This window comes from Taudactylus pleione, unplaced genomic scaffold (assembly GCF_031769625.1).
Source record: "Taudactylus pleione unplaced genomic scaffold, aTauple2 ptg000128l, whole genome shotgun sequence".
In the NCBI taxonomy this organism is placed as follows: Eukaryota; Metazoa; Chordata; class Amphibia; order Anura; family Myobatrachidae; genus Taudactylus; species Taudactylus pleione.
In genome coordinates this window covers 13,235,300-13,379,478 of record NW_028284530.1, presented here as the reverse complement: position 1 = coordinate 13,379,478, position 144,179 = coordinate 13,235,300, and the positions used below count along the sequence as shown (strand labels likewise).

Genomic DNA, 144,179 nt, shown 5'->3' with positions numbered 1-144,179 from the left:
GAGTAGAGCACAATATAAAACATACAGATGGGGAGGAGAGCATAATATAAAACATACTGATGGGGAGGAGAGCATAATATAAAACATACAGATGGGGAGGAGAGCACAATATAAAACATACAGATGGGGAGGAGAGCACAATTTAAAACATACAGATGGGGTAGGAGAGCACATGGCCGCCATCAGGGGGGGACTGCCGGGCCTCGAGTACCAGGCCCAAAGAGAGCAGAGACAGAGGGGGGCCTGGCTGGCTGAGGTGCTGCAGAGTCAGGGGTGGAACTAGCGCCGCTGCCTGCCAACCTGGTCTCGACTCCCCATTAATTAAATGGTTAGAGCCAGAGCAGGCTCGCTTTGGCCACTCCGGCTCCTACAATACAGACACCTGGCCCGGCCCCTTGTTATGACACAGCGCGCATAACGTCATGACGTTTGCTGTGTCATAACAAGAAGCTGGGCTGCTGGAAGGGATCGAGAGGAGCCAAAGAGGAAGATGCATATAAGGTAAGTAAGTAGTGGTGGTGGTTTGTGGAGGGGGAGAGAGAGAAAGAGGCTGACACACATGCTGGGGGTGATAGGGGCTGACACACCCTGGGGGGGGAAGAGGTTGGCACGCTGGGGCTGGGAAACGCTGGGTGCAAGAACAAGGCAGAGACATGCTGTGGATGGATGGAAAATGAGGCAGAGACACGCTGGGGCTGGGAGACACACTGGGGCTGGGGGGGAAAGAGGTAGAACATGCTGAGGATGGAGTGAGAATGAGGCTGATGGGCTACCCTGTCCTCCCCTCTCTGCCCTGAGCCTCCCAGCTAGTTCAGTCAGCCTGCCCTCTCCCTCTCTTAGTCTAGACAGCATTCCCTGCCATGCCCCACTCCCCAGTCCAGACAGCCCCCCTGGCCCTGTGCGTCTCCCCCTTAGTCCTGCCAGCCATCATTGTCCTGCCCCCCCTCTCAGCCCTGAGCCTATCACCCCCACCCCCACCCCCCTAAGTCCAGTCAGACTTTCCTGGCTTTTTTTATGTGGGTCTAGCTTTTTCAACATATTTTATGTGGTTACAGTTATTTATATATATAAATCCATCCCCATCTCCCCGGGGGGGCCCTGTCTACTTTGTCAGTACCGAGCCCAACAATTTCTGATGGCAGCCCTGGGAGAGCACAATATAAAACATACAGATGGGGAGGAGAGCATAATATAAAACATACAGATGGAGGAGAGCATATTATAATACATACAGATGGGGAGGAGAGCCCAATATAAAATATACAGATGGGGAGGAGAGCCCAATATAAAATATACAGATGGGGAGGAGAGCACAATATAAAATATACAGATGTGGGGAGAGCATAATATAAAACATACAGATGGAGGAGAGCATAATATAAAACATACAGATGGGGTAGCTGAGCACAAAATAAAACATACAGATGGGGAGGAGAGCACAATATAAAACAAACTGAGGGGGAGGAAAGCACAAAATAAAACATACAGATGGGGAGGAGAGCACAAAATAAAACATACAGATAGGGTAGCAGAGCACAAAATAAAACATACAGATGGGGAGGAAAGCACAAAATAAAACATACAGATGGGGTAGCAGAGCACAAAATAAAACATACAGATAGGGAGGAGAGCACAATATAAAACAAACTGAGGGGGAGGAAAGCACAAAATAAAACATACAGATGGGGAGGAAAGCACAAAATAAAACATACAGATGGGGAGGAGAGCACAAAATAAAACATACAGATGGGGTAGGAGAGCATAATATAAAACATGCAGATGGGGCAGCACAATATTTAACATACAGATGGGGTAAGAGAGCACAATACAAAACTTACAAATGGTGGGAGAGCAGAATACAAAACTTACAAATGGTGGGAGAGCATAGGGCTGTTGTAACTATTTTATGTTGTGGGAGCAAGAATTTTAAGAAGATTAACTAAGGGACAGGATTTTCATATTTTAACTAGGGATGTGCACCGACCCCCGTATTTTGATTTTGGATCTATATCTCCTTGTGTGTTGGATCTGGATTTGGTTTTGCCAAAAGCTCCCCTTGCATGCTCTGGTTTTGGTTTTGGATCTTTAATTTTTCCCAAAAATTGTCAAAATCTGCTAAAATCACATAATTTGTTTTTTTTTGTTCCTATTGTATTATTAATCTCAATGACATAAATTTCCATTCAATTCCAGTCAATTTTGACCAATTACAGCTCACAATATTATTTTCATCTGTGAATACAACAACAAGGTGGAAGAAAGTCTTGGGCGCTTCAAAACTATGCTGCAGCCTTTTCAATAAAGATCTTTCCCCAAAGATCCAAAGAAATATCCGTTATGCAAAATTTATTGAAAAAATTGGCGCTGCTAGTTATAGTGTGTTTAGAACAAATAGAAAAAATACTTATCCGTGTAGATGCTGTAATAAACGTCAGTTCTAATATTCTTTCTTTGTCTTTACCCAAAGTTCCGAGATCATGGGGAAAAAAAGAATTATGTATATGATGTCAGTGTGAGATGTAGTAAGAGTTGGTAATAGACAATGATTCTTCAAAATAAGGTGGAAAAATAAGGCGTCCCCCAACTCACTAAATGCAGAGATGGGGACACTCCTATCATGATGTTTTAATACAACACAAAGTGTATGCACCCACCTAGAACTTACAGTCCTATCAGGTGGTGCTCAGCATATAAAGGTATCTTTGATGTAATATGGAAATGGAGGAGCGTACCCGTACTCACAAGGCTACAAAAGATTGTCTGCTCATAAAGGTATCTTTTCAATCCTCCATACTCAATAAAAGATCTTTTTCTTTGTATCAAAAAAGTGGTTTATTTTACAAAAACTTAAGACGACAATCATATAAAAATATATAGAGCATTCTCCAAGATGGAAAAGCTGCACTGTGAACAACTGTGGTATAAATGGTGTGGAGGTGAGAGGGGTCCGGATCCCAAAAAAAGTGTGGGTGAACAAATAAATGCAACACCTCTCCGCACCTACCTCTAGTATATTCACAGTGACAGCAGTCCAGGTGAGAATGTCCCCTTCTTAGCCAACGCATTTCGGGATGGAGTCTCTTTCTCAAGGCATGAAGGTAAGTGTTAAGATTCCTGCTTTTATACCCCTCTTCCTGGATTTTTCAAGATGGCCGCATCAGCACTTCCGGTCCGCACGGAATTAGGTTCCCCTCTTTTCCGCTGGTCTTTAAAGGACCCCCCCGCTCAACTTATTCTCCACTTTATCCTAAAATGGATCAGTCCCCTATTTTGAATCGGCATATCAGCGGATCGCCGGAGTGTGATCTCCGCGACTTAACTGGAAGTGCTCATCCGGAAGCTGTAATCCGGTTACAGGGCTTCTGGGGGATGTAGTTTTTTCCGTGTATGATCTCAGTGACTCTGACAGAGGCAGAGAGACGGAAGCTGCGATTAGAGCCTTCTAGAATTCTGGGAAATGTAGTATTTTTTCAAGCTTAGAGTTCTCCTACGAATAGCTTTTAGGTGGATTCTGGGAGATGTAGTTTTTTAGACAGACGTTAGGATGAATCTGTCAAACAAAATTAAATATTAATGGAGGATGTTAAAAAAAAAAAAAAAAAATTTTTGAAAAAATAACATCGAATAAACTAAAAATAATGTTATTAAAATTAGTTATTAAAATCAACCACTTTTTTGATACAAAGAAAAAGATCTTTTATTGAGTATGGAGGATTGAAAAGATACCTTTATGAGCAGACAATCTTTTGTAGCCTTGTGAGTACGGGTACGCTCCTCCATTTCCATATTACATCAAAGATACCTTTATATGCTGAGCACCACCTGATAGGACTGTAAGTTCTAGGTGTGTGCATACACTTTGTGTTGTATTAAAACATCATGATAGGAGTGTCCCCATCTCTGCATTTAGTGAGTTGGGGGACGCCTTATTTTTCCACCTTATTTTGAAGAATCATTGTCTATTACCAACTCTTACTACATCTCACACTGACGTCATATACATAATTCTTTTTTTCCCCATGATCTCGGAACTTTGGGTAAAGACAAAGAAAGAATATTAGAACTGATGTTTATTACAGCATCTACACGGATAAGTATTTTTTCTATTTGTTCTAAATACACTATAACTAGCAGCGCCAATTTTTTCAATAAATTTTGCATAACGATTATTTTCATCTGGTTTAGCCCCAAAATTTGCACAAAGGGCCTGATTCAGAGCCGGACGCTCTGACAGAGTGCTCGCTCTGAATCAGGGCCGGCCTTCTGTTTTTTTAGAGCAGCCTCCAGGCCGCTTGCATAGCTGTGGGTGACCACCCACAGCTATAGCGAGCGGCCAAGAAGATGGTCACGATGGTCAAGACAATCGCGACCATCGGGCTTGCGACGAGACTCTTGTGGTAGGGTCACATTGCCGCAAGCCCCAGAGTGCTTTTGGCTCTAACAGAGCCGAAAGCACTCCCAATGACATCACTTGTGATGTCAGTGGGGCCGGCTTCAGATGGTAGGCATTCCCATGGGAATGCCTCCGTCTGGGCAGCCATGCCCCCGGCCCGCCCTCCAAAGGGGCGTGCTGTCACTCAACATCAACAGCACGCCCCCTTTGGTATGAGACCCGGAGCGATGGCTTGCCCATTGCTATCCGGGTCTATCGCATGCGCACGATGGAGCCGGCTCCATCGTGCGCATGTGCACTGGGCCACCATCAACCCACTTGCGAGCGCATAGTGCTCGCGAGCGGGTCTGAATCAGGCTCAAAGCTAGCTGACTGAATAAGCTAAGCAGCAGCAGTGAGCAGCAAAAACACGTGGTAGTTCAACTTCCAACATGGCACATCAGGAAACTATTTTTTTATTATTCAAGAGGCTTGAGGGAGTTGGAGTATCTATGTAGTTGAAGGCAGGAACAGGAAGGGTTGCTTGGTAATAAATTTAATTAAATTTTTTGATTCTGAAGCAAATTTATGAGGGAGGAGGGTAAGGTAGGAGGGGAGGCATTTACAAAAAACATTTTACTCATTCACATTAGTCTTTGCCCCAGAAGAATCCTGGAGTGCTCTGTCTGCTGCTGGGTATGGATTTTCATCCAAGAAGGAGACCTGGAAGACTACTAGTAGTGCTTTCAAAAACAATTGACAGTTAAACAATCCTTTGTAAATATTCCACTTCACTAGAAAAGCATTTTCTAACCTGTACAGGGACATTAAACAAAACTTAATTAGTGGCCTCCAAAATGCCATTGTACCCACTGTCCACTTAACCACAGATATGTGGACAAGCCGAACAGAGCAAATGCAAGATTTAATGTTTACGTCTTACGTCTTTCTTGAGAATCCTTGAGTGCTATACCTGCTGCGGCTGCTGCTGGGAGTGGATTTTCATTCCAGAAGGGATGAAGAAGTTGTGTCTTTCTTCCCAATGGACACAGATCTGAAGAGATACAAAGAGCTGTTGGTAAGCAAATTGTCAGCTCAAGTGGCATGTGATGCAGCAGTGGCTTCTCCTTCAGTTTTTCCAGCAAGTGCATCTGCCAAGAAAAAAATTTTACTTTCCCAAAAAAAAACACTGGTGATGCAGATGAGTCAACAAAACCAAGTTTTTTTGTCAAGTGCCCAGGCATGACAATGGGTTTTTCCTTATCATGAGCAATAACTGTTTCATCCACTGGTGCCAAATTTACAAAAACAACATCCTCATCAACAACATCACCATCATCATCAACATTCTCATCAACATCCTCATCATCAACATCCTTATTATCATCAGCTACACAAATATCCTGCTCATCCTGGTGCACTTCCACAGAAGCATCTTCAAGAACTATGTCAGCATGTTCACTTGTGCTTACATCATTATAAGAGGCAAAACCACTAATCATAAATAAAGGCCAAGGCCTTAGCCTTTCCTTGCCACTTCATGTGGTGATACTGGTATATTGCCAATTTTATGTCTTTCTGCAGCTAATTTTCCCTTTGATGTTTTCTTCTTTACCACTGTAATAGATTGGTTCTTGATTTTCGATGCCCTGACTTAAGCCCTGTATGCCCTCGGGCATCGGCTTTAGTAGATGATGTAGTTGGACTAGTATCGCCATGACTGGTGGTATGTGGTTCCTGCTCTTCTCTCAAGTCTCAACTGATTGTTCTCCATATCAACAAACACAAATGAAGTGGGGTAAAGCACACATGTTAATTTGTACCAATTTTAAATATTACACTGCGGTATCAATGACTTACTGTGTTATAAGATATTTTACGAATAAGAAAAAAATAACACACTGTGCTGCCACTTACAGTGTCACAAGATTATTTATGAATAAGAATAACACACTGCGCTACCACTTACAGTGTCACGAGATTAATTATTTATGAATAAGAATAACACACTGCGCTACCACTTACAGTGTCACAAGATGAATCATTTATGAATAAGAATAACACACTGTGCTAAGGGCCTGATTCGGACCCGGTCACAAGGCTGTGTTCGCACGCAGCCTGCCGATGTTTGCAATCTGCACATGCATACAAGATGCAGTGCGCGAACTAGTCCATGCAATCGGGAAGCATTCGCACCCTGTACACAGATGCTCCGCAAGCATGAGTGACAGGATATGTCATTTGTGGGTGGTGACAGGGGGTGGTCGATGGTAACGGGGGTGTGGTGGTGTGAACGCATGCATGTCTGTGCAGGGGCGGATTGGGATGGTAAACCAGCCCGGGAAATCTTTTAAAGCAGCCCTAATGATGGAATGGGATACTCCCTTATTATAAGGCCTGATTCTAATTGGATGCAGTCGTGGCTACTTCTAACCCCTTGCATGGTGCACAGCTGTGTCAGAATGTGCAAGGACTGAGACGCCTACGTTTAGCGTCTATAGATGCCGCATTACCACTTGGTGCGCTTTTAGATGCCACCATCGATTGCACCAGCAATATACAAGTTGCATTTCATCCATCCATATGGCCTGAATGTGTATGCAACTACTTTCAGCAAACACTCAACTTTCTAATAACATGCCCATACTATGCTACATCTACATCTTTTTAATAACCACCTGTAACCACCCAGGATCGCCCAACACATTTAAAATATTGATATTGTATTGCAGAAATAAAGAATTGAACAGCCCCTTATTCTATCATAGGGCCTGATTCTGAGTGGGATACTGCAGCGTCCATCTGTGCATCCTTTGTCGCAGTCACATCTGCAACCTTATACTAATATTGCTGCAAACTCCTTGCATGGTGCCCAGCCATGCATCTGAATGTGCAAGGACTAAGACCAGAGCCGTAACTAGATATTTTGGTGCCCTGTGCCAGAAACAGCATTGGTGCTCCCCCCCCATAGTCTAAACAGGGACAGTCTGCGCCTCAGGTGTGCGGCTCAAAAAAGGTTGTGGTCTTGTAGGGAAAGGTCATGGCCACACTATAGTACCCCCAATTCACATTATGAGAGATACTAATAATGCCTCTTACACATTATGGCCACACAGTAGTAGTGCCCCTTACACATTACGCCACACAGTAGTAGTGTCCCTTACACATTATGCCCAAAGTAGTACTGCCCCTTACATATTATGGCCACAGTTGTAATGCTCCATATACATTATGCCCACAGTTGTAATGCTCCATACACATTATGCCCACAGTTGTAATGCTCCATACACATTATGCCCACAGTTGTAATGCTCCATACACATTATGCCCACAGTTGCAATGCTCCATACACATTATGCCCACAGTTGTAATGCTGTATACATATTATGCTCACAGTTGTAATGCTCCATACATATTATGCCCACAGTTGTAATGCTCCATACACATTATGCCCACAGTTGTAATGCTCCATACACATTATGCCCACAGTTGCAATGCTCCATACACATTATGCCCACAGTTGTAATGCTCTATACATATTATGCTCCATACATATTATGCCCACAGTTGTAATGCTCCATACACATTATGCCCACAGTTGTAATGCTCCATACACATTATGCCCACAGTTGCAATGCTCCATACACATTATGCCCACAGTTGTAATGCTCTATACATATTATGCTCACAGTTGTAATGCTCCATAAACATTATGCCCACAGTTGTAATGCTCCATACACATTATGCCCACAGTTGCAATGCTCCATACACTATGCCCACAGTTGTAATGCTCCATACATATTATGCCCACATTAGTAATCCCCTCCCATTTACACATTATGCCCACAGTACAAATGCTGTGTGTGCACGCTCATGGAAAAGTGGGAGTGACTTCGCAACAAGGCGGCAGGGCCTCAAAGGTAGCGTCGTATCCATGAGCAATGCCCTCATTGGAGAGGCAGTGGGTTACATCTGGGAATGGATGATAAAGGGAGGCAGTGGGTGACGCTATGGGGAGGTAGTGGGTAATGTAGAGGAACATAGGGAGAGGCAGTGGATGTCGGGGAGAGAGGGTAACAGGAGACATAGGTGACGGGGAGAAATAGTGGGATACAGAGAGGCAGTGGGTGATTTATAGGGAGGCATTGGGCTGGATGGGAATGGGGCAGTAAGATGGTGCTGGGAGGGAGAGAACACTAGGCTAGAGAAGGGGGTTCACTTGGTTAAATGATGGGGGGACACTGACTGGACTGGCTGGAGGGTCTTGTTGAGGGGCAGTGGGCTGGTTGGGTTAGGGAAGGAGGTTGACACTAGGCTGGCAGGGTGGGAGACACTGGTATGGGGGCATGAGATGGTGAGCTGGATGGGGGACACTTTGTGAATGGGGGCACTGGGCAGGATGGGAAGGGGGCAATGAGAAGGTGTAGGATCACTGTGACTGGGCTGTTTGCATAGTACCTGTGCCAAATAGAATTGCACAGAGTAGATGTGCTGAGGTTTTGGAATTGTAGAGAGAGCAGAGCAATGAGCTGCAACATAAAAAATGTCATCTGTGGGGGGCGTGGCTTGGAAGCCGAAGAAGGTAGCATGGAGTCAGGGCTCTGCCTGGCTTGACTCTGTTACCCCGGATCACCCTCTGCTACACTGCACTTCCCAACTGTGACGACACTGTGAACCACCCTAGCACCCAGAGCGGGTGTTCCCGGAGCCCAGCGAGTTTCTCACACCCGGAGACAGACTGCTGGACCTCGCAGCCTACCGCAGCCACGGCCTGGAGTGCTGGGACTAGATCCCCAGCCCCCCCCCTGTCAAACATGCGCTGCCGGTGGGACTCACAAAGCCCACTTGTCGGGCACCAGCTCACAGACCGCGAGCGGCAGCCGGGACACGTGGGGACGCCGCTGGCCGGGTCCCTGCGGCCGCACATCACTATATAGGGCAAACACAAGTACCCTGCAGATCCTTTTGGATGTGCATGGCCATTAGACGCAGGAGCCATCTTACAGCAACAAGAAGGCAAGGTACTGTGTCACCCCAGACAGGCCACTGGGGTACAGAGAAAAAGGGGAGATTTCATATAAAAACACAATAACTTTATGACCAGCTATTACTGTGTATTGGAGGATCTCCATTTGTCTCCCTTGCTTCTCTTCTTTCTGAGGAACTGTTACAATATCAACATCCACCACCAGATGATGCTGTTGCTCTTTTTTTTCCAGTCTCCTCAGAATTAATGGAAATGTAAAATCTCTTACACCTAAGATCATAGCCATTTCTAAGCAACAGCTTTTATTATATTAATATCTTCTCCTGGTGAAATTCACAACTACTTTCTGCATGGATAAATTCATGGCTCCACCACCTAATTCTAAGATGCAACAAGCCAAGGGTAACAATAAGCATGCATATCAACCCACAGATATTGTGGAAGACATGCGTCACACTCATAACCCTGAACCTGCTATTACTCATACTTCGACAGGATCGGTACCTGTTCCCCTCTCATATATGGAGGTCGTCAGAGTAATTAAAGAAACAGTGGAACCACTACTGCAAAATCAAGCGGATAAATTCATGGGAGCTCTGGCTGATATCAAAACACAAATGTCCTCTATCTCCCAGCAAGTACGCGAGAATGAGAATAGAATCGGAGCCAACTTTCATGAACTCTCAGACCTAAAGCAGCAAGTGTCTGCCATGTTGACTATTCAACAGCAATTATTGTCCAAAGTAGATGATCTGGAAAATAGATCCAGACGCAACAACCTGCGACTACTGGGTCTTAAGGAAACAATTAAAGGCACTGATCTCACTAAGTTCCTTCAAGATGACCTCCCAGAGCTACTTGGCATCTCAACTGAGCTAAATAACTTTGAAATTGAATGAGCGCATAGGCTGGGTCCTTTCCGAGACTTGAATACCTCACGCCCTAGAGCAGTCATCTTCAAGTGCTTAAACTTCTGACACGAAGACCTCATATACTTGACTGCCCGACAAAAGGGCCCTATTCAGTGGGGTGGTCAACGCATTCTCCTATTTCAAGACTACTCTGCAGAGGTTGCCAGGGTTCACAGAAACATGTCTCCAATTTGCTCACAACTCATCAAGTCTGGAACTCGCTTTGCTCTCCTATTCCCAGCTAGACTTCACATTTTTTCATCTCAAGGTCCTAAAGATTTAACAGAAGTCGCTGATGCCCAGGCTTTCCTTAATGAAGAAAATGAGGCTTCTGGCTCCTCCTTGATGGACAACAATGATTGATCCTATGAAGATTTCATATCTGCTTTGACACTTATAACAGGTTTTATTCAAATCCTTAAGATATATCCATACTCTGATCTAGAGCTATAATGCTCTATATGTGATGTTGCTTCACAGCTATTATTATTAATGTTTTTTCTAAAAAAAATGGCTGTGGTCACTGGTTACAGTTTTAACAATATGTATACTCTTGATTCACGATTTCATCATATAAATATTTATTTTTATTTCTCTTTCATTTCCGTGCTTATGTTCTTATGTTACACGGGCTGCAGATGTTTTAGTATATGCGACCTATCTACCATTCACACTGACTTAAATGTTTATGTCGTCAGGATCACATTTATCTCCTATTGGTACTATGGGGAAATTATTTCTACCTACGCTATAACCTTTTACTATCTACATTATCTAATCTTCGTAACATGTGATGTCTTCCCACCTTAGATTCTGTACCTGGAATGTTAGGGGGATTCATACACCAGTGAAAAGAAGGCGCATATTGACTTACCTTAATAAACTCAAATCCGATGTCACCTATTTACAGGAAACACACTTGACTCCCATAGAACATGGCAAACTAAATACACTACATCACCAGGTGTTGGCGTCCTCATCATATGGCTCTAAAGCTGGCCACACACTAGAACAACTTACATCCAACCAGCCAACTTGTTGATTGGTTGGAATGAAAATCTGGTAACGTATGGGAATAACTGATGATCAGCAATTTGCTTCTAAATGCCAGAAAACAGATGAAAATGGTCATTCAGACAAGTTTGTTAAATGTTTGATCTAAACTATTTGTTCAAACAACAGTTTTGGTCCATTTTCCGGCATTTGGGATCAAATTGCTGATTGTCATTTACATTCATTCCTTACCAGGTTTTCATTCCAACCAATCAACTAGTTGGCTGGTTGGACAGATAATCTTTAGATGTGTGGCCAGCTTAAGTCGCGGGGTGTGGCAATTTTACTGCGTAAGGGTATCCAGTATGAAATTCATTCCACTGATGTGGACCAAAATGGCCGATATATCCTCATGGATGCTACCTTAGACGGCACTAGATACTGTTTATGTAATGTATATGGCCCCAATATATACGACAAATCTTTTTCTTAGGATTAATTAATAATTTATACTCGTTTTTGGATTCTAAGATCATACTAGGAGGCAATTTCAACTTGGTAGCTTCCTCAGTCTTAGATAGATAAATCTCAACCCATACCCCTCCCAAACAACCCAAAATAGGCTTAAATTATATGGCTACAGAATGAAATCTATTAGATATGTGGAGAACAAGACATCCCACTGACTTAGAATATACATATAATTCAGCCACTCAGAACACACTTTCTAGACTTGACTACTTCTTTCTATCTAACTCACTGTCCCCAATGGTTACCGATACATGTATTGAACCTATAGCCATCTCAGACCAAGCCCCAGTTTGGGAAAATATTCAAGGGAAGTTTCTTCTAGGATCACATTCCCAGTGGAGGTTTCCAGCAAAATTAGCTTCTTCACTTAAATTTAAATCAATGCTGGAATCAGCTTGGGCCACATACGAAATGAATAATCAAGCTCATAAGAATAATCCAGGTCTATATTGGCAAACCGCTAAAGCGGTAATAAGGGGAGAAATTATTTCCTTCATGAAAAAATATAGGGCTGAACAAGATAATACCTATAGATCCGCACAAACATCTTTAACGTCTGCTTTTCAAGCTTTAAAGACTTCACCCTCACCATTAACCAGAGCAACATACGAGTGTAGACTACATTTTGATCAGACCCTCACCCAAATGGACGATAAATACATTTACTCGGGTAAACTGCACTTTTTCAAGCATGGCAATAAGCCTGGCCAGCTCCTTTCAAGCATGTTGAGGGGAAATAAATCACATAATAATATCGCAGCACTCAAGGATGAACATTCCACTACACATTTCAGAGGAGAGGATATAGCAAATATTTTCTTTCGCTACTATCGAAACCTCTACTCCCAAGACCCGATAGAAACTTCACAAAAAGAGGCCTTTTGGGATTCACATGCTATGCCACAGATTTCCTCCATGCAGGCTGAGAGCCTGACTGGCAAAATTACTCTTGAAGAGGTTGATCAGGCTGTCAGATCTCTTAAATCATTCAAAGCTCCTGGCCCAGATGGTCTTAGTGGAGAATTTTTCAAAATGTTACGCCCCCAAATTATAGAGACCCTAACCAATTTATTTAATTCCATAATGGAAAACAAATCGATTCCCCAATATTTTAATTCGGCCACTGTAAAGGTCCTTCCAAAATCAGATAGAGATCCCCTTCTTCCTTCCTCATATAGACCCATTTGTCTACTTAACGTAGACTATAAACTGCTTACAAAAATTTTATCAGAACGACTTAAGGTGATCCTCCTGTCCATCATTCACCCTGATCAAACGGGGTTTGTCTGGGGCAGAAACTCAGTTACAAATATTAGAAAGGTTCTCTTGGTCCTACAGTATTTACGGGACGATGGAACGGGTGATCCCAGGTTCCTATTGTCTCTAGATGCGGAACAAGCATTTGATCTGGTAACCTGGGATCACCTGTTTGAATCTTTGCGTCATTTTGGTATGCCCGCCCTATTCCTTGAAATTATAGTGTCCCTATATACTTCTCCCACTACACAGATCCTTACCAACAGATATTTATCACCTTCTTTCTATATACAGAGGGGGACAAGACAGGGTTGCCCGCTCTCCACTCCTGTTCGCAATTGCGCTTGAACCACTAGCGATAGCAATAAGACAAAAAACGGAGATAAAGGGCATTAATGTCAGAGACCAAGAATGTAAGTTGTCTCAAATATTTAGGTATATTCATACCTGCACAACGTTGAATGTGGTAGTTATTGTAATGCATACCCTGTTACCAAAAACATTATATATCTGTCTGAAACAGCTCTCATCAGTAAAGAGAACTAAGTCATGATTATCTAATGAAACTTTCCATTACTGAAAAATATTTTTGTATTTCATTATTGCAAACATATTCATTGTCTTCCTTTTTCCTCACCATTAGCCATAATCAACCATATTCCCCCCTGTTGAGGATAAAGAAGATCAATGTAGCACAATTGAAAATATGACATATGTAAGATTGATATGAGTCTAAAATATTATCCCCCATCGAAAAAATCTGGCTGTAGGAACATGTTTAAGTTTAGCATTATTTAATATCTGAACAACAGTATGTAAAACAAATAGATGCAATTCAACATAACAATTAATGCCACCCTTAAGGATATAAATGTCTTCAACCTGCTGGAAAACAACGTCCTGTATATTTAAAATTATCAGTATATAATTGGATTTTGTCCCATTAAACTTTTAACTTGCTTCTGCAAAAGAAACATAATAGAAAACGAAGGTTGCCTAAACATGAGTGAAATAAGAATCTTGGGGTCTTTGCTGATCGGCTGTCTTGACAGCCTTGTTACTAGGCAGATTAAGTTGGTTTGGTGGTCAGGTGGTTTAGCTGACCAATGCTGTGATTTCTGGGTGTGCCTGTGATTATCAGTATTAAAGAGGTGATTGGCATTTGATCTGCCTCTTTGGTGATTTCAGGAGGACAGATGAGTATCCAGCTGTTTGCAGCTTTATTATTTCTTTTTCTTTTCCTCCCTGTCTTCCCCCCCCTTCTTTTCCCCCCTTGCTCCTTTCTTTCTTTCTTTTCATAAGCTTTGTCCTCTTATTTAGCACCCCTCCCCCCCCCCGAGTCAGGCTTATCCTTGCCTGCTCGGCCAGTGGCGCAGGAGCGCTCTCCCCTGCCGACTCACAGTTCCCCCTCTGTGGCAGGACTCTGACTGATGCCGAGTCCTGCTCACTGTGCATTTTCCCTTCACCAGCGGGAGTTGTCGCGTCCGCAACTCCCGCTGGGCACTCCCCCCCCTGGCCTCCTTTTGTTCCTCCCTTGCAGGACTCGGCGCTGATGCAGAGTCCTGCTTATTTGGGTCTTCCCCTTCTCCAGCGGGAGCAGTCGCGGCCGCGACTCCCGCTGGGCACTCTCCCCTCTGGCCTCCTTGTGTGCCTCCCGTGCAGGACTCGTCGCTGATACCGAGTCCTGCTTATCAGGGTCTTCCGCATGGGGGTCGCTGGCTTCAGCAACTCGGATGGCTTATCCTGCGGCGTTTAGGGCAGGCAGGTGTTCTGTTCGCAAAGCCCCCAGCCGGGTGAGTCTTCCTCAGGGTTTATGGCCAGGTTCGTTTGGGGGTGCTAATAGCATGCTCGCTCCAAGGGTTCTGTGGCCTTCAGCCCTGGCGGAGATTTCCTTTTTCAGTAAATTAAAGGGTTTACCAGATCCCAATATATCATTCCTCCCTTCTGAAACCCTTAAAAGTGGGCCGAGGAGTTACCCGCCAGGACTGACTCCCGCAGGCCTATCGAGCTCAATCTCCGTGTTCGCTTCCTGGGTGTGATGTACAGTGGCTTCAGATTCTTTCGAGGCCCCGCTTTTTCATTTGGCTTTTGCAGGGCTTTTAGGGTCAGTGAGATTGTAGCTTCCAGTAAGCCCCCGGTGACCACAGGGTTCATGAGGGGAGTCATTATGTTTCAGGAGTCATCCGTTTTGTGCAAACTTCAGTTTTCCAAGACTGATCAGTTAGGCCGGGCCAGGTGTGTTACCTTGATTAAATGGGCTGACTCCTCTGTTTGCCCGGTGCGACTTGCCGCATTGTATATGGCTGGTGGTACGACAGGCAGTGACCAATGGTTGGGGCGTAAAAATTTGTCCCTCTTTCCAAATGTCAATTTGCTTGGTAAGTTTAGATGGCGCTAGTTGCGGGGCCCATTCCTTTCGGATTGCTGCCGCTGCTAGTGCAGCATTAGCGGAGCATCCAGCGGTGATATTCAATAGGGTTGGGAGGTGGAGGTACTATGCTTTTATATCTTATGTTCGCTGCGACAAGCTTTAGGTGCGCTCCTGCGCCATCCCGAAAATGCTGTTTACCCGCCAGTTATCGAATGGTTAGCATTCGATAAGTGGGGGTGTGAAGGGATTTTTTAATTTTTCCTCCCGGGGACCATTATCTGGCCCAACTTGGTTCACGGGGAAGGTTTTTTGGGTTTTCTTCTTCACTCGGGTTACCTGTTTCCCCCACTGCATCCCTGCTAGTTTAGTTGCTGTGTGTTAATTTTGTTGTGTACAGCTTGGTTTTGGTGCGGTGGCTCACAGTTAGGGTGTTCTTTCCTTACAGTGGAAAGACTTTGGAGAAGAGCAGGTTTGGCTGGTCGGCCATTCCTATATTTTCTGGGCTGAACGTCATGTTTGGTTAGACGTGCCAGTTTGTTGTTGGGTGGTAGGCATGTTCGCTGGATAGGTGTGCATGGCCTGCTGTGCGCATCCATTCAAGGTTTGTTGGTAGAGTCTGCAGCAAAATGGGGGATGCCTGATTGGTTGGTCCTGCATGTTGGTGGGTATGATCTTTGTAAGATGAGAGGTTAGAGTTGTCTTTTCGGCTGAGAGAGTTGGTGAATGCGGTGCGTTTGTTGTGGCCGGATGTGCGCATTGTATGGTCTGAAATAGTGCCACGACTGGTGCTTTGAATACACATGTTCTGTCCTTTGGTGGCTTGGTAGTCAGGCATAGCTTTTAGGGTTCGGATTTAGACGGAATTTTGCATCCATACGGTGTTCATTTTAATAATTTGGGTTTAGGTTTGTTATTAAGGATTTGCTTGCCTTTTGGATTAGTGGGTTTTTTCTCTAGGTGGCAGGCCAGTCTCAATTTGAGTCTGGTTTTGGGAGAACGCTGCATCTCAGTGGCTTTATTGTGGCGCAAGAGAGCGTTGTGAGGGCACTGGACCTCGATGTAACATGATGAGTCTGTCCTTCTTGTACAAGGGGACCTGAACGCTTTTGTACGGAAGCGCTCGGAGTAGACTGGCCCAGGAGGGAGGCGGGACCTTCGCAACGTAAGTGCGTCTTTAGGGGGAGCGTTTCAGTCGTTCCCCATGTGTGTCTCCAACTTGAAAGCTAGAACTGAGTATGTAGCGTCTCCTGGCCACCTTGGTTAGGTGAATTAATTAATTCAGAAATAAAAGCTGTGACCTTTTATCCAAGCTGTTATGGTGTCCGTCTCTTTATTTAATAGATAAGTTAAGTAAGGATGTTTAAGGTATTTGATTAGCAATAAGCCAATGGAGATCTTATAGAAAACGAAGGTTGCCTAAACATGAGTGAAATAAGAATCTTGGGGTTTTTGCTGATCGGCTGCCTTGACAGCCTTGTTACTAGGCAGATTAAGTTGGTTTGGTGGTCAGGTGGTTTAGCTGATCAATGCTGTGATTTCTGGGTGTGCCTGTGATTATCAGTATAAAAGAGGTGATTGGCATTTGTTCTGCCTCTTTGGTGATTTCTGGAGCCCACCCTCCCGCCCAAAGCTTTGCTGTTTGTATTTTGTTGTGTTAATTTTCCTTATTCAGGGAAGGCGCAGCATGGCGGGAGAACGCTGCATCTCAGTGGCTTTATTGTGGCACAAGAGAGCGTTGTGAGGGCGCTGGACCTCGATGTAACATGACGAGTCTGTCCTTCTCGTACGAGGGGACCTGAACGCTTTTGTACGGAAGCGCTCGGAGTAGACTGGCCCAGGAGGGAGGCGGGACCTTCGCAACGTAAGTGCGTCTTTAGGGGGATCGTTTCAGTCGTTCCCCGTTTGTGTCTCCAATTTGAAAGCTAGAACTGAGTATGCAGCATCTCCTGGCCACCTTGGTTAGGTGAATTAATTAATTCAGAAATAAAAGCTGTGACCTTTTATCCAAGCTGTTATGGTGTCCGTCTCTTTATTTAATAGATAATAGATGTTTAAGGTATTTGATTAGCAATAAGCCAATGGAGATCTTATTGTTTGTTAGTATCTCTTATTGAAGTTTAAAATAACTTTGAATATAACCACAGATCACTGTTAGATAAGGACTGAGTAATCTGTAAGAACAAAAAAAATGCAGATTATTCATCAAATATTGTAAACTGTTTGTGACTTTTTTTTTTTAGAATATTACCCGTCTTTTTAAAACACTAAGTAGACACAGCGTATCTACTAAAAAGTATGTCTCATAACCTTCTTTTATCAGTACCCTGGCTGAGGTACAAAAGAAACCTATGATGCAAGAATACAGACACAGTCTTATGCTCTGAGATAGTTAAAGCATTTCCTTGAAAAGTACACAGGCAAACAGTTTCTTACTCTGAAAATATTGAAAGATTAAGTTAAACAGTTATCATTACAAGACAAACTAATTAGCTCTTTTAGTTTTCAGTATCATTTATATGCGGACGATACTCAAAATTTACCTATCCTTCCCAGTTTTGTCACCATTTATGCTGGTTTGTGCCACTGACTGTATCCAAAACAGAATTCATGATATATCCACCAGCCAATAGTAGTTACCAATCTGATATCTCTATAACTATTGATAACTTGACAATCAACCCCACTTCACAAGCTTGCTGCCTAGCTGTCATCCTTGACTATAAACTGTCTCATGTTCCTCACATTCAATCTGTCTCTAAATCCTGTCACATACATCTAAAAATCATAGCCAAAATTCGACCATATCTTACGCAAGACAATGCAACACATCTAACACATGCAGTCATTATTTCCTCATTGACAATAGTAATAGTCTCATTATTGGACTTCCCAAAAACAGTTTCTCCCTACTACAATACATTATGAATGCAGCTGCGAGGTTGATCTTTCTCACCAAACATTCAGTGTCTGCTAATCCACTCTGTCAGTCCCTCCATTGGTTGCCGGTCTTCTACCGTATTCAATTTAAAATACTTACACTCACGCATAAAGCTATTAACCACATCACGCCAACATACATCTCTTCACTTATTTCAAAATATCATCCAACCCGACATCTCCGCTCTGCACAACATCTGCATCTGTCATATCCCTTTTAAAGTTAACAATTATGTTAAAGGATAGTTCTTCCCACTCTAGATATTAAAATGTTACCCTATTACGTTATGCATCATTCAACCTATCCTTAAAAAGTCCCTTAAACATGTAATCATGTTGAATCCTTTATGATTATCAGCAACTGTCTCAAACATTTCTTATTTAGTCTGGTATAACATAGCATTAAACATTTGACTTATGGTCAGTAATAATATCAGCACTATTTATCTCAAAAATCACATTTCTAAAAATTAGCTGTTTCTCTATAGCTTCAAGTAACAATGACAATATAATAAATCTATAAACAGTTATAGTTCTTTTGCTTTTGTTGACTCTGTCTTTTGTCTGGGACATTCTGAACTTGTAAGCACTTTTTTTCTTGGCAACAATAACGTAAAACATAACAGACACAATCATAGGAATAGCAACAACAGCCTGCAGTCTGCAAGTCCTTTCCTTCCTCTTTTCTAAGGAGGTTATGATCGGTATCAGAAATCTGATTTATCATCTATTGAAAAGTGCATTTGCATTTACTGTACTAAACCAGAAGAAAGGTGTATACTGTGGTGTATGGATATTATTCAAAAGAGTATCCAATTCTACAAAAATATTAATTGATAGGTAAAGTATTAAATTCTACTGATTGTTGAATTTGTGCCAGAACCATTCTTGAGTTGAAATATACTGAAAATACTAAGATAATTAACATAAAAACATGTGAGAATGATGTAATTAAAAAGTTGAAAAAAAAGGGAAAAAGGGTTACTGATAACTATAACTTGACAAAACCACTAGTAATTGTGTTATTCTCATATGTAAGTGAACGCATTCCATTTTGTTTTAATAAGAAAGTATATGAAATAAAGCAGACTACACCTCAGATTTGAATGACTGCAGGAATGTTTACTAGTCCAAAACAAGTAGAAAATGTTGAATCAGAATATTGTAATAAAATCTTTACTGTGTACAAACCTTAAGTTCCTTGCTATACTGAACAATGTAAGGAAGATTTTTAAAGAACTAGATGCTTATTATTATGTACAATGTATTTTTACAATGAGGCATTTCATTATACACTGCTAGGGATTAGTTCCAATAGTGAGTGTTCCAAATAGTGATACAGATCATATAGTTCAGACATATTAGGAATGTTAGTTACTACCATGATATTTGGGTTTGATGTTATGTTCTTGTTACCAGATGATCTTTATTACCTATGAGGAAAGTATGCTTACAAATTATTGCCAGTTAATTAAGAAAATATTTCCTTTTTAGGCAAACTGATACTACAATTTTATGATATAACTCATAATCATTTGTGATAAGTTCTTTTGCAGGATGCCAGATGTTTTACAAGAGATATTGATCCAGTGAATAAAAATAAATTTCCCTGATTGATACTTCAGTGAGACATCATGTTGGAAACACCTTTGCTAACATCCTTACATATGATAATTGGGGATATTTGGATAATCAACATGAAATTATTGAACTGGACAAATTTATTGACAATGATATTGGACTTTATATAATAAGACATTCATATATGTTGGACATTTAATAAAATATTCCGGAATGAACTGTTACTACAACACTGCCCATAATTGATTGCTTAATTGTACAGACTGGAGGATATTGTCGAACTTTTTATGCAAATATTGAAATTCACTGTTGAAGTTATTTGACCAATGATCCTACAGATGAAGAAGCCATTATTATCAATTACATAAATGAGGCTTATACTATAAAAGAAGAATTTCTATGAATACATTATGATAAAGACTCTAAAGTGATTTATGATGATCATGATTAGATACTAATTTTTGATTTTCAGGTTTAGAAATGTTTTTTAACATATCTTATGTATAGACAAAGTTATTCTTGAAATTTTAATCCTGATTTTTATTTTGTAGTTGGCCTATGCTGTATTCAGATGGCTACTTTAAAAAAATGATTGAAAACATACAAGAAATGGAGATGAGAAATAGCACATGTAATTAATGTGCTTATCTAAGGGTGGAGCTGTCAAAGACTAATTTACATAATTCCATATTTACATATGCTTTATGCTGTATAATGAAGCAGCTCATGAGATTCAATAGGGCATTTGCACGTCCATTTTGTTTCTCTGTCCAAACTTACATTTAAATGGAAATTAGTGTGTGTCTTTAAGGCCGCTCCCAAGGAAAACTGTTTAGCTAACAGAGTGTACAAGAGCTTGTCCATTTATGTATAATTGTGTTCAAGAAAATACTCAGACCAAATATAGAGATACCCCAAGCAATGAGTATCTCATAAAGGAATGTACTTTCTATTCTGATTGCCAAGGAGGAGCTAGCAAAAACAAGCTTTGTCTATCTGATAATGTCAGTGGGTGTACAGGGGAGGGGTTTACCTGAATATTGTAATAGGGTATAAATACTGTGGGACAATGTCCATCGTTGTGGATTGCTGCATTAACCCTGGGGAATACATAATTTCTCCCAGTTAAGGGCTTGATCTATTTATTTAATTAATTAATAAAATAACAAATATTTACGTATACTGGATTGGAGTCTATATTACTTATTATGGAACAACACCTGGTAAAAGGTAACTTAAACATGCCAAAGCTAGCATACCTTCTACAAACCAAACCTTCTACATTACACTAACAAAAACAGATTTATTTAGGTACACGCAAATTTTCATTAAATTTATTTGGCAGTACAAGAAGCCTAGGATGCCTCGATCTCGAGCCTATTTACAAAAAAAAAAAAGGAGGTCTGAGCGTCCCAAACATTTCGGCATTTGCAAAAGCTGCTTTATTTCAATACATAGCAGAGTGGCTACTACACACCGACCACTATACTAACTCCACCCTGGAGGAAGTGTTATTCTATCCCTATGCTCCAGCAGCTTTGCTGTACTCCCCAAAAGCAAACATTCCTATCGCATTTCATTCTAATGTTTTATTTTGGGACACTTACACTACATGGCTGAAAGTTAATACACATTTGAAGAAAAATCCCTCCTCATCTCCCTACATCCCCTTATGGGGCAACCCAAGTTTCCCCCCTCTCTTGACAATCCCCTTTTTAAATTGTGGAGTCAAAAAGGTATCATGTCTATTAGGGATGTATTTGACCCAGGTGGCTTTATATTTTCTTTTATGCAATTACAAGACAAATTTGATATCCCACGTTCACAATTTTTTATGTTTTTACAAGTATGTCATTTTATCCAATCGCTAGATAACCCCTTATGGATTTCAGATAACATAGATACCATTGCCCTGGATTTTATCTTTATGTCGCTCAACTAAGTTCAGAATAAATTACCTTTATAAACATCTGATAGAAGCATCTATACATGCTTGGTCGACAATTGCTGAATCATGGCACACAGAAATACCTGAGCTGAGTGATTTTGAGTCAATTATATGGACTTGGAGTATGTCTTACCTTGCCTTAAATCGGCGCGATTACAAGAAATTCACCTCAGAGTTCTAAACTGCACATACATCTCCCCCGCCCAAAGGAAACATTTTGTCCCATTGGAGGAAGGTTAACTGTGTAAAATGTAATTGTTCTAATGCCTCTCTTTTACATAACCTCTGGTACTGCAGAAAAATCCATAGATTTTGGAATACAATTTTATATTATCTAAACAACACACTACAACTTAAACTGTCCAAAAACGCAGTTGCTCTTATTTTTGCTAATTTATCAATATGGGAGACTGACTCCTCTTTAGAATTATGGAAACCTTCTTTGAGGGTCATGGTTACAGTGGTCAAACAACTCATTCTTAAATATTGGATCCTAAAATCTGCACAGACTTTAAATGAATGGAAAATTGCACTGCTGGAGGTTATTTATGGTGAGAGATGTATGGCTATTCTCAATGTCGAAAAAGGAGTGCAAATTTTCTCAAAAAATGGGAACCTTATATACAATGTTTACCAACCCAAATCCAGAGCAATATATGGAAGGTCTTTGAACATACAGAATAGTTTATGCTAAGACACATTACCTAAAATAACTTCTGTCATCGTTATATTTGTGCTTCTCCTCATGAAATCCCTTCTGACAACATATTCCTCCCTATCTGATTTCATTTCCCCTTCTTTGTAATTTCACTCCCTCTATTTTATTTTATTTAATTCTCATCCCCTTTTCTTTTTCTATATATTTATTTGACGACACGAACTATATTGATATATCAATATGTTGATGACAAATTGTTAAAGTATCAGCCAGTGTTTGTACTGATTATACAAGTTAGGCAGTCTGAATGACACTACTTATATGTTACTCTAGATTTCTTTACAGTGTATTATACTGATCATTCTACAGTACATATAATTTCTGTTTATTTGATATGTTAGGTTATTTTCGGGTACTTTTTTCTGTGCTCTGAAACAATTTCAAGTCAGGTTTGCTTTAGTTTTAAAAAATTTAAAAAATATTAACAGTAACTTTATGTATTGTTTGTTTCAAGAAACAGACCAGTTGTATATCTGATAATTTTATTACATTCAATTCTTGGATTGTACAGTGTATAATTACTTCTACTGTTCAATAAAAAGATTTAAAAAAATATATATGTCATCTGTGGAATTGCTTTTCCACATTTTTGTTTTGTAGCTCAATGTACTCTCTTTCTGCAATTCAATTCCAAAACCCCAGCACATATACTATATATTTGGCACAGACACAGTGTGTATGTGTGTACTAAATAAAAATACACCTTACCTATATGGTGGTTTCTCTGCGATGGGGAACCTCTGAAGAAATTGATCCTCCTTTGGCAGACAGTCGGTATTCACTATTCATGTAGGAAATCCCATTTACCGGAAGATGTCTGTTTGTGTAGGAATATAACCAATGTCATTATCATATAACAGAGGTTCAACCAAACTCATGCCTCATGTCCCCTCCAGCCTCCTGCTCTGTGTCCAATCAACCATGTGTCTTTCAAGCTGTATACCCCGTGTCTCTCAAGTATTGTGCCCCATGTCACCTCCAACCTCCTGCTCCCTGTGTTACCTCCTGCTCCAAGTCCCCACCAACGTTCTGTGTCTCCCCAACCTCCTGCCCAATATCGCCGCCAGCTCCCTGTGTCATTTCCAACCACCTGCCCCATGTCCCTTCCAGCTTCCTGAGTCATCTCCAGCCTCCTGCTCTCTGTATCATGTTCTGCCCCATGACCTCTCCAGCCTCCTACTTCATTTTGCCTCCAGCTCACTGTGACATTCCGGCCTCCTGCTCCCTGTATCACATCCTGCCCCATGTCACTTGAGCTTCCTGTCCCACTGTCTTTCCCTCCTCTGCTACCTGTCTTTCAAGCCTCCTGCTCCACTCTGTAATTTCAAGACTAGTTCCTACTGTCTTTCCTGCCCCTGCCACCTGTCTTGCAAGCCTCCTGCCCCATTTTTCAAGCATCCTGTCTCCCCTCTGCATTTCCAGCCTTCTGCCCCTCTGTATTTCCTGCCTCCTTTCTCACCTCTGTATTTCCAGCCTCCCCTGTGCATTTCCAGCCTTCTGATTCCACTTTGTATTTCCAGCCTCCTGTCTCCCCTCTGTATATCCAACCTCCTCTCTCCTCTGTATATCCAGCCTCCGGTCTCCCCTCTGTATATCCAGCCTTCTGTCTCCCCTCTGTATATCCAGCCTCCGGTCTCACCTCTGTATATGCAGCCTCCTGTCTCCCCTCTGTATATGCAGTCTCCTGTCTCCCCTCTGTATATGCAGCCTCCTGTCTCTCCTCTGTATATGCAGCCTCCTGTCTCCCCTATGTATATGCAGCCTCCTGTCTTCTCTCTCTGTATATGCAGCCTCCTGTCTCCCCTCTCTGTATATGCAGCCTCCTGTCTCCCCTCTCTGTATATGCAGCCTCCTGTCTCCCCTCTCTGTATATGCAGCCTCCTGTCTCCCCTCTGTATATGCAGTCTCCTGTCTCCCCTCTCTGTATATGCAGCCTCCTGTCTTCCCTTTCTGTATATGCAGCCTCCTGTCTCCCCTCTGTCTATGCAGCCTCCTGTCTCCCCTCTGTATATGCAGCCTCTTGCACGCTCTGTATCTTTCCCCCCCGGGTGCTATCTTACCGGCTTGCTCCATCTGCAGCCTGCATGGTCCTCCCCTCTGTGTGGTGATGTCGCGCTCCGGCTCCCGGCAGTCCTGGAGATAGGAGGAGCTGACACGCCGTCAAGCACCATGATATTGCTCGGCAGCGCAGGGCACAGTGGGCCAGGATGGGAGAGACTTCCATCATGATGTCTCTCCCAGTCCCTGAAGAACAAAGAAGATGGTCCAGGGAGGGGGCGGAGCACACGAGAGAGACAACTGCAGCGCTGCCCAGTGCAGGCCATTTACTTCAGGTGAGTAAGCTTCTGCACATGCGCAGAAGTTGTAAGATTGCCGATCGCGGCAGATGGGGCTGGCCCAGCTGATCATAGAGGTGGTGGGTGATGGAACCGCGCCAGGTGGCCACTGGCCCCTAAAGGTATATAAAGGGACCGGCCCAGCGGGAAACAGCCCGGCGTCCCAATCCGCACCTGCGTCTGTGTGCATTGGAATGCCATTTTCAGGGGTGTGCATAATTAAGATGCATCATCAGCATACACAGCACATGGCTGAATTAAACACAGCAGCGATCGCGGTAGGGTATGGTCCACTACAAGTGCTACGTATGGGTCCGATGTCAGCCGATGTTACTGACTGTTTAATACACTTCCTGTAGATGATGTATGTTACTAAGGGAAAGTGGGCATCTTGTGTCAGGCTGGTGGGCGTCTAAATACATACCGCGATTGCATGGCAAAACATACTGGGCATGCTTATGTCTGGCTAGCGATCGTAGGATTTGTATACTTTAGAAGCGGACAGCTGCGTGCGAACGCAGCCTTGCGACCGGGTCTTATTCAGGCCCTTAGTGTCACAAGATTAATTATTTATGAATAAGAATAACACACTGCACTACCACTTACAGTGTCACAAGATTAATTATTTATGAATAAGAATAACACACTGCGCTGCCACTTACAGTGATGTCATTATGTTTAATATAATATAACGCATGTTATTTAGCACTTTGTTGTCTTGTAGTCGGTGCGTAGACTAATAATTTATTCACAATTGAGGAAAGGAGTGAAAAGTTGAATATTAGACTGCGCTACTACTTACAGTGCCACAAGATTATTTATGAATAAGAATAACACACTGCGCTACCACTTACAGTGTCACAAGAGTAATTATTTATGAATAAGAATAACACACTGCGCTAACACTTATGCTGCATACACACGTGAAGATTTTCTGTCCAACTATCCAACTAGTTAATTGGCTGGAATGAAAATCTGGTAACGTATGAGAGTAACTGATGATCAGCTATTTGCTCCTAAATGCCTGAAAACAGATGAAAAAGGGTCGTTCAGACAAGTTTGTTAAATGTTTGATCTAAACAATTTGTTCAAACAACAGTTTTTGTTCATTTTCCAGCATTTGGGAGCAAATTGCTGATTGTCATTTGCTTTCATACCTTATCAGATTTTCATTCCTACCAATCAACTAGTTGGATGGTTGGACAGAAAATCTTTATTATTTATTTATTATTATTTATGAATAAGAATAACACAATGCGCTACCACTTACAGTGTCACAAGATTAATTATTTATGAATAAGAATAACACACTGCGCTGCCACTTACAGTGATGTAATTATGTTTTATATAATAATAGCTGGAGTACCCAGCGTTGCCCAGGATTTTAAGAATGTTTGTTTAAACATCATCCTCCAACAAACCTCTCCTTAGGCAGGCCTCAGGAAAAGTGTGACAAACTTCCCCATCAACAGTCCTAAGGTCTTCGAAGGAAGTAGGACCCTGTAATGGTGTAAAGCAAACTTCGGAGATAGAAGCATTCAAAATTTGTCGGATGTACAGTGTAAATACAGCCAAGAGCTTCTGTTGCTCTGATACCAGGATGACCATCTACTGCGACTCCCTATTTTCTGTGCATAAAAACTTTTCGAGAAGCATTCCATGTGTAATATTATATTTTTTTTTTTTTTTTGTGGATTGATATTGATATTATTATTTTAATTTCACTTGTATTCTTTTTACCCTGGGAAGAGCACCCCTGAATGAGGCAGCAGTCACTTGATGAACAACACAGACAGCACCCCTTTTTGATGGACAACAATGCACCTCTGCCAAGTGTGGACAGACCACCTGCAGAGTCACAAATACGTGGACGATAAACTGCGGCAGTGTCACCGAACAATAATAGCGCAGCTAAGTTGCTAACGCACACACACACAGACACACAAAAAAGCACTTTTAAACTGGGGAAGAGCACCCCTGACCTTTATGAAACTTTTACTAAGCCGCAGACCTTAAAACTCAGCAAAAAATTTAAATTCAAAAAGTGCCCCAATTTCTGCTTATAACTTTAGATATCTCAACCAAAGAAATCCCAGAGGTGACAGAATTTGATTCTGGTGCTTAGTTTTGACACAAGGCATCACATACATTTTAAAACCTATCTAAGCCGCAGACCTTTAAACTTGTCCAAAAATGAAAATTCCAAAAGTATCCCAATTTCTTCTTATAACTGTAGGTAGCTCTTCCAAAAAAATCCCAGCGGTGACAGAAGTTAATTCTGGTGCTTAGATTTAACACAAGAGTCACATACATTTTAACCCCTATGAAAAATTCCCTAAGCTCATGACCTTAAAACTCAGTCAAAAAATTAAAATTCCAAAATTGTCCCAATTTCTAGCTAAAACTTTAGGTAGCTCTACGAAATGAATCCCAGAGGTGACAGAAGTTGATTCTGGTGCTTAGTTTCAACATAGGAGTCACATACATTTTAACCCAATGAAAATTTCCCTAAGCCCGGGACCCTAAAACTTGGCCAAAAATGAAAATTCCAAAAGTGCCCCAATTTCTGCTAAAACTTTAGGTACCTCTCCCAAATAAATCCCAGTGGTGACAGAAGTTGATTCTGGTGCTCAGTTTCGACACAAGCATCACATATAGTTTAAGCCATATCAAAAATTTTCTAAACTCCGGACCTTAAATCTTGGCCAAAAATGAAAATTCCAAAAGTGCCCCAATTTATTTATTTTTTCTTCAAAATATTTTATTGGTAAACTGCACATATTAATAGAACATAGGTAATGAATCACAATTATATGTATAAACGGATACATTATGTATTATCAATAAAATATATATATTTAACAAATTATCAAAAATAAATAGTTTGAGAGAGCCGCACATTTCACTAACAAACACCTTCATTCAATCGAATCAATATGTTAAAAAGGTGGATTTCCTGTTGAAATAACTTCTAAGTTGTACCAAGTAGTTAACCTCACTGCTCGGCGTAGATTATCTCTTGTCTCAGAAAGTAACGTACAAATATATAGTAACCATATCTCAAAAAAATTTTGCCCTTTTTTTCTTTGTTAATTGACATTTCAATCCATGTGGAACAAGTAAGAAATGCGGGGTATTAATAGAGGTTATGTCAAGGTGTCTGTGGATATCCACTGAGACAGGATTGTCTTCTTTCCAGCTGCTGCAATTTTAGCTAATAAAATTCATTGACCCAGTGGAGGTTTAGGTAGGTTCTGAGCTAGAGATATGTCCCATAGGGCCCATTCAGGAGAGATATTAATAGATATACCTAAAACATCTTTAATATAAATTTGAATTATAGACCAAAATTTTTGAATTTCAGGACAGTTCCACATGCAGTGATAAAAATCCGCTTCCAAAGCGTGACATTTGAAACATTTAGAGTCACTGGAGGCCCCCATCAGAAAGCGTTACTTGGGTGTGTAAGAAGCATGGTGTAACAGTTTATAATGCATTTCTGTGTAAGAAGCATTTTATTTAGACGAATAAAAGCCTGAAGAATGTCATTAAGTGAAATGTCAGGAAAATCAGTCTTCCACTTAGCGAAACCAGATTGCAATTTTTCCAAATCTATAGATCGTTTAATTTGAGAGTACAAATATGAGGTAGAACAACCTCTTCCTGGGCAACTACGTAACACTCCATCCAACATATGCATTTTGTCAGATTCTGTTAGTTTGAAAAATAGTGTTATGTGTTGATATACCCATTTTACGTCTGGATAGATGCCAGGCTGTACATGTGGTGGTTAGCAACAGATTATTAGCAGTCGAGATAGGAAAATCTGTGGGTCTCATATGTAATAGGCTAGAGAGTGCAATGTCAGGACAAAAGACTTCTTCTAGACTAGTATTAGCAAATTCTTCAGAATTCTGTACCCAATCAACTGCATAACGATAGTTTGCAGCTAGAGTATAACTTTTTATACAAGGAAGGTTAATACCTCCCAATTGTGGGGATTGACTTAATTTGAATAAGGATATTCTTGTTGTTTTATCCTCCCAAATAAACTTGCTCATGGCTTTATTCAATAACTTTAAATCTGAGTCTTTAAAAGTAGGGGTAGCATTTGTATTGGGTATAGCAACCTGGGGAAAGAAATCATTTTTATCAGATGGCATCTACCTATGTAAGACAATGGCAGGCGTTTCCAAGCTTGAAAGTCAGCAATAATACGGGAGATTACAATAGGGAAATTAGCCATATAAAGATCAGAGGGGTTGATAGGTATATGTAAACCTAAATAAGTCAATGAGGTATTCGCCCATCTAAAGGGAAAGGAACCACTCAAGTTAGCCTGGGCTCCATCATGCAAGGCTAAAGCTTCTGTCTTAGATTTATTAACCACAAACCCAGATACAATTGCGAAGTCATGTAAAAGTTGCATAAAACCTGGGAAAGCAACTTGCGGGTTGGCAAAATATAATAGCAAGTCATCAGCATATGCTGACACTTTTAATACTTGGCCTCCAATTTGAATCCCTCTCCATTCGCTTTGCAAATAAAAATGTCGGATAAGGGGATCGAATGCTAAATTAAAAAGGAGGGGAGATAAAGGACACCCTTGCCCTGTACCGCGATATAGTTGAAAGCTCTCCGTATTTAAACCATTAATGACGAGGAATGCTGTAGGGATATTATATAATGAGTTGAAAAATCGTATGAAACTTGGGCCAAAATTTTGGAAATGAAAAACGCGTAATAAGTGTGTCCAAGACACACGGTCAAATGCTTTGTCAGCATCACAACTGACCACGAGAGACGTAGCTCCCTGAATTTTTTGATGATTGTGTTATAGCTGCTATTACCTGACGAATGTTGTGTACAGACGATCTATTCTTCACAAAGCCAGTTTGTGATATATGGAGTAAATTGGGTAAAAGAATCAGCAATCTTTGTGCCATAATAGAGGATAATAACTTTAAATCCTGATTTAATAGGGATATAGGGCGATAAGACTGTACCAATGTTGGATCCTTGCCCGGTTTAGGTAACATTATACGGTCTTCATTAAAGGCAGATGGAGCGGCTGCGCCGGAAAGAATAGAATTAAACAATTTTAATAAATGAGGAGTAAGCGATGGGGATAATAATTTATAGTATTCTGCACTAAGCCCATCTGGCCCCGGAGCTTTGCCAATTGCTGAACATCCAATAGCTACTAAGATCTCTTGCTCAGAAATTAAATCAGTCAGTATATCTCGTTCCTCCTCAGTTAATATAGGTGAGCCTGCCGACTGTAGGAAGTCCATACCTAAAATCATATTATCTGGCGGTGTGGTGTATAAGTTTTTAAAATATTCCAAAAAGGAATTTATTATATCAGAGGTAGAGGTCAGGACATGAGTTTCTGAGATAATTTTTGAAATGTTAACCTGAGGACGCTGATTTCTAACCACGTTAGCTAACAGTTTCCCCGCCTTATTTTTTGTAATCTAAGGAACATTGAGCCTTTTCTGTGCATAAGGTATCATATACATTTTTGGTGTCAATATAAATCTGACGAGTTTCTGGGGTATTAAACCTTAATAAATTTGTATAAGATGTAGAAAGTGCTATACTAATATCTTGAAATTTTTGAGAGAGTTTCTTACGTTTTCCAGCAACATAAGCTATGATAGAACCACATAAAACTGGCTTAGATGCTGTCCAACATAAATTGATATCTTCAATATGTTGATTATTGTCGTTGACATAATTCCCATAGTGTTGTTCCAAGTATTGTTTAAAATAAGTACAATTATATAAATAGGAGTTCAATCTCCAATTAAAGGAGGAGGGTTTTGGAGTAGGAAGGGATAAGGAGAACCATGTTGGGGTGTGATCAGCAATAGCTATGTTTTCCTCTTTAGAATCATAAACTTTAGGAAGAAGGTTTGTAGGAAGAAGCCAATAGTCAATCCTGGAGGATGTGTGATGTGGGTGTGAATAAAATGTATAATCACGATCCACCGGATGTTGATACCTCCAGGGGTCAGAGTTGAAGAGAAGATATAAGAAAATTTAAAGCCATAGGTACAGGGCTCCTTCCCCCATCACCTGACCTGTCTAATAGTGGGTTGAGAGTAGTATTGAAATCCCCCCCTAAAATAATAGTCCCCTCGACCCATTCCTGCAATTGAACATATAAATACGTAAAAAAACACTGTTAGGGCCAGTTAGTGCATATATAGTAACAATAGTATACAAAACCCCTTCCAACTGTATTTTAACAAATAGAAATCTACCCTCAGGGCCACACAATTTATCAAGTATAGTGTAATTAAGGGATTTGTGCAGAAGAAGAACCACCCCTCTTCGTTTGGAAGTATATGAAGCTGCTATGTATTCATTCAACCAATTGCTCCTTAGCGTATTTGGATCCCCCTCCCTCCAGTGCATTTCCTGGAGCACAGCTACATCTGGTTTAAGCCTCTGTAGGTTTTGTAATACCTTTCGCCGTTTAAGCGGCTTATTAAGACCCTCTGCATTCCAAGTGAGGAATTTTATACGTTCTTTATAGTTTACAGGTGTATCCAAGGAATTTAAATTATCAACCAATACCTTGTTTCATGAAGATACTAATTCGTTGAAATACATTTAACATAGCATCCCATGTCCCAGCGAGTAGGGACGCCATTACTATTATAAACGTGCGGTCTCTCAATCCTATTAACATTAAATTTAACCAAATATGTATACACCAAAATGATGCAGTTCTACCATTTTGTCTTTTTCTAAGAACACAAACATAAGGCCTCTGTGGCCAATAACAACCAATATCTATAGTCCAAATATGAAAAAATAAAGAAAACATTTCAAAATCAAATCAAATAATAAAAGAGAGCAATTTACGGAAAACAGAATCTATCAGAAAAATAATAACATTTTAATTGGATCACTAATAATAAATATACAAAATATGCAAAAACATATGAGACTCAATTTCTCATTAACGAATAACAATGGCACAATGAAGTACATGCGAATTATATAATACTTGCGATTCAAACATTAACTCAATGTTCATCAGCAGATGAGAGTACACTGGATTCCGAAAGAGAGGCAACGAATGTCTTTGCCGGGGACACCGAATCAAAAAAATATTGTTTGCCATCATGTTGTACTCTAAGATTCTGGTGCTAAGTTTCAACATAGGAGTCACATACATTTTTTCCCCTATAAAAATTTTTCCTCAGCCCCTGACCTTTAAACTCAGGTGAAAATGAAAATTCAAAAAGTGCTCTAATTTCTGCTTGAATCTTTAGGTACCTCTTCTAAATGAATCCCAGAGGTGACAGAAGTTGATTCTGGTGCTTAGTTTCTACACAGAAGTCACATACATTTTTTACTCTTATAAAAAATTTCCTAAGCCCAGGTCCACAAAACTTGGGCAAAAATTAAAATTCCAAAAGAGCCCCAATTTCTACTTGAAACTTTAGGTACCTCTTCCAAGTGAATCCCAGAGGTGACAGAAGTTGATTCTGGAGAATAGTTTCTACACAGGACTCATACAATTTTATTCCTATGAAAATTTCCCCGGACCTTAAAATTCGGAAGTAAAATGAAAATTCCAAAAGTACCCCAAATTCTGCGTAAATCCCAATTGAATCCTAGCTGTGACAGAAGTTCATTCTGGTGCTTAGATTCGACAAAAGATTCACATACATTTTAACCCCTATGAAAAATTCCCTAGGCCCCGGACATTAAAACTCAGCCAAAAATGAAAATTCCTAAAGTGCCCCAATTTCTGGTTAAAACTTTAGGTACTTCTCCCAAATAAATCCCAGAGGTGACAGAAGTTGATTCTGGTGCTTAGTTTCGACACAGGCATTACATATATTTTAACCCCTGTCAAAATTTTCTAAACCCCGAACCTTAAATCTCAGCCAAAAATGACAATTCCAAAAGTGCCCGAATTTCTGCCTAAATTTTTAGGTAACTCTCCCAATTGAATCCCAATGGGGATAGAAGTTGATTTTAGTGCTTAGTGTTTACACAGGAGTCAAATATATTTTAATCCCTATGAAAAATGATGCAAGTCCTGGACCTTAAAACGTGGCCAAAAATTAAAATTCCAAAATTGTCCCAATTTCTACTTACAACTTTAGGTACATCTCCCAAATAAATCCCAGAGGTGACAGAAGTTGATTCTGGTGCTTAGTTTCTACACAGGCATCACATATATTTTAACCCCTATCAAAATTTTTCTAAGCACCGGACCTTAAATCTCGGTCAAAAATAAAAATTCCAAAAGTGACCCAATTTCTGCTTAAATCTTTAGGTAACTCTCCCAGTTGAATCCTAATGGTGACAGGAGTTGATTCTGGTGCTTAATTTCGACACAAGAGAAACATACATTTTAACCCCTATGAAAAATTCCCTACACCCCAGACCTTAAAAATCGGGCAAAAATAAAAATTCCAAAAGTGCCCCAATTTCCGCTTAAATCTTTAGGTAACTCTCCCCAATGAATCCCAGCAGTGACAGAAGTTGATTATGGTGCTTAATTGCAACACAGAAGTCATTTACATTTTAACACTAAAATTCCCTAAGACCAAAACCTTAAAACTCAGTCAAGAATGAAAATTAAAAAAGTGCCCCAAATTATTTTTGAAACTTTAGGTACCTCTCCCAAATGAGACACAGAGTTGACATAAGTTGTTTCTGGTGTTTAGTTTTGACACAGGAGTCATGTACATTTTAACCCCTATGAAAATTTCCCTAAGCTCAAGACCTTAAACGTCAGCCAAAAATGAAAATACGAAAGAGCCCCAATTTCTGCTAGAAGCTTTAGATACATCTTACAAGTTTCAGAAGTTGATTCTGGTGCTTAATTTTCACATAGAAGTCACATACATTTTTATCCCTATAAAATTTTTCCTAAACCCCAGACCTTAAAACTCGGCCAAAAATGAAAATTCCAAAAGAGCCCCAATTTCTGCTTAAAACTTCATCTAACTTACTTTACTACTCCAGACCTTCTCTGTTATAATCCACTACATCCGCACTACTAGTTCAGGACATCCAGCTCCCCGGGCTCACACCCGTGCTGCCTATTATAACCATGAACAGATCTAATGCGAATACCAGAAAGTGGACAGGCGGTGACATCACCCAACACTTCTCTAAAAGCGACAAACCACCAATGCTTACTGAACCCTCCTCCCCCTGCCTCTCAAATGGATGGAGATGATTCATGTCCACTGATCTATCTACCAAAGAGGACATCATAGCCTTACGTTCTCTTATTATAGACCTTAAAGAATCCTTGGAAACTAAATTGGATAAAGCAGTTTCATCTATCTGATCTGATCTCTCTTCGCTATCCGCCAGAACGTTTAAACTAGAGTCTCGTCAAGACTCTCTCCAAAAAGTCCAAAATGAGACCCACAGGGACTTGGATCACATCATTCAAGAACTAGCCGACCTTTGTTCTAAAAATGAAGAGCTAGAGAACCAGGAGAGGAGAAATAATATCCGTATATGCTATATCCCAGAATCAATACCCCCAGATGGACTAGAGACTTACCTTTACAAGATGTTCTCCCATATCCTTCTGGACCTTGGCTCTCATCAACTACAGTACCTTGGGAGAGAGCTCATCGAGCCCTTAGGCAGAAACCTCGAGACAGCGATCCCCCAAGGGATGTTGTTATTCGCTTCCTCAGCTTGAAGGATAGAGAACAAATTCTAGCTCCAACACATGGCAAACCTTACATCCTTTATAACAACACCAGACTCCAGGTATATCAGGACTTAGCCCCTATTATGATTCTCGAACATCGGGAACTTCGGGATCTGACAAGTGCACTGCGAGACCATGGAATTTGCTATGGCTGGGGTTTCCCCTTCAAGCTCTTGGTTGACTTCAATGGCAAGTCGGTAGTCATAAGAGATCTCAAAGACAGTAAAGATTTTCTCTCTCATCTAGAAGACTCTGGTCCTCCTTCCTCTACCTCTGCGGATGCTTAATGACGACTTCTGATGTAATAATTTCTCAATCTTTACCTTCCCGCCCATAAAACATTATAAACCTTACTCAATATGATCATAAGATAGGTAATTTGTCCTCCCTTTTAGTGTTGCTTGACCTATTCTCAAAGTCTTTGCTTAGTGAATATTTCATATTTTTTTTCCTAGGTCGTCTCATTTAGAATTTTACTATGTATAGCTATTTGTAATGCAATATGTTCTCATTTTAGTTCTGCTGCTTTTTGACAGATCTATGTTATTCAAAACCTATACCTCTTTGTGGGTCCATGGAGAATTCCGGTTGACAACTCTTGCACATGGGTTCCATGTTAGATGCCTTCATCTCATTCTGAACCCATCTCCAGAGTCTCCACGGGGCCCTCCAATGAGCTTATGAAGTTAATTCTAAAATTTGTACTATTTTGTGTATGTTACTGATAACTCATGATTTCTTCTCGTTTGTTTCTGTCTGCTCCTGGGCCTCCTTACCCTGTCCCTTTTTCCCCTCCCTCTGATTTTCTTTAGTGACCTAACTAGTCTTCATGTTTGGCCGTCACTTTTATTTTATTCACACTAGATCACCATTGGAGGGTTTTGACTCTCATATTTCTCCCTCCTCCACTTCTATTCACTTTTTCACGATTCCTCTGCTATTTGACTTTCCTTTGCTCTTAAATCAACCCTCTCCATTATCTCAACAGTAGCACGGCTTACCCTATCTGCTACCTTTTCGGACTTTATAGTCCCGACCTCCACGTGTGTCTTCCTCTGCCAGACACGAGGAATTCCCACCCGGACCTCTCCCCACTGTCTTCCCCTTCTAATTAGCTAATTCTTCGCTTCCCCCCTTCGAGTCGGGGATCTCCTCTCCTCTTCATTTAACCTCTCCCGCAATGTCGCTGATTTTTGCGTCCCTGAACGCAAAGGGTTTAAATTCTCCCCAAAAGCGCTCCTCGCTTTTTCATTCCATTCATGGTCTAAGGGCTGGGATTGTCCTGATCCAAGAAACCCACTTCAAAGCCCTACTGCACCCCTCTTTACAATCAAAGCATTTTTCTACCGCATATTATTCATCCAGCCAATCGAAACATAACGGGGTGGCGATACTGATTAACAATTCCTTTTGTCAAACATTCAGTACACACAGATTTAGATTGGTGATACATTATCTTAACCGGTAAAATGGGTAATTTAGAATGCACAATAGCCAATGTATTTTCTCCCAACATAAGCCAGATCCAATTCCTCAATTACTTCTTCTCGAAACTGAATAAATATAGAATGAGTTACCTCATTGTGGGTGAAGACTTCAATGCTGTCCTTGATTGTACACTTGATAAATCCCCTCCCCCTGCAAACTCACGACCATGCCCACTGACTCGTTCTTTGAATGAACACTGGAATTTCTGGAATTGGGTTTTTTCAACACTGGCGCGCACTTAACCCCACATCCCGAGACTACACTTTTTACTCGATACCCCACCAATCCTACTCGAGGATTAATTTTTTTTTTAGCTGCACCCAAGCTTCCAAACACATATCCGACACCGGGAAGCAGTCGGGAAGCCGACGGACGCAATGCCGACGGCATTCCCAACTGCTTAATCCTGGCAAGGGTTAAATGACAGGCATCGAAATCCCAATGCCTGTCATTTTACCTATGTCGGGAGACCGGTGCCTGGCATCCCAATCAAAGGGATGCCGGGTGCCGTCGTGGACAACCGCCAGGGGGGGAGGGTTAGGTTTAGGGCTCCCAGGGGGGATTTAGGGTTAGGTACCCCCCCCGGAGATTAGGGTTAGGATAGGGGAAGGGGGGGTTAGGGTTAGGCACCCCCGGGGGGAGGTTAGGGTTAGGCACCCTCCCGGGGGACTTAGGTTTAGGCGGCAGGGAAGGGGGGGTTAGGATAAGGCACTTAGAGGAGGGATTAGGGTTAGGCACTGGGGGGGAGCTTAGTGTTAGGCACCCTAAAGGAGGGTTAGGGTTAGGGGGGGTAATTATATTAGTTATACTTACCTCTCTAGATGATCAGGATTTCCTCCTGTGTCGGGCAGACGCTGTCAGGATTTGAACCACCGGCCATGCTGATTCCCGACACCTCTATCATTACTAACCCATGGTCCGATCATTCCTTCATTACTGCATCATTTGATTTTATTGATATTCCAACTTTCAGGCCTCCTTGGCACCTGAACGAAACTCTTTTGAACATTCCAAATTTTAGAAAAAAATAAAGTTCGCTCTTCTCAATGAATGTCCAAGACTCCTCTTGCACCCCATTGGTTTGGGAGGCACATAAAGCTGTTGTTCAAGGGCACATAATTAGTTGTGCCTCTTTCAGGAATAGGGAGCGTAGACCCCAACTAGCCTCTTTATCCAACAAAGTCCAGTGCCTAGAATCCTCTCAAAAATGCCTCCCTTCCCATCCTTTATACAACCGACTGATATCAGCTAGAGCATCCTCAAATGCTCTCCTAGCCGGAAAAATTAAAAATCCCTCCGTTGGCTTAACCAAAAATTTTATGAAAAGCGTAATAAAGCAGATACCTTATTAGCTAACAGGTATGGATTCCTATCTATACACTCTACAATTGTCGCTGTTTAGCGTTATGAGTCGCACAAGAAATAATTGCTTTCAGACTTTGATTGTGGTTCCAAAGCACAAAAAGTTATTATTCACCATAAAAACAGATAGTTACACGCTGTGATCTAAATTCAATTAGCACAAACAAATTATACAGACACAAGGTACAGTCGTTACATACGCATGCACTCTGGGTCCAGATCCCAGAATCAAAGATGAAACCTCCGTCAACAGCAAAGCAAGAAGACTAGCATCTAGTTTCAGAGAGCCTGCATATATACTCTTAGAGGGACAGGCAATACAATAGAACAGTTTGGCATGATTCCATTGGTTCTTCTTCCTGGTTCTTCTGTTACAGTACAGTTCATAGGTCAATTCATATGGTCACATTCCAGCCTCCAACAGCTCTTTGTGTCCATTTACCCGCTGCATAAGAAATTAGACTGGCTGCATTACAGGATACATTTCAATGCCTAACTCTCTATGATCCATAACTTGTAGACACATGTTGCGATTTCTTCCCCGATGGAACTGGAAATCTGCAAAGACACAGTAGTTTAGAATGACACCAAACACGGTCTGCTTATCATGCACTAAACCTTAGATATCAAATAACATGTATTTCACAACATTACTGATAATGAATAAAACCTTAAATATTAACCTTAATGCAAGTATTGGGGTATTGAGAAAAGACACTAGTTAGCATTATGCGACTACGTGTTTTGTGGAGTACACCGTGGTATGTGTTTTGCAGGGTTGTTTATATTATATGTTTTAGTAACTGTCTGTATTTATATAATGAGGACTTTTAACATCTTTCTATTGCGTGGGAATCACATAACGCTAAATAATAGCATCACTGTATGTACTTATGAGTGAGATTCACTAAAATGGCGCTGGGCGGCCAGTCACAAAATGGCATCTTGTTGCCATTTGCAAAATGGTGTCGTGCAGATTTAATTTTAAACAGATTCCGTCTCAGCCAATTATCCAGCTTCGACACAGCCTGAATGCTCGGAGGGTCCAAACCGCTATTCCAGTCCTGAAAGATGCTCATGACACCCATCACTATAACCCAACTGCCATCAACTCATTATTTAAGACATACTACGAACGCCTATTTAATCTTCCCAAATCTCCTCTTATGTCTTCTATTACGGACTCTTTGACGACAGAATACTTGTCCTCTTGTAACCTTCTTCACATAGACTCTGAGACTTCTCTCACCTTAGATGACCCCATTTCTGCTGAAGAAATTATCTCAGCCCTTAAATCACAAAGACCTTCCAAAGCCCACCAGACCTGATGGATTCCTAATATCTTATTACAACACTTTTCAATCTTCTTTACTACCTCACTTAACCGTGGCTTTCAACCACATTTTGGAGGGTACTCCATTTCACTCAGATAATTTTAAGGCCACTATTATAGTCCTCCCAATACCCAACAAGGATCCCCTTTCAGTGTCCAAATACCGGCCCATCTTGCTTCTCAACTCCGAATTTGAAATTTTTTGACAAAGTACTTGCAAACAGACTGAACCAGCTCCTCCCCTCTTTGATCCACCCTGATCAGGTGGGCTTCGTCCTGTCCAGGCAGGCACTTGATAATACCAGACGCACAATTGATATTGTTCACTACATCAATGTCCATAAACTTCCCTCTCTGGTGCTTGCCTTGGATGAGAAGGCCTGTGACAGGGTCACCTGGCCTTTCATGTTCCAGATGCGACATCATTTTGATTTCCGGGGGAAGTTCCTTACAGCTAACCAAGCCTTCTACCATAACCCATCTGCCAGTTTCGGCAGGTGTTCTAATATCTGACCCTATTCCAATCACTAATGGCACTAGGCAAGGTTGTCCCTTATCGCCACTTGTATTTGTTCTTATCCTTGAACCACTTGTTTCTCGAATACGGGCTAATCCTGATATAGCAGGTGTAGAAATCAAACACTCCAAATACACCCTTTCCCAACTTGCCGAAAACAACCTCCTTACGCTGACAAAACTGCTCACATCTCTCCCAAACCTTTTCCGTGAACTCTCTTTCTGTGATGACCTCTCAGGTTAAAAAGTTAACCACTCAAATCTGAAGCTCCTTCCCTTCATCTCCCAGGTAGCATGAAAACAGTGTTACAGTTAAAGTTTGACTTCCAGTGGAAGAGAGACTCATTAAAATACCTCAGGATTTTCATCACAAAATCATATAGCTCACTATACAATACTAATTACCGCGCCCCCCCCCCTTATCAATTCTATTGATAAGGTCATACAGCAGTGGCATTCAGACTTCCTGTCATGGATCTGCTGCATAAACGTTGTGAAGATGAGCATCCTTCCAAAACTACTATATCTATTCCAGATACATCCAGTGTCCATTTCCTTATATACTCTTAATACTCTCCAAACCACACTCTGTAAATTTATTTCGAATGACCAAAACCCCCGAATTCGACAAGATATCCTCGTCAAGCGCACATGGAATGGAGGTCTAGGGTTACCCATCCTCCACCGATATTATAAAGCTTCCCAACTGAGTCAAATGATTGCATGACACTCTCCACGCCATGTTAAACGTTGGGTTGACTTGGAAAGTTACATGGCCGATACACAATCGATCTCTTATCTACCATTGCTACCCCGTAAACTAAGGCCCAAACCTGCTTGCTTGATTTCCACTATTTCTCTGACACTTTACATTTTTTGTTAAGAGAGTCCCAATTGTTATCTTTCTACACATCCGTCTCCCTTAACCCCCATTTGGAATAATCCTGCTTTTCCGCCACAATGGCTCGTCCCTGGGTTTCGGCTGGTATTTCCACATTTCATCATATTGTCGGGAATTTTGCCCCTCTGTCATTCGCCGACATTCAGGAAAAATACTAGATCCCCAACTCACTCCATTATCAATACTTACAGATTCGCCATTTTACCACCTCATCTTTTCCTGCCTCCTCCACATCTGCTCCCTCCCCCCTAGAAAGATTTTGTATTTATAGACCTAACGATAAAGGGGCTATTTCACATTTGTATCATTCTATTCTAGCATTGGGGTCTCCCCCACTCGAGGCTCATGAACGGGCTTGGGAATCAGATCTGGGCCTCTGCCTTGATGATGTAACTTGGGACGCCATATGAACAGCCATCTCTAAATGCTCTATCAGTGTGGCTATTTGTGAGAATTCTTACAAAGTGTACACCAGATGGTACTTGGTACCAGAGCGCCTCCATCAGTTTTATCCGAATAAGGGCCGTATTCAATTTGAGGCGTTAAGTCCGGATTCGCGGTAATTTACCGCCGATGATGTCATCACCTGTTTTAGTTTTCCTCCGTATTCAATTTGAAAGACTTTCCGCCTAGGCGTTAAGTCAATGCAATGTAATGGGCGGTATTGCCTATGAATGGCAGGCGTTAAAAAATGCTGAAGCCTGGGACTCATCCCTATACCCCTGGAGCGGTGGGTATGGGGGTAATAGGGGGGCCAAATAATGTAACACTATTGTACTTTACAGTGGAACTACAAGTGCCAGCATGCCTGCCATTTTGCACTTGTGGAACTTCAAGTGCCAGCAGACATGCGGCACCTGTATTTTCACTGTAAAATAAATAGTTAAAAAAAGACAAAACACACACACCGGATATAGTTTATTTCAAAAATGGAATATATTACTATTTTACAGAATAATACTATACACAAGTTCCAAGCTGTCCCCTGGTACTCCCACCATAATGTTCCCCTCCCAGGTCTCAGATAATACCTCCCAGAACATTCCCGCCATATTCATACTCTTGTAGTTATAGGTTGATGAACCGCACTCAATGATGTTACTGTAGGACGGGGAGAGATGGGGGGGGGCGGTGGTGGCAGAGGAAAAGACGAGGGGGGGGGCGGGAAAGGGGGTGGAGGAGGATAGGGTAGTGGTGTTGTAGGTAAGTGGGGGGTGGGTGGCGGGAAGGGGGTAGGTGAGTGTATGGGTATGTATGTTTACCTGATGTGTGGGGGGGTTTGTGGGTGGTGGGGAGGGGGAGAGTGCTGCACCTACCTGAGGGGTGAACTGGTAAGAGGGTTGGTAAGGTGCGCTCTCTGCTGGTGTGGGAATGTGAGGTGGTGGTTTGTGTACAGTGTAGTGTTGAAAAAAAGAGACTGAAGCTATGGTGTTGGGTCAATTGGTTTATTTAGTAGGCACAATGCTGCTAGCACAAAAGACCCAGGGGTCCCACCCCTGTACACAAACAACCACCCCACAATCCCCACCAGCAGAGAGCGCATCTTACCAACCCTTTAACCATATTCATACTCTTCTCTTTTCTCCCACCAACTTGTTTCCCTCCTCCCCCCTCCTTTTTCTAAGACCCTCTATTTTACTTTCTTTTGATACAAGTTGCTAAGAGCCGCCACGGTTATTTTGAGCACAACGGTTTTTTCCCATATTTATGGGTCTATTGTTTCTAATTGATGCAAGTTTTTTTTTATTTTCCTTCTCTCTTGCTGAACTATATACATGTTTCCAGTTAATTTTTTTGTACATCAATATTCAATGATGTACAACAGTTCTACTCTGTTGTATTATTTCTCCTGTGCTTAATAAATGAAATTAAAAAAAAAAAAAAAAAATCATAATCCAAATCTAGACTGGACCAATGTGCATGTACCGGCCTGGGGAGATAATTGTCTAAACAGATGCATCTCTAAGTTTCTACCCATTTGGTCCATTCCAAATTGTGCCACAGAATTAAAGTCTTTATCCAATGTAAGTCCAGTACTATTACCAGAACCGTACTGCAAATTCTCTGATGTATTTTGTTAGAAGGCAGCGGATAAATTACCCCCCCTCCCACCATGAATGGGATTGCGGAATTGATCCAATTCCTGGGAAGATGCCACCTCCTGGCCGTGTCTATCCGCTGCCATACCTGTTTACATAAAAGATAATCTAGCCAAAGGTTTTATAAGACAGTCTTCTTCTCCTGCCGGGGCCAGTTTTTTCTTAGTCGAAAAGAAAGACGGGGGCCTTAGACCCTGCATTGATTACAGAGGCCTTAAAGACATTACTGTGAAAAACCGGTATCCTCTTCCCCTCATCTCTGAGCTGTTTGACAAGGTGTATGGAGCCACTGTCTTTACAAAACTCAACCTTTGGGGTGCATAAAACCTCATTCGTATACATGATGGAGAAGAGTGGACACACTTCGAGTACTTAGTGATGCCCTTCAGGTTAAGTAACACTCCTCCAGTCTTCCAGGTGTATGTCAACAAAATTTTTCGAGACATTCTTTATCTCTACGTTGTAGATCTAGATGACATACTGATTTTTCTTTAAAGGACCTCAAATATCATTGTCTGCATGTTAAAGAAGTTCTTTTACGGTTCCGAAAACATCAGTTGTATGGAAAAATCACCAAATGCCTTTTCGAAAAATCTTCTATACCCTTCCTGGGTCGCATCATCTCTGGAGAATCCTTACAAATTGACTTCTGATAAATTGAACGCCATCAAGGAATGGCCCCAGCCAAGTTCTTTGAAGGGTTCTGTGTTTTTTCAATTATTACAGAAGGTTTAGTCGTAATTTTTCTACTATTCCGCTCTCACTAAAAAGGGTGCTAACCCCTATCAAATGTCCTCCTCCTGCAGTGTTAGCCTTCTGGACACTCAAGGAAGCTTTCGTATCAGCCCCTATCCTCAACTAGCCAGATGTGGAGAGACCACACACGATTAAAGTTGATGCCTCTTCTATGGGAGTTGGAGCAATTTTGTATCAAGTAGCTACAGATGGCCGGAACCATCCTCCTTCTCCCGGAAGTTCTCTCCAGCAGAAATTATACCAATGGGGATCAGGAGCTCTTAGCTATGAAGTTAGCCTTGGAAGTGTGGAGGCATCTTCTGGAAGGAGCTAAATTTCCAGTGACCATCGTTTCTGACCACAAATATCTTCTGTACTTGAAAACTGCCTAAAGACTTAACCCCAGACAAGCTGGTGGTCACATCTCTTTTCCAGTTTTGATTTTAAGCTTGTGTTCTGTTCTGGTAATCAAAACAAAAAGGCAGATGCTCTCTCAAGGGCATTCATATCTGTCGATGAAGATTGCTCTGAGTCCCAAACCATACTCCTTCCAACTGTATTTGCTCAAATACAAATCACCACTCCTCCAACGGGCAGGATTTTAGTTGCTACTGTGTCAAATGTACCCAGCATAAGACTCCTCGAAGGAAAAAGTTGGGACTTCTTCAACCTCTACCTATTCCTACCAAACCATGGTCCCATGTCTCCATGGATTTTATCACTGATTTACCTCTCTCCAAGGGGTACAACAGTTTGTGTGGTTGTAGACCGCTTCTCCAAAATGGCTCATTTTGTTCTGCTACATGGGGTTACCTTCTGCACCTCAACTGGCCAAATTTTTGTTCAAGAGATTTTTCATTTGCATGGTCTGCCATCTGAAATAGTGTCAGATAGAGGCGTACAATTTGTGGCAAAATTTTGGCGAGCATTGTGTTCCTCTTGTGGAATTAAATTGACATTTTGCTCTGCATACCACCCTCAATTTAATGGGCAAACCGAGTAAGTGAATCAAGAACTAGAGACTTTAAGAATTTGCTCCACGGATTATTGGGCCTTATCGGATTTTGAGAGTCATTAATCCAGTCATTTACCAATTGAACTTGTCTCCACATTTGAAATTGTCTAAAAGTTTTCATGTTTCCCTCCTTTGTCCCCTAGTCCTTAATCAGTTTCAACAATTCCCTCAAAGAACGTGGAGTTGAATTCGAAGTAAAACAAGTTCTCATCTTCATTTGGGACAGCTTCAATACTTAATTGATTGGAAAGGTTACGGTCCCAAATCACGCTCTTGGATAAAGGCCTCCGATGTCTGTGCTCCTCAAGTTCATTCGTTCCTTCCATAAGAAATTTCCCAACAAGCCATTTGAGTCCACCCTGAAAGGGGGGTGGGTACTGTCAGGATGCGGCCTGGGTTCAGCAGCTCCTCACCCCACGCCGTCGTCTTCGTGCTTACGAGGCATGTGGATGTCAGGCCTAGGAGCTGTTGCGGCTGAGTATTCTTCCTAGGGTCTGCTAGAATCCTCATGTGCACGTCTTGGTTCCATTAGCATGGACATGGGCGCCATGTTGGTTCGAGTCATCTGACTTAACAATTACCATCGCTATTCAGTGTCCAATATCAAGTGCTGACTAGCATAGCAATTCAGAGTCTCATATCAGGTGCTGACTACCATCGCTATTCAGCACCTCATATCAAGTGATTACCATTGCTATACAGCATCTCATATCAAGTGATTACCATTGCTATACAGCATCTCATATCAAGTGCTTATATAGTCCTCCCATATCTGTTTTCTCCATGTACCTTCCCTAGGGACCGCGACTTGTTCAGTTGGTGCAGCGAAACCCATATCCCGCTTGGAGGGGTCACTGGTGAATACCATCAGGTGGACTAGACTCCGCGCCTTGGGGTAGGTCTCGCCAACACCTGGGAGAGACGTATGAAGACGTGTATATTGCCCTCCCGTTTCTTGTCACCCACTGCCTTTAGCCCTCCTGTCTTAGTTCCTGCAGTTGGAGCCAACAAACTCCCGGACTCACTGTTAAGGTCCCCCATCAGGGTATCAGTGTCACCGGACACAGGCTGCAGTAGCCATGGTGGTGCCCTTCCTGGTGGCTCCCACGTAGCAGGCAGACTGCCACAGTAAGCAGTCTGCCTGTCCTCATGTAAAAATAAACTTTAAAATAAATAAAACACAAAAAGGGCTGGAGACAGCCCCTCAGTGCACCGGCTCTCTCGGCCACAATTTCTAAACTGGGACTGATGGGGCATAGAGGGGGAAGAGCCAGTCACACTTCTAAATTATTTAACGTGCCAGGCTCTACTCTACCAGTCTATAACCCACTGTCTTTAGCTCCGGGTGTCCCCTAGTGGATGAAGAAGAAATTGGGTAATTGATTCTATCGCAGAACAATTCTTTAATGAATGGTCATAATGTATACATTCTAATTGATCATGTGACCAGTCTTGAAGATTTTTTTACCGATTTTTGATCTGAATACATCCAGTAGAATATCCTAATATTATGTCTTTAGAGGGATCATGATCAATGGAATACTGACGAATACTGTTCTTTTTTCATATCAAAGCTAATAGACATCGTTCTCTGAGATCGATTACTTTAACCTGATAACTTATGTAGATCAGAGAACGATTGAGGATCCTTGGAATACCACGTCACTAGCCCTAGCACCAGCATAAGCTAGAGAGGGCGGGACTTAGTGACGCAGTTAGATGCGATAGGTGCTTTAGGATTGATTGACATCCCGCTTACCAATAACATGATTGCAGGTATATAAGGCAGTTCCGGTAAGCGGCTCGGCTTACCTTGATAAAGCTTGTAAGCGAAACGTCGCGTCGGTTAGCTACGCGGTTGCCACTCACTATGATAAAAAAATCTGTTGCTTCTTAATGAAAACCCGAGAGGGTTTGTCAATAATCACTTAAATAAGCACGGAGATTAGAATGTATGCTGTGTAATGGATCTGTAATTACATATTGAAAGTAACTTCTCCCTTGCTTCCTAACAAACACCCGGGATGGTTTGCTAATCATTGTATGAGAAGCAGGGAGATCAGAACCCACGCTGTGCACAAAATTTGCATATATATTTCCCATGAGCATTTTTATGAGACCTAAGATTTGGTCCATATAAACTCAATGTTAAACTAAATGTGATAAGTTTAATGTGTGTCTGTTCACAATCTGGGATAAAGAAAAGTGACACAGGAGAGACACAAATTATTTAATAAACATATCAATTTTGATTGCTATAACTACACAAGCAATCACTAAATATTACTCATTAACTCATTGATTATATTCATCTGTCGAAAAACAGATTTTGATGGCTTAATAGTAATTACAGCATTCACTTAGGATTGGCATTTACAACTAATTGTAAATAAATAAGACAGTGTATGTATACATGCTGGAATAACAGCAAGCAACAGAAATTTATGATCAATATATATGGCATGCCTTATACAGAATAAGTGCCATACATAACTTTGATCCAATATATGATTATGTGGAAATACAGGGCAGTTGCATATATTTTAATTCACTGAATTCATTACTTTTCACTCTAATTGTTTTAATTAAATTAATAAAAGTTATATTTTGGATATCCCAGTGTACCACCTTTAGGCATTTCATTTTTCTTCTTCTATATTCCTTTGGCTTAATCTCCATTGCCTGTGGTAGCACCCCCCAACAGATTATAAGCAATACTGGGGGCCCTTATTGAGGGGTACAATGTCTTTCTGGTGCGACTAGTTAACCCATATTTATGTTCTAATTGACAAGAAGCGCAAACCAAACAGCACTAACATTCTTATTTCTTCTGTGTTTTCTGAAGGTGGTGTTCTTTCAATTTGTGTTTGGAGCAGCATTATTGCCAGTCATTTGCATATTATGGGTGGTATTCAATTAGGCTGTGAAAAGTCGATGACGTCATTTTCGCCTATTTCAATTATCCCAGTTTTCAAAGACTTTTCGCAGGTTCGAAAGGTCTTTGAAAAAAAACGGATAACTTTTCACCATGTTTTACATGGCGAAAAAAAGTGCAGAATTGGGGTTTAGGGGTGCAGGCTTAAAGAAAATAGCCTGCACCCCTGGGAATGTCATTTAAAAATAAACGGTGTCAAAAAAAGTAAAAAAAAAAAATAGGAACAAAACGAAAAGATGAATAAAAAATTAGGGGTGAAAAAAAAAAAAAAGTGTTTAAAAATAGGTTCAGGGGTATTCTGTAAGTATGTGGCAGGTGTTTTCTAGAATAGGCTATTAGCAGCAGGTGCATTTTTGTAGAATTTTTAAAAAATTACTTTAGGGACTTAAAAATATGCTAGTACCCATTTTCATGTACCCCAAATTTGATCCGACCACTTAAAAAAAACAAAAAACCTAAGTGCTCTTCTGCATCACTTCTTCAATGTCGGGAAAGAAACACCTGCCGCGGCTATTTAAATACCCGAATTTCTTTTGCAGGCAAAAACGGGGGTACCCATAGTGATCCCCCATGTCTGGACATCTTTAGGGGGGTCTCAGGTACATTTTCTGAAAATTTCCGTTTTTTTTTCGTAGATCCCAATTCGTCAGGTCCCGTTTTCGCTCATTTTAAATTGAATACAGGGATAAAGCTGGCACGGGCCCGATACTTTATCCCCAGCAAAGCTCCGATGTGGAGCGAAAAGTTCAGCACGGACTTTTCGCTCCCTAATCGAATACGGGCCTATATTGTAAAATTCACACCTTTGTAAGAAAATAGCTTGATTGAAAGGTTGCATTGTAGTAGCAACGACCCGCGATAGTAACCTGGTCAATATTGACCAGGTTGGCCTGCATGCACGGACGATGGATGATATAGTTATCGTTCATACGTGCCCACGCATCGCAGTTCGTTGGCGGGTTGTAAGCACCGAAAAAAGCACGATATGATCGATATCGTGCATTTTAATCGTACTGTGTGTACGCACCTTAAGTTATAAAGGAAGATACATTTTCAGTTATTTGGTAACCCCCCCTAAGTTAGGTAAGTGCTTGGTAATCCCCCATTAATGTATGCTCTAAGGGAGGAGGAAGAAACTGATATTCTGTATTTGACAATTGGGCTTCCTTGACTCCTCAATGGCAGCATATTGGTTGTCCATCCCTAAGCTGTTATTAATGTATAGATTACAGTGATTTATTCAGCTTGGAGAAAGCCGAAGACACAGGAAGCAGTGGACATATACCTGCAGGGTGGGTTTACTTCTCCTGTCCTGACATAAAGGAATGGGATTAACCCATTAAAGTATGCTGGCATTGAGGAGTCCAGGAAATAACATTTATCAGGCATCAGAAACTCTAACCCCCCCCCCCCCCTTCAGTAGTAGTTATGATATAAGCCAGGCCTGACCAACCTGTGTCTATCCAGCGTTTGTGAAACTACAGTTCCCAGCATGCCCTGCTATTAGGGAATGCTAACACTGTGGCAGGGCATGTTGGGACTTGTAGCTTCAAAACAATGGAGAGCCACAGGTTCTCCATGCCCGTTTAAAGCAATATACAGTATTTAAAATATAAAACACTGAAAAGCAGAGACCAGTGAAAAGAGAACACACTTATTTTGGTTTTCGGAAAAATTAAACCAATAAAAACAAGTCAAATATTTCTGGAAATCTGCTCAGTTTATTGAATCAGCAAAGAACCTTGACATTACTGTAAAGTATCCACATTCCTTTATACACTACACATTGACTTGACTGTAATAGAACTCAAAGTGGTACGTTGTACACAGCAAACATTAAAGCAGTATGAAAGCATATACATGTGCCATGTCATGGTTGTGAAGCAGGCTCCAGTAGATTTTTGTACTACAAGTTCAGTTGCTGAGCCAACAGCTCTCTCTATTTAAAAATCGTGATATCTAGTAGTCCTCTTAATGACCTTTATAAGGTGTCCTCCTAAAGTGTGCATGTCACCAACACCAAATGGAGAAATACATTTTATGGGCTGTAACAATATTCTTAACACTATTTTTATTATTAATTTATTAGGAGCTGTCATGGGTCTTAGGGCTGTCCTTAGTAAATTTATAGGCTGATTTTGTATAGCCCACAAAATTTCTGCTATTATTGATTGAGGGAGACTAATTAACATTATATCCTTTTAACTTATCTGGAGAAGCCTCTTACCAGCAGAATTTTGCATGCACTGCACTGCCTGTCTCACTGTCCTATTGTACTTTACATCTTTGTGTTACTTCCTGGTGCGGGATTAGATAAAAATACAGCAATCTATTCAGTTTTCCTACATTAAATGTTGTGTTCAACTTCATAGTGTGGTTTAAATAAAAAAATACAGCAATACACGCTTTGTTTAGTTACACCCTCCCAAAGTCACAAAGTAATGCCTTTTCTGTATTTTACATGTCAAAAAGAGAAATACACTAAAATGTGTAAGCTCTATGGGGTAAAGAATAATTGTGCCATCAACAACAAAAAAAATAAAAAAAAAAGAATAAAAGTTTAAGTATATACAAATAAAGAAGCATTCGTTATCCCTTGAGTTTAAAGGCTATATGCTTCGTAGAGAAACGTAACCACCTTCTGTAACAAGCAGAAACGAGATGAAATTAAATGAAAACATGGATACAAAACAAAACACGCTCCTCCTGTGTTTCAGCGGAGTGAAGTTTAGAGCTGGCCTCTGATATTGATCATATAAAATCCTACGTTATCTTTAAATATTTACACAGCAGTACACGCCAGCAATGCATACAGTATAACCCATCACTAGAATGCATTAGTTGTAAATCCATTTACTATTCAAGACTATCAAGCATCTAAATTATTATCGTTAAACATCTGTTTTACAGGATGTTCAAAATAATCCTACTAATAGGAGATAGAGTAACGTACATTTATTTATTGACACATGGCATCATAGGGATGTTTGTAATTGCCCAATTCTAGATATTGTATTTGTTTTCCTGAGATCACTGGGTCAGCAAGTACTAACAGAGAAATGGCACAACCCTCATCGAATGTAAACAAATAGACTGGAAAAAGGGCTGTGGATAAGAGCAGATGGAGATTAACCCCCAGGCTACAGACTGGGGTCCCCTATAAAAGTTCTGATTTCCCTCCTGTATATGTCAGACATTGCGAATTTAATCATCTTCGTCCAAGGCATGATGGGAAGGTTACAATTTATGCAGCGTTTGTAGGAGGGCGTGCCGAGGATGGGGCTGAGATTCCAGCGCACGGTTCGGCCTGCGGAGAGAAACGCATAGATTTAATGAAAATAACAGTAAATCAATGAAAATTTTGACTTTTGCTTTTAGAAGTCCAAAGCCAGCTATGGTTGTTCCAAGGATAATTTATATATTAACCTTAAGCAAAACAACTTTGTTTGACAGATTGTATCTATAACCCAGCGCTACATAAAAATAAAAATTAAACTAATCCAAATATTAATTCTACAGCAGCAAAAGAAAAAATGTGCCTGTGGGTGCACAATAATCACCTGAAAAGGTGTAACAAGAGAAGACTAGAGGGTGTATCTTTGCGCTATGATCTGCCAAATTTAAGAGCGGTATGGAATGAATCATGCACTGAATAGGTGATAATAAACACATTTAATATAAATACATATAAAAAAGCGTAAATGACCGGTCATGATATATATATAAAAAAAAAAATACATATAATCAATAAATCTATTAAAAAACTGACTGTCTATTGTGAGAATATATGCACACTTAAAGAGGTGGATCTGATTTATACAGTCATATAAGAACCCAGTCTGTTGGGAATAGGGATAATAAGTGTGTCCAGACTTGCAGATAGTAATATAGTCAATTGTTTCCGAGCGCTCAATGGAAATAATAAATATCAAAGTTAAATTGGATTGAGCTCCGTGGAGCTTCATACCATCAGGTAGATGTAAACGATGATCTCCCCAGAGGGCTTAGAAGCCCACACGAATGTAGGTGGACTAGCAGAAGAGGGGAGGCGCACTTCTGGGAGAGACCCGATGCAATGGGTGCAAGCGGCAGATGAATGGAACTCCAGCCGCATCTCGATAGCGGCCTCTACCCCCAAAAACTGCAGCAAATTTCTCAGTTTCTCCTCGTCAAGTGCACAGACCATCCGACGCGTTTCGCTCCACAGAATAGGGGCTTTATTAAAGAGTGGCTTATAGCTCCACAAGGACCCTTTTTATATCCAGCAGGTGATTTCTCATTGGTGTTAAAATAAATTAGATTAGTTACCCCATTGCATCGGGTCTGTCCCAGAAGTGCGCCTCCCCTCTTCTGCTAGTCCATCTACATTCGTGTGGGCTTCTAAGCCCTCTGGGGAGATCATCATTTACATTTACCTGATGGTATGAAGCTCCACGGAGCTCAATACAATTAACTTTGATATTTATTGTTTCCATTGAGCGCAAGGACACAATTGACTATATTACTATCTGCAAGTGTGCACACGCTTATTATCCCTATTCCCAACAGACTGGGTTCTTATATGACTGTATAAATCAGATCCACCTCTTTAAGTGTGCATATATTCACACCAGTGGCGTAAGTTCATCCCAGACGCCCGAAGGCAAGTTATAATTTGGTGCCCCCCCATCACAGCCGCTGACACCGTAATGTAGCAATTCGTATGCAGACAGGCTATAGATAGACGAAAGCAGCAGCTGATGGTCTGACATGGAGTTATCCACTAGTGAATGGTAGCTACTCAGGTGTCGGGAAGGGGTGCCATGTATTGGGTTGTCGTGACAGTATACTCCGGGTACATAGTTACAGCCCTAAGTGGGGTGAATATGTTGTGGACAATGGAGGAGGTGCCCCTTCAGAGCTGGAGCCCGGCGGCAGGCGCCTCCATTGTCTCCCATAGTTCTGCCCCTGATTCACACAATAGACAAGTCAGTTTTTTTTATAGATTTATTGATTATATGTATTTGTTTTTTTATATATATCATGACCGGTCATTTATGCTTTTTTGATATGCATTTATATTAAATGTGTTTATTATCACCTATTCACTGCATGATTCATTCCATACCGCTCTTAAATTTGGCAGATCATAGCGCAAAGAAACACCCTCTAGTTTTAATTTTGACAAACTTACTTGGAAATAAAAGCCAACAGAATAGGTGCGAGAGACTTCTGAAAATAATCCTGTTGCACTACATAATTCAGTGTCATTAACGGTCCATACAAGTGAGGGATGGCTTTAATCTTCTCCTCACTCTGCAGAAACAAAGAACAAAATCTGGGTAGGTTCAGTTTATGATATTTCCTACTTTCCTAAACAATTACTTAAGGCTCTGAAATGAGTTCTGGTCCTGAAAAGGTTTGTCCATTACATATACAATTCATTTGGAAATTGCTGATTACATTTGGAAGCCCCTCATGTTAAACATGTTCTTTCCACCATCCCTTCTGTATGGGCTCGATGGGCTTTATTCTAGTAATGTGGATTTATTCTTTATGCTTTATACACAGAAAAAACAGGCAAAGTTAGCAAACAACAATAAATGGAAAGTTTGTACATCTAATGAAATCCTTTTCTTGTGTAGTTAAATGGGGAACAGATGAACAGTGGGCATTGGCCATATTGCCTCCAGGACACTGGATGTTAGGAAAGAACAAGATAACTTGCAGTGTCATGACTGCTGCCAAATGCACCATGAATGACACCAGATGGGCAGCAGAGACAGTGTAATGGTTGGCATTACTGCCTCACAGCACTAAGGTTGTGGGTTCGGTTCGAAATAGGGCCCTGTGTGTAGTTTGTATGTTCTCCCTGTGCTTGCGTGGGTTTTCTCCGGGTACTCCGGTTTCCTCCCACACTCCAAAAATATACTGGTAGGTTAATTGGCTCCTGGTAAAATTAACCCTAATATGTATGCGTGTACATGTGGTAGGAAATATAGATTGTAAGCTCCACTGGGACAGGGACTGATGTGAATGGTCAAATATTCTCTGTAAAAGCGCTGCGGAATAGGTGTGCGCTATATAAATAACTGGTAATAAATAAATAGATAGATGACCAGTTCATCCCCATGGCTGCTCAAGAGATCATGAAAATATAACAAACAGATGGGAACAAATCACGGAACTGATGATGGGAAAGTCCTGTGATATTAACTGAACTACAGCACATGGGAAAAGAATTTAACTTGGAAAAAAATAATCATGTTTATTGTGGAACTCAAAAAACAACCCGAATCAGCCCACAAAAAGCAATAAAGGTGGGAACTAGAAGAAATCATGCAGGCAATGCAGCACTTTACACACAAAGTAAGCATCTGTGTAAATCCCTGAATCAACAAAGTAAAAGTTTGTAAGAGGCAGCTTCAGATAAATACCTGATCATTCAAATGGAGCACTCTGAGGACAGTTGTGGTACAGATGCTGTATGGCTTCTTGCCCAAAGGCACCACGCTTACTTTTGAATCCAGCTTTCATACTGGGGTCATCAGTATTAACTGCTATTAACACGCAGCATGAAAGCCACAGATCTAATTTACATCTTTCTGCTTTTTGCAATTGAGCCACTTATCGATCATTGATTACTATCTGCTGCAAAAAGGAGCCAGTTCTCTACATTCGTTCTCTACACCAGTTATTTCATTTTTCTTTTATATATCTACATCTTTAGGATGTCACAAGATTAACACTTAAGCTGGGTACATACCTAACAGATATATCTGAAAATGATGGTTGCTCATACACACTGAACAGCCCCTACTGCAAGTGTACAGATGGTCGGCGGTCAGCGGGTAAAATAAGTAATGAACACATCAATATTTTTCTCAGTAAATAGATTTGTAATGGGGATATTGTGATGACATTTTCACAAAATGTCAGCAACAACCCATGCAATATACATATGCAAAGAAATCAAACCATAGATGTCCATAAATTAAGTTCCGTGTAATAATGAAAAATTACACAGAAAAAGTATTGAACATGCTTACTGAAATGTATTTAATACTTCGTACAAAAGCCTTTGTTGGTAATGACAGCTTCAAGATGCCTCCTGTATGGAGAAACTAGTCGTATGTATTGCCCAGGTGTGATTTTGGCCCATTCTTCCACACAGTCTTTAAATCTTGAAGGTTCCATGGGCCTCTTCTATGAACTCTGATCTTTAGCTCTTTCCATAGATTTTCAATTGATTCAAATTAGGTGATTGGCTGGGCCATTCTAGAAGCATTTTTTTCCTTTCTCTGAAACCAATTGAGAGAGTGTCCTTGGCTGTGTGTTTGGGATCATTGTCATGCTGAAATGTCCACCATCGTTTCATCTTTAGCATCCTGGTAGATTGCAACAGATTTTTATCAAGAATGTCTAAGTACATTTTTTCATTCATCGATCCTTCAATCATATGAAGTATGCCAGTACCGTATGCTGAAATACAGCCCCACACCATGATGTTTCCACTTCCAAACTTCAAAGTGTGGGAATGGTGTTTTTGGGGTGATGTGCAGTGCCATTTCTCCTCCAAACATGGTGTGTATTATGGTATCCAAATAGTTCAATTTTGGTCTCATCTGACCAGACTATATCCTCCCAGTATTTCACAGGCTTATCCAAATGTTGTGCACGTTAAACGAGCTTCAACATGCTTTTTCTTCAGAAATGGAGTCTTGTGTGGTGAGCGTGCATACAGGCCATGGTGGTTGAGTACCTTCGTTAATTGTTTTCTTTGAAACAATTGTACCTGCTAATTCCAGGTCTTTCTGAAGCTCTCCACAAGTGGTACTTGGCTCTTGGACAACTCTTGTGATAATTATTTTCACTCCTGTAAGAAATCTTACGAGGAGCACCTGGTCGTTCAGAAGTTTAGAAATCCTTCTGTAACCAATGCTTTCTGTATGTTTTGCAACTATAAGGTTGTGATGGTCTTGAGAGAGCGCTTTGCTTTTACCCATCATGAGATGTTTCTTGTGCATGACACCTTGGAAATGAGACACCTTTTTATAGGCCATCAGTTGGGACTGAACTAGCTTATATTAATTTGCAGTGACAAGGGGCAGGATTGCTTTCCAATTACAGATAAATTTCACCTGGTGCCTTAGCTTCCATGCCTTTTTGCACCTCCCTTTCTTCATGTGTCCAATATATTTTCCGTGTCATTTCACATTATTACACATAACTTAATTTATGGACATCTATGGTCTGACTTCTTTGCATATGTATATTGCATGGGTTGTTGCTGACATTTGGTGAAAATTTCATAACAATAGCCCCATTACAAATCTATTTACTGAGAAAAATGTTGATGTGTTCAATACTTAGTTTACCCGCTGCGGATCTGCAGATATATTGGGCATCGGCCGTGCAGCACAGGCGACGTGATATCTCTGAACAACGTCGTTCACAGACATATCGCTGGTACACACTGGAAGACAGGCGCACAATATATTGGCCGATCAATTGATTGCCCAATATATCTGCCAGTGTGTACCCAGCAGTAGGCATCCTTCACATATAGTATGGTTTCTAATGTGCACTTTATATACAATAGCTCGCTTTGCACCACCATTCATTTTGAAATTTGAACTTCTGAGTTTTGTAAGGATTTGAAAAAAAAAATAAAAAAAACACAAAACAACCAATTTTTGCACTCACTGTTAAAACCATTTCTCTGAATCTATCTGGGGGACACTGCCATAATGGGGGAGTAGAGGGAGAGGACAAATTAAGAGTAGGCACAAAATTCAAAGTAAACTAATTTGAAAGGTTGCTCCCCCCCCTTCTACATCCCATATTACCATACAGGGCCGTCTCTATGGGTGTTCGACCAGTGCGGTCGCACAGGTGCGCCACCCGTAGAGGGGCGGCCCCCTCCCCAGCAGCCCGATTTCAGCGGGACAGTACTGTCCTGCTGTTCCACCCGCGGGCCGAAGTGGCCCACGGGTGGTCAAATTGGGAGGCTGGGGAGCGTGAATGGATGACGGCGCGCATGTGCGCGGCAACCATTCACTGACGGGAGAGGCTAGGGGAAGCCCAGCCAGTGACGGAGTGCTGGGCTTTACCCCCAGCCTGACGTTATTTGGAGGCATGCCATGTGGGTACGCCTCCAAATGTCACATAGGGGTCGTGGCCTATGGTAATTAGGCCACGCCCCCAAATTCGGTCGCGCGCAGCAAAGTCGCGCGCAATGTTAGGGCGCCATCTCGAGGGCCGGCACAGGGTGCTCCGAACCCTGGAGCCGGCCCTGTTACCATAGGAAATAATTTTACTTTTGTACCTCACAGGAGTGGGTAATTTCTTCTCATGCTGCAGGACCAGCTAAATTTCTTTAACTATTACCGATTTCTCTTCTCAAGTTAATGGAGATTGTCTCCTAGGTGCCCACTTGCTTCTCAGGGATGGTCACTATTGTGCCACAACTCTATGGCAGTGGCACCCATGACTTATATAGGGGCATCCGGAGCCCTTTGGCATAGCCAGTAACGTGCTTCCTCTGGAGGGAGTGGGGATGTCTAGGTGCTTTTTAACCCATAGTAGACAGCTGTGATGCTGATTTATGAGCATGTAGGCAATTATTCCGAGGATGCTCTCTCTGGCGACCATCACTGGTCTGGTAGACAGGTAGGGACGACATGCAGTACCGCGCAACATCAGGGCTCAGCTGGCATTCTGAGTTCTGTGGTCATATCCACTCTGGTGTCCTTCATCAGTCAAAAAGTGACTCCAACAGTAAGCCTGACAAATTAGGCCCTGATTCAGAGCCGCTCGTAAGCGGCCGTTCGTTCGTTCTGACCGATGTTCGCACATCTGCGCATGCGTACGGATTTTAATACGCATGCGCGAACCAGTCAGTGCGGCCGAAAATAGTATGTTCGCTATATAGCGAATGCCTGCTATTTTGAGTGACAGAAGGAGGCGTATGTGGGTGGTAACAGGGGAAGGTGCTTGAAAACGGGGGTGTGGAATTCGAACGCAGGCGTGCTTAAAGGTCAAAACGGGCGTTTTAAGGGAGTGCATAATTAATACAGCAGCGTCATTGACCACGTCACTTGTTTTTTTTTTTACTCAGAACTGCTCGCAAAATAGCGGTTGAAAAAACCAGCCACAAGAATAGCGAGCAGTTCATACGCTGTTCGATGTACTCGATTAATCTAATAAATAGCGGACATGACGTATGGTGCGAGCGGCAAGGGGGCGTACTTTTCAAAATTACAACCGCAAGTTTTGCTCGCTCGTTCAGACTTAGAGGCGTGAACAGACCGCAATTGGCGAACGGTTCATTTGAATAGCCACCCCTTGTTTTAGAACGAACGACCGCAAATAGCGAGCGGCTCTGAATCAGGGCCCTAGTCAGTAATCCACCTAGCAATGCATTCCTTAAAGCAGGCAACACCCTCTTTTCATCATCATAGAGGAACAAGAGATTATACGAACATCACTTGTCCTCTGGACAGAAGCCCTGAAAACTCTGACCACATCCAACGAATGAGGAGAGCACACAAAGTGGCTGTTTTTGCAGGAAGCCGCGGAAACTACATTTATGCCCTTATGCTAATGCAGGAAACCCTATGACTTCAAGGAGCAAATAACATCATTAGTATCGGCATAGTATTTACGCCACAGCCGGAGGGCAGCAGAGCGCCTGGAGTGAAAACACAGCTTTTATTCACCCATGGGTGACTTTCACCATAAGTTTTCCCACACGCGGGACACTACGGCCTGCGGGTAAGGACAGCAGCCTAGGAGGAACGCTATCTGCATTTGCACCAGCGGTCCATCAGAAACAGGCATCGCTTCACTGTACGTGCGATGCAGGAGGTTTAGCTATACATCCATAACCCTCTCGCGAGACAGATCTCTTGCATGCGCTCCAATGGACATCACTCAGCTGCCGCCCATTTCGCACAATGCAAGATCTGGCAAAGATCCGTCAGACTCAGAATCAGCAGGAGCTACACATGCGCTGTATGCTAAAACTCACTATTTGCATCAGTGAAAAGAGATGCGTCAGACTGAGAATCAGCCATGAATAACAATATCCTGAATAATGTGAAACCCGGGTACCAGACTGGAGTGAAAGGCTAATGCTGGGTACACACCTAACAGATACAGCTGCAGATTGAGTGATCTGCAGATGATGGTTGCTCATACACACTGAACAACCATCATGTCAACTGGCCGCAGATCGTGTCGCGCACCCCTCCCCTCGGGCCTCTGCTGCGACCATCCGTTCACATAGCGCGATGCCCTAATATATCTGCACTTATATTTGGCATCGGCTGTGAAGCTCAGCTGACGTGATATGTCTGAAGGACGTCGTTCACAGACATATCGCTGGTACACAGTGGCCGACACACAAGATATATTGGCCGATCAATTGATTGGCTGATATATATGCCAGTGTGTACCCAGCATTAGCCTGATAAACAACTCTGTCCTCATGGAAAATGTGAAAAGGAGACTTGCACAACAGAGGTTCTAGCTCTGAAACTGTCCTAGATGTACCAAGACAAAAACCATGTTCCTTGTAAAGAAATTGAACATCACTAAATCAATTGGTTCAAAGGGAGGATGATTAACACATGATTAAGGTCCCAAGGAGCTATAGAAGGGACATATGGGGGCTGTACTTGTAGTGCACTCTGTAAGAACTTCTGGTCTTTCTGTGAACGAAAACCAAAATGGCCAAAATGTGAGCCTTTGGGGGACTAAGAACCCCCTAAAAAATAAAAACATTGCATGTGTGTTTGGAAAATAAAAATTGCTTATAGGCCCAGAGGACTGCGTCTACGTCTACCTTCCATGGACACTGGGCTATCACTGGTAAGATAGCATCAATCATAAGGTGTATAGAGTATCACTGTGGTAATGTAACGCATGTGAAATACTTTTCCATGTCTCTTCCCAAAGACGTTTTGACAAAATTAATATGTCCTCACAATGGTTCCACCGAAAAAAATACCTAATGCAGTTAAAGGATCTGAAAACAAAAGTAAAAACTTTATTTTCCATATTTTTAAAGTAGTCCTTCTCATATTATTATTATTATTTTTTTTTTTTTAAACTAGAGTCTCTGTCAGGAGACCCCATTGCCAGCCTTGGTAGATTCAGTGAAAACTAGAGGTAGCCGTTGCTAACATGGAAGCTACTGTTAGATATAGCTTGCACTAGGTTTATCAGGCAGGGGAATGCAGAGAAGGTTCGGACTAGCAGGTCTCTGTGCTTCTCTACTGTCAGGCAACTCTCTGATGACCATTTCACAGGTCACTGAAGAAATGAAGCCACCATACTCTGCAGATGCTTACACAAAAGCCATTGCCAAGTATGTTTATATGTATGTATGTACAGTATGTATGTATGTATGTATGTATGTATGTATGTATGTAGCAGCATCGATTTCCCAACTGAAATGAAAGGAATTAGCAATACCTTTAAAAGTCCCATACGCACTAATAAACTGGTGACGAACATGTCTGGCTGGAAAACTGAGCTGCCAAACGCCTTTTCCATCAGCCCATCTGAAAAGGGAAAGGAAGTCAGACATGAAGACAACAATAAAAATGAGGACTAGTAAGTAGACTAAGAGCACCTTCATACCAATCGTTTCTTCCACTGCTGCTTTTACTGCTTGATCATCTCTGTACACTGAGGAAATCTGGACAAAAGCTTGCACTACCTTATCAGTGTCTGCAACATCAGTCTGAAACCAAAGACAAAAAACACTAGTACTAACAGGCCACCATTAATATTACCCTGTACCTTACAACAGGACAACTAAAGCCTGTATAGTGCCCAAGCACCAATAAAGCACATCTATACCCCAGTTCTTCCACTGTCGCCGACTCCCCCCCCCCTTTCCCCACATGGATAATAAAGCATTTACAGATGTCAAGTTCTGTAAAATTTTCTATCTTACGTTACTGCGTCATACATTGACACATCTATTCTTAGTCCTGGTGAGAACCTTATAACTCAAACTTATTATTTGTAATTATTTTTTGATGCTGGTAAGGTGGAGTATTAAGAGTGATTACCTGAGCTACGATTGCTGAACGTCTGGGCCCCATCCGTAGGAGCTTTTCAGGAGAAGGAAAGCTGAGGAAAGTAGATGGATCCACAGGGGGAAGAGGTGGTGAAACAGGTGTGGAATCCTTTAAGGAAATAAAATGTATTTAGAAATGTATGCTGTCAATTTTTGTTCCCACCCCCAAATAAGAATAATCCCACATTAAACTACAGGCCAGGGATTAAGAGATTTTCCAAAAACATTTTGTACAGGAAACAGGCTTTCATTTGATATACCAGATGGCTTACAGGTGTTAATATTTCAAGGTCATAGATGGAAACATTAAAAACGGATTTAAAAAAACAACACCACACAGTTTAAAATTTAGCAGACAGACTCTCATTGGCTGCTGCTGTGGAAAGCCGTGCTGACATCAAGTGCGCAGGCAGAGGAGACGTGTCACTATCACAACAAAAAAAGAAAAAAAGAAATGTCCTCTTGGTTGGCGCACTAAAGAGAAGTCTAAAATATAACCTTTATTTGATTAATTTAAAATCGAATTCCTGAAGTGAAATAATATGAGATATGGTAAGAACTTACCCTTGTTATCTCTATTTCTACGAAGTCCATAGGGTTCCACAGGATACCTTGGGGTATAGGTGTGACGTCAGTCATCGGGCACCAAAGAGTTAAGCTTTCAGCCTCCCAGGATGCACTAGGTCCCCCTCCTATACCCCGCCCCCGAGCCAAGGCATCTCAGTTAGTTACCAAGCCATAGGCCGGAGGAGGAGAAGGAAGAGAGAGAACAAAGATCTGGACACATACAAGAATCACATTCTCACCAGAGAGAGACGGAAAACCGGTGACCAGAGCAAAGCCCATCTGCAGCACAGGTGCGACATGGCGGGAGTCCTGTGGGACCCTATGGACTTCGTAGAAATAGAGATAACAAGGGTAAGTTCTTACCATATCTCATATTTTCTACTTCAGGGTCCATAGGGTATCCACAGGATACCTTGGGGATGTCCCAAAGCAGTATCCTTTAAGGGTGGGGACGCTCCTGTGCAGAAAGGAGAATCCGCCGCCCGAAGGAAGCATCCTGAGAGGCGAAGGTATCAAACCTGTAATACCTCACGAAGGTATGGACAGAGGACCACGTAGCAGCCTTGCAGATCTGGACTGCAGAGGCACCACGTCGAGCTGTCCACGAAGGACCCACAGACCTAGTGGAATGAGCCTTCACAGAAGGAGGAACCGGCAGGCCTTCATGAAGATAAGCTTCAGAAATAGCCATACGGATCCAGGCTGCCAAAGTTTGCTTTGAAGCAGGCCAACCCTTTTTACGGAAGCCATAGAGGACAAACAAAGCGTCCGACTTCCTAAACGAAGAAGTGCGGTCAACATAAGTCCTTAAGGCCCGCACAACATCCAAAGAGGCCTCACCCACGGAAAGACCCGGTGAGTTAAAGGCCGGAACAACGATTTCCTCGTTAACATGAAACTGGGAAACAACTTTGGGAAGAAACTCGGGCCGAGTGCGGAGCACTGCCCTGTTCCCATGAAAAACCAAGAAAGGGGGTCTACAAGAAAGAGCCCCTAACTCAGAAACACGTCTGGCCGAAGCAATAGCCAGAAGGAAAACAGTCTTGGCTGTTAGCCATTTAAGATCCACTGAGCCCAGTGGTTCAAACGGCGGTCCTTGGAGAGCCCTCAGGACCACAGCCAAATCCCAAGGCGTCACAGGTGGAACAAAGGGCGGCTGAATGCGGACAACACCTTGCATAAAGGTGCGCACATCCGGGATTGTAGCAATCCTACGGTGAAACCAGACAGACAGGGCCGAAACCTGTACCTTCAAAGAAGCAAGGCGAAGCCCATGATCTAGTCCCGCTTGTAGGAAGGCGAGACTCCGAGACAGACGAAACTCCCGCGGTGCATAACCTCTCGGTCGACACTACTGGAAGAACGTATGCCACACGCGATGGTATATCCTCGCGGAAGACGGTTTCCGAGCTCGCAACATGGTACACACCACAGAGCTGGAAAACCCCTGGGACCTCAGCATGGCCGTCTCAACAGCCACGCCGTCAATGACAGCCGAGTCAGGTCCGGGTGAAGACAAGGACCCTGAGACAGAAGGTCCGGTCGTAGCGGCAACCGCAGAGGACTGACCACGGACAGACCCTGAAGGTCTGAGAACCAGTGCGGTCTGGGCCACGCGGGAGCTATCAACAGGAGCGTCCCTCCTTCCTGTTTGAATTTCCGGATTACCCGTGGAAGAAGGGAGACCGGAGGGAACAGGTATGCGAACCGGAACGTCCACCGGACGGACAGAGCATCCACCAGAGACGCCCCTTCGTCTCTTGTGCGAGACCCGTACACCAGCAACTTGTTGTTGTGCCGGGACGCCATGAGGTCGATCTCTGGAAGACCCCACCTGTCCACCAGCAGTTGAAAAACGTCCGGGTGCAGGGACCATTCCCCCGGATGAACGTCCTGGCGACTTAGAAAGTCCGCCTCCCAATTTAGCACTCCCGGGATGAAGACCGCTGATATGGCCGGAAGATTGCGCTCCGCCCAAACCAGGATCCGAGAGACCTCTACGAGAGCCGCCCGACTGCGGGTTCCTCCTTGCCTGTTTATGTAGGCCACGGTGGTAGCGTTGTCCGACCGGACCTGTACCGGGTGACCCTGGAGAAACCGATGTGCCTGCTGGAGAGCATTGAAGACCGCACGGATTTCCAAGATATTTATGGGAAGCTCCGCTTCTGTCGGCGTCCACCTGCCCTGGAACAAGTGTGGACCCAAAACCGCTCCCCAGCCCCGAAGACTGGCGTCCGTTGTCAACAGGACCCAATTTGGAACCCAGAACGGACGTCCCTTGTTGAGGTGGGTCGTCTGTAACCACCAAGCAAGGGACAGGCGAACTTCCGGGGTGAGCACAATCGTCTGGGACTTCAGAGACTGAGGCATCCCGTTCCACTTGGACAGGATCAGGTGCTGCAGAGGTCTGGAGTGAAACTGGGAGTATTCCACCATGTCGAACACCGACACCATGGAGCCCAGTAACCTCATCGCCGAGTGTAGGGACACCCGGCGGCTGTGCTGACAACTGCGCACCCTTGACAGTAAAGCAGAGATCTTGTCCTCCGTCACAAAGATCCTTTGTTGTCCCGAGTCCAATAAGGCTCCAAGACGCAGAATCCTCCGAGACGGGATTAGAGTGGACTTCTGCCAGTTGATTAGCCAGCCGTGCCGTTGCAGCAGTGCAATGGTCAGGTCCAAGTGGCGTAACAGGAGCTCTGGAGATCCTGCCACCAATAACAGGTCGTCCAAGTACGGCAACATGCGGACTCCCTGCAGCCGCAGAGAAGCCGCCATGACCGCCATCACCTTGGTGAAAACCCGTGGTGCTGTCGCCAGGCCAAAAGGTAACGCCCGAAACTGGAAGTGGTCGCTGCGGATTGCAAGCCTGAGGAACTGTTGATGGCGCAAAAGAATAGGGACATGCAGGTAAGCGTCCTGTATGTCCAATGACACCATGTAGTCCCCAGGTTCCAGCGCCAGAATGATGGACCGTAGGGTCTCCATCCGAAACTTCGGTACCCGCAAAGACCTGTTGAGTGCTTTGAGGTTGAGAATCGGAAGATACGACCCATTGGGTTTCTGTACCAAAAAAAGATTTGAATAGAAACCCTGGCCCCTCTGGGAGAATGGAACAGGCACTATAACTCCAGCCTGGAGCATAGTGTGCAATACCTTCCGCAGCTCCGTAGCCTTGTTCCGGTCTGATGGTAGACCCGTGGTGAAGAATCGAGCCGGGGGTCTGTGCCGGAAGGAGAGGGCGTACCCGTGGGAGACCACCTCCAGAACCCAAGTGTCTGTCATAGTGGTCGACCAACACTGGGCGAACTGCAGCAGGCGGCCTCCCACCCTGGGATCCCCCAAAGGGAGGCCCGGACCGTCAGGCCGCAGGCTTGTCATCTGGCTTGGGGGCCGGACGTCTGGTACTCCATGTCTGCTTCCGGGGCTTGACCGATTTCTTAGGGCCAGCCTGTCGAGGAAACGGCTGTGGTTTGGGCCTGCCCTGGGCCCTAGATGACCGAAAGGACGATGGTCCAGAACCAGAAGGAGCAGCGGCCGACGGGAGACAAGCCGATTTGGCTGCCGCCAGCGTGGCCACAATCTTATCCAGATCCGGACCGAAGAGAACTTCTCCGGTAAACGGCAACGCCTCCAGACCCTTTTTGGAATCAGCGTCCGCCTTCCAGGATCGCAGCCACAAGGTGCGACGAGCAGCTACCGCTGCTGAAGAAATCCTAGACACCAGAGTACTAATGTCTAGGGCCGCCTCGTTGATGTAGGTGGCCGAATCACGGAGATTGCCAATCAACTCTGCCTGTTCGGCCGGACAGTCGGAATCAAAAGAAGCCTCTAATGAATCCGCCCAGCGCTCCATCGCTCTGGCAACCCAGCAAATGGCCATAGCCGGCCGTGCTGCCCCCCCCCAGCAAGGGAATAAGCGGACTTCAGGCAGATCTCCACCTTGCGGTCCGTAGCATCCATAAGGGAGGACATGGATGGCATCGGCAATGTGGCACTACGGACAAGACGGTCACGTGAGAATCCACCTGTGGAGGGGATTCCCACTTAGCAAAATAATTATCCGCGAACGGATAAGCCACCGCCAGGCGTCTCTGCGGCTGGTAATTTTTGCCAGGCTGTTTCCACGCCTCCTCTAAATGGTCCACCAACTGACCCGAAAGAGGAAAGACTGTGGCATCGCCCTTCACATCTTTGAAAAAGGCATACTTAGATTTAGCCGCTGGGGGAACTTCGTCCTCAATCACCAAGGCTGTGCGGACCGCCCGAATAAGTCCAGGAATATATACTTTGGACTTAGCATCAGCGTCCTTAGCATGGAGAGGTTCCTGATCGTAAGGATCCAGAATCTCCCCATCATCAGACGTCCCCTCGTCATCCTCATAAGGAGCCGACAGAGACGCCACCGGCCGTTTATGCGGCCGCATCACAGACTCCCCTTGCAACACATCCGACAAGTGCTGTACAGAACTCGTCAGGGAGTTAACCCACGCTGGCTCCTGAGAAACCGGGAGCGGGGAAATAGGGAGACTGTGGGGTACCACCAATTGTCGTGGGAAACCCTGCATGGGTGACGACACCACTGACTGCTGGGACAAACCCATCGGTGTAAACGCGGGCTGCGGAGCTAACTGGCCCACTAAGGCTGTAAGCGCTTGAGCGAAACAAGCCCAGGGCGGCTCCTGTACCGGTGCAGTAACCGTAAGAGGCCGCGCCATAGACAAACACTGCCGGCAGAGGCCCTCCGCGCTACCCTCCCCCTCCGCTAACTGTACTTTACACGTAGTACACTGTAGCCGGAGGGGAAAATCACTTTCAGACATGATGGCACCACGTATGTGACCCCTCTCACCAATTATATATTTAAGAGGCGAGAGACCACCCTGCAGCACCGCACCGCAAGGGCTTAGCAGAAAAAACAGGGACAGTATAAGGCTGACAGTTTAGAAAAAAAGTTACAGGCAGCAGCGCTAGCACAGTCACATACAATGCAGAGAAATAACAATTCCTGCACTAACAGCGCTGATCACTCAACTACACAGACACAGGGCCTGGTAGGACACAGCGCTGCATACACAGACCTGACCTGAGCGGAGGAGAGGTATGCGGGGGGACCCAGACCACGATACTTCCAATGCAGGCTTCTAGCAGCGTTCACCATGCTTCTGAAAAGATGGCCACCGAGGAGAAGAGAGAAGGCTGGCCTGGGGGAGGAGCACTGATACAGGGCCAGTCAGCACAGTGCAGAGAGGGCTGTGTGCAGCGGGGGAGGCGCCGGCTGTGAGACAGGGAAGGCGCGCTCCCCTGGCATGCATTTAACCCCTGGGACGCCGCAGCGCTACCGCTCTGCTGCGGTCCGCTGTCCCAGGGGGTAGTGGAAGCGCAGGTTGGTCGCCTGGCTCCACGCTGCAGCCAGTCCCCAGGGAGCCCCCTGCCTGGGGACTTAGGACCATGTGATCAGCGGGGACCCCCCGCGGGACCCCGCTGCTTACCTCTGTCCCCCTTGAATCCGGCCATGGTCCAGAACATCTGGGGTCACCGCTAGCTGTGACCCCAGATGTCCACCAGCATCCCCGGATCAGTACCGGCGTTCTGGTACCGGCGGGGTGTAGGGAAGACAGCATGGACGTCAGGACTGACTGTCCATGCTGTTCATCCAGATGTGCAGCCACAGCTGCATGAAGAAAAAGCTTCAGGGGCTCTTCTAAGCCCCCCTCTAGCAGGTGCCTCCGACTACGGCCGGGCACCAAACGAAACTGAGATGCCTTGGCTCGGGGGTGGGGTATAGGAGGGGGACCTAGTGCATCCTGGGAGGCTGAAAGCTTAACTCTTTGGTGCCCGATGACTGACGTCACACCTATACCCCAAGGTATCCTGTGGATACCCTATGGACCCTGAAGTAGAAATAAAAGTAATATGTTCTGAAAATAAAAACCTATTAAATAAATGTTGATGTCATGTGATCTCAATTTATATTCTCTTATAATAAATTTTATTGGTTGGTTGTACCTACATCCAGAGAATTAATGTATGTCTGCTTTAAACTCTGATGGTACAGATACAGTGGGCAACTATTTGAGACACTGTAAGATTGTATTGCAGGAAGACTGTTTGTATTTATTGTGATAAACTAGTATCTTATCTGGTAACAGTGTCCTAATTGTAAACAGTGTTGCCAAGAAGCTGCGGCGGCTGTTTGGCACAGCAGCCCATAGGAGGCAGACACGACAAGCCAATCGCGGCTCGCCGCGTCATAGCCCTGCCCACTCGCGGCGTCTGGTCTTAGAAAAGTTCAGTCCGGCGGTGGAGGGGGGGGGGTGGTGGTGGGGGAGTGAAGACCCCCCGAAGAGAAGAGCGTTGCGACAACAGTTATGGCAGCCGCGCAAGAGGCCAGAAGACGGCGTGATCAAGGAGGAAGAAAGGAAGAGGCGGCGCTGCTGGCCAGGACGGGCCAGCAACGGAAGAATGAAGTTGAGGACCGGAGAGGAATGCAGGGGTGGAAAAAAAAAGCGATAATGAAGCTCCCCCCCTGCAGCCTCTTCCACCGTACCGGTAGCGGCCTTGGGCCACAGATATTTATCCCCTCCCTAGACCACCAGTGTTGTCGGGCACTAGGTCAGTGGGATAAATTCAGGCAATAGGCCTGTGGGTATAAAGGCGGGCACAAGGCCCATGCTACATAGGGGGCATTAAGCCCAATTGAAGGTATCTGCCCCCCAAATAGGTGTGAGTGACCTTGGAATTGGGCCCAGGTCACTAAAGAGCAAATAGGTGGGCCACTACTGGGGGCAATGCATAGGGAGAGTCAACTACTGGGGGCACTGCATAGGGGTGTAATTACTACTGGGGGCAATGCATAGGTGGACTACTACTGGGGGCAAGGTATAAAGGGACTACTACTGGGGGCACTGCATAGGGGGGATTACTACTGGGGGCACTGCATAGGGGGGGATTACTAGGAGGACTACTGGGGGCAATGCATAGGGCGTCAACTACTAGGGTCACTGCATGGGGGGGTTACTACTGGGGGCAATGCATAGGGGGAATACTACTGGGGGCACTGCATAGGGGGGCCAACGCATATTCTTGCACCTGGGCCCACCACACTCTAGTTCTGCCACTGCTGACTATCCAGATCAGCTAGCTGCTTGACACCTAACAGATATTGCTTATACTATTAATGGCTGCTGGGAATTTCATGCATGCAAGATTATTCTGTTTAGGATTTTTTGCATGCAATCAATTGTGCCCTTTGATCCTGTAGTCACGATTGCAATTATATGGAGTTTTTTTTAATGCTGGAATCTATTTTTACTGCGTGCCATAATGTGTAAAGGGCATTACTGCATGGCATAATGTGTAAAGGCTGGGTATTACTGCATGGCATAATGTGTAAAGGGCATTACTGCATGGCATAATGTGTAATGGCTGGGTATTACTGAATGGCATAATATGTAAATGCTGGGCATTACTGCATGGCACAATGTGTTAAGGCTGGGCAATGCTGCATGGCATAATGTGTAAAGGCTGGGCATTACTGCGTGGCATAATGTGTTCATAAAGGGGCAATACTGTTGTGTAACGTGAATATGGGACACTATACTGTGAAAAACTAAAACAGTCGTCCCCACTCGTGGGCAGTGTCTGGCATGGCATTTATTCGCACTGCAGGGATAGCTTGGGAGCAGCCCAGGATCTCCGTGAGTGCTGGGCACGCCCCCTACAGTGATAAAAAGGGGACACTCAAGGACACGCCCTCTTTTCTGAGTTACCATGCCCCTTCTTGGGTGCGCGCTGAAGTGTCCCTTTCTGAAAGGCCCCCTGCCTGCCCTAATGTGAAGACTAGGGGATTGCAGCAGATATCATGAATATATGCTGTGGTCTCTTGAACATACATCCTGGTAGTTCTTAATATTTCCATAGCACCTCCAAAAACAGTTTTCTGGGATATACCACACATTAATTTATTATCTAATGCCTTATACTATGGGTTTTGTGTACATACAAGTCATGTGTGTAGGATCATGGAGGCATTAAAAATGCATTTAAAGGGCATGTGGGGAGGTCTGATGCTGTTGGTGGTATCAGATGGGCATTCTATGTGGTGGCATGAGGGGAGGTCTGAGGAACATATGGAGACCTCTAAAGCATAAATTATGATGACCCAGAAATGGTCAGATAGGACCCCATTTTTTTAAAATGGAGGGTCCCTGGGACCCACATATTTTTGCACTCAGCGCGATCACTGCACAGCCTAAGGGCAACTCAGTTTTGCTATCAAGTCCAAGACAGGAGCAGGAGAGGAGAGAAGGGAGACAGGTACACTGAAGAATCAAACAGAGAAGGAAACAAGTGACCAAGAGAAGAAACCCATAAATGCTAGGCGAGTCATGGCGAATGCTCTGTAGACCCTAAGGACTTCGAAGAAAGCGAGTTAACAAAGGCAAGCTTTACCATAACTTTTCTTTTCTTCTTCAGGGTCCATAGGGTTCTACAAGGAGACAATGGGGCTGTCCCAAAGCAGTTAAAGGGCGGGAACGCTCCTGAGCTGATAGGAGAACCCTACGCCCGAAGGAAGCATCCTGAGAGGCAAATGTATCAAAAGCATAAAAGAAAGGTGTGGACAAAAGACCTAGTGGCCACATTGCATAGCTGTTCAGGGGCCATGCCGGGCTGCCCACGAGGGACCCACAGAGCAAGAATAATAAGCAGATACTGTAGACGGCACAGGAAGGCCAGACTGCGTATAAGCCTGTGAGATAGTCATGTGAATCCATCTGGCCTGAGTCAGTTTGTTAGCTGGCCATCCCTTCTTGAGGAATCCATATAGGACGAAGAGGGAGTCCGATATTCTGATAGTGGTACAGTTCACGTAGATCTTCAGAGCACAGACCACATCCAAAGAGGCCTCACCTGCCGAGAGGTCTGGTTTTTGAAAGGCCGGAACCACAATATCCTCATTTAGGTGGAAACGAGAAACCACCTTGGGAAGGAAGCCAGGGCATGTTCTAAAAACAGCCCTGTCCCAATAAAAGATTAAAAGGGGGAGCGACAAAGCGGCGGTGAAGAATCTCTGGGAAGCTGGCCAACAGCAAGAGGTTGTCTAAGTACAGGAGTAGTAAGACATTGACGACGAAGGTAGGCCGCCATAACTGCCATGAGTTTGGTAAAGACCCGAAGGGCCGTTGAGAAGCCAAACGGTAGAGCTTGAAATTGGTAATGCTGCTGCAGGGTAGCAAACGGGAGATGTTGTTGATGAGAAGCTGCTATAGGTACATGTAGGTAAGCATCCTGAATGTCCAGAGACACCATAAAATTCCCAGGCTCCATAGCTAGGATAAGAGAGTGGAGGGTTTCCATACAAAACCTGGGCACCCTGATAAACGTGTTCAGAGATTTGAGGTTGAGGATTGGCCGATGACCCGTTGGGCTTCTGAACCAGGAAAAGGGTAGAAGAATACATTGCCTCGTTGAGAGGGAAGGTACCGGAATTATTTCTGCTGAATTCAGTGAGGACCGAATAGCATTTTGGCGCAGCAGGGCCTTGCTTGAATCCGATGGAGGTCATGTGCAAAAGAACTGCTGGAAGGATAGGGCATATCCGTGGAAGACTACTTCTCTTAACCAGGCGTCTGATGTGGTCTGACGCCAAAACTGGGCGAATTGAAGAAGTCGGCCTCCAACCATGGGAGCCCCCAGGGAGAGGTCCGTCCCGTCAGGCTGTAGGCTTGTTCTCAGACTTAGAAGGTGGACATCTAGTAGCCCAGGCCTGTTTGGCCCTAGGTTTGGAGGCCTTGGCTGATGCCTGCTGCCGTGGAAAGGACTGAACCTTGGCTTTTTCTTGAGGACGAAAGGATAACGTCAGAGGCTTATTATATGCAGAGAGCAGGAACGCCGTCTTGAAAGCTGCCAAAGTATCACAATTTTATCTAATTATGGACCAAATAGGATATCTCCAGAATAAGGAAGAGACTTCAGAGCCCTTTTTGAGTCTGAATCTGCTTTACAGGAACGGAGTAAAACAATACGGCGGGCCACTACTGAAGTGGCACATATCCTGGAGGCCAGGAGAGCCGTATCCATAGCTGCCTCTCCCAAGTGGGAGGCTGCATCTCTAATGTGAGATATGTAGGATAGTTGTTCCCTTGAATCATCATGGGGAAATGTCTCTTCTAGGGCCTCTAGCCAACTCTCAATGACTTTTGCCACCCAGGTTGTAGCCCTAGCAGGACGAGTAATAGCTCCTGTAAGAAAGTATAGATGGATTTGTGACAAGCTTCTATACGTCTATCTGTAGTCTCCTTCAAGGAGGTTGCAGTATGGATGGGTAAGTTGGCATTCTTAACCAGAAGTGTTACATGAGAATCCACTGCTGGGGGAACTTCCCATTTAGTGCAATCAGTAGCTGGAAGAGGGTAAAAGGAACTTAAATGTTTTGGAATTTGAAACCTTTTACTGGGCATATTACATGTTCATGTGATCAGATAGCTGGTCGGAGTGAGGGAACTCGACCTTTTGTCATTTAAAAAGTGGCTGTATTTTCTTAGAAAAGGGTTCTTCCTCTTCTATTTGTAAAACAAGAGATATGGTAAGAACTTACCTTTGTTATCTCTGTTTCTACGAAGTCCATACGGTCCACAGGGTTGACCTTGGGGTATAGCTGGATCTGGATCCACAGGCACCACGCAGTTAAAGCTATTGCTGCTCCCAGGATGCACTTGGGTCCATCCTCCTCTATACAGTGCAGACACATGAACCTTCAGAGAGGCAAGACGTAAGCCTAGGTCCAAACCCGACTGAAGAAAAGCCAAAATCCTAGAAACCCGAAACACTTGAGGATCATAGTTTCTGGACTCACACCACTTAAAGTAAGTGTGCCACTCTCTGTGATAAATCCGTGTGGAAGCCGGCTTGCGTGCCCCAAGCATGGTACTGATAACAGAGCTTGAGAAGGACCCACGAGGCTGTCTCAAGAGCCACGCCGTCAAAGACAGCCGACCCAGATCCGGGTAAAGGCAGGGACCTTGAGACAACAGGTCCCGACACTGAGGAAGAAGGTAAAGATGGAGAGGCTCCGCAGATCGGAGTACCAAGGAGGTCTAGGCCACGCAGGAGCCACCAGCAGAAGCGTGCCGCTGTCCTGCTTGAATTTCTGCAGTACCCGAGGCAGCAGGGATATTGGAGGAAATGAATACGCCAGTTGAAACGTCCATTTCACCGACAGAGCGTCTACCAGACTTGCGCCTGCGTCTCTTGTCCTTGACCCGTACACGGGCAACTTGTGATTGTGACGGGAGGCCATCAGGTCCAGCTCTGGCAGCCCCCATCTGTCCACGAGTGCCCGAAATACGTCTGGGTGAAGCGACCATTCCCCGGGATGCACGTCGCGACGGCTGCGGAAGTCCGCCTCCCAATTGAGGACTCCGGGAATGAAGACTGCTGAGATTGCTGGAATGTGGCACTCCGCCGAAGCCTGGATGCGAGATACCTCTGACATCGCAGCACGACTGCGAGTTCCTCCCTGGTGGTTGATGTATGCCACCGTGGTGGCATTGTCTGATTGAACCTGTGCACGGCCCGCAGCTCCAGAATGTTGATGGGGAGAACCGCTTCTTCCGCAGTCCAACGGCCCTGAAGTCACAACGAGCCCGTCACTGCCCCCCAACCCTGGAGACTGTTGTGAGCAGAACCCAGTCTGCGATCCAAAAGGGGAGCCCCTCGACGAGATGAGCTGTCTGAAGCCACCAAGCTAGAGACAGCCGAACCTCCGGGGACAACACCAGCATCTGAGACCGGTTCCGGTGAGGTAACCCGTTCCATTCAGATAGAATCAGCCCCTGCAGGGGCCTGGAATGGAACTGGGCAAATTCCACCATGTCGAATGCCGACACCATGGACCCCAGAACTCTCATTGCAGAGTGAACAGATACTAGGCAACTGCTCAGGCATCTGTGTATCCGCAGCTGCAGGGAGGAGACCTTTTCCGGAGTCAGGAAGATCCTTTGTTGACGAAAATCTAGCAGGGCTCCCAAATGAATCATCCGCTGTGATGGAATCAGGGAGGGCTTTTTCCAATTTATCAACCACCCGTGCGCTTGCAGACAAACGATCGTCAGGTGGAGATGTTAAAGCAGTACCTCCGGAGAGCTCGCCAGCAAAAGGTGGTCGTCTAGATATGGAAGCAGTCGTACATTCTGGCTCCGAAGGTGGGCGGCCATGACCCCCATCACTTTGGTTAAAACCCTTGGTGCCGTAGACCCCCTTCAATCCTTGTGCACTCTTTATTCTTTTAACTCACATTATACTTTTCAATCAATGCATGGGTGGCCTTGCCCTGATGACAAATAAACCTAATTTCCTAATCATGTATTGCTTGAGAGGCCACATAGCCCTTTTGGTCGATGACACCATTGTTGAACATTGCGGGAGCTTTTGCCTCTCTTGCCAAATGGTCTGAATCAGAGGTCAAGTCCTACATTGCTACTTAGCCATTTAGTCTTTCGTATTTTGGGACAAAATATTCTTACCTCCTAAGCAATATTGCTAAATTTACAATGCTCAATGATCCGTGCAGGCATTCTTAGTTTTCCTGCCAGTAGATGGGATCAACAATCATCCCAATAAAAGTGACTTGATAAACTACACTTATACACTATAATCACATTCTGGTGAAGTCATAGGTATAATTACATGTTGAGGAATTTTCTTCGCTTTCTCCTCATTATGTTCATCTTCCTCTGGCTCTTCTCCTCCCTCCTCTTCATCATCATCATCTTCATCCTCCTCACCATCTTCGTCCTCACCGTCGTCATCCTCATCATCGTCGTCGTCATCATCATCATCCTCATCACCTTCATCATCACTATAACAAATATGCCATTTTCAATCTTTAAATTACAAGTTTAGCAAGATTCCTTGAAAGCACAGTTACAACAATGTAGTCAAATTAAACATACATGGATTTTAGAGATTGTACACAAGCATATTAGCCATGGTTCTGCATAGCCTTCTGCTGCATTAACATAATAGGATTTTTGGTCAACTGACCTTTGAATCCTTTTCTCCTAAGCAGGCTGGGGAACACTGGACAATGGGATTGTAGGTTGGGGCTGGAGCTGGCACTTAACAAAACTGTAGCTTTAAATCCTAAGCTCCTCCCCCCTGCAATCCCACAATTCCAGTACTTCTTTAAAAGAGTCCGGAGAGGAGTAGCAGGAACCCTGTGAAACTGTTTAGAACAACCAAACAAACCAGTAGGGAAAAGACCTTTCAAGAACACCTCGCACGACTGAACATGAGGGATGGAACGCAGTGTTCCCCAGCCTGCTTAAGAGAAAAGGATTCAACGGTAAGTTGACCAAAATTCCTATTTTCTCTTGCAACAAAGCTGGGGGACACTGGACCATGGGACGTTTAAAAGCCGCCCCCAGGGGAGAGAACGCTCAGGAAGCCTGAGCAGAGAACTGTAAGCCCCAAGTGGATACAGCCGGAGGCAAAAAAAATCCTGAAACGTAAAAATGCGCAAACATGCGGACTGGGGACCAGATAGCAGCACGACGGACCTGTGCTTCTGAAGTCCCACGTCGCGCTGCCCAAAAGATCGCCGCCACCCTAGCGGAAGGCACTGACACCCGGTCTGGTGTCGGTCAACCCACATCAGAATAGGCTTGAGTAATGACCGAGCTGATCCAACGAGCAAGGGTCTGCAGAGTAGCCGGCCAACCATGTTCCTACGCATCATAAAGAAGCTGAAGAGAACAGTGCGGCGTACCAAAGAAGACGCGTCCAAGGAAATCTGCAGAGCTCAACCCAACCAGCAGAGATAGATCATCCCAGTCCCGGGGATTCTCCAAAGGAGGAAGAACCGGAAGGACAACATTCGAATCCAGTGTCGGCTGGAACCGCACAGTCTTCATGGAAAACGATCAAGGGCGGCTTGAAAACCCTAAACGGAACTATGCCGAGGGTAGGCAATAGCCATAAGGAAGACCAGCTTCCAAGCAACTAACTGAAGGTCCATTGAAGGCAATGACTCCCATGAAGCCTGCGTGAGAACAGAGAAGACTAGAATCCTCAGCTCCACCTGCGGATGAAGCGGTGGTGAATATGCAGCATACTGTGTATTAACGGTTTGGACACTTGGAAGAATAGCCAAACGCAGCTGGAAAGAAAATGACAGGGCCAAAGCCTGTAACGTCACGAGACAAAGTCGGCAGCCACCCTCCAAACCCTTCAGAAAGAAGGCCTAGTCATGCGAGAGGCGAAAACTTGTAATTGTTACACCAAAAGAGGTAGAGATTCCAAACCCAGATAGTGTAAGGAACAATCCGGTAACAAATGCGTATGCGAAGAGAAGAGCCATAGGGACCTTCAAGCCAAACTAGAAGTAGCTGACAACCCAGAAGCTACCTGTATCTCATCTTGCCTGTCCTCCCACACAGAGCTTGCAGCTCATGACCTACCAATGCAGAAGGGAATCCCAGGGCGAATCACTGTGAAGCCCCATGACGAAGATGGCAGCAGTAGTGACCCCAGCTCACGCCACCCATGTCAGGGCACGCCAAGGCTGGATAACGACCCCAGAACCTATCAAATCAGACTGGAGACAATCGTCCAAGGTCTACCTAGCAGATCCCCACTGAATGTTGAGGTGTGCCCAGGAAGGGGCGTGTGGTGACTCTAAACGCTACCGCAGTGACTATCGTGGTAGGTTCTTCCCTGTGGAAACTCAAGCCGCTGGAAGCAACTGCGTGTGGAACAGAGCCCTCCGAATGCGGCATCTTCTAAGCCTCCCTGATGAGACAGGAGATGCACCGAAGGGAAATTAATGACTTTCCGTCGCCAACGCTTGGACAGACCCAGAGCCTTGGGAATACAGAACTAAATCGCCTACAGAGTGGTGCACAGCAGCAATGAGGCGGAAAATACAGCAGGTCCAATTCCTTCGGAACAGAGCAAGTCTGCACAAGGCCTTTCCTTTGTGAAAATGCTATTGGGGCCCTGGGAGGAAGAAGACGCCTCCACCTGCGCCTCACACAGCAGAAAATTCCTGCAAAAAACACACCAAAATAGAGGAACCTGACGTAAATTATAGTGCCGCACGGAGCCAGAGCGGGACATACCTTGGCTAGGAACTTAAAGCTATAATGGGAAAAAAAAGCTACAGTACATGTTACAAAGGCAGCTAAAAGAAAAAGAACAAGGGTACTTAGCCTTCCTGGAGACCAACACCGCAGCTGCCTGGGAGAACATGTGTGCTGTGCAAAGCAGGCGAATGTAACAGTCCCGGCTGAGGGATGACTCATCCACATATTCCCTGCTGTTCCCGTTGACTGTACCGCTGGAAGCTCCGCCCGCCCCAATCTCCCGGGACACTGAGTACTTCCTCGTGTTAGGGGAAAACGCTGGTTATGCCCAGCTGACCGGGCAGTCTGTGGCTTGCACGCTCCTCTTGCATCTGTGTGAGGGCAACTGCTGCCAAACAAACCCGGCAAAATGTAATGTGCAGGGGAGGCCGGCAGCTACAGGCTCCACCTCCCTATACCGTGGCTGTACTCACAAGTGCTACTCCCCTGCCTGGGGAAAGCACTTGATAAGTTCCAACAGAGCTGCCTGTGAAGTATGCGCTCCCGCAATGGAGGCGCCCTCATCAGACCTGGCAAGATGGTGGCGCCATCCAGGAAAGTACTGCCATCGAGCTCCCACTGAAAGGGTAAGAGGCGCCACTGTCGAAGGGTCCAGACGGTTTCTCCTAGAGACCGAATCGCTCAGTGGGAGTGCGCGCCGGCAGGACCTGCCGCAGCTGCATATCGGCGAGCTGTGCCACAGATTCCGCAGCCGCTCGCACTTACACTGTACAGCTCCTAAACTAGAAACAAAAAAATGTAAAGTTTACAAATAAAACCAAAATAATAGCTACATAAAAAGGCTGCATGGCACCCCATCTAAAACGTGCCTTACTCCTCAGGCACTTAACGAAGACTGGAATTTCAGGGGGGAGGCTCTTAGGATTTCAAGCTACAGTTTTATTAAGTGCCAGCACCAGCCCTAACCGACAATCCCATGATCCAGTGTTCCCCAGCCTTGCTGCAAGATAAATATGAGCTATCACAGCTGCTACCATGTAAGCAGCTGCGAAAGCTACTGCATGCTCTGCTGAATCAGGCCCTCTATACTCCATGATAATCCAGTATCCCCCAATGGATGAAAGGAGAAAAACAGTTTTAGGACAGTAAATGCTTTCTGGCATTATAACAAAAATTAAAAGTGAGACAATATATTGTTACCTAAGTGATCCCAGAACTGGGGCCATGCTGAAGCCATCCAAAATTTCATGAATGTGTTCGCAACCTTCCTCACCAAGACAGTTTCCTGCAACATAAGACATACACAGACCCACAATGCTGACATGAACAAAATATAACCTGGTCCAAAATTATACACACTTCGAACGGTATCCAATTAGCCCCGAACATTGTTCTGGCGCTAATTGATCCCCGCGATCGGCGAAAAAACAAGAGATATGGTAAGAACTTACCTTTGTTATCTCTGTTTCTACGAAGTCCATAGGGTCCACAGGGTTGACCTTGGGGTATAGGTTGGGAACCAAATCCGGGCACCACGCAGTTAAAGCTTTTAGCTCCCAGGATGCACTGGGTCCACTCTCCCTATAACCCCACCCCCAAGCCAGAGGCACCTCAGTTTGTAAGTAGCCAAAGGCCGGAGGAGGAGAGAAAAAGAGAGAGAAAACTGGAACACTCAATAACCATACTCACCGAAATGGGAGACGGAAAACCGGTGACCAGCCACACAGCCCATATGAAGCCAGGTGCGTCAGGGCGGGCGCCCTGTGGACCCTATGGACTTCGTAGAAACAGAGATAACAAAGGTAAGTTCTTACCATATCTCTTGTTTTCTACTTCAGGGTCCATAGGGGGTCCACAGGGTTGACCTTGGGGATGTCCCAAAGCAGTTCAACCAAGGGTGGGGACGCTCCTGTGCTGAGAGGAGAATCCGTCGCCAAAAAGGAAGCATCCTGAGAGGCAAAGGAAACCAATGCCTAGAACCTTAAAAAGGTGTGGACAGAAGACCACGTGGCCACCTAGTAAGGCAAAACAGCCGAGGCGCCACAGCGAGCCGCACACGAGGGTCACATGGCCCGAGAAAAAACAAGCATCAACAACAGGAAGGCCTACCCATGGGTAGGCCCCTGAGGAAGACCTACGAGGCCATCCAAGTCAACATTTGGTTATAGGCCGGCCATCCTTTCCTGTGAAAACCAGAAATCTCAGACCACCAATAAGGAGTCCGATTTCCGTAAGGAACCTGAACGGATCACATAAATCCAAAGAGGCCAGACCACAGTCAATGAGGCCACACCAGCCGAGAGGACTGGGGACAGAATGGCCGTACCATAAGTTCCAGAATAATATGGAACCTGAAAACCACTAAGAAGAAACACAGGGCGAGAGCAACTCCCACCCTGACATGATGCCCTCCAGAAGAGGGAGCTACATGAGAACGCTCCCAATTCAGACACTCTCCTGGTTGATATAAACACCCTGAGAGAAAGAGAGAGCCTAAGCAATAGACCATGTAATGGCTATCACAACCAGCGGTTCCATTGACTGTCCCCGGAGGTAACGAAGAACCACTACTTACTCCCAAGGAGTCCCTAGGGAGGACAAATGGAGGCATAATCAAGAAAACACTCCAAAGGATGAACTGGATACCAGAGTGAAGCAATTCCATATCTTAACCATACTGACAGTGTAGAGATCCGCACTGTCAGGAAGACCAGGCCAAGTGTGAAACCCAAGCCAGCCGGAAGGAATGCCAGAATATCTGGAAATCCTGGACACCGGAGGATTGTATCGACAGGTACAATACCATAAGATTTATGGCTGCCACAGTTTGTGGTAGGTCCCAGCAAAAGCTGATCCATGTGCTCTAATCATTCCAACGATGACAAAGCCAGGGAAGCCGTAAGACCACTGTAAGGACACAGTCAAAGACAAACGACCCAGGTCCAAGGCAAAACCAAGGACCCTGAGACAACAGGTCCGGGCAGTGAAGCATCAGGGATGGAGTATCGATGTAGAGACTCCGAAGATCCAAGTACCCCTGACATCTGGGGCAATCAGGAGCCACCAGCAGGAAAGCATCTCCGTCTCGATTGAAAACACTTCCAAAGACCTCGAGGAAGAAGGGAGACCGGAGAACACAGGTACACAAAGTGGAAGGACCACTTCACCGACAAAGAGTCGCTGAAGTTTGCTTCAGAATCCCCAGAGCTGAACTGTAACACCCTAGTGTGATAAAGTCAGAAGGCCATGAGGGTCACCTCAGGGGGGCCCCCCCTGCTCACCAGGAGATGAAACCTCTCTTGGGGAAGAGACTAGCCCCCGGGATGCACGTCGTGACGGCTGAGGACTCCCACTTCCCAATGGAGAGCTCCTGAAATGAACGCTGCCGAGATGGTCGGGAGGAGACCCTCGGACTATGTCCGAATATGTGACATACCTGTCATTGCCACCCAACGAACAGTGTTGCTAAAAAGGAAGCCACTGTCCTGACCCTGTCGGACTGAACCTTTTCAGGTTCACCGGGAAACAAGAGTTATGCCAGAGTAAGTTAATTGACAGGGTGGAATCGACAGACGTCCAACTGCACTGAAAAGGATTCGGTCCAGACACTGTCCCTAGCAAAGAAAACCCTGGACGAGATGGCCATAGCCACCCGGACAGGGACCGACTTGCCTCCGGAGAGAGCATCATCGTTTGAACAGTTATCCGACAGAAAAAACTCATTCCATCTGGAGATGAGCCAATTATGGAAAGGCCTGGAATGGAACTGAGCCCATTCCACCATGCATCCCAGAGTGTAAAGACATCTGTCGACTGCGCAGACAACCATGTACTCCTAATGGAAGAGAGGAGATTCCGTCTTACGCCAGAAGAATTCTCAGATTCTGAGAATCCAGCAGGGATCCTAGATGAAGAATACCCAGAGAGGGATGCAGGGAGGACTTTTTCCCCGTTGATTAAACGTCTGCACCCTGAAGAAGCCACAGTCATCCTGACCTGGCCGTAAAGTACCCCGGTGATCCCGCTAAGAGCAGGAGGCCGTCCAGGTACAGGAGCATTGGGATATACTGAACAGAAGAACTGTCAGAAAATCCAAAACGCTGGTAAACCCCTGTGGGGCTGAGGACAGTCCCAACAGGCAGAGCCCGAAAAATTGTAAGTGTTGCTGTGATACAGCAAACCTCAGCCCATGCTGAGGAAAGGTCTCTGTAAGTACCCGTAGGCACGCGTCCTGTATATCCAGTGATACCTTAAAGTCCCCAGGTTCCAAACATCGTATGATGGAGCATAGGGATTTCCTCCTGAGCCCAGGTAGCTTTAGGAACTGGTTCAGGGAATTGAGACAGAGAACAGGCCAAAGAGGACCATTCAGCCACCGCACCAGAAAGAAAACAGAACAACCAGTCCCTCACTGAGATAGTGGGGATGGCCCAATTAGCTCCGCTTACCGCAACAACTGCATAGCTTTCTGGATCTGTAAGGCCCTTGTAAAGAGGGCGTACCCTCCTACCCACGTAGCCGCGGCAACTTGACACTAATACCGGGCGAACTGAGAAAATCGGTATCTCCCAGTTGTAGGCCTGTCCCGTCAGACTGAAGAGATATCCGTAGGTTCAGAAGCAGGATCGGCTGGCAGTCCAGGCCTGCTCGGTACTGGATATGTCGGCCCTTGTAGATGCCGACAGTCTACGAAGAAACAGACCTTTAGGCTGACCGAGAGGACAAAAAAGACTTAACAGACTTAGTCTGAGGCCTTGTAGTGTGCATAGCTGAAAGCGGTAAACTTGTCGTTAGTAATACTGCCAATGTTACTACAATCTTGTCAAGGTCAGGACCAAACAATATCAACCCTAAAGATGGTATCTGCACCTCTGCATTCTCAGAGCGCAGCCATAGGGTATTACGGAGGATACAGTCGCAGCCGGAACTCTGAAAGTTAGGAGACTGGTATCCAATATAGGCATGTCCACCTATGACAACTGCATATATTACATGAGCGACCAAATACATTTGAACCCCCGACGTGTTGGAGGGGAAAAAACGTTACAAATGCATCAACCCAATATGCAATAGTATTAACCAACCATGCTATAGCCATGGTAGGATGGGTAACAACTCCCGAAAGCAAGTATACTGATTTCAGGCAGAGTTACCACCTACGGATCCGAAGAATCCGACCACGCAGGAATGGGAGGCGTAGTAACGTCTGTAATCAGACGAGTAACACGCCCATCCCCCCCAGGAGGGGCTCGTGATGCCCTCAGGGAATTTGGGACAGGAGGCCAAACACTGTTGTAACACCTCCTATCTGGCAACAGCCAGAGTCCCGCTATGCGATCCACCCGCTAGTCAGCAACAGGTAACCCGAAGGCACGCAATACTGAGGGTGTATGATACAGGTGCAGGTCAACATTCACTCTAACCAGAATGGACCTGCTACCAGCCCTAAAGCAGGGATAATAATACCTGAAATAGGCTTCCCCCCGTGTAAGAGGGAAAGAGCCCCGAACAGTACCCAGTTCACGGCAGAGCCAACTGGGAAGTAACCACAGGGCGTCAACCACGCCAATTAGCGTTTCGTAGAAAACGACATCCACCCAGGGTGGCTGTTGTGGTAATCCCTGCAAGGGGAATGACAGACTATTGTGGCACCAGGGGGAATTCATATACTGCAAAAAACCCCTGCAGGGAGCGGTAGTCTGTGTCACAGGGGAAGAGTGCAAGAAGCTGCGAGATACCCTGAGATGAAAAGGGCAGTATGGTGAAGTAACCCCAAGTGAGGTACAACAATGGGGCCCGCCCGGCGATCCGCAATTGAGAGGATCCCGAGAAAACAAACCGCCCAAGGGGGTCGTGAAAGAGGCCGGCACCAGATGACGCCACATACAGAACCCTTTATGAGTCAAATCCTCCGCACTAACACCTGCAGCACATGACTTGCAGGATAGTAAAAATGGGTGCAGTATAACGCTCTATCTCCTGGTCAGACATATCTGACCCATCTTGGCGGAAATATTAAGCAGCACTATACTGGTCCTGACTGATGCCAAAAATAGCTGCAGGGACCCATTTTCAGCGTATGCAACACACAGTTCCATCTAAAATATGGCAACGTGCAGCACGCAACAGTATGTGACAAACCACACAAATATTAACAAGTATATAAATGTGAGGTCTCAGAACCACCCTAAGTACAGCTGTATTAGGGCAGATAAAGAAAAGGGATAGATATACACTGACAGGTGAGAGAATAAAGTACAGTCAGCACTAGCATAAGTCACATACAATGCAGATATATACATATATACATAAACATGTCATATAATATACTGCACTATTACACTGCATTCAACTGCCCAGATTCAGTGTCTGGGAAGGCTACAGCGCTGTGTACACTGACCTGATGGTGAGGTACGCAGGGGGACTGGACTCACTGCCATCCTGAGAGATTTCTGCTGCACCACAGAGATAAAATGGCCGCTGGAGACCTCAGAGGAAGCGTGGCCCGCGGAGGAAGCAGCTCAGCGACGCCAGACTATGGATACTGAAAGGCGCGCTGAGCTGAGGGGAGGAGCCGCTGTAACAGGGAAGGCTGCCTCCCCTGGCCGGCTATTAACCCCCGGGACGCCGGCTCCCTGCACCGATCGTTAAGTCCCTGGTGGTCTAGTGGACACACGGGGTATGGGGGGCCCGCCGCCACTGCCGGCGCCTCCGGTCTGTCCCCTGAGACCGGAGGCACAGGACTGCATTTGAAATGCGCGGATCACCGCAAGCGGTGATCCGCGACCTTACCTGCTCCCCGTGGATCCGGCAGCAGTCCTGGGCGCCCGCAGAGTCCGGCTAGTACAGACTCTGGGGTCCCGCTGAGATCCCCAGATCTGTACTGGCGTCTCAGCGCCAGCGGGGTGACGGAGCGGCAGCTTAGACGTCCTATGGACAGTCCGACGCTGCCGCTCTGAAGAGTCCAAAGTCCATGAAAAAACTTTGTCCCTAAAAAAATAAAATAAGCTTAGGGGCTGCTAATCAGCTCCCCCTGCGCTAACGGTGACCCGACTCCGGCCGGGCACCAACTTAAACTGAGGTGCCTCTGGCTTGGGGGTGGGGTTATAGGGAGAGTGGACCCAGTGCATCCTGGGAGCTAAAAGCTTTAACTGCGTGGTGCCCGGATTTGGTTCCCAACCTATACCCCAAGGTCAACCCTGTGGACCCCCTATGGACCCTGAAGTAGAAACAGGGATTATTCGCAGATAATCCCAGATATTTTTTTTCACCCTATACTATTATTTCGGTCGATATAATAGAATAGTTTTCCCAAAAACACATAGGTGCCGTGATAAGCTCGCGCACCTATGTGTTTTCGCTTTTTTTCAGGTGAAAAAACGGCAATTATCGTGGATTCTTTTTCGGGACACATCAGGTCACGGAAAAAAAACCCTGATAAGTGTCGGCATCAGGGCAACTTCGGAGCTAATTGGATAGCCCCGGGTGAGGTAATTTACCGCGACTAATTGGATACCCTCCACAGCCTCCAAGCTCACCATTTAATTCCAATTTTTCTAGCTCGGATTTGTCTTCCACTGATTCTGCTAATGCAAGAGCTGCATCACGCTTAATTTCACAGAAGGAGAGATTAAGTTCCTACCATAGGAAACAAAGACAATTGGATTAATGATCATAAAATGTATGACTTCAAACATCAAATGTGGATACGTTTAAAATACACTGATCAATCATAATATTAAAACCACCTGCCTAATATTCTGTAGGTCTCCCTCGTGCTGCCAAAACAGCTCTATCCCATCAAGGCATGGACTCCAAAAGACGTCTGAAGGTGTCCTATGGTATCTGGCACCAAGAAGTTAGCAGCGGAAACCTTTAAGTTGCGAGGTTGGGCCTCCATGGCTCAGACGCCTGTCTGATGTGTGACATTATCACACAGGAGACTGGAAGTTGTGCGGCTGTGGCATGGAGTTTGCACATGGGGTGAGATTGTATATAAGGTATGACCTTTTCATTATATATTTTATCCTTGAAGAAAGATGTAATAGTCTGAAACGTTGGAATAAAGTTTTAGATGCTGTTCGGCTTGTTGTGAAAAATCCCCTTGGGAGGGATGCTACAATACTGTGTCAGCTTGTATTACCCCTGGATGTGCACCCGGGTGCCTGCTCTGAATAGAGGGAGTGCCGGTCTAATACTGTGGATAGATATATCTATATCTCCACATATATCTATCTATCTATATCTATCTGTATATCTATATATCTATCTGTATATCTATATCTCCACATCTATCTATCTATCTATCTATCAATAATCGGCACTCCTCCTTCCTGAGCAAACCTTCCTGGATGCCCTCCTCAATGGATGAATACAAACAATATTCATCAAAGCAGGCGGAACTCTCAGAATAAACAATTAGCGGAGGACCCTAGAGGGGATTGGGACCTTCACTAATTGTTATTTATACTGAGAGTGCAGTCTGCTTTGATCTATATAAAGGACCGGCACTCCAAAATAACACAGCACGCTCCGGTGCTAATCCAATATTAAATATACGTAATACAGACAACAGGGATAGCACTCAAGAGTCTCCAATGAATTAACAACAAAATGCACAAGTGGTAGCCAACGTTTCAGAGCTCTTAGCTCTTTTATCAAGACTCTGAGTGCTATCCTCATTGCGTTGTCTGTAATATTATATTAAATATATATATATATATATATATATATATATTTTTTTTTTTTTCCCCAAAATCCGGCACTCAGTGTAATAAAACGTATACTTGCCCGGGTGCCCTCCTCACTAACTGGAAATCCCAGACACACTGTAAAATACAAGTCCCACTGGCAGCACTCCGGAATGACACACTGGAAGCACTTAGCTGTAAGTAGCAACGTTTCAGCGCGATTTTATTGAGCGCTTTTATCAAGCTTATACATGTATAAGCTTGATAAAAGCGCTCAATAAAGGCGCTGAAACGTTGCTACTTACAGCTAAGTGCTTCCAGTGTGTCATTCCGGAGTGCCGCCAGTGGGACTTGTGTATGTATGTATATATGTGTATATATATATATATATATGTGTATATATATATATATATATATATATATATATATATATATATATATATATATATATATATATGTAGTCAGGGCTGTTCCAGTACCAGAATACTCTAGGAACAGACTATACATGAAGGCCTGAACCAACCACAGAGCAGTCGGCCAGGAGCATTCTTGCGGTCCAAATAAGTAAGGGGCTCTTAGCAGGGGAAGGGTTAGATAGTAGGAAGTCCCTAACGAGTTGAGATCCAACAGGGCAGAAATAGGAGGCTTCACCAAGAGAGATCAGAGACTACCACACCTTGCAGAGGGGCTCAGATAGCTGGATAACCCATTCTGGAAATAGATAGATAAGAGGGCAACGTGAATCCTGCAGCGAGCCCAGGTGAAACCAGCGTCCACCTCGTCTGGAAGAAACAACCAGACCCCTGCTATAAGCCAAACGACAGACAACTTCCAAAGGGGATGGAAGTGTGCAGTCGTTACCAGCTTCCCGGCACGAAATATAGCAGGAAAAACAAAAGGGGATAACCTAGCACTTAAAAATCAAGCAATAGCCACACCGAGAGTGCCAGAACCCTAAGGATCTCTTCAGAAGAGCAAACCTACAGGCAAGAGACGCACCCTACTCAGTGAGGCTAGAATACTAGGAGGGCTTTCATGAAGGTGCCTTAGAGAAGACGGAAGTCCGTGTCTAGAAGGCCGTGGACCATCAGGAATACACAAGCTTGAATATCCAAAGAAAAGAATAGGAGAAACAGCACCTGTCTTAAAAGGGAACCAAGGGTCATGAAAAACATCACTGAACAGAAAAACATAACAAGGCCTCCTGCGTGGCAGTCCAGACTGTACCAGAATCCCAACAGATTCTAGTGGAATAGCGTCGTAATCCTCTAGTCCAGCCTAAGAGATGAATCAGGAAGGCCCCCAAACAAGCTTCAGCGATCGTGAAGCAGTACTGCGAACATATCTCGCGCTCTAAAGAGTGATAACCGTTCCGACATCTGACAGAAAAGGTGAATTATATAATTATTCCTGTCAGATAATGACTGCCCCCTCCAAGATGGAGGAAAAATGCTCCTAGCAGAGGAGTCACAAAAGAGGGATACAACTTTTCAGAAGACAAACTCAAACCAGTAGCTCCAACTGGGTGACGAAGCCTCAACCAACACTCACACCTATCCGTGACATCATCTCTGGTAACGAAGGCAGGGTGATACGAACAACCCCAGTGGACGCAGACAACATATCTCTCCGGAGGGAGGAATAAAGCTGTGTTGGAAACCATGGACCCACAAGCCAGGAAAAATCTAAGATGTAGGGTCAACGGGCGTGAGCGGGTACCAGATATGTTCAAATGACTGCAAGGACAGCGGCTGTGTTGGAATTATGGACCCACACTCGAAAAAAACTCTAAAAGGTGTAGAGTCCACTGACATAAAAAGGTACCATATACCGGCAGATGACTGCTAGGACATAAGCTAGGGTGCAATGTGAGCTATGCGTTATCCGGAGCAACTGCCAAGGCATTGGAGGAGTAAACCCACTTACCTGTGAGTGATGTGAAGCCCCCTGGTTATCTCGTAGAATTTCACTGACCTTCCCAATCTCTCAGCAACCATATAAAACAAAATCCTAATTATTAATAAAGAAGGGCTAGAGACATCCACATGTGCACCGGCTCTTCTCTGGCACATTTCTAAAACTGGGGCTGATTGGGCATAGGAGCCAGTCACACTTCTAAATAATTCAAAGTGCCAGACTCTACCACAGTATATACCCCATGGTCTATGCTCCAGTGTCCCCTAGTGGATGAAGGAGAAAATAGGATTTTGGTACTTACTGATAAATCCCTTTCTCCGATTTCACAGGAGACACTGGAGCATAGACAATGGGGTATAGACGGTGGTACAGTAGAGCCTGTCACTTTAAATAATTTATGTGAATGGCTACTCCCCCTCTATGTCCCATCAGCCCCAGATAAGATACTGAGACCAAGAGGAGGCAGAGGACAACAGGAAGACGAGGAGAATGAGAAGTCCAGAGGACGGAAAAAGACCGACTGAAGGAGAACAGAGTGACCCACTGCAGGGAACACATGCAGTCACACAACAATATCATGCAGAGGAAAAACTGCAGTCCAAATAGAAATTGATGAACCAAAAATAAGATGGCAGGTAAGCAGCACTGGGTGGGCGTCCAGTGTCCCCTGGGGAATCAGAGAAAAGGATTTATCGGTAAGTACCAAAATCCTATTTTCTCCTTCATCCACTAGAGGACATTGGAGCATAGACAATGGGGATGTCCCAAAGCTAACCTCCCAGGTGGGAAGCGCTGAGAAACTCGCCGATTTAGCGGCCAACCGAAACAGGAACCAACACACACAGATAAAGGGACCACAAACAAGAGCGGAGGAGCAACGCCGCAGAGCACAGGAAAGAATCAGAACTCCGCGCAGGACAGCCGCAGATAATTCCAAAAACTCCCAGCCTAAGACAAAAGGAAACAGGAGAAACAGCGACTCTAGTCGCCAACCACGAATGAGCTTCCGCAGAGCACCGTAATTTTAACAGAAATAGACCAGCCCTGATCCCTGGAAACAGGGAGAACCAATAAGAGTTGACAGGGAAACAACTCGAGAAAACCTACTCTGACAACAGAATCCCAACATAGCCGGGCAGTAAAAGTTATATAGAGAAATATATATATATATACACACACAGCTATATATGTTCAGCTGAACTGGTCCCAGAATACTCTGGCAACAGAGTATACATGAAGGTCAGAGCCAACTACAAAACAGTCGGCCAGGATAATTCTTGCGGTCCATATAAGGAGGGGGTTCCAACAAGCGAAAGGGTTGGATCATAGGAAGTCCCCAATGAGTTGAGATTCCCCAGGGCAAAAGCGGAGGCTACACTAAGAGATCGGAGACTACAAAATCCCGCAGATGTTTAGATAGCAGGAAAATAGCATCCACCTCACCTGGAAGAAACAACCAAACCCTCGGTATCTGCCAATGACAGACAACTTCCAAAAGTGATGGAAGCGTGCAGTCGGTAACAGCTTCCTGGTACAAAACATAGTAGGAAAAACAACGGGGATAACAGTGCCTGAAAATCACGGAAGCCACAGCCCTACCAAGAGTGCAAGAAAGCTAAGGAGCTAGCCTACAGGCAAGAGACACTGGCAGTCCCCAATACAGGGAGCACCCAACTCAGAGAGGCTAGAACACTAGGAGGGCTTTCATGAAGGTGCCTTTAATAAAACAGGAGTCGGTCTCTAGAAGGATAGAATATATTATATAATTTGCTATCGGCTCTCTCGGGCTCATTTCTAAAACTGGAACTTATGGGGCATAGAGGGGGAGGAACCAGTTGCACTTCCAAATTGTGTCAGCCTCTACTCTACCACTGTCTATGCTCCAGTGTCCCCTAGTGGATGAAGGAGAAATACTAATAAAGGATAAATGTCAATTCCAGCCTTGATCAGGCTTTACATGTAATGAAGTGGATTTGAAATAGCAGATAGATATTTTATCCCTCTCCCTCTATACTGTCTCTAACAGCTCTCTACTCTATATCTCTCTTATTCCATATGTAATCGTTGTCTATGTAATCTTTGTGCAATATCTTTCTAAAATAACTACCTTGCTCTAATTCAGCTCTCTTTAATCTACCATCTCTCTAATCTACTTCCATGTGTAAACTGACTCTCAATAATCTTCCGCTAATATCTATCTTTAATCACTGAGGAATCTCTCTCTGTAATTTCCATCTCTCTAATATTTCTGTAATCTCTCTGTGTAATCACTCTAATCTCGCTCATCTATCTCATATGTATCTTGAAATAATTAGAATAGTACACATACATTTTGCCAGGCTAAGAAATAGTTTGACCAAGTGAAGAATTTAATTGTAATCGCTATACTGTATTTTAGGAAAGTGGCTACAAAAACTAATGGCAGCCAATGTTACAAGCAGGGCAAAGTGTGAACATGGCTTATAGATTTAAAACATTTTGAGTGTGTTTTAAGCATATCGGGATGAGAATAAAAATAACAATATGTGGCACTTTACATACCTTTAGCTTATGTAAACCCTCTTTAAGGGCCCCGGCAATGGCAAATGCTCCCTTAGAACGCACCAAACAGTCACCAAAATTGATATGTTCCACTTGCCTTAGGGTCTTCAGTGCCTGTGTGGAGGAAAAAAAAAAAGTTTACTATATAGTGAAAAACAAAAGAAAATTCCTAAAACAAGTGATAGCCAAAACACAAAACAAAAATGACACAGGCAATGTACATATGAGGACAAGAAAGACCATTACCTCAGCCATAGCAATGCCTCCTTTATCTGTAAACGTATTATCATTAAGGTTGATGACCTTTAGCAATGGATTGACTTTAAAAGCTTCTGCCAATGCAGAGATTCCAGAATAATTAATACCGTTCTGAGGCATGTGTACTTCCTCCAAGGTTCCAATTAACTAGAAAAAGAAATCAAATGCAGGTATGTAGAACTACAGAATACTCAATCCCATGAGAAACTGCTGTCTTAAAAACCTAAACAAGCATACCCGAAATGCCTCTGCCAAAGCTGTAGCCCCGTCATTCTCTAAGCGATTTCTCCCAGCCACAAACACTTTGAGAGCCAGAGGTTTGCCAAGTGAACTGGACTTTTTGTGGCACTCTGTCAGAGCCGCTGCCAGAATCTGAAAGAAGAAAAGGAAATGAGATTGGTGCAGCTAGACATGAATACAATGCTTACTGAAGTGCATAAAAAGTGAACTATTACTTATATGCATACTGTATATAATTTATCCAAACAGAGCCAACCAGCTAACGTTAGTGAGCAAACACCAACAAGTCTACCATGTCCATTTGGTACTGTGAATACAACTAAAATTCCTAAAGCTGTTCAATCAAATCAACCAAATGATCATTAGCAATGCAATATACTGTAGATACATTCCTGGAATTAATTAAAAGAAAGAACCTGGCGCTAATACTATAATAAATAAAAAGTAAATTGATATGAAATATAATAATTCAAGCAGCAAAGACTCAGTGTGCTTGTGGTTGCACACAAACACACACCAATAGACCAGGTGTTCCACAATGGTAACAGAAAAGTTACCCTTGCGGTACTTAATAAAAGTAAGAACTAGTATAGAAAATGTCACAAGTTTCAAAATATAAAACACATTTATTATCATATGTACATTAAAATATGTTTTTCATCTACCGGTCAACAAACAGCAAGTTTAACAGTAAAATAGAACTTATAGAGCAATCTCTCAATAATATGGAAAATAATTAATATGTTTGAAGAAACAATATAAACTCGGGATCCAAATATTAATAATAAAATTGTAGGAGGTGGATATATATAAAAAACAAAAACATTAATAGCAAATGATCACTGTGCCCACACTAAAAATCACGAGGCAATGGTGAAAAGTGTTCTTCTCTTTGCATGATAACGAAAGTTTTTCAGTCTGCGTGGATAAATGTTGCAATCAATTGAAGACAAATGTCCGATATAAATCTCCAAGCAGTTCAAAATAGAGACAATAAGTAATATTAGGTTTCCTCTTTGCATGATCCCCTTGTTCCCTCTAGACTGGTTGAGGTAAAAAGGTCCGGGGGAGGGGAGTGTCTTTACTCTTAGACAGGGGATTCTCCAAGCTCGTACCTGTCCAGGTTAGAGTGTCCTCAATGGCCAGCAATGTATCTCTGCCTCCACCCTACTGTGAGGATCCCGTCTGGCAATAACAGGTAAATGTCAGTGTCCGGGGAGCACCCGGCAACAGCAGCATACGTGTGGGTAACACAGATTTGATCCTAGGGTCCACAGATAACCTCTTTCTGTTGTCATAGATAAATTCCTACCTTTTTTTAAGTGACATTTTTTTCCACTCTAATTTCAGTGGCATGAAGGCCTGGAAGCAAACCCCAAGAAAATGAGATCCTGACATCCTCACTTGAGGATTGTGCTACTTCCTTTGGAGGACGAGGAGTCCCTGATATTCTCCTTTAGTATTTAACATCCCAACTAAGACAAACAATAGCTTGCCACGCTCTGAGATGGAAAGACCTGGAAACTATTTCCATGTAAAGTTCACTTTCCAGGCTTGGCACGGTAAAGATGTGGGCCTGACATGGTTCGATGAAGAAGCTGCAGAGACTCATCAGGTAGAAGCTTGGTATAGCTTACGGTCGTTAAAGGTCTACGGTAGGAGAGCTTCTGCTGGAGCAGTGAACTGGGACTCACATGAAGGAAGCTGGCATTGGACGGTTATAATTTACAGAGAAAAAGAGAATCCCTTTTATTAGGTGTACTAAGATTCTCAAATGACACTATGTATAAAAACTATTTTTATTGGATATACATTAAAAAACAAGTATTTAATGTCTATATATAGTAAGAGTACTAATGTCCTACTGCATTTGTTATATATGAAAATAAATATTTTTTAGTTTTTATAAAAAATTGTATGACCTTAAATAAGGTAATAAAGTGAAATATAATATTAAAAATTATATAGAAATATAGGGGCATATTCAATTCCAGGCGAAAAGTTCTGTACTTTTCGCATGCTGGACTTTTCGCCTACATCGCTGGTTTTCAATGTGAAAAAGTATCGCGCGCGTGCCCGCTTTTCCGCATATTCAATTAGAAATTGGCGATAAGGGGACCCGGCGAAACTCTAACATGCGAAAAGTACTGTCAGATATGGGGAAATCAGCCTGACACCCCCCAAATGATGCACTGACATTGGGGATCACTCTAGAACCCCAGAATAGCCCTGCTGAAGGTATTTGGGGTACTTAAATGCTCTCAATAGCTGCTAATTAGCTACTTTGCACAAGTGGTGAAGAACAGCATTTAGCAGTTTTCTGGTGCAAAATAAGTAGTCCCAGCAAATTTGGGATACCTGAAAATGGGTCCTAGCATATTTCTAAGTTGCTAAAGTGAACTTTTAAAAATCGTTAAAAATACACCTTCCGAAAGCACCTCCAAACTTAAAAATACCTGGGACATAGTTGGGGACCCCCATGGAGTCTATTTCACTAGTTTTTAAGTTTGTCCCACAACTTTGGACTTTTTCACCCCCAAAATGAAAGTACCTTTTTTGGGTGATCTAAATAATTTTTTTTAACGGTTTACCTTTGGGGGACTGTCCCAAGGGTGCAGGGGATTTCCGCAGCTTTGCACCCCAAGACCCCAATTCTGCACTTTTTCCGGACACCTATTCATAGGCAAAACCTTTTCGCAGGTCCCATTGCATTGAGTTTCCGCACCGGCGAAAAGTCTTTGGAACTTTTCGTATGCCGAAATGACATAACTCATGATACTTTTCTGCAGAAACAGACTTTTCGCACCTAATTGAATACGGCCTATAGAGTGATAAAGAAAATACATAATATTTGTGAATAAAGCAAATTAAAACCAAGGCTGTGTGCTGTCTTTATGTACAATCTTGTCACTGTGTTTCCAAGATGTGTCTATTATTTTAAAACTTTATACATTTACTGCAGGGATATTTAAGATACAAATGTGTCAGAAAATTCTATTTTTCAAACAGTCAGCCAGAAATGTATCAATCCAGATCTGGATGTACTTATTCAATCCAGGCTATATGCTCGCATATTATGAGATCTATATAAAATAACAAATCCTCATCACCACAAGCCTTAGGATACATGTTTATATATATATATATATATATATATATATATATATATATATTATAGATATGTTGATACTTTTATTCTACAAATCAATCATCAGGATAATTCATCCTTTATAAGCATAATATATAGTCATTAACAATAGCACTTTATGAGGGCTGTATTCATAGATTTACTTGTTCTATTAATTATTCCCATCTGTTTAACACAGACAGTTGATGGTTAAGTTAATTGTGGGTTACTTAATCATTTATTTAGCACACAAGCGTTTAGGCTATAAAGATAGCAGTTCTCCGTAGCAGAGACTAAGGCCCTCATTCAGAGCCGTACGCTCTGAGCAGAGCGCACGCTCTGAATGAGGGCCGGCCTCCATGAAAATGGAGCGTCCTCCTTGACGCTTGTATAGCTGTGGGTCACCACCCACAGGCTATACGAGCGTGCAGTTTGATGGCCGCGATGGTCTTGATCATCGCGACCATCGAAACTGCGAGCCGAAGCCTGCGGTTGAGGTTTTCAACCGCAAGCTCCGGAGTGAGTTTGGCTCTATCAGAGCCAAAATCACTCCCACTGACATCACTAGTGATGTCAGTGGGCCGGCTTCTGACGGGAGGCGTTCCCGTGGGAACGCCCCCGTCAGGGAGGCACGCCCCCGGCACGCCTACCAAAGGGGGCGTGCTGTCAATCAACATCGACAGCACGCCCCCTTTGATCAGACACAACGAGCGAAGGACTTTCATTCGCTCGTCGCGTCTGGCGCATGCGCACGACGGAGCTCCCTCCGTCGTGCGCATGCTCAGTCCAGAACATCGACCCACTTGCGAGCGGACAGCCGCTTGCGAGTGGGTCTGAATCAGGCCCTAAATGTCCAATTTTGTGTGTGCATACATACACTTATCCTGCTGCCAGGGAAAGTGATATTGATGTAGCCCCCTGTATATTAATCAAAAACACAGAGAACAGCATAATGGACCTTTTTCAGAGTCTCTCGCAAGCTCCCGCTCGCTCACTCTGAGCGATGGTCACAACTGGGCATGCGTATTATTCGTAGTGCGCATGCGCAAACTAGCAGCTGCGATGTAGAAGCGAGAGCTCGTAGTACACAGACATGTCGCTACTTTGAGTAACAGACTGCACCGTTTGTGGGTGGTAACAGGTTAAGGTGCTTGTGAACGGGGGAGTGGATGTGCGAACGCGTGCCTGACCGTTAGAAAGGAGTTTAATGGGAGTGCATAATTAGCAAAGTAGCGTCATGGCACACGGGACTTGTGTTGTTTTTTACTCTTACTGCTCGCAGTGCTTGCAGGAGGGTAAGGTCTACCTCAAGCGCTGCGAGCAGCTCAGATGGCTCACGATGTCCCAGATTAATCCTTCTTTGCCCGGAGATGACGTGGGCTGCAAGTGACAAGGGGGAGTCTTTAAACACTTGCGAGCGCAAAATGCCGTAGCTCGCTAAGACATAGAGGCGGCCTCACACCGCAAAGAGCGAGCGCATGATTTGCATATCCGGACCCTTTTTTCCAACAAGCGACCGTATCTAGCGAGAGACTCTGAATGAGGTCCAATATGCGATCATAGAGCATGGATTGAATAAGTACAGCCAGATTCTGGATTGATACATTTCTGGGTGACAGAATGAAAAATAGAATTTTCTGACACATTTGTATCTTAAATATCCCTGCAGTAAATGTATCAAGTTTAAAATAATAGACATCTTGGAAACACACAAAGTGACAAGATTTTATTATACATATAAATAAAGACAGCACACAGCCGTGGTTTTAAATATCTCTTTATTCACAAATAAAGAAAAGAAATATTATCACTCTATATTGCTAAATAATTTTTATTATATTTCGCTTTATGACCTTATTTAAACGGACAATTTTTTAACAAAAAACAAAAAAAATATTTATTTTCATATACAACAAAGAGTAGGACATTAGTACTCTTGTTACTATATATAGACAAGCGGATACTTGTTTTTTAATGTATATCCAATAAAAATTGTTTTTATACACAGGGCGGTATTCAATTAGAGGCGAAAGCGTACGTTTTTGCCGTCGTTGGCGAAACAGCCGTTTTTCGCCTAAAAACTGGAGAAAACTTTTCTTCAGCCTAGGGCAGGCGAAAAAAATGTGCGAAATCCCTATTTTTGGGTAAAAATGTAGGGATTTCTTACAGAACCTTTTGGACAGCCCCTCTAATGATACTTTAGTGAAAAGAAAAATTGTAAGTTGCGTACTTTGGCGAACAAAGAACAAAACTTCGGTCAAAATTATTTTTTTTTCGTGATAAATATGTTTAATGTATTGGGTATGGTATTTCAGAGGGCCATAAGGATGCGCCAAGTGTTTTAAACATCGCACGGAGCAGGTGGTTTTTAAAAACCGCAAAAAATACTAGCCCCAATACATTAAACGTATTTATCACGGGAAATAAAAAATTTGACCGAAATATCAGCAGACGTTTTTTGCCAAAGTATGCAATTTATGATATTTTTTTATCGCTAAAGTAGGGGAGTTGTCCAAAGGGTTCTGTAAGAAATCCCCACATTTTTACCAAAAAATAGGATTTTGCACATTTCCCCCACTTTTTTTTTTTTTTAAATGAAGAAAAGTTTTCTCCATTTTCACATGACAAATTGGCGAAAAATTATCGCAGAAAAACTAGCGATATTATGGCGGGTGCAATAATATCGCCGCTTATTGAATACGGCCCTATAGGCCATTTGAGGATGTGAGTGCACCTTAAAAAAACTGATTATCTTTTTCTCTGTATATTCGAATCAGTAGGTAACACCAAATATATTTCAATAGATTTAATACCCCAACTATTGGTAAATATGATTTGTGGTATCTTCATTCTGTTATTATCTATTTAATATTGCGAAAGCATTCTTATCTATACTGGATGGTTATACAATGCTTCCTTATGGTTGTAGTGGGCTTTAATCTAAAAAGATTCAAGCCCACTCAATCGGATTCCAGCCATTTAAAATTGGCGCCAATCAGAACTTGCACCCTCATTCTGGCACAAGCGGGAAGATCGCTAAAGTTAGTCAGCAGTGAAGGAGGAAGAAAACCTCCTGAAGACTCCAAGCAAGAGACACTGCAAAAAAAAGTAAGGCCTGCAAGGAAGTCAGTCAGAAGAAAATGCTTGTTCAAGAAAATACTTCAGGATACTCAAGCCCTAGTGACAATGTGGCTTCTGCAAAATAGCCGAGACTTGCCCCCTTGCTGCCCATGTGAAGCCCGGCGTGAAATAAGCAGCTGGCAAAAGGCAAGCTGAAAAGCCCAGCAATGAAGCGATTCGAAACCCTGCAGGGAAGGGCGGGCACAGGGGATACCCTTCTCACAGCAGATGACGAGTCCCACTCTCCATCCGCATTTTTAGTGTACATGCAGATGACGAGTGGAACTTGAGATCCGCAGAGAAGGGTTTAAGCCATTAGACATTCATGTTCGGTGGATAGATTCAAGATGGAAAAATCGAGATCTGCAATCAACGGTGAAACGGAACAAATACACTGTAAACAGGAACATCATGGATGCTTTACTTGAATGTTCCAGGCTGGGAAGGTCTCCAGTGCTTTTTCAGTTAGCACTTTAAACTCAAAATTTCCAGTTCCAAGACCTCCTAATCCCAGCCCTTTGGACTGTCAAAATTTCATCCTTACCTGGATGAAATCTTGATCAAGGCAAAGGGGTAAATGAGAACTGCAGGCATCGGCGGGTTCCTTGCGAGTCTGGCTGATGTTTTAAACTAGCAGTCATTTAAAAAGGCAAAACCAGATTGGTTTTGCCTTTAAATGATTGCTACAATGTCTCCAACATGCTTCAGGTGCATTGCCAAGTAACTGCACAAATACTCAAGTCTTTACTCAGATTTTGAAGGATCTGATTGTCTACATTCGTCAGTTGCAGGTGTTTCCTCCAGAGGAAAATATAGCCTTGTACCAAAATCTTGTCAACGCTTAGTCAGAAGTCAGTGGTTTTCTGTACGAGAGTCTCCAATTTTGAGGCGGTATAGTTTAATTCATGAATATTCCAGAAAAAAAAGTTGTCACTTGTCCAGAAATCAAATCAGGCTGTTGCATAGAACACGTTGGTTGCTACTCTAGTGACTGAAGTAGTGTTCCCGCTAGGCTGTTTTAGTGGGGCGCCGCGCCATGCCCAACTTCAAAAAGGACAGAATACGCCCTGCCCTTTTAGCCGTGCCCTGTTAAAACAACATGGCGTGGCCGTCTCCACCCGCAGGCCGTAGTGTCCCGCGGGTGGTAGAAAACAGCGGTATATCGATCACTGGTGGTGAACAGATGCTAGGCATAAGCGCCCGGTATCTATTCAGAGACAAGAGAGCTTGGGGGTCATCCCAGGCACGTCCCCAATAGTGATGAAAAGGGGGAGTGTCTTAAAGACATGTCTCTTTTCATGACCACGCCCCCTTTATGGGCATGCGCAGAATTGCCCCTTTCTAGCATGAACACTATGAAAGATGACAGTCTCAAGAGAGGCTGTTCCTTTCCCATTTGGAATTAGACAATTGTGTGACAACAGACTTTTTCCAGGGTTATGTGGGTTGTAGCACTTCACTGTGGGTTCCAGAGTCTGTGGCTTCCAGAGGGTGAAAAACTACCTAAATATTCTAGAAACACAGCATTGTGGTGGCGTACCATCACAAAAAAAGTTCTCATTATAATGAATTAATCCAGCAAGATAATGTGCTGTGCAGAACAAAATGTGCCTGCAATATGGCCAGTTGTCTATAACGGGAATAGACAACTGGGAAGCAGATTACCTCAGCAAGCATGGCATCCACCCTGGAGAGTGGACCCTTCACCCAAACATCTTCCAGATTGTGGAGAGATGGGGGTCAGCCAAATATTGCCATTTTGACGTCTCAGCTGCACCATAAAGTGGAGCGCTTCCGGCCAAGGACAAGGGACGTGCAGGCGTTTCATGGAGAACCTATGATGGTACAGCGGAACGTTCACCTGATTTATCTATTCCCTATATGCTTCCACATATCCTCAAAAAGGTAAAACAAAAATGGGTCCAGGTACAGGTAATAGCACCAAGGTTTTATAATGCAAGAACTGCTTTACCATGAAGGTTTAATGCAATTGGTTGTTGTAGCCATTATCCTGGCAAAGACGGGGATTAACTGATAGTATGGTGGAAATCATGTGCAGAGTCAGGAAACCTGTTTCTGTGGTTAATTATCACAGTATCCGGACAATTTTTAAGTTGGTTTGAGAAAAATAAGTATCCAACTACCGGTACTTCTTTCTAGTTAGCCTGGATGCTCCTGTTTATACAGGATGCTGTAGTTCACTGGTTAAAAATTGAGCATTGTATAGGTTCAGATTTCTGTCTCATCTGTGATCTCCCAGAAGAGGGTAAAACTTATTCCAGAGGCTCATATTTTCTTGCAAGCTGTGGCGCAAAAGTTACCACCTTTCAAGTCTTCCACTAAACCATTCAAACTTGAATTTAGTATCGACAACATTACAGCCATTTGAAACAGTGGATTTAAAAAGTTTCTCACTTGGAAAACGTTTTTTCCTTTTGACTATTCCCACGGTTTGGAGAGTGTCTGAGCTTGAAACACTATACTACAGATTCCCACTCTTGGGGCCAAATGCAATAGGGTGAGAGTTTTGAAAATGTGAGTTCTCTCATACTTTTTAATCTTGGCCAATGTATTAGAGTCCCAGAACAAAGCAACAGAGAAAAGTTGCATATTTTTTAGACTAAAAAAACTCACGATTTAAAATCTCATCCAGATGTTTTCCCATTTTGAAGATAAAACTCGACCAATATGAGAGTTAACTGCCAAGCTCTCACATCTTCTAAACTCTCACCCTATTACAATTGGCCCCAAGTGTTTTATGAAGTTAAGGCTGGTTTTCTTATTAAACCTTCATTTCCAGGTGGTGTCCAACTTCCATCGCAAGTGGGTCGATGGTCTGCACTGAGCATGCACACGACGGAGGAAGCTCCGTCGTGCGCATGCGCCAGACGCGACGAGCGAAGGAAAGTCCTTCGCTCGTTGTGTCTGATCAAAGGGGGCGTGCTGTCGATGTTGATTGACAGCACGCCCCCTTTGGTGGGCGTGCCTCCCTGACGGGGGCGTTCCCACGGGAACGCCTCCCGTCAGAAGCCGGCCCACTAGACATCACTAGTGGGTATAGGGGGATGAACCGATGCATCCTGGGAGCTAAAGCTTTAACTGCGTGGTGCCTGGTGTCCTCATCCACCACCTACACTCCAACGTCTGGCTGTAGAGCCCTATATACCCTGAAGAAGAAACATTGACAATCGGTAATTACGACTTTACATTTCCTCAGTGGCTCCTCCTCTCTGCAGACGCCAGGTATAAATGGGGAGGGCTGGTCAACTTACATTCCCCTGACGGCTGCTTCTCAGTGCAGCCACTGAGTTAAGAGTGCTGCCGGGCTGCCCATTCAGCAGTGAGTGGCTGCATGACAGACACTGGGGGAGTAGACAAGGATGCAGAGGGGCCGGGTGATTAGCTTCCATAAGTAGCCAAGTGGGTGTCTCTTACTGATAGCATCTGATGCAACCACGCCAGGCAAGTGGTTAAAAAGAAGGGTCGAGCTTCAGCCAGAGAACTGTTAGATGGGTACACGGTGTGATTCGCCACTGTTACATTGTGGAAGAAAGCACCGTTCCTCCCAATATAAACAACTATGTTTCAGGTCATTCCTTTTGGTGGTGCAGTACACAATTCTGCTGAGCAACAGTTGGGCAGCCACTGGGTCTTTGGTGCACACATTTAACAAATTTCACAGGCTCAAAGTATTGTGTCTATGGATGACAGTATCGAATGAAAGGTGTAGCGCAGTGGTTCTCAAACTCAGTCTTCAGGAGCCCACACAGGTCACGTTCTGCAGGTCACCCAGCTGGTGCACAGGTGTAATCATTACTCACTGGCACATTTTAAAAGATCATATATATGAGGGTAAAAGGGGAATGGTGGAAAAGGGGGGGACGCAGCACAGGCAATAGAGAGATTTTCCTCAATAAAGTGTAATTAATTAAATAAAAATCTATTGATAAATATACCATGGTGAAAAGGTGCTCCCAAGGAGTAATCAAACTTGTTTAGTAGGCAAAAGAGAGAAAAAAGAAAAAACTCCTTTGTTTGAGGCACACTGTATCACATGTAATTTAAAATTTAACTTTTATTGTTATTATATTAAAAATAAAAATTTAGAAAATGGTGGCATAAACTGCCCATTAGTTGCACAGAATAATTGAAAAAACAGGATTTTGGTACTTACCGATAAATCCCTTTCTCCGATTCCACAGGGGACACTGGAGTTCAAGACAGTGGGGTATAGACGGTGGTAGAGTAGAGCCTGGCACTTTAAATAATTCAGAAGTGTGGCTGGCTCCTCCCCCTCTATGCCCCATCAGCCCCAGTTTAAGAACTGAGCCCGAGAGGAGACGGAGGACCATAGGAAAACGAGAAGGAGAGGACCACAGAACGGAACAAGACCGAATGAGGGAGAACAGAGGAACCAACTGCAGGGAACACATGCAGTCACACAACCTTATAAGAAACCAAACAAAATGGCAGGTACGCAGCGCTGGGTGGGCGTCCAGTGTCCCCTGTGGAATCGGAGAAAGGGATTTATCGGTAAGTACCAAAATCCTGTTTTCTCCTTCATCCACTAGGGGACACTGGAGTTCAAGACAGTGGGGACGTCCCAAAGCCAACCTCCCGGGTGGGAAGCGCGGAGAACTTGCCGAACCCTTGGCAAAACCGAAAACCGGGATCACCAAGAACCGTAGGCCTAATGGAAAGGCAAGAGCTGAAGATCAAGTGTTGTAGAGCAGAGGAGACAATCAAGGCTCCTTGCTAAACAGCCATAGAAAATCCACACCTTACAGCGTAAATCGAATGGAATACTGCTAGCAAGAGAACAACCGCAGATGAAAACAGCTGAACACCGTAAGCTCAGCCGAAACAGACCAAGCACGAACCAGAGTTGAACATGAGAAGCTGTATAATTTGAAGACAGCAGAATCCCAGCACTGCTGGACATAACTCATATAGTTATACATATAACAATACCAATGTACAGATACAGAGTTGATCCTGTCCACAGACTCCTAACAAGAGTATACAGGGAGCAAAAGACAAGACCGAACAGTCGCCCTGGACCATTGGCAACCAGAGTGAAACCATAGAAGTCTCCAATAAGGATAGAGATCCCAATGACATGAGGCAGAGGCAGCTCTGAAAGAATCGAGACCACAATTCCTTTCAGAGCGTCAGACAGCAGTACAATCAACTCAGAAACAGAGGGAAAAACAGCAACTGAAACCTTGCAGCTGTAAATCTCCATACCAGACCACTGGCAGAATGTCTGGCAGCCCATCAGTTGTCTGCCTATTGAGTGGTTACTACTGCCTGGGGCGGGCCTCGAATTAGTGTATGGGGCATCCCAGGTGGAGACCTTACAGCACAAGCCACTGTGCCGACCTGAAAAGAAACCCACAACAACAAACTCCAAACAACATCCAACATGATGGAAGTGCGTAGGCAGTATCAACTGCTGTCCTGAACATAGTATAAAAACAACCCAGTTACCCTAGCAGTTAAAGAGCACGGATGCAACAGTCACCCAGTGAGAGCTACCAATATAGGGAAGCAACCATACAGCAAGGCTACAGAACTAGGACAACCATAGAGGTACCCATCAGGTACCTGTCAGTGTGATGAAAATATTCACAGTACTGAACAGGAAAACCAACCAGGCCCCCTGCGTGGAACATAATGACTGTCACGCTTTAATATAAAGAAGTGCATAACCCCCAAGGCGCTACAGTCACAGTCCATTATAACCCCAACAGAAGAATAAAGTGACATTCTCAATGTTGGAACTATGCACGCCAGGAAAGCTCTAAAGTGTAGAGCCTACTGCTAAAAAGAGCGGATGGCTACTAAGTCTGCAGCTAGGATGCATAAGGGAGAATAACGGCTATGTCGTGTCAGGTTGCATGAAATCGGAGCATCTTCCGAGGCAATAGTGGGGTACCGCTTACCTGTGAGCAATCAGAAGCCCTCTAGAAACTATGTAGAATGTCACTGACCTTCTCCATCTCACAGCAACCCGTCACATCGGGAATAGAGAGTAGCTTCAGTGGGCTAAAAACCAATGCTCCATAGCACAGTCTTCAGTCTGGCGATGTTGCCGTAGGAGAGACTGTAGAAAACTAGCAAAATGTTAGTGGTAACAAGAAGGTCGTACTACAGGACTCTATACCTGAGCTTGTTCCATTAGGGATGTGTATCCTTATATAGATTATACATATACCCCAAGCACGGTCTGCTAGAGTAAGTATTAGTACATTAACACTTATAATGGTTAAGTGCGTATTAGTCAAGAGGCGGGATAGTGAAAGAATTAAATAAGACCCTGTACTGGTCAAGATACACATAGCAATATTACATATTTGATGATGGATCCCACCAGTGACCCTTGACAATCATAGTGTTCACAATGAGGGATTAAACTTGAACCGCAGGGCCCATGATTTACTGGATACCCACCAATCTAATCAAGCCAGGCCTGACCCTGCCTATTCGGCGGGTGGCCCTAGACCTTCAGGCACAGGAGCAGAAGTGTGGTCTGTTGTCATTTAACCAAGTAAGCCCTGAGGATGGAATAGAATCTGGATTTTTATGTACTGATAGGAATGTACCCAGGGGCCACTTTATAGCCTCATTTTATTGAGATATGCGACTAAACAATAATATGGAGTACAGGAACCTATACAGAGAAAGGTACCTATACATAGACATAGAATACAATAATTATCCCAAGTAAGAATGGATATATCTGTAAAGAAAACCCCAGTTAGGGCTAAAAAAAAAAAACAGGTGTTTCCCAATTATTAGGAAGTAGTCATACGAAGAACATGAATATATTGGTATACATACACACGTACACTTAGACAAATAGTTGCATGAGAAGTCAACATAGTAAGTATACTTGTCAGACTCCTGCACCAGGAGATCATTATGCTCTATATAATATATAAATATATACATAGTAGGAACCACAAATAGCGGCACTCCGAGACTTAAATAGTGATCAAAAAGGTATATCTAAACTATGTTGAAACAAACAGGCCGACGTTTCGGGGGATACGTGCCCCTTTGTCAAAGCGAGTATATATACATACACCTATATACACATACATTGTAATAATAATAACTCCCCCGAAAAGGGGGCGCCGTAGATATAAACTGACAGGAACAAAACTGTAACCCCAGAAGGGTGTAAGTGCCTATCTTATATACATGTGTGGACTACCAGAAGGCTCCCAGACAAGTATATGGTCCATATTAGAAGCCATGCCTTAGGGAATTGTGACTATCACAATGTAAACTGCAGAACATGACTCTAGTCTATAGAGCCAATATAATATATTATAGCCTACAGCTTCTGGTAATCCCAGCTGGCTTCCCATCTGTGGAATTAGAGGTAACCTAATGACTGCGGAAGCATAGGCATACCCACACATATAACAAATACATTCATACATAGTATGTGTAAATCGAAGTTGTTGTACCAACCCACGGCAGCAGGAGAGTCCAGCCTCCAATTGCAGTATCTTTCTTTTTAAAATATGCAAGGTATCAGATATAAAACTGATAAGAACAAATCCTACCCTTGCCTTTATGGCAAGGATAAGAAGCGATACATACATATATATATTGTATACATGTACCCTCATACAAGGTCACAGGTAACGATAATTTATCCAGGAGAAAGCGTGAACGCAGTCCCCCACTTCCACAAATTATGCAGTCGAGATTTCCGCATTTTGAGAAATCATCGGGGGTCAGCACACCCAGAGTGCAATGGATGCGCCTCGCCCTGAGAGAACCACCTTTGTGATCATGGTATCTCCCCTGCCAGGTAAATATGAACTGTGGCTTACCTCCACGCAGGGAGACTGCTGATGTGCCGTGTGTCCATCCTCTGTAGGCCTGATATTTTAACAGCGCGCTGTCCCAGACTGGTATAGATCCTGGGAGCCTTCTGTCCTTGCCTTATCAGGTGAGCCATTTGAGCTCCAGTTGAACCCACCTTTTCAAAGTGGGGATCAAAAGGACAACCTCAGGTCAATGAAGTATACTGCATTATATTTAACATATACAGGCATATTTGTCATGCGGAGGGCAAAGTGACATGGACACAGCCTCTGTATTAGGCTGCGGCATGTTCCTCCCTGAGCTAGTGTCAGGGGTCCAGACACTCACTCTATAATAGTGGCGGCGGGTCCCATGATATGTAGAGGTACTGCTTCAATAACATCTGACATTAGTGAGTACTGATTCATTTCCTAATCAAACAGACTCCAGCAGCCATCTTGAGATAGACAATTGTAAAATAGTCGCAACTATCTCTACACAGTGACATCACAATGACGTAGGGCAGCAGTTAGGATAGTTGTGGGGTCGACAGTTTTGAAGTGCTCTCCCCTACAGAATAGAAGTACATTACTGCTAGATAAAGTACTAACAAGTTCATTGCTGGAATTTGACCACCATATAGGAACTACAGAGATGAGCCAAGTTCTATATGGACCATTCCGCTGCGTGACTAAGTAAGCAGGAAGACTGCTACACTGCGTGCATAATTTGGAATCAGTTCAGTATGCCTCAGCATTGTACTATAATAGAGACCAAACTAGGTTCTATCTAGATTCTACAGCTATGCACAGGGGAGACTATACACATAGGTCCTCTTCATCTATATATTTATTAACAGTTCTTATATATCGCAGCGTATTCCGCCGCGCTTTATCATTGGAAACATCAATAGAACAAAACTGGTTTTAACAGACAGTATATATAAGCAGGAAAGCCCCGTATATATACACATATATACTCATACATACACTTAACTCATGTAGGCATGTATACAAAGCTACCCATATTGCATTATGTCATAGGTAGACAAATGTGCTTGGAACTAACTCCAGCAGCGGTACAGTGAGTGCAGCGTCTTCAGGCACAAACTTCTACGCCTCTCCCTGCACTGCAAGCAGCTGCCTCTGCAAAGTTACAGACTGCCTGTATTCTGTACAGTGACAGTCTCTGCATATGCCTGCGCTGTAGTGCGCGCCAACTGAGAGGCTAGAAAAAATATGCGGCGCCTGCTCCCCGGGAGCAGTAACGGCTGCCGGACCTAAGCCACGCCCCCTCACTGCCGGGAGTAGAGCCCCGGCGCTAACTGCATCCGGTCTTAACCGGCAATAAACTAACCCCTGCTGCTCACCACTATGGCATAGAGCAGAGGGAGGAGGAGATCACATCGGCAGCAGTCACACAGCGCTGTCAGACTCTTTTAAGTGAGCCAGCGCTGACTCAGCAGTGCAGGGATGTTAAGAGCGTGCGCCAGCAGCTCGTAGCAGGGCAGTGCAGAGCGAACCTATGTAATTACAGACTGTCTGAACAGTCTCCCTTGATGGGTATCCGCGCTATATGCGCGGTAGCTCCGCCCCTTGTAATAACGCTAGCGGCGTTATAACAGGAATCCAGGACTGTATGAGCCTGGGAGGGGGCGGAGGGGCCGCAGATCTAACTCAGTCCCCCGCTAGTCAGGGGAACAGAGCTATACTTACCAGCTGCTGGCATCAGGACTGCGGCTAGGCATAGGGAAGCACGGACACAGCTTCTATATTAAGCTGTGGCGTGTCCCTCCCTGAGCTACTGCCAGGGTGCCTGGGACCCGGACACGCACTCTTTATTAGTGGTGGCGGGTCCTCCTGATGCCTCCATGTAGCAGGCTGACAGACGCAGCACTCTGTCAGCCTGTCCTCAATGCTCGTTGAAGCTATGAAAATAAATAAAGTTAAAATAAAAGTAAAATTACTAAGTGTGGGCTGGAGCTCAGCCCTATGTGACCGGCTCTTCTCGGGCACATTTCTAAAACTGGGGCTGATGGGGCATAGAGGGGGAGGAGCCAGTCACACTTCTGAATTATTTAAAGTGCCAGGCTCTACTCTACCACCGTCTATACCCCACTGTCTTGAACTCCAGTGTCCCCTAGTGGATGAAGGAGAAATAGTATACCCACACTATTGTCAATAAAAGACAAAAATCATATGATAGCCGGATGCGTATTTACCCCCGGAATCAACACTAACACGTGAGCCCTATTGAAAAAGCCCTCAGGCGAAATGCTTGTCAGGCCACGGGAGTCCTATGCACACAGGAACTCCAGACATACGGACAGCTGCTCCAGGCAGATTTACCCTCTCTCCGCAATTGTGCTGTCAGGTATCTTTTCAATCTTTTTTCACAAGACTCTCATCAGCCTATGTATTTTCTACCCTGCAATGCCATGGTAACAGGGAGAATACACTGCCTGCGCTGACAGCAGAGAAAGTACCTTTTGTTTCTTCACTGTGTCTGTGGTCAGGGACTCTCATTTCCAGTCCAATACTTGTGTAAGACTGGCAACAGTAGATCTCTGTTCCATGTAAGCACACAGGCACTATTTTCAACATCAGCACTCCTTAATATGAAATTATTGTACATTGCAGGACGCCTCTAATTCTAAACATATTTATTTACTGCAGAGCTGTAAAGTCCGTAATGTTATTGTACTGATTGGTGACATATGTATCAATTTATTCTATTTGATGACAATTTTGTCTATATTTATTTCATTTTTGCCTTATGACTTTTTTCTTCTTGTCCAAAAAAAAAAACAATGACAAAAAATATCTTTTTTGACTAATCTTGTGAACTTGCTAGTTGATAGAGGGCTTTATCCATTTTATTCTTATGATTTACGCATGTTTGCACGTTGCACTCTCTCTCCTTTCTAGATACCATTGTGTATATAATCAATTGATATAATTAATAGCACTAGCACTTTGATTGAAATTGGTTGCTCCATTTAGTATCAGATAATCAGTATATTCAATAGATATTTTTCAATTGCACTAGCACTTTCTGCATTTTTCATGATATATTATTTGTCTAGTTAATCAAATTATTTTTTTGCCTTTTATTGACAACAGTGTGGGTATACTATTTTTCAACTCTATTCTGTGCAACTAATGGGCAATTTATGCCACAATTTTCTAAATTTTTATTTTTAATATGACAACAATAAAAGTTAAATTTTAAATTACATGTGATACAGTGATACAAACAAAAGGAGTTTTTTATTTTTTTCTCTCTTTTGCCTACAAAACACATTTTAAAAGATCCACAGGTGGAGCTAATTATTTCACTTGTGATTTTGTGAGACCTGGAAAACATGCACTGTTTGGGGTCCTGAGGACCGAGTTTGAGAACCAGTGGTGTAGCGTAATGCAACTCTGAGTGTCCAAAAGGAGTCAAGTGTCCACATAAGATGACAAAGAAAATGGGATTTTCATATTTTATTATTTATTCATTCCTTTAACGCTCTAAGGGCCTGATTCTGAGTTGGACGTGCCTGCGTCTTTTGCCGCAGTCGTGTCTACGACTTTATACTAATACCACTACACACCCTTCCCGGATGTACATTTGTGTTACCTAATGTGCAAAGACTTATACATTGAAATTAGGGATGTGCAGGCTCGGATAGGTTCGAGTTTGCACGTGGAGTTCGGATTTTTCCCTCCAAAAAAACGGAACTCAGAACGAGGCAAAACGTCATCTTACATGGACGAACATCATCATTCCTGGACAAAAGACCAGGAATGATGATGTTCGTCCATGTAAGATGACGTTTTGCCTCGTTCTGAGTTCCGTTTTTTTGGAGGGAAAAATCCGAACTCCACGTGCAAACTCGAACCTATCCGAGCCTGCACATCCCTAATTGAAATACGGCTTGGTGAATCTTTAGACATGACAATTGGTAGCACCAGCCCATGCTAGGTACAGATTCTCCATTCTCCAGAGTATGGCCTCCAATGAACGCCATTGTGCGTGTTAGTCCGCAACCACTTCTGTAACACGTCCGAGACACTCCCATAAGACGGACCATCTCTGTGTGTCTAATTAGCCACCCCCCGTGTCACTGCCCATTACATTTGCAAAACAATTCAGAGTCTATGTGCGGGCTTTGTATGTGCAGACCGTTTGATGCATGCTCTGTGCAACTTTTTCGTGACTTTGTAGCATGACCAGTTGAAAATGATCAGCATTGCATCTGACTCAGAATCAGCCCCAATTCTCCTTATCGAGTACTTAAAATTATTTTTTTTCAGGGAGATGTTATATTGCTGTCTTCTTTTAGATTCTTAAGGAACTTAGTTAGAAAAATAAGTGCAGGATAGGGATATGGAAAAAGGCTGGGTAAACACTTTAGAATATAAAGTGGCAACAATTAGAAGGTCCATAGTCTCCCAACGGATTCAGAGAAAATTATTTAACCGCAGTATAATAAATATACATATTATATGCAAGGAGAACAGTAATCAAAATAATGAATAAGAATTGTTAATATTCCATTTGATATTACACAGAAGCAGGTTCATTACAGGACACGTGTACAAGAAAGCACAAATATTCCATGTGACTACCTCTATCACAAACTGGTTTAGCTCAGGGCTCAGTCATAAATGTGGACCACAAAAATTTAAGACCTAGCACCTCTTGTCTTAGACATGGATTCCTAATAACCTACTGCCTAGAGTTGATGACAATCTATATTACACTGCTGCATTCAGAATGGGCCTAGGGAGATGAAAAACATTATTCCTTTACGAGAAAAAAAAAATCTTTGCCTGTCGCTCACTAAGCCAGACACAGAGGGGTATATTTACTAAAATGCGGGTTTTTAGAAGTGGAGATGTTGCCCATAGCAACCAATCAGATTCTAGCTAACATATTCTATAAGGTGCTAAATAAATAAGTAGAATCTGATTGGTTGCTATGGATAACATCTCCAGTTCTAAAAACCCGCACTTTAGCAAATATACCCCATAGAGCGAGGGCAAATAGAAAATAAATGGCATTAATTAGGGGAAGAGCCTGAGCAAGCAAGACTGAGTCCTCATTGGCCAGCAGCGTCTGTGTCCTTACAGCAAAAGTATGAGGAAAATTATTTGAAAGAGCTTCTTATATGTACCTTTCCTCCACCAATGCCCATTCCACAGTTGTTTAGTTTCAGTTCTTGCAGTGTAAAACACGTGGAGCTTTTGATCAAAGCCTCAATTCCTCTCACCCCATCTGGTCCAAAAGCATTGTCACTCAGATCAAGTTCCATCAGCTGAGCTCTGGCAGTGATGAGTGCTTCACCTAGGGAAGTCTATTGCAAAAGAGATGGCTATAAAGTCACGATTAAACATCCTACTCTCTGGAATTTAATACGGATATAAATAAAATGGTAAATCCACATTCATCACTTCACATATTGCAAATTTAAGACCTTAAAGATCACCTTGCTTACTAAATTAGCCAAGTCATAAATAAACATACTTACAAGTGCTGGTGGAATTTCAGATCTCAATCTCCCAGTAAACATATCACTCCAATGACATCTCTGGTAAAAAAAAAAAATAATAATAATAATTAGAGTTACAACTAAAGCTGGGTACATACTAGACGATATTTTGGGCGATCTGACGATTTGGAAAGACAAATCGCTCAAATCGTCCAGTGTACACACACTATCGCGCACTCCCTTGAGTCGTTCGTTGCTTCTTTTGGTCGGCCCTACATGCTGCTCAATCTGAGGATGTTGTAAATGATTTTTACCACATCGTGCAGTTTGTACGCTCTACCGAACGACCAGGCAATATGTAACCATTATATAGTTAACAATCTAACCACCAGATGATGTACAATATACAATATCATTCTGTTGTTTGTAAGATTGCACAGTGTGTATGCACTATATCGTTTTTCTGGTAGTTCATGGGAAACCCTTTTCGATTTGCATTGTTTGTACATCGTCTAATGTGTGCCCAACTTACGGTAACTAAAAATGTTTAATCTAAAAGCACCAGAATACAGACATTGAAAGACTTTAGGAAAAAACAAAGTTAATATTTGGCAGTTAGTGGTTTTCAAAACATGCCATTTTGGAGAAATCAAGGTGCCCTTCATATCTACATATTAGTGACCATATAACTACTTTCTGCTTTGTGGTATGCTTGCTTACTTGACAACGTATGTAAACAATATGTAGCTTGAACATTTGAAAACAGGATTTTTATACTTCCGCTAAAGACATTGTGGTACACCGGACCATGGGTAATACGCAGCCTCCATTAGATCTTTGGCACTTTAAACATCTTCGAACGGTTTTAGGTTCCCCTCTTCTATATATGTATACTGCAGAGAGCTCAAGCAAGGCAAGAACAAGATAGCATAATATATAAGTATACCAGTGCAGGCTGTAAATGATAAACTATATATGTATAATAATAGAAGGACGGTTATTCATAAAATTTATTTAACAGATATTTAATTGTGTGTAAAAAAAAAACCTCTGTTAATCAAAAAATCAAACATCTATGTGCACATTTACAATAAACAACAAAATAAGGCCACTTGTCAAGCTCCCAAATCTCTTGGTGAATTAGGACCTCCTCTGTATAATATTAGCAGCAAAGTTTACCAGGCATTGTAGTAAGTCCCCAGGCATCAACAAGCACTCAGTCGAGATATTTAGAGTGCTCTAGGGGTAGTCCACTGGTGATCAGCCGCAGTTGAAAGTCACTTGAGTAAATAGGTCCAATAGTATCCAGAGATAAAGTCCAGGAGTCCAAAGATAAAATCCAAGTGGCCTAAAAGGCTCAATGCGTTTCCCTTGGTCAAGATAGCCCAGCTTCCTCAGGAGCATATGTATACAGGGTCGCAAATCTCCCTATATATACTAGTTAATTAGATAAATATCTGCACATGAGCATAATCACATCATTCAAATATAAAAAACCATCCTGCATACGCATTTTTATTAGTCACAATAGACTCATTTATAAGGCAATCCCATAAGTTTTAAATATTTAAAGACAATCTAAAACATCGTAATCTATTCAATGCATATAAAAGAAAAAATTAGTAATACTTATTCTTTTATTTCCGCGGGTCATGTGACTCCTGTCAGTCACATGACTCTAGAATGACAGATCTCAATATATAACAAGAGCACTCTTTGATTCGGTTAGCATAATCACGTGGTAGAGAGTTCACTGAATCGCTCTTCATTGGTTTAACATAATCACGTGATCCGGAACAGACTGCAGCCAATCATCTCCCGGTGGTCAAGGTGACGCGAAGCCTCCGAGTCAGATCCTGCAAACCGTTCGGCTTGTGTATATATGGGATTCAGATACCTGGAAGCCGTGTCATCAAAGCCGAAACATAATATCGGCGCCGTATCCCCCAGATTGCTATGCAATGAATAATCATATTACATGTATAACATGCGCTGCTAATCTCCATTAATAGATAGTATATAACTCAGGTATATAACATATCTAATCCGATCACATGGCAAATTCAACTAGGGGAATCTTTCATATATTTAAATAAAGATAATGACAATGATAATGAAATCAATTTTATCTTTGTCACCATGGTGCCGCGGTTCTACAGAACCCGAACTACGGCATATAAATGCGTCACAATACGCATCAGCCAATAATCAAGGCTCTGGAAAACAGCGTTGCCATCATGCCATCATGCCAACATTCCATTAATATTGTCGTGAGGTAGATTCCACATATAAATTTATCATTCAATAAGATCATTTATATTAAACAAAAAATAAGAAGAGATGTTCACAATAATTGGTATCATACAAAAAACAAGAGATATGGTAAGAACTTACCTTTGTTATCTCTGTTTCTACGAAGTCCATAGGGTCCACAGGGTTGACCTTGGGGTATAGGTTGGGAACCAAATCCGGGCACCACGCAGTTAAAGCTTTTAGCTCCCAGGATGCACTGGGTCCACTCTCCCTATAACCCCACCCCCAAGCCAGAGGCACCTCAGTTTGTAAGTAGCCAAAGGCCGGAGGAGGAGAGAAAAAGAGAGAGAAAACTGGAACACTCAATAACCATACTCACCGAAATGGGAGACGGAAAACCGGTGACCAGCCACACAGCCCATATGAAGCCAGGTGCGTCAGGGCGGGCGCCCTGTGGACCCTATGGACTTCGTAGAAACAGAGATAACAAAGGTAAGTTCTTACCATATCTCTTGTTTTCTACTTCAGGGTCCATAGGGGGTCCACAGGGTTGACCTTGGGGATGTCCCAAAGCAGTTCAACCAAGGGTGGGGACGCTCCTGTGCTGAGAGGAGAATCCGTCGCCAAAAAGGAAGCATCCTGAGAGGCAAAGGAAACCAATGCCTAGAACCTTAAAAAGGTGTGGACAGAAGACCACGTGGCCACCTAGTAAGGCAAAACAGCCGAGGCGCCACAGCGAGCCGCACACGAGGGTCACATGGCCCGAGAAAAAACAAGCATCAACAACAGGAAGGCCTACCCATGGGTAGGCCCCTGAGGAAGACCTACGAGGCCATCCAAGTCAACATTTGGTTATAGGCCGGCCATCCTTTCCTGTGAAAACCAGAAATCTCAGACCACCAATAAGGAGTCCGATTTCCGTAAGGAACCTGAACGGATCACATAAATCCAAAGAGGCCAGACCACAGTCAATGAGGCCACACCAGCCGAGAGGACTGGGGACAGAATGGCCGTACCATAAGTTCCAGAATAATATGGAACCTGAAAACCACTAAGAAGAAACACAGGGCGAGAGCAACTCCCACCCTGACATGATGCCCTCCAGAAGAGGGAGCTACATGAGAACGCTCCCAATTCAGACACTCTCCTGGTTGATATAAACACCCTGAGAGAAAGAGAGAGCCTAAGCAATAGACCATGTAATGGCTATCACAACCAGCGGTTCCATTGACTGTCCCCGGAGGTAACGAAGAACCACTACTTACTCCCAAGGAGTCCCTAGGGAGGACAAATGGAGGCATAATCAAGAAAACACTCCAAAGGATGAACTGGATACCAGAGTGAAGCAATTCCATATCTTAACCATACTGACAGTGTAGAGATCCGCACTGTCAGGAAGACCAGGCCAAGTGTGAAACCCAAGCCAGCCGGAAGGAATGCCAGAATATCTGGAAATCCTGGACACCGGAGGATTGTATCGACAGGTACAATACCATAAGATTTATGGCTGCCACAGTTTGTGGTAGGTCCCAGCAAAAGCTGATCCATGTGCTCTAATCATTCCAACGATGACAAAGCCAGGGAAGCCGTAAGACCACTGTAAGGACACAGTCAAAGACAAACGACCCAGGTCCAAGGCAAAACCAAGGACCCTGAGACAACAGGTCCGGGCAGTGAAGCATCAGGGATGGAGTATCGATGTAGAGACTCCGAAGATCCAAGTACCCCTGACATCTGGGGCAATCAGGAGCCACCAGCAGGAAAGCATCTCCGTCTCGATTGAAAACACTTCCAAAGACCTCGAGGAAGAAGGGAGACCGGAGAACACAGGTACACAAAGTGGAAGGACCACTTCACCGACAAAGAGTCGCTGAAGTTTGCTTCAGAATCCCCAGAGCTGAACTGTAACACCCTAGTGTGATAAAGTCAGAAGGCCATGAGGGTCACCTCAGGGGGGCCCCCCCTGCTCACCAGGAGATGAAACCTCTCTTGGGGAAGAGACTAGTCCCCGGGATGCACGTCGTGACGGCTGAGGACTCCCGCTTCCCAATGGAGAGCTCCTGAAATGAACGCTGCCGAGATGGTCGGGAGGAGACCCTCGGACTATGTCCGAATATGTGACATACCTGTCATTGCCACCCAACGAACAGTGTTGCTAAAAAGGAAGCCACTGTCCTGACCCTGTCGGACTGAACCTTTTCAGGTTCACCGGGAAACAAGAGTTATGCCAGAGTAAGTTAATTGACAGGGTGGAATCGACAGACGTCCAACTGCACTGAAAAGGATTCGGTCCAGACACTGTCCCTAGCAAAGAAAACCCTGGAAGAGATGGCCATAGCCACCCGGACAGGGACCGACTTGCCTCCGGAGAGAGCATCATCGTTTGAACAGTTATCCGACAGAAAAAACTCATTCCATCTGGAGATGAGCCAATTATGGAAAGGCCTGGAATGGAACTGAGCCCATTCCACCATGCATCCCAGAGTGTAAAGACATCTGTCGACTGCGCAGACAACCATGTACTCCTAATGGAAGAGAGGAGATTCCGTCTTACGCCAGAAGAATTCTCAGATTCTGAGAATCCAGCAGGGATCCTAGATGAAGAATACCCAGAGAGGGATGCAGGGAGGACTTTTTCCCCGTTGATTAAACGTCTGCACCCTGAAGAAGCCACAGTCATCCTGACCTGGCCGTAAAGTACCCCGGTGATCCCGCTAAGAGCAGGAGGCCGTCCAGGTACAGGAGCATTGGGATATACTGAACAGAAGAACTGTCAGAAAATCCAAAACGCTGGTAAACCCCTGTGGGGCTGAGGACAGTCCCAACAGGCAGAGCCCGAAAAATTGTAAGTGTTGCTGTGATACAGCAAACCTCAGCCCATGCTGAGGAAAGGTCTCTGTAAGTACCCGTAGGCACGCGTCCTGTATATCCAGTGATACCCTAAAGTCCCCAGGTTCCAAACATCGTATGATGGAGCATAGGGATTTCCTCCTGAGCCCAGGTAGCTTTAGGAACTGGTTCAGGGAATTGAGACAGAGAACAGGCCAAAGAGGACCATTCAGCCACCGCACCAGAAAGAAAACAGAACAACCAGTCCCTCACTGAGATAGTGGGGATGGCCCAATTAGCTCCGCTTACCGCAACAACTGCATAGCTTTCTGGATCTGTAAGGCCCTTGTAAAGAGGGCGTACCCTCCTACCCACGTAGCCGCGGCAACTTGACACTAATACCGGGCGAACTGAGAAAATCGGTATCTCCCAGTTGTAGGCCTGTCCCGTCAGACTGAAGAGATATCCGTAGGTTCAGAAGCAGGATCGGCTGGCAGTCCAGGCCTGCTCGGTACTGGATATGTCGGCCCTTGTAGATGCCGACAGTCTACGAAGAAACAGACCTTTAGGCTGACCGAGAGGACAAAAAAGACTTAACAGACTTAGTCTGAGGCCTTGTAGTGTGCATAGCTGAAAGCGGTAAACTTGTCGTTAGTAATACTGCCAATGTTACTACAATCTTGTCAAGGTCAGGACCAAACAATATCAACCCTAAAGATGGTATCTGCACCTCTGCATTCTCAGAGCGCAGCCATAGGGTATTACGGAGGATACAGTCGCAGCCGGAACTCTGAAAGTTAGGAGACTGGTATCCAATATAGGCATGTCCACCTATGACAACTGCATATATTACATGAGCGACCAAATACATTTGAACCCCCGACGTGTTGGAGGGGAAAAAACGTTACAAATGCATCAACCCAATATGCAATAGTATTAACCAACCATGCTATAGCCATGGTAGGATGGGTAACAACTCCCGAAAGCAAGTATACTGATTTCAGGCAGAGTTACCACCTACGGATCCGAAGAATCCGACCACGCAGGAATGGGAGGCGTAGTAACGTCTGTAATCAGACGAGTAACACGCCCATCCCCCCCAGGAGGGGCTCGTGATGCCCTCAGGGAATTTGGGACAGGAGGCCAAACACTGTTGTAACACCTCCTATCTGGCAACAGCCAGAGTCCCGCTATGCGATCCACCCGCTAGTCAGCAACAGGTAACCCGAAGGCACGCAATACTGAGGGTGTATGATACAGGTGCAGGTCAACATTCACTCTAACCAGAATGGACCTGCTACCAGCCCTAAAGCAGGGATAATAATACCTGAAATAGGCTTCCCCCCGTGTAAGAGGGAAAGAGCCCCGAACAGTACCCAGTTCACGGCAGAGCCAACTGGGAAGTAACCACAGGGCGTCAACCACGCCAATTAGCGTTTCGTAGAAAACGACATCCACCCAGGGTGGCTGTTGTGGTAATCCCTGCAAGGGGAATGACAGACTATTGTGGCACCAGGGGGAATTCATATACTGCAAAAAACCCCTGCAGGGAGCGGTAGTCTGTGTCACAGGGGAAGAGTGCAAGAAGCTGCGAGATACCCTGAGATGAAAAGGGCAGTATGGTGAAGTAACCCCAAGTGAGGTACAACAATGGGGCCCGCCCGGCGATCCGCAATTGAGAGGATCCCGAGAAAACAAACCGCCCAAGGGGGTCGTGAAAGAGGCCGGCACCAGATGACGCCACATACAGAACCCTTTATGAGTCAAATCCTCCGCACTAACACCTGCAGCACATGACTTGCAGGATAGTAAAAATGGGTGCAGTATAACGCTCTATCTCCTGGTCAGACATATCTGACCCATCTTGGCGGAAATATTAAGCAGCACTATACTGGTCCTGACTGATGCCAAAAATAGCTGCAGGGACCCATTTTCAGCGTATGCAACACACAGTTCCATCTAAAATATGGCAACGTGCAGCACGCAACAGTATGTGACAAACCACACAAATATTAACAAGTATATAAATGTGAGGTCTCAGAACCACCCTAAGTACAGCTGTATTAGGGCAGATAAAGAAAAGGGATAGATATACACTGACAGGTGAGAGAATAAAGTACAGTCAGCACTAGCATAAGTCACATACAATGCAGATATATACATATATACATAAACATGTCATATAATATACTGCACTATTACACTGCATTCAACTGCCCAGATTCAGTGTCTGGGAAGGCTACAGCGCTGTGTACACTGACCTGATGGTGAGGTACGCAGGGGGACTGGACTCACTGCCATCCTGAGAGATTTCTGCTGCACCACAGAGATAAAATGGCCGCTGGAGACCTCAGAGGAAGCGTGGCCCGCGGAGGAAGCAGCTCAGCGACGCCAGACTATGGATACTGAAAGGCGCGCTGAGCTGAGGGGAGGAGCCGCTGTAACAGGGAAGGCTGCCTCCCCTGGCCGGCTATTAACCCCCGGGACGCCGGCTCCCTGCACCGATCGTTAAGTCCCTGGTGGTCTAGTGGACACACGGGGTATGGGGGGCCCGCCGCCACTGCCGGCGCCTCCGGTCTGTCCCCTGAGACCGGAGGCACAGGACTGCATTTGAAATGCGCGGATCACCGCAAGCGGTGATCCGCGACCTTACCTGCTCCCCGTGGATCCGGCAGCAGTCCTGGGCGCCCGCAGAGTCCGGCTAGTACAGACTCTGGGGTCCCGCTGAGATCCCCAGATCTGTACTGGCGTCTCAGCGCCAGCGGGGTGACGGAGCGGCAGCTTAGACGTCCTATGGACAGTCCGACGCTGCCGCTCTGAAGAGTCCAAAGTCCATGAAAAAACTTTGTCCCTAAAAAAATAAAATAAGCTTAGGGGCTGCTAATCAGCTCCCCCTGCGCTAACGGTGACCCGACTCCGGCCGGGCACCAACTTAAACTGAGGTGCCTCTGGCTTGGGGGTGGGGTTATAGGGAGAGTGGACCCAGTGCATCCTGGGAGCTAAAAGCTTTAACTGCGTGGTGCCCGGATTTGGTTCCCAACCTATACCCCAAGGTCAACCCTGTGGACCCCCTATGGACCCTGAAGTAGAAAGAATAACGATATGATTGAACATCAAAGAACCAAATTTAATTCTATAATTTCATCAGGGTACAAAGAATTAAACTTTAACATCCAAAAGACTTATCTATTGCTGAGTTTATTGTATCTGTCCCCTCCCCTAGAAGTATATGTAATTGTTTCTAAACAGGTACAAGAACAAGATAGCAACACATAAAACCTAGATTGTTAAAGTGTGCACTGAAAAAAATGTGGTCGCTTCTCACAGCTGTTCAGTAGAGACCCTGTGCTAGCAGCATGGGAGGCCCAGATAGATATGTGGGGATGCGCCCTCACAGCTACAGGGACAGTTTGTTCTGACTCAATGAAAACATGGACCATCACCTAATCAATCCATCTGTCTTGGGCCTCGAGACACAGGCAAACCACTTATGCGGACATTGTGAAAGGGCAATAGATAACCTAACCTGCTTAAGTAACAAACTCCATGAACATATGTCTAGAATACTCCAATAGTGTGCAGAAAGCCCTCTTTCACTGAAGATGTATATCGGTCTAAGACCTGGAAGCACCCCGTCTGAGTAAGAGGGACATGGAGACCAATTTGGGATGAAAAGGAAGGTTTGGATCTAACAGCAGTCCTGTGTTCAATGATGACTAGGAATGAAGACCTAAGAGACAAAGCCGGAAACTCTCAGTCATGGCAATAAACTGGAAAGCATTCCTTCAGGTAAGCTACTTTAATTTCAAAACAATCAAAGAGTGCGGAAAGGCTGTCAACACCTAATTGAGATCCCAGAGAGATATTGGGGTGAGGATGTATTAAGGCTGCACATGCATCAATCCATAACAGAAAGCCTGCACTTCAGGTTAAAAAAAAAAAATATATATGAGATATGGTAAGAATTTACCCTTGTTATCTCTATTTCTACGAAGTCCATAGGGTTCCACAGGATACCTTGGGGTATAGGTGATGACGTTAGGCATCGGGCACCATAGAGTTAAGCTTTCAGCCTCCCAGGATGCACTAGGGTCCCCCTCCTATACCCCGCCCCCGAGCCAAGGTATCTCAGTTACGTACCAAGCCATAGGCCGGAGGAGGAGAAGGAAGAGAGAGAAAAAAGATCTGGACACACACAAGAATCACATTCTCACCAGAGGGAGACGGAAAAACCGGTGACCAGAGTAAAGCCCATCTGCAGCACAGGTGCGACAGGGCGGGAGTCCTGTGGAATCCTATGGACTTCGTAGAAATAGAGATAACAAGGGTAAGTTCTTACCATATCTCATATTTTCTACTTCAGGGTCCATAGGGTATCCACAGGATACCTTGGGGATGTCCCAAAGCAGTATCCTTCAAGGGTGGGGACGCTCCTGTGCTGAAAGGAGAATCCGCCGCCCGAAGGAAGCATCCTGAGAGGCAAAGGTGTCAAACGCGTAATACCTCACAAATGTATGGACAGAGGACCATGTGGCAGCCTTGCAGATCTGGACTGCAGAGGCACCACATCGAGCTGCCCACGAAGGACCCACAGACCTAGTGGAATGAGCCCTCACAGAGGATGGAACCGGCAGGCCTTCATGAAGATAAGCTTCTGAAATGGCCATACAGATTCCAAGCTGCCAAAGTTTGCTTTGAAGCAGGCCAACCCTTCTTACGGAAGCCATAGAGAACAAACAAGGCGTCCGACTTCCTAAATGAAGTGCGGTAAACATAAATCTTTAAAGCCCGCACAACGTCCAAAGTAGCCTCACCCACTGAAAGACCAGCTGAGTTAAAAGCCGGCACAACTATTTCCTCATTGATATGAAAACGGGAAACAACTTTGGGAAGAAAATCAGGACGAGTGCGCAGCACCGCCCTGTTCCCATGAAAAATCAAGAAAGGGGGTCTACAGGAGAGAGCCCCTAAATCAGAAACACGTCTGGCTGAAGCGATGGCCAGAAGGAAAATTGTTTTAGCTGTCAGCCATTTCAGATCCACTGAGTCCAGTGGTTCAAACGGCGGTCCTTGGAGAGCCCTCAGGACCACAGCTAAATCCCAAGGCGCCACCGGTGGAACAAATGGCCGCTGAATTCTAAGAACACCTTGCATAAAGGTGCGCACATCAGGGATTGTAGCAATCCTACGATGGAACCAGACAGACAGGGCAGACACCTGCACCTTTAAAGAAGCAAGGCGAAGCCCATGGTCTAGTCCCGCCTGTAGGAAGGCTAGCACTCTAGACAGACGGAACACCCAAGGTGCATAACCTCTCGGTCGACACCATTGGAAGACCGTATGCCACACACGATGGTATATCCTTGCAGAAGCCGGTTTCCGAGCTCTCAGCATAGTGCGTACTACAGAGCTGGAAAACCCCCTGGACTTTAACATGGCCGTCCCAACAGCCACGCCGTCAAAGACAGCAGAGTCAGGTCCGGGTGAAGACAAGGACCCTGTGACAGTAGGTCCGGTCGTATCGGCAACCGCAGAGGGATGTCCACGGACAGACCCTGAAGGTATGAGAACCAGTGCCGTCTGAGCCATGCGGGAGCTATCAACAGGAGCGTCCTTCCTGTTTGAATTTCCGGATTACCCGTGGAAGAAGGGAAAACGGAGGAAAGAGATAGGCAAACCGGAACGTCTACTGGACGGACAGAGCATCCACCAGAGACGCCTTTCGTCTCTTGTGCGAGACCCGTACACCGGCAACTTGTTGTTGTGCCGTGACGCTATGAGGTCGATCTCTGGAAGACCCCACCTGTCCACCAGAAGTTGAAAGACATCCTGGTGCAGAGACCATTCCCCCGAATGAACGTCCTGGCGGCTGAGAAAGTAGGCCTCCCAGTTGAGGACTCCCGGGATGAACACCGCTGATATGGCCGGGAGATTACGCTCCGCCCAGATCAGGATACGGGACACCTCTACGAGTGCTGCCCGACATCGGGTTCCTACTTGCTGATTTATGTAGGCCACGGTGGTGGCGTTGTCCGACTGGACCTGCACGGGATGACCGTGGAGAACCCGATGGGCCTGCATTGAAAACGGTGCAGAGTTCCAAGATGTTTATTGGAAGCTCCTTTTCCGCCTGAGTCCATCTGCCCTGGAACAAGTGTGGACCCGAGACCACTTCCCAGCCCCGAAGACTGGCGTCCGTCGTCAAGAGGACCCAGTTCGCCACCCAAAACGGACGACCCTTGTTGAGATGGGTCATCTGCAACCACCAGGCAAGGGACAGGCGAACTTCCGGAGTGAGCACCATCATCTGGGACTTGAGACTCTGAGGCAGTCCATTCCATTTGGACAGGATCAATTGCTGCAGAGGTCTGGAGTGAAACTGGGCATATTCCACCATGTCGAATACGGACACCATGGAGCCCAGTAACCTCATCGCCGAATGCAGAGACACCCAGCGACTCTGCAGACAACTGCGCACCCTCAACTGTAAGGCAGAGATCTTTTCCCTCGTCACAAAGATCGTTTGCTGTCCGGAGTCCAATAAGGCTCCGAGGTGCAGAATTCTCTGAGCCGGGATCATGGTGGACTTCTGCCAGTTTATTAAGCAGCCGTGCCGTTGGAGTACCGCAATCGTGAGGTCCAAGTGGCGTAGAAGGAGCTCTGGAGATCCTGCTACCAACAGAAGGTCGTCCAGGTACGGCAACATGCGGACTCCCTGCAGCCGCAGGGAAGCGGCCATGACCGCCATAACCTTGGTGAACACAAGTGGTGCTGTCGCCAGGCCAAAAGGTAACGCCCGGAACTGGAAATGATCGTTGCGGATTGCAAACCTGAGGAACTGTTGATGGCGTAAAAGAATAGGGACATGCAGGTAAGCGTCCTGTATGTCCAACGACACCATGTAATCCCCAGGTTCCAGCACCAGGATGATGGACCGTAGGGTCTCCATCCGAAACCTTGGCACCCGCAAGGACTTGTTGAGTGCTTTGAGGTTCGGACGGTAAGACCCATTGGGTTTCTGCACCAAAAACAGATTTGAATAGAAACCCTGGCCCCTCTGGGGGAATGGAACAGGCACTATAACTCCAGCCTGGAGCATAGTGTGCAAAACCTCCCGCAGTTCCATGGCTTTGTTCCGGTCTGATGGAAGACCCGCGGTGAAGAATCGGGACGGGGGCCTGTGCCGGAAGGAGAGGGCATACCCGTGAGAAACCACCTCGAGAACCCAAGTGTCTGTCGTGGTAACCGACCAACACTGGGCGAACTGCAGCAGACGGCCTCCCACTATGGGATCCCCCAAAGGGAGGCCCGGACCGTCAGGCCGCAGGTTTGTCATCGGACTTAGGGGCCGGACGTCTGGTACTCCAGGCCTGCTTCTGGGGCTTGACTGTGCTTTAGGCCTACCCTGGGCCCTGTAAGGCCGAAAGGACGACGTACCTGAACTGGAAGGAACCGCAGCAGACGGGAGACATGCCGATTTGGCTGCCGCCAGCGTGGCTACAATTTTGTCTAGATTCGGACCAAATAGGACTTCTCCATTAAAAGGCAAAGCTTCCAAACCCTTTTTGGAATCAGCATCCGCCTTCCAAGATCGCAACCTTAAGGTGCGACGAGCCGCCACAGCTGCCAAGAAACCCGGGAAGTCAGGGTACTGATATCTAAAGCCGCTTCATTAATGTAAGTGGCCGAATCCCGGAGATTGCCTACCAACTCGGTCTGTTCAGCCGAACAGTCGGAATCGAAAGACGCCTCCAAACTATCAGCCCAGCGCTCCATAGCTCTGGCTACCCAACAAATGGCCATAGCCGGCCTGGCTGCCCCTCCCCCGCGAGGGAATAAACTGACTTCAGGCAGATTTCCACCTTACGGTCCGTGGCATCCTTTAAGGAGGACATGGAGGGCATGGGCAACGTGGCACTTCGTACCAGGCATGTCACATGAGAATCCACCTGTGGCGGGGATTCCCACTTAGCAAAATAATTGTCCGCAAACTGATAAGCCACTGCTAAACGTTTCTGAGGCTGATACCGTCTGCCAGGATGTTTCCACGCTTCCTCTAAGTGGTCCACCAATTGACCCGAAACAGGAAACACTGTGGAGTCACCCTTAACATCTTTGAAAAAGGCATATTTGGATTTTGAGACCTGAGGTTCATCATCCTCAATAACTAAAACTGTGCAGACTGCACGAATAAGGCCAGGTATATAAACCTTAGACTTAGCGTCCGACTCTTTAGTACGGAGAGGTTCTTGGTCCGACAGATCCAGAATCTCCCCATCATCGGTCGTCCCCTCGTCATCCTCATAAAGTAGTAGACAGAGACGCCACCGGACGCTTGTGAGGCCGTAACACGGACTCCCCTTGTAATTCGTCTGACAAATGCTGCACAGAACTTGTCAGCGAATTAACCCACGTAGGCTCCTGAGAAACCTGAGGAGGGGAAATAGGGAGACTGTGGGGTACCATCAGTTGTCTCGGGAACCCCTGCATGGGTGACGACACCACTGACTGCTGGGACAATCCCATTTGAGGGAACATAGGTTGCGGAGCTAACTGGCCCACTAGGGTTGTAAGCGCTTTAGCGAAACAAGCCCAGGGCGGTTCCTGTACCGGAGCCGTGACAGTAATTGGCCGCGTCAATAAAAAACACAGCCGACATAGCCCCTCCGCGCTTCCCTCCCCCTCCGCTATAGGTACCTTACATGTAGTACACAGAAGCTGGAGAGGAAAATCACTTTCAGACATGATGGCAAGTATGTGACCCCTCTCACTGATACGCGTTAGTATAGTGAGAGAACCGCCCTGCAATCACCGCACCGCAAGGGCTTTAGCAGAAGAAGATCAGGGACAGTGAAAAGGCTGACAGTAGAAAGTGAAAGTACAGGCAACAGACGCTAGCAGCAGTCACATACGATGCAAAGAAATCAATCCCTGCACTAAGCGCTGATCCTCAACTACGCAGACACAGGGCCTGGTAGGACTCAGCGCTGCATACACAGACCTGTTCCAACGGAGGAGAGGTATGCTGGGGGACCCAGACCACAATGCCACCGATCAGCAGCTTCCAGCAGCGTTCACCATGCTTTCATAAAGATGGCCACCGAGGAGCAGAGAGGAGGCCGGCCTGGGGGAGGAGCGCTGCCTCAGGGCCAATCGGCAGTGCAGAGAGGGCTGTGTGCAGCAGGGGAGGCGCCGGCTGTATACAGGGAAGGCGCGCTCCCCTGGCATGCAATTAACCCCTGGGACGCCGCAGCGCTACCGCTCAGATGCGGTCCGTTGTCCCAGGGAGGTAGTGGAAGCGCAGGTCCGAAACCTGGCTCCACGCTGCAGGCAGTCCCCAGGGAGCCCCCTGCCTGGGGACTCTGGACCATGTTCCAGCGGGGAGCCACCGCGGGACCCCGCTGCTTACCTGCTGTCCCCTTTGAATCCGGCCATGGTCCCAAGCATCTGGGGTCACCGCCAGCTGTGACCCCAGATGTCTACCAGCATCCCCGGATCAGTACCGGCGTTCTGGTACCGGCGGGGGTGTAGGGAAGACAGCATGGACGTCAAGAATGACTGTCCATGCTGTACCTCCAGATGTGCAGCCACAGCTGCCTTGTAGAAAACTGCAGGGGCTATCCTTAGCACCCCTCTAACCAGGTGCATCAGACTCTGGCCGGGCACCAAACGAAACTGAGATGCCTTGGCTAGGGGGCGGGGTATAGGAGGGGGACCCTAGTGCATCCTGGGAGGCTGAAAGCTTAACTCTATGGTGCCCGATGCCTGACATCATCACCTATACCCCAAGGTATCCTGTGGATACCCTATGGACCCTGAAGTAGAAAAGTCAGTTTCCTCTAACAGAAAAAAATACAGTCAAGACCTGAACATTTGAAGAAGAGCAGAGTTTATACCGGAATGTAGTTATGATCTCAATCCAGACATCGGAATCCCAGCAAGGGATTTAAGATAGGCGCCGAAATACAGACGCCTATCTTAATCCTGACGCTGGAACGACGAGGACGCCTGCCCGAACTAAAGTAACTCCGGGGAGACCCCAGAGTTAGCCGCGGGAAGGGGGAGGGGGTTTCCGGGGTTAGGATTAGGTAGTCTAGCGGGATTAAGGTTAGGTTTGGAGAGGGATTAGGGTTAGGCACCCCTAGGGGGGAGGGGAAGGGTTAGGCACCCCCAGGGAGAGATTAGGGTTAGGCACCACTAAGGGAGGGTTGGGATGGGGGCGAACAGTGGAGGGTTAGGGTACTTACCTGCCCCAGTTGGGATCTTCACCCTTTGGGCATCCACTCTCAGGATTTGAACCGGAGGCTAAACACCCGTCGGTATTTCAATCCCATTCCATTTTTACCACCTCCCTTCCAGACTTCCCTACAAGAACACCAGTAATCGGACTCACCAAAGAGCACCATCACTTTGCACCAAAAAGTAGTAGACCTTCCAAACCTTCTGGCAATGTTAGACTGAAACAAGCTACCAAGCCTTGGGTATGATCTGAAACACAGTCAACAAAACCAGAAGCTCAAAAGACCATGGCTTGCAAAACCAGAAGCTCAAAAGACCATGGCTTGACTAGATTTAATTGGGTATAGGGGAGGAGGAGTCAAGGCTGCTGGGAGAAGCTTAACTAGTTGTTGCCCGGACTCCTCTACTCCAGCCTATGCCCATGGTCTATGCCTGTGTCCCCTATGGCATGACGAAGAAAGGGGGCCTTACTAAAGAGATCAGGAAACACTCTGCCATGCTGAGAATGTCTGTGTAGCATGATCTTCTAGACCAAGCCAGTGCTCTCTCAATCCCCCCCAACAGCCTTACATCTTCCCTGCTAGAAGCAGTCAACCTGGCAGTGTAAAAGGCAGTACCAAGAGACCAACCCAGTGTCAATAAAAAAAAAAAAAAAAATAAAAAAAATCGCTGTGATGAGTGGAACTTTTAGCTCTGCCTCTCACAACTTCTCAAATGGTTAGAGCACACATGTTGCCCTCCTAGAGGACAAGGTAAGCTACAATCCTGATATGGTCGAAGTGATTCTGTCTGGCCAACTTCGCTAATATGGTGTTGTAAAATGAGTGACATACCTCCAGTCTTGAAGGCCAGCATTCATTGCAAGAGCCTTTTATACCCAAGATGGGAAAGTACGGACCCTTACAAATGTTGTCACCCCACAGCAACTAGCACAGCGATAGACACACTTTAGGACAGTGTGAAAAGATGAAATGTCAGGAGGGAAGGAAAACGGTTCCATTACGAAAGTAGCTAAAACAAGGAACACCATCAGAGGGGATTGTGCAGATTACACCTCCTTAAGGAAGAAAACAAGACACCTAGTATGTGCATGCAAATGAAAACTGAAACCTGTTTGACAGCTAACAGGGCCTTCACAAGCTCAAGACGGAGTATTCTCCCCAGGGTCTGCTAGGGCTTCCGTGCATGCGTCCTGATTCCCAAGATGCTGGGCATGGGCGCAGCCATGTTGGTCCATATCAACTGGCTAGTCTCTCCCAATGGTAGTCCTGCAGTCACTCAGGTGATGCTCTGATCCAATGACCAGCTACCCAGGGGTATTTAGTCTGACTCCAGGAACAGGAAAATTACTGTTCAACTGCGCTGTTCCAGTGACTGATATTCTCCAGTGTTTTCTCCATGTAGTATCACAAGTGTGTTGCTTCAGCCTTCTCGCTGTCCAACAGTGTTACTTGCATCAGCTTCCATGTGGATTCCCAGCATGTCACTTCAGTTCTCTCACTGAACTCCTGGTTTTCATATAACAGCTCTTGTGTTATTAGTGCGCTGTTCAGCTCCCCAGCTGCCTCCCTGTGTGTTACATGTGTCAGTTTTTATGCTGATTACTAGTTTAGCTCTCAGGCTGAATCCCTGTGTTACATGTGTCTACATTTCCCTGTGTTTCTCAGAGCAAGCCTGCGACTGGATCTCGAACAATTCTCAGTACATCACTGTGTCTGCATTCCCTATGTTTCTCAGATCAAGTCTGTGCGTGGATCTCTAGCAATTCTCAGTACACTCCTGTATCTACATTCCCTGTGTTGCTTGGAGCAAGTCTGCACCTGGATCATCTCAAGTAACCATATGAATTCTAGTGTTTCCTAGTGTTATTACGTTTCTAGGGTTCCCAGTGCCAATCTCTAATATAGTATCCGGTGTTCCTGCCACTCCCAGGTACCTGTCCAGGGGGCCGCAACCTGCTCACTTGGTGCAGCGAAACCAAATCCCAACTGGAGGGGTCACTTGTGAAGACCACAAAGTGAGTTAGACTCCGTGCCTCTGGGCAGGTCTAGCCAAACCTGGGTTTGGCCACAATTGGGAGACCAAGTTACTGTCACTCACCTAGTTGTTCCCTAGCCACCCTAACCGCTGGTTTTTGTCCTCACCTAAGGAACTTCCCATATGGATCGTGACAGATCTATGCATTATCACTATCATAGGGCTCCTCTCAACCAAGTGCCAGTTGGGAAAATGAACCAGTGGTCCCAGAAGACAAAAAGACAGGTTCCCCCATGAAAAATCCTATGTGGAGAAGCCTGCTTCACATGCTTGTATGAGAGCTTGGGATTGTGACCAAGTCAATGATCAATTTTGCCAACATCTATAAAAAAGCACCAACAAAACTATGTCAGCCTGGCGCAAATAAAACGTTTAATTAAATAATGTATCCAATCTGCAGACACCTATGGGTCTGTGTAAACCCAATTAGAGATCACCTAAGATGATCACATACAAAAACTTCAATGGTGGTGTTGCGCTAATTAAGATGTATTTTGTCATAAACAATACCTTAGCATGGCAGAATATAATTCAAGACACCAAATCTGTAAATCAGATAATAATTTATATAATCAAAAACACATTAATGATACAACAAGTATGCCATATAAAATATAAAAAACAGCTCATTATTTTATTTTGTTTACGAAGTCTGTATAGACTAATGTAACATGCTAATTCCTAAAAATAACTTGCAATGTTGTATTTACTACAAGAAAGATCATATAAAAATATTTTGTGATCTATCTAAAAAATTGACAGTTCTCACCGGACCGTATTCCACATATGAGGGTCCTTGAAACCTCCAGGTCTTTACTTAGAATGAAACTTAATGGGACTCCTGATGTACTGTATAGTAAAAGATATTAGACCAGTGTCCTCTGCGCCAATGAAGCGCTCTGTAAATCCAACCTGTGTTGTCCAACAGGTACAAGGAGAGACGGCATCTCCCAACTGACCGGCTGATAGACAGGTAAAGTTGTTTAAGACCAAATACATCTTAATTAGCGCAACACCACCATTGAAACATCTATAAAAAGGTGCAGAAAATGTTCTGCAGCCTAAAGATACCCAAAACCTGCTTTCAATGTCTACACTGCGCAAAATAGGTCAGTCAAATAGCGCTAAGAGGTAAAAAAATAAATAAATGAAAACTTACTGTGTGTTCCTGCTCTTCTACCACAAATTGTCAAATTAAATCCCCTACTCCATGCTACCTAAATAAATCTTCGCCAAAACACGAAAAGAAAACTTCCAGACACAAATGTTTAGCCTCCAATTGAGAGAAACCTCCCAAGACTGAAGTGGTTGCTGACCATAACTAAAAATATGTCATACTGGGTATATAATAACAGGGAGGATCTAAAACAAAATATACAGCCATGGCCAAAAGTTTTGAGATTGACACAAGTATTGGTTTTCACAAAGTTTGCTGCTTCAGTGTTTTTAGATCTTTGTCAAATGTTACTATGGTATACTGAAGTAAAATTACAAGCACTTCATAAGTGTCAAAGGCTTTTATTGAGCATTACATTAAGTTTATGCAAAGAGTCAATATTTGCAGTGTTGACCCTTCTTTTTCAAAAACTCTACAATTCGCCCTGGTATGCTGTCAATCAACTTCTGGGCCACATACTGACTGATGGCCGCCCATTCTTGCCTAATCAATACTTGGAGTTTGTCAGAATTTGTGGGTTTTTGTTTGTCCACCCGCCCACTTGAGGATTGACCACAAATTCTCAATGGGATTAAGCTCTGGGGAGTTTCCTGGCCATGGACCCAAAATTTTGATGTTTTGTTGCCCGGGCCACTTAGTCGTCACTTTTGCCTTATGGCAAGGTGCTCCATCATGCTGGAAAAGGCATTGCTCGTCACCAAACTGCTCTTGGATGGTTGGGAGAAATTGCTCTTGAAGGATGTTTTGGTGTCATTCTTTATTCATGGCTGTGTTCTTATGCAAATCCCACTCCCTTGGCTGAGAAGCAACCCCACACATAAATGGTCTTGGGATGCTTTACTGTTGGCATGACACAGGACAAAGACTTTTGAAGGATGACCTGGTGACAAGAAGGCCAGCAAAGAAGGACTTTTGGAGGATGACCTGGTGTCAAGAAGGGCAGCAAAGAAGCCACTTCTCTCCAGGGAACACAGAGACCAATGATTGCGGTGAGCGAAAAAATTAGTGGGTGGACCCTTCACTTTAAAAAAATTGGGGTCCTATTGCACTTTTTCTGGGTCCCATCACATATTATGGTACAATGCTGGGGGAAGATTGCAGTTAGGGTATAGGGGGTTAAGAGTAAGTAGAAGTTGGGGCAGAGCTGGAGATAGAGGCAGGGAGAAGTGGGGGGGTAAGGACAGGCAGTGCTGGGGGCAGGGAGGAGGTACGTGCAGACAGCAGTTGGGAAAGTGCTGGGGGGCAAGGATGGAGCTAGGGGCACCCAGTACTAAGGGTAGGGGGGTAAGAGTAGAAATCATCTGGGGCAGCATTGGAGCAAGGAGGAGGTTAGGGGCAGGAAGTACTGGGGACAGTGCTGTGGGGGTAGGAAGGAGGTAGATAGCAGCTAGGACAGTACTGGGGTGCAAGAATTACGTTAGGGGTAGGCACTTCCACTAAAGCAAGGATGGAGGGGACAGGGGTAGATAGCAGCTGGGCAGGACTGGGGAGAGGGGGTATATATAGATAGTAGCTGGGGCAAGTAGGTGCTTAGGGACAGGCAGTACTGGGGGTAGGCTCTAAGGCACTGAAGGCACAGGGGACACACACTATTGTAGGGGAGACACACATCTACACATCCCTACTATACAGGGTCACAGCCATAAGCCTAACCGTCTCTCCAGGCACAGATGCAAGGCAGGGGAGTGTAGGCAGGCATGGAGTGTCACAGTGGTTTGCTACCCATACACAGACCAGACCACACATCATGGGGCAGTGACAGAGAGCAGCGCTTACCTTTGCGGAGGAGGATGGTGGCTGCACAGCACTGGGTGAGTCGGGATAGTCTCTGCGGCGGCTACCGGGGTCAGCGCGCCCTGTAGATGAAGCAGAGGCACCGCAGGAGACCGACCTGAGCTGGAGGAAAGAGACCAGCAGATCGACACGCTGCGCTGGCGGGTTCAGAAAGGGGGAGGAAGACACTGCAGGCTGCGATAGGCTGAAGAGACATAGCCAGTGATTGGCTGGAGGCGCTGCTGCTTCTTCCATGGTGTGGACGGAGCCTGGCTGTCCCGGTGTCTGGTCGGAGCTGCCTGGAGATTGGGTGAGTTGCAGGGACTAGATGAGGAAACGGCTATTGGTTGGGAGGACGCCGCCGCCGGCGATTGGTTGCACACAGCGCGTCCTGTCCCCAACAGCCTGTAGCACATAAATATGCGCTATAGCGCGTATTTTGAGAGCCCTGTGGGACAGCCTGATATTCTGCAAAAGCTACAGGGATTGGACTGCTGAGGACTGGGGTTGAGTTATTTTCTCTGATGAATCCCCTTTCAGATTGTTTGGGCATCTGCAAAAACGCTTGTCCGGAGAAGGAAAGGTGACAATCAGTCCTGTGTCATGCCAACAGTAAAGCACAGTGTTCTCCCCAGGCTGTTTTTTGCGTGCGCATCGCCCACCAGAAACAGCCTACCACCTTGCACTTCTCCCCGCCTCAATGCGCCGCGTCCCGTCGCCCTCAACGTGTCTTTGTTTGACCCGGGACTTGCTGTGTCTGTACAGTGAGCGGCTGTACAGCTGGGTAGTGGCTTTAACACTACATGTGTGACTCTCACACGCCTTGCTTGCAGTGCCACTTGCCTGTATGTGAATCCCGCCAGAAGTTCTGTTGATCTCAGGGCCGGAGGTTGGATGGCCCTTAACTGCTGCTGCTCCTGGGTTGCTGCTGGATGGCACTCCCTCTGTTCCTCCCCTCCCCCCCAAATGACTGCTGATACTGCTCCTGGCTCCCGCGGGGTTGCAGATTACTGATGGTAGGAACTGCGGTCCCTGCTTCCCTCCACCCCTTCGGATTGGTGCTGGATGGAAATCCGATCCCTGGTCCCAACCACATCTCCCTCTGGGGGTGCGGCATATTGGGGCTGGGGAGAGTGCCCTAAGTTTAAATCATTCTAAGGTCAGGAGTTAAAGGCATTTTATTATTGTGAAGGACCCAACCCGGCTACTTCTTCATGCCACCCGGCTGGAAAATTTCTCTGGGGAGAACACTGAAGCATCCCGAGACCATTCATGTGTGTGGTTGCTTCTCGGCCAAGGGAGTGGGCTCACTCACAATTTTGCCTAAGAACACAGCCATGAATAAAGAATGGTACCAAAACATCCTCCAAGAGCAACTTCTCCCAACCATCCAAAAACAGTTTGGTGACGTACAATGCCTTTTCCAGCATGATGGAGTACCTTGCCATAAAGGCAAAAGTGATGACTAAGTGGCTCTAGGAACAAAACATCAAAATATTGGTTCCAGGGCCAGGAAACTCACCAGACCTTAATCCCATTGAGAACTTGTGGTCAATACTCAAGTGGGCGGGTGGACAAACACAAACCCATAAATTCTGACAAACTCCAAGCATTATTTAGGCAAGAATGGGCGGCCATCAGTCAGTATGTGGCCCAGAAGTTGATTGACAGCATGCCAGGGCGAATTGCAGAGGTCTTGAAAAAGAAGGGTCAACACTGCAAATATTGACTCTTTACATAAACTTAATGTAATTGTCAATAAAAGCCTTTGACACTTATGAAATGCTTGTAATTTTACTTTAGTTTACCACAGTAACATCTGACAAAAAGGTCTAAAAACACTGAAGCAGCAAACTTTGTGAAAACCAATACTTGTGTCATTCTCAAAACTTTTGGCCATGGCTGCATTTAAGACTGCAAAAAACCTAATGGAGGCTCCAAATTTCCCTGATCCATGACACTCAACTGGATGAATGAGAAATATAAATTACTACCAGTTACTGCACCCTCCCCCCATCAGAAACTGAAATATAGAATGTTACTTTTGTACAAGAATTTAACATTTTAATAAAAGTTGTAACTATTAGTACAGGTTGAGTCTCCCATATCCAAATATTCCAAAATAAGGAATATTTTTAGCATGACTGAGATAGTGAAAACTTTGATTTTTGATGGTTCAATGTACACAAACTTTGTTTAAGGCACAAAATTATTAAAAATAAAGTATAAAAAAAAACAACTATAGGCTGTGTGTATAAGGTGTATATGACACAAATGAATTTCATGTATGTACACAAACTTTGTTTAAGCCACAAAATTATTGAAAATACTGTATAAAATTACCTTCAGGCTGTGTGTATAAGGTGTATATAAATCATAAATGCATTCTGTGTTTAGATTTGGGCCCTATTCCTAAGACATTTCAATATGGTATACAAATATTCCAAATTACAGAATATTCCAATATCCAAAATACCCCTGGTCCCAAGCATTTTGGATATGGGAGACTCAACCTGTATCTCAATTTGAGTTCTTATACATAAAGCCATTTCTGTACAACATCTCACCTTGATATCAGATTTATTTTCCAAAGCTTTGGCGATAGCCTTGGCTGCTTCCACACCTACGGTGTTGCCTTCCAGACGTAATGCCTGCAATCCTTCATACCCCTCAATTTCCTGGATCACTTCCTCAGCTTTAAAACAAGTTGGAAAATATTTCAAATATTAAAGTACAAAAGAATAGTGTCTTGCAAACTGCTGCTACAAGTGTCATTAAAAAAAATGCATGTAGAGGTCAAGGTACTATAGAGAATTTGAAACCATATACTAAATGTCAATATTATAACAAATGTAAAACATGTACAGCAGGTAAAATAAGTATTAAATACATCAATATTTTTCTCAGTAAATAGATATCTAATGGGGCTATTGTCATTACATTTTCACCAAACATCAGCAACAACTCATGCAATCTACACATGCAAAGAAATCAAACCATAGATGTCTATAAATTAAGTAATGTGTAATACAGGTTGAGTCTCCCATATCCAAATATTCCGAAATACGGAATATTTTTAGCATGACTGAGATAGTGACAACTTTGATTTTTGATGGTTCACTGTACACAAACTTTGTTTAAGGCACAAAATTATTAAAAAGAAAGCGTAAAATGACCTATAGGCTGTGTGTATAAGGTGTATATGACATACAAATGAATTTCATGTATGTACACAAACTTTGTTTGAGCAACAAAATTATTGAAAATATTGTATAAAATTACCTTCAGGCTGTGTGTATAAGGTGTATATAAATCATAAATGCATTCTGTGTTTAGATTTGGGCCCTATTCCTAAGACATTTCAATATGGTATACAAATATTCCAAATTACAGAATATTCCAATATCCAAAATACCCCTGGTCCCAAGCATTTTGGATATGGGAGACTCAACCTGTAATGGGAAGAAGCATTGAACACATGAAGAAAGGGAGGTGTAAAAAGGTATGGAAAGCCAACACACCAGCTGAAATCTATCAGTAATTAGAAAGCAATCCTGCCCCATGTCAGTGCAAATTAATATAAGCTGGTTCAGTCCCAATTGATGGCCTATAAAAAGGTGTCTCATTACCAAGGTGTCATACAAGAAACATCTCATGATGGGTAAAAGCAAAGAGCTCTCTCAAGACCTTCGCAACCTTATTGTTGCAAAACATACTGATGGCATTGGCTACAGAAGGATTTCTAAACTTCTGAATGTTCCGGTGAGAATTGTTGGGGCCATAATCCGGAAGTGGAAAGATCATCATTTCACCATAAACCGGCCACGACCAGGTGCGCAAGATTTCTGACAAAGGAGTGAAAAGAGTTATCAGAAGAGGTGTCCAAAAGACAAGGACCACTTGTGGAGAGCTTCAGAAAGACCTGGAATTAGCAGGTACAATTGTTTCAAAGAAAACAATAAGTAATGCACTCAACCGCCATGACCTGTATGGACGCTCACCACGCAAGACTCCATTGCTGAAGAAAAAGCATGTTGAAGCTCATTTAAAGTATGCTGCTCAACATTTGGACAAGCCTCTGAAATACTGGGAGAATACAGTCTGGTCAGATGAGACCAAAATTTAACTCTTTGGATGCCATAATACACGCCATGTTTGGAGGAGAAATGGCACTGCACATCACCCCAAAACACCATACCAACAGTGAAGTTTGGAGGTGGGAACATCATGGCGTGAGGTTGTTTTTCAGCATACGGTACTGGCAAACTTAATGTAATTGAAGGAAGGATAAATGGAAAAATGTACTGAGACATTCTTGATAAAAATCTGCTGCCATCTACTTGGATGCTGAAGATGAAAGGAGGGTGGACATTTTAGCAAGACAATGATCCCAAACACACAGCCAAGGACACACTCAATTGGTTTCAGAGAAAGAAAATAAAGTTGCTAGAATGGCCCAGCCAATCACCTGACATGAATCCAATTGAAAATCTATGGAAAGAACTAAAGATCAGAGGGCCTGATTCAGACCCGGTCGCAAGCGCTGAGCGCTCGCAACCGGGTCAATGGTGGCCCACAGCGCATGCGCACGACAGAGCCGGCTCCGTCGTGCGCATGTGCGAAACCCGGCTAGCGATGGGCAATCCGTCGCTCCGGGTCTCGCACCAAAGGTGGCGAGCTGTTGATGTTGAGTGACAGCTCGCCCCGTTTGGTGGGTGGGCCGGGGGGGGGGGGGGGTGGATGCCCAAACGGAGGCGTTCCCAAGGGAACGCTTGCCGTTTGGGGGCAGCCCCACTGACATCACAAGTGATGTCAGTGGAGAGCTTCCGGCTCTGTTAGACCCGAAAGCTGTCTGGGGCTTGCGATGAACGAGACCCTGCCACAAGGGTCTCGTCGCAAGCACGATGGTCGCTCGCTATAGCTGTGGGTGGTCACCCACAGCTATGCGAGCGGCCAGGAGGCCGCTCCTAAAAAAAAACAGCGCCTGCCCCGATTCAGAGCGAGCACTCGCTTTTTGCGAGCGCCTCTGAATCAGGCCCAGAGTTCATAGAAGAGGCCCACGGATCCTTCAAGATTTGAAGACTGTGTGGAAGAATGGGCCAAAATCACACCTGAACAATGCATGTGGCTACTTTCTCCATACAGGAGGCGTCTTGAAGCTGTCATTACCAACAAAGGCTTTTGTATGAAGTATTAAATACATTTCAGTAAACGTGTTCAATACTTTTTCCTTTTCACATTATTACACATAATGTATAGACATCTATGGTTTGATTTCTTTGCATGTGTGGATTGCATATGTTGTTGCTGACATTTGGTGAAAATTTCATTACAATATCCCCATTACAAATATATTTACTGAGAAAATGTTGATGTGTTCAATACTTAGTTTACCAGTTGTATAACTGCAATTATGAATGCTGCTCTACAATGAGATATGGAGGATCCAATGTCACACCTTGGTGTGTCAGCAAGACTTCTACTCTGTTGAAATGTACTAGATATTAAATTCACATGACATATATGCTTACCATCTTGAGCTGTGTTAAGCTTCAGAGTTTTGCCTTTAAAACTCAACTCTCCTCCTCCAACGTTAGTCTTTGCCAGGGAATCAGCCAACTCTGAGATGTCTTCAGATGCCATCTTCTCTGAACTGTGTGATTCAAAGAAAATAAATAGAATAAGAATTTAAACCAGAACAGGTTATGCTATGCCAACAGATTAACAATTTGAAACTCCTTTACACTCTACAGATTTAAAATAGAACTCATTATCAAAGTCTCATTAATTATCTAAGAAATCTGTACTGAGTGATCTGATAAAATTATATTATATAAATATCTAATGGAAATGTTAGGCTTGAAGCTGCTCAGAAGTCTCTGGGCCTGATTCAGAGACGAACGCAATGGCGAAATTTACGCAGATCGAGCGACTGTTTGCCAGTGCACATGCGTAACAGTCACAATGTGCGGGCGTCGACGATTGCTTTGCAATTATGTTACCACAGAGGATCCACTGGCAAAGTGATTGACATGTAGTCAGCATTTGGGGGTGGTAAAGGGGGCTCAGAAAAACACAGACGTGTCTGACCGTTTGAATACCGTTTCATGGGCGTGCATAAATTAGCCGTTGCAAATACATTGTGAGAGGAGAGCTACAGTATCGGCGGCTGGTCAGACCTGCCACAAGTGCAAGATGGCTGCTCGATGTGCGTTGGTGTCACTGATCTTTCTGCAGGAAAGCGACGTAGTACGCAGATGAGAAGGCAGCATTGGGCGCCCCTATGCACGAGTGATCTTTGCAACTACTAGCATAATTTTGCAGCTGCGTTGCGTACAAAATCGCAGTTGCGATCGCATTAAGCATTACTGTCAGTCTCTGAATCAGGCCCTCTATTCGCACAAAACAACTTCGACCAATTGAATTTGCCTCTATAATTGATCGCCCCTCCCCTGGGGTCCGCCACAGTGCCTATGCGTTACAGACTTGCTCCTGGGCAGCAGCTTAGTGTATGCGCGATATAGGAATACAACGGTTCTCCACCATCGACGGCACAGGGAAAGTGAAGCTTAGCTCGACCTTCAAAGTGGCCCACATAGGCTCACCCCCTTCGCTGATTGGCGCCAGCCACTGAATCCCGCCTACACACAAAGTTGGAGCCACTACATTGATGGCTGTCGACGGTGTAAGTCATTGATGGTCTCCGGTCATCAATGTAAACCACCAATGGAACCATAGCGCAAGATCTCAATGCGAGCAAACCTCTTATGTGAAAACACTTCCGGGGGCGGTGGTGCGGAATGCGAGTAACCCTTGTGCCAGCTTTTTATTGCTGAGTAAGTTGCCAGAACGCTTTGCCACCATAACTGGTAAAGGCACTGGCAGAGGAATCTATGATTTCTTCACGGGCTGCTCTTAAATACATAATGAGACACAGTAAAAACCTTTTTCTTTTGGCGATAACGCAGACAACCGCTTGATACAAGGATCTCTCAAGATTTAAAAAAAAAATAAAAACTTATATAACACACTTATTAGTGTGATGTTACCAGAATGAGTGGCATGGTAGTCTATTGTACTTGGTGATACATTGAGCTAAACACATGAGACCTGCAGCCAGTGGCCACCTCCCCAAGTAATGTATGAAATAAGGCGAAGCCGGCGAGCGTGTTTCCTGGCATGGGAATGGCTGTTGCCGGCCGGCGCACACAAGTAGGAGCCACCGGTGACAGCAGCACAGCCCTGACCATCCCGCCAAAACCACTAAAGCTACTGACAAGGGGCGAGCGTCCCTTTATCTATCACACAACATAGGAAGCTGACGCAAACAGGCTGAACTCTCACCGTTTGCCGGTATTCAGGCCGTCACCGCACACGTTTCAGCTTATGGCGAGCCCGGTTTCTTCTCTCTGCTTTTTTTTTTTTTTTTTTTCCTTTCCTCTTTGAACCAGCAGATTTCTTCACAACGGCTGCGCCGGCGCTGAGCTCTGGAACTTGTAGTTCTGACTCTTGTGTATTTCATACAACGAAAAGCCGCTTAGAGGCATAGCGGACTACAAATCCCGTCATGCTTTGCGCGACGAACCATTGAAAGTCGGAAGTTTTAGACAATTGCTGCTAAGACCTGTCTGTGTAAAAGAAGTAGTGACGAACGCGTTGCGGCTTCTGTGCGTCAAACACACTGATGGCAATGCTGATCGATGTGACTGTCATTTATAGTGCAATACAAGAACTGCCATAAAAAAGATGATATTTTAAGAAAGGCCACACTGCTCTATTTGCTTCCTTTAATTTCACTTCTTTGCCATTATTTTGATTATGGCAAAAATAAACACATTTTAGAAAGTTTGATATTTATAGCATACTTGCCATCTTTTCTGCCCTCTCCTCCAGGGGAAGCCCGGTCCAGGGGCATAGCTATAATGAGTGCAGGTGTACACCCTTGCACCCATATTATCTATTACCTATTATTATCATCCCTTATTTATATGGCGCCACAAGGGTTCCGCAGCGCCTTATAAAGTACAGAAACAGTACATAAATAGTTGAACAGAACAAGAAAACAGTGACATACAGTACAAGACATTGCAAGACAGGCACATGGTATATAAACATTACTGCAACAGCAGGATGGCAAAAGTCAAGGGTTAGGTGCTGTAGTAAGGAGTATAGAGTAGCATACCTCCCAACTATCCCGCATCCACCCACGGGCCGCAGTGTACCACAGTGGCGGGGAAGTTGGTGAGAGCACAAACCTCTGCTCTGCATAGCAGAGCAGCGGGTGTGCGCTGGAGGAGAACAGATGCCGTGCACACGCGCACGGCATCTGATCTCTTGTATACGGACTGCCTGGGGGCTGCCCAGCATCTCGGAGAGTGCTGGGCACGCCCCCAAAGTGATGAAAACGGGGAAAACCATGAGGCTCCGCCCCGTTTCCTATATACTTTGCCCCTTTTGCGCAATCCACGCTGCCCTTTTGGACATGTCCCCCTTTGTATGTTAAAACGTTGGGAGGTATGGAGTAGATAACAATATAAGTAAAGGAAGGAAAAGCACATGAGGGAAGAGGGCCCTACTCGTGAGAGCTTACATTCTAAAGGGGAGGGGCAGACAGACCGGGGTGACACAGATGGGGTAGACAGTGAGCATGGGACAGGTCCCGCGTCGGGTGTCTCAGCCCTGCAGATAATGCCGGAAAATGTCCGCTGCGGCCATGTTTCCATCGTTTTGCGCATGTACAGTGTGGAAACCGACGGAAAAATGGCAGCCGCACCATTTCCCTGGTGTCCTGAACATACGCAGTAGACTCTGGGCACACTCTAGTGCCCAGAGTCTACTGATCCTGCTGTCAGACGCATCAGTCTGCTGCCGGGGAGAGAGGAGGCGGCCCCGGACAGGGAATGAACATAGGTCCCCTCCTCTCTTAAAACACTCCTGGCCTGGTCGGCACAGAGGGGGCATGGTGGCTGCAAAGGTGGGCTGTGCAGGGTGTGTGGAGGCACTATCACGTTATTGTGGCCCCGTCCCATGCTAATCAGTGCAGAGAAAACGTATTGTATAGCAGGGGTAGGGGCAACAATGACACGATTCAGCGTGAATCGCGTCAACCCCCCGGCCCGCCCACTTGTGCTCTGTAATGTTGTACAACCTGATTTACCAGTTCCAATCACTTTTTGGTAGAAATCTGCAAGTTGTTAATCCCACACATTGCAGATTTTTTTACACAATCATCTGTAAAACACAGAATTGACACAATGGATTGCTGATGTATGGGGTCCTTTAGTGGGCGGCCGCAGGGAAGTGTGGGAGACTTGTCCACTTTTCCGGGCGGCTGGGAGCGCCACCCGATTTTCTTGAGTCTAGACAAGTGTTTTCCAAACTTGTTCCTCAGGGAGCACTAACCCTGCATGTTTTCCAGGTTTCCTCACAGAATCACAAGTGAAATAATTAGCTTTTATGGATCTTATAAAATGTGTCAGCCAGTAATGAATACACCTGTGTTCTAACTAGAAAACATGTAAACCATGCAGCACTGTTAGTGCTCCCTGAGGAATGAGTTTGGGAAATACTACCTCTCCCAGCAGGGCCGTAACTAGGGTGGTGCGACCAGTGCCATGGCACAGGGCACCGCAGGGCAGGGGGCGCTGTTTGGGCCTGTCAGTTTTCCAGTGTGTTATAATTTTCAATTGTAGCTTCCTCTTCTTTTATCTCCAGCATCTCCTGGCCTTCCCCATCTCTTCCCTGACCCTTCCCCATGAGGCCACGGCCCTTTTAGGGTGCACTATCTTATGTCCCTATTTAAAAATTGGAGGGGGGGCGCGCCAATGCTCTCTCTGGCACAGGGCACCAAAAAGTCTAGTTACGGCTCTGTCTCCCAGATCTGTCAAGAGACCAATATCTACAGTACTGTGGTATTATAGTGTTCTCCGCTCTTCCCATTTATTTTGCAGTGAGAGCAATATTGGGTACATTTACTGGAGTTCAACCTCACAACCCCCGCCCTTTTAAAAAAAATAAAAAATAAAAGAAGAAATAACATAGGGGGTGTTTCAGAGTTGTACAGTAATAACATCGCCGCTGCGTTTTTGAATGCAGCAGCAATACTAGAAAATGGTAATGCCGCAGGAGGTGTCAAAAGGTAAAAGACGCCCACTGCCGCCATTGCAGATCTGAGTGCTGCGTCCTAATGCTAGGTACACATGTCAATATATTGTTCGTTTAATATACACTGAGACAACGGATCAGTCAGCAGACCAATCAGCCTGAACTGAGATCAAAACTGGGCAGGCATTTAAATTTTCCCGCCCCGTTTAGATGTCATTGTCGGCGGTTCCTGCAGCAATTGTACGGGCGGTCAGCAGATCGCCCGTATGCAGATGCAACGATATATCAGCATCGGCTGTGCTGCAGAGCCGACCTGATATGTCTGTGAACAACATCGTTCAGATTATAAACGGGGCGGTCGCCCGGGGGCCCCACACATTGAGGGTAAATCTAAGTACAGTACCTAGATAGAGGTCTTATGAAAATAAGTACAAAAAACAAAAAAGTCAGGTAAGGTATGTAGAAAGACCGGCAGCAATTCAGACATCTCTGGTTGTATCTTTCATAGATTCTGCCAAACGGTAATAGTATATGAGAGAGGTTGTGAAGATAGGACACCAAGCACTAAAATGACGCTACACTAATAGTATAAATGGGAATTAGCGGAATCAGTATCTCACCACTGGTGGTTTGCACTGTGTTTGGCTTTTTGTTAAGCTGGAGCATTTTGAGCTTCTGGAGTCCATGTAAAAGTACAAGCCTTGCAAGTTAGTGCTATGATTGAAACAGCAATTTTAGACGTTTTTTAAGGAAGAAGTGGTAATAAATATATAAGCCAATGAAATTCTGGCCTTACGGTTCTCTGGACTGAGGGCCCGATTCAGACCCACTCGCTAGGAAGCGTTCGCACGCAGGCGGGCGATCTTTGCATTCTGCGCATGCGTATGCATCGCAGTGCGTCTGCGCAAACTAGTCCGAGCGATCGGGAAGCGTTCGCTTGCCGCGCATAGACAGCCCGGCTGATTAAGTGACAGTAGAAGCCGTTTGTGGGTGGTGACGGGCTGGCCATTGAAACCGGGGGAGTAGAGGTGCGAACTCAGGCATGCCTAAGCGTCTCAACGCCGTTTCAGAGGCGTGAATAATCAAGAGGCAGCATCATATTATACGTCACTTGGTATAATATTACATTCAAGTGCTCGTAGTGCTTGCGGTAGGGTATGGTCAGCCACAAGTGCTGCGTAGGGGTCTGATGGTACCGATGGTTGCATACACTTCCTGGAGATGAAGTGCGCAAGTGGGCGTCTTAAGACAGGCTGGTGGGCGTTTGCATACACAGAGCGATCGCACACCAAGACATAGTGGGCGTGCTAATGCCTTGCCGTGTGATCGCCTGCCTTTGACAGATTTGCATATGCTGGGTGCATGCGAACGTATCTAGCGAGCGGGTCTGAATCGAGCCCTGAGACACTCGTCAAAATCTTTAGTTGTAGCTGGAACCATTTGCATCCCCTATGGAGAGATTTATCTTGCTCCTAATCCTCAAGTGATTGTGAATATTGTTGTCCTGGTAGAATATTTATTTATTAACAGTTTCTTATATAGCGCAGCATATTCCGTTGCGCTTTACAAATTGATGGGATATCACAATCTGCATATTTAATGCTGATGTGATAAATAATTTTTGGCTAAATGCGCATGGTGAAAATGTAAATTTTAATGATAATTTAGCAATCTCCCCTTGTCCGGAGACAAGTTCCCGGTGAAGAGCTAGTAGCAGAGATATAGCTTATGCTTATACCATCAATCAGCTTCCTGCATCTGGTCTCCTGTGTTAGCTGCCAGGGCCAAGCATGGTAAATCTGGCACTATAGCAGCCCTGATAGAAACCTATAAGGGCAGCTTTACAGTCAGAAATGGACGGACCACTGTAGATATTGGCGATATCTGCTACGGTCCTCCTATGGTAAATCCTAGGAATCCTTAACATTTATGGGTACCTCCCAAAAAGGGTGTTTGGAGGAATATCACACTAATTTTCTTTAATAAATATGCCCATGTGAAATAAAACACCTATAGGCATAATACAGAATTCAAAGTGTCAGTATCCGGTGCAAAATGCTGTATTTCATTCACCTGTACTGTATTCAATTGATCAGTATTAATCACAGACTGTTGTAAATCAATTACATCCCTTTATTTAATAGTTGTGTTGTGATTCGCAGTCTACATCCCTGTCAATTGACGTTATATTTACAGAGGATTTTAATATAGCCGCTACTTAGTTCTTATGGATACCTTTAAATCGCTAATCGCTCTTTAGCACTATTAGTCGCTACTAAATAATTGCTGTCCAACCCAATTGTGGTTCCAAAGCACAAAAAGTTCAACAAAAGAAATAATACGCGCTTTGATCTAGACAAAGATCGCTAATAACAATTATAATACAAGGTTCAGCCAATACATACCTGCGACTCGGATCCAGGTCCTAGTCATCAACCCTGACGTCTGCAGTCATCAAATGGGTATGACTGGAGACTAGCCCATGGACGCAATTATATATATCCTTACATGAGGTGACAACACAATAGGGACAGACAAACACTGTTTCATTGGTTCTTGCTCCTGAATGATCTTCTTATTGGACAGTTCATATGGTGTCATTAGGGGTATGGCTTGATCTTGCAGCTGTTCCTTTGTGTAGTCTTCCTGCCAGAGATCTGGTATAATCTAGCTAAGACACTTCATACAACGTTTCAATATCTAACCATAATCTCTCTATGATCCATATCTTGAGAACGCAGGATGCGACTTCCTCGTTGATAGAACCAGAAACCTGTAAATAAACAGGGCATCAGTGTAATACTAAACATGTCCACAGTGTTCTATACCTTGAATATCAAAATACACACATTTTATATCATAGCCAATATCTTTAATATGAACCATAATGTGCAGGAACCTTTTATGAGTGCATGCATATATATATGTTTGTGGTCGCTAATGTGCATCTGCATATTAAAGTAAGGAAATGTTCATCAAGGTGTATATACCTCAGTAAGCCCACGCGTGTCCACATGTACTTAAATTAATGTATATACAATCATCAATGTGTGTTTATTTATGATTATATGTAAGTATGCATTGTGCATCTACACACAGCGCAAAGGGTGCACTGTGAGCAGGAGTGGTGTACAGCGCAAACGCGCTGTGTGTATGTGTGTACGCATAAAAGCATCTACGTGTTCGCATCTATGTATGTGAGGATGCCCGTGAGCATCCAAGTATACGCATGTGGTTACACATACAAGTGTTTATGTGTAAGTATGTAAGTCTATGTTTGTGCGTTATGTAATTCAGTGTATTTGTGATGGATTAATATATATATTATCCATTTCTGACATATTTAAGCATTGCCTGAACCAATTCTAAGGTGTAAATAGAAGTTTATTTCTAAACAGGGGGGAGACCCACAGCTGTTTGCTTGGTGCCACATAGTCTGGTAGCCTGTGACAGGCTTTTCTACACTTAATTAGAATGTAGATGTCAGTTCCTATGAACCAAAACAGTATTGAACAATAGGTTTACAATTGTTAATGATTTGCAAGGTTCCTGACAATGATTCCTAATTTAGCATTTAGACCACTTCCTTTGAGCATACTAGTCTCTGTGCATATTTTAATTAACGTGTTACAGACACAAATACACATTTGTGCTGCAATAAGACTGAGCTGACGCAGAGCATCGTCCAACTCGCTCTTCAACAGACCATCGACGACTAGATGGTCAGATAATAATTTGCAAACGATCACAACCAATTATTTGACTTCGACATTCTCATGTAGCAGCATATAAACAGTGTATCTTTATTGTTATTATTACCACTTAGAGACAATCTTCCGTGGTATTCACGTGTGTACAATAAGATTTTATGTATCTTTATGATTCATAATGGTAATCATAGTAGGTAATAGTATATTATGAGGACACATACAGTATATAGGATTTTTGATTTTTAAACATCTCTCACTGACATTCTCAGCTATGCTTTAAACATACATAAATGTGTATATATCACTTCATTGTTTGAAATTACCCCTGTATTTGCGTTTTGGCAAGGTAGACCATTTGCTTCATTATTAATCTGAAATGTATGCTGACACCAAGCCTTCTAATAAGAGGTCTCCAATGTATTTAAATCAAATATAGACCATTCTTCCGTTGGATGCACATGATTTAATGCATTGTTTTGATTGCTACATTTACATATATGGATGGAATAAAGTTATTGACAATGTATAGTAAGAAGTAGAAAATTGACAGTTGTGCAAGTTAATAAAAAAAATTATATACAGCGGGTAAAATAAGTATTGAACACATCAACATTTTTCTCAGTAAATATATTTGTAATGGGGCTACTGTAATGAAATGTTCACCAAATGTCAGCAACAACCCATGCAATCCACACATGCAAATAAATCAAACCAGAGATGTCCATAAATTAAGTTATGTGTAATAATGTGAAATGACACAGGGAAAAAGTATTGAACATGCTTACTGAAATGTATTTAATACTTCGTACAAAAGCCTTTGTTGGTAATGACAGCTTCAAGATGCCTCCTGCATGGAGAAACTAGTCGCATGCATTGCTCAGGTGTGATTTTGGCCCATTCTTCCACACAAACAGTCTTCAAATCTTGAAGGATCCATGGGCCTCTTCTATGAATTTTGATCTTTAGTTCCTTTCATAGATTTTCAATTGATTCAAGTCAGGTGAGTGGCTGGGCCATTCATTCTAGCAGATTTATTTTCTTTCTCTGAAACCAAAAGAGAGTGTCCTTGGCTGTTTGTTTGGGATCATTGGGCCTGATTCA

At 44.4% G+C, this 144,179-nt stretch overlaps 1 protein-coding gene and 1 non-coding gene across 3 annotated transcripts; both read right to left on the bottom strand.

Moving 5' to 3' along the window:
• Positions 1-48,736: 48,736 nt before the first annotated feature.
• Positions 48,737-136,755, bottom strand: RANGAP1 (Ran GTPase activating protein 1). 2 transcript variants are annotated; one of them, XM_088472745.1, is made up of 16 exons: positions 136,609-136,755; positions 134,796-134,917; positions 131,832-131,959; positions 108,996-109,055; positions 108,642-108,821; positions 89,404-89,538; positions 89,155-89,313; positions 88,909-89,022; positions 83,299-83,398; positions 76,961-77,045; positions 73,365-73,536; positions 60,100-60,216; positions 59,663-59,765; positions 59,495-59,583; positions 52,209-52,330; positions 48,737-50,342 (listed from the first exon to the last, which is right to left on the bottom strand). In XM_088472745.1, the coding sequence occupies exons 2-16, from the start codon at positions 134,905-134,907 to the stop codon at positions 50,273-50,275; spliced, it is 1,746 nt and encodes a 581-aa protein (XP_088328871.1). In that variant the 5' UTR covers positions 134,908-134,917; positions 136,609-136,755; the 3' UTR covers positions 48,737-50,272. The 2 variants fall into 2 exon arrangements, with proteins under 2 accessions (XP_088328871.1, XP_088328870.1); XM_088472744.1 differs by lacking the exon at positions 136,609-136,755 and adding an exon at positions 136,314-136,514.
• LOC148523793 (U1 spliceosomal RNA) lies at positions 103,325-103,489 on the bottom strand. Its single transcript, XR_015878425.1, has one exon. It is a non-coding gene; the product is annotated as a U1 spliceosomal RNA (small nuclear RNA).
• Positions 136,756-144,179: the final 7,424 nt, after the last annotated feature.

What these genes read in the sequence shown, in the direction of transcription:
- RANGAP1 (XM_088472744.1), bottom strand. Translation starts at nt 136,369, where the DNA reads ATGTGTTTAGCTCAATGTATCACCAAGTACAATAGACTACCATGCCAC. An exon ending in CTACCATGCCACTCATTCTG is followed by an intron (nt 134,918 to 136,313) that starts GTAACATCACAC and finishes TGAATCACACAG; the next exon opens with TTCAGAGAAGATGGCATCTG. An exon ending in GCTTAACACAGCTCAAGATG is followed by an intron (nt 131,960 to 134,795) that starts GTAAGCATATAT and finishes CTTGTTTTAAAG; the next exon opens with CTGAGGAAGTGATCCAGGAA.